General features: G+C 37.7%; 6 protein-coding genes and 1 non-coding gene across 9 annotated transcripts in view; 4 read left to right on the top strand and 3 right to left on the bottom strand.

The window, feature by feature from the left end:
• Nucleotides 1-2,495: 2,495 nt before the first annotated feature.
• Nucleotides 2,496-12,805, bottom strand: LOC145766690 (uncharacterized). The gene is made up of 5 exons (XM_082578400.1): nucleotides 12,669-12,805; nucleotides 12,171-12,363; nucleotides 10,193-10,301; nucleotides 7,235-7,351; nucleotides 2,496-6,004 (listed from the first exon to the last, which is right to left on the bottom strand). Exons 2-5 carry the CDS (start codon nucleotides 12,329-12,331, stop codon nucleotides 3,632-3,634), a joined length of 2,760 nt encoding a protein of 919 aa, XP_082434526.1. The 5' UTR covers nucleotides 12,332-12,363; nucleotides 12,669-12,805; the 3' UTR covers nucleotides 2,496-3,631.
• A 44,766-nt stretch (nucleotides 12,806-57,571) lies between these two features.
• On the top strand, nucleotides 57,572-58,516 carry LOC145766689 (interferon-inducible double-stranded RNA-dependent protein kinase activator A homolog). Its single transcript, XM_082578399.1, has one exon. The coding sequence runs from the start codon at nucleotides 57,572-57,574 to the stop codon at nucleotides 58,514-58,516; it is 945 nt and encodes a 314-aa protein (XP_082434525.1).
• Nucleotides 58,517-63,162: 4,646 nt separating this feature from the next.
• Nucleotides 63,163-79,240, top strand: LOC145766264 (serine/threonine-protein kinase 16-like). The gene is made up of 9 exons (XM_082577940.1): nucleotides 63,163-63,218; nucleotides 64,572-67,354; nucleotides 69,473-69,578; nucleotides 69,990-70,103; nucleotides 70,385-70,527; nucleotides 71,228-71,348; nucleotides 71,519-71,614; nucleotides 71,802-71,926; nucleotides 73,990-79,240. The coding sequence occupies exons 2-9, from the start codon at nucleotides 67,254-67,256 to the stop codon at nucleotides 74,105-74,107; spliced, it is 924 nt and encodes a 307-aa protein (XP_082434066.1). The 5' UTR covers nucleotides 63,163-63,218; nucleotides 64,572-67,253; the 3' UTR covers nucleotides 74,108-79,240.
• A 2,405-nt stretch (nucleotides 79,241-81,645) lies between these two features.
• Nucleotides 81,646-81,748, bottom strand: LOC145767718 (U6 spliceosomal RNA). The gene has a single exon (XR_014288869.1). It is a non-coding gene; the product is annotated as a U6 spliceosomal RNA (small nuclear RNA).
• Nucleotides 81,749-89,527: 7,779 nt separating this feature from the next.
• Nucleotides 89,528-97,382, top strand: LOC145767357 (uncharacterized). Its single transcript, XM_082579168.1, has 5 exons — nucleotides 89,528-89,830; nucleotides 92,237-92,421; nucleotides 94,143-94,377; nucleotides 95,440-95,585; nucleotides 96,031-97,382. Exons 1-5 carry the CDS (start codon nucleotides 89,561-89,563, stop codon nucleotides 96,578-96,580), a joined length of 1,386 nt encoding a protein of 461 aa, XP_082435294.1. The 5' UTR covers nucleotides 89,528-89,560; the 3' UTR covers nucleotides 96,581-97,382.
• Nucleotides 97,383-119,380: 21,998 nt separating this feature from the next.
• LOC145767107 (retinoschisin-like) lies at nucleotides 119,381-131,226 on the bottom strand. Of its 2 annotated transcripts, none has more exons than XM_082578863.1 (8): nucleotides 131,120-131,226; nucleotides 128,714-128,937; nucleotides 127,834-127,884; nucleotides 125,023-125,226; nucleotides 124,604-124,798; nucleotides 123,103-123,261; nucleotides 121,561-121,724; nucleotides 119,381-120,842 (listed from the first exon to the last, which is right to left on the bottom strand). In XM_082578863.1, the coding sequence occupies exons 2-8, from the start codon at nucleotides 128,895-128,897 to the stop codon at nucleotides 120,699-120,701; spliced, it is 1,101 nt and encodes a 366-aa protein (XP_082434989.1). In that variant the 5' UTR covers nucleotides 128,898-128,937; nucleotides 131,120-131,226; the 3' UTR covers nucleotides 119,381-120,698. The 2 variants fall into 2 exon arrangements, with proteins under 2 accessions (XP_082434989.1, XP_082434988.1); XM_082578862.1 differs by lacking the exon at nucleotides 131,120-131,226 and adding an exon at nucleotides 130,575-130,655.
• Nucleotides 131,227-140,781: 9,555 nt separating this feature from the next.
• Nucleotides 140,782-144,179, top strand: part of LOC145767444 (uncharacterized) — a 6,343-nt gene continuing 2,945 nt past the window's right edge. Inside the window, exons 1-4 of one of the 2 annotated variants that reach the window (XM_082579262.1) lie at nucleotides 140,782-141,080; nucleotides 142,274-142,321; nucleotides 142,821-143,018; nucleotides 144,070-144,179. The exon at nucleotides 144,070-144,179 is cut by the window's right edge and continues 43 nt beyond it. In XM_082579262.1, coding sequence (XP_082435388.1) covers nucleotides 140,819-141,080; nucleotides 142,274-142,321; nucleotides 142,821-143,018; nucleotides 144,070-144,179 — 618 coding nt within the window. In that variant the 5' untranslated portion in view covers nucleotides 140,782-140,818. Of the gene's footprint in view, nucleotides 141,081-142,273; nucleotides 142,322-142,817; nucleotides 143,019-144,069 lie in introns of both variants that reach the window. The other variant, XM_082579261.1, reaches the window with a different exon arrangement.

Raw genomic sequence — 144,179 nt, 5'->3', positions numbered from 1 at the left:
CAGGAAGCAAATAAGCTTGCTTTCACCGATGAAATCACACAAATGCTACCGTACTCACTGTTAAAAGAAATCTCCACTCTTCCGGTTTTAATTTGAAATAGTTATAGAATTGGTGTTTCCCAATCGAAAAAACAACTTTACACACTTTACAGGGGACTAAATAATCCGATGTTCTATTGGCCCCACTGTATCCATAGATTCCCCATCTCCGCTACTGAATATATAGGAGTGGCAGAGAATCGTAATCCGCTTAATAGGCCCACTCGCTTATTAAACCCAAAATCGCTCGGTCTCGAGGTGGGCTTAATAAGCGGAGACTACTGTACTCCAAACTTTCTTTTAAAAAGATAAATGGCCCCACCAATCTTTTGGATTGCACTCCGATAGAACAGAGTATCGAGGACACGCTTTTTGAGGTACGTTAGGTAGGTCTACAGAAAAGAGATTGCAGCTTTTGAAGAGGAAGTAATACAGAAGTGGAGAGAAATACCTCAAGATGAAGTTTGAAATAATATTTTAATAGCGTTTTTAAAGCTCAAAAGCGATCTTGAAGCTTGGGCAATAGAAAGAAGAGAAGAATCACCTTTTGGAATTAATGCTTCTTTTTTCTCAATTTTTGAAAGAAACAAAACTGTTTCCAGTGTAAACCAATCCTTAGCTAAGCCTTCATCTCTTGCAGAAGTGTGAACTCTCAAAACCGGTTCTATAACATAAAATTTTATTGAAATACTGTTGGGAATGAAAGCCTAGCCAAATAATTTTAGGGATTAGACCAAAAAAAACTATTCAATTGTTACCGAAGCAGTAAAGTAATAGCAAATGAAAGTTTGTAGTATACTTTACTATAGTTCATCATAGATCAGTTAAAATTAACTGAGTGTGTTAGGTGAGACGTATAGTTGCAGTGATAGTCTACTCAAATATCTAAATATCTCACGGTGTATTTAAAATCAAAAACAACATACAGCTAATTGGGTGGCATTTTAACCTAATGCATTTGTTCTAATAGGCCTACCACTGTTTTACACTGAAATTTAATGATCGAAGTTTGTCTGAATAATAAATACATCAATTACAGATAGGTTACTATTATTCACTAATTACATTTTATTTTATTATGCTCAATTGTATGTTGGTTTTTAATTTATTTTCTAAAGTCGTTTCCTGTAATCTTTCACCTTGAAAAGCCTTCGGTCACATCACAATTCATTTTTGAAAATGCCTTCAAAGACTCTCAAAGTAAAAAGTTTAGGAAACTTCTTACTTTTTTAATTAATTCAAAAACGCAAAGTAACAAAAAAGAGAATAAAAAAATAACAGTTAACCTCTCAAGTACATGTAGCTCCACACAGAGTGAAATTTACATGCCTTTTGACTCTTTTTTATTTCTTTAAAAGTATTATTGACTCAAAAAGAATGTCTAAAAAGACATTACGAAAAGTAACTACGGTCAAAGGCCAGTGTTTCGATCTTCCGATCTCTTCAGCGTAGTAAAGTGAAAGTGGAAAGTTGTCTTGAAGCGTTGGTTGAGATGATGATTTGAAACTTGAGTGATTGTTGTGAGACAATGAGACTGGATTTAAGTTTTAATTTTGGACCTCAGCGAAACGTAGTTTTAGAGCCTATTAGAAGGTGTGATTTTTTTAAGAGAATTTGTGCTAAGAAATGGCAAGAATTTGTTAAAAATAAAAACTAGAAAAAAAGACAAGAATTTGCAACTGAGCTAGGACAAAACAATCTGAGACATCTGAGACAATCTGAGACAACAAACTGAGCTAGAAAAATTTTTGTCCTAGCTCAGTTGCAAATTCTTGTCTTTTTTTCTAGTTTTTATTTTTAACAAATTCTTGCCATTTCTTAGCACAAATTCTCTTAAAAAAATCACACCTTCTAATAGGCTCTAAAACTGCGTTTCGCTGAGGTCCAAAATTAAAACTTATATCCAGTCTCATAGTCTCACAACAATCACTCAAGTTTCAAATCATCATCTCAACCAACGCTTCAAGACAACTTTCCACTTTTACTTTACTACGCTGAAGAGATCGGAAGATCGAAACACTGGCCTTTGTCCGTAGTTACTTTTCGTAATGTCTTTTTAGACATTCTTTTTGAGTCAATAATACTTTTAAAGAAATAAAAAAGAGTCAAAAGGCATGTAAATTTCACTCTGTGTGGAGCTACATGTACTTGAGAGGTTAACTGTTATTTTTTTATTCACTTGTTGATTCATTCAGAATATCAGTTTGTATCCTCTGGGGATCCTTCTCTTGTATCATGGGCCAATCCTATAGATGTTTGCTGGTACACCCCTTCATTTTCTTTGAATTTTAACAAAAAAGAAACCGGAAAAATAAGAAAAAGGAAAAATAATTGAAAAATAATTTTCCGATACTTGACGTTTGTCACATTAAGCACAGGGAAGCAGCTGACTCGATGACTGATATAGCCTTTCGCTGCTTCCTGTCTGTTGTGGCATCTAGATGGCTATGGTGCTATTCTATTCGTATTATTTATAATTGTACCGTGCTCTTCTTGCAATAGACTAAATAAACGTTTCCCCCCTCTCTCTCTCTAAGTGTTACTGCTATATAAGCAAAACAATGCATAAAAATATTTGCACTTTATATAAAATGAACAAATATACAATCACACACACACAATGACTAAATGCAAAAATCAGACCTTAACCCTCTATGAATCCCTGGCAAAAGCATAGTTTTGAAATCAAAGTAATGAAGAAATAGAACAGAGTAATTCATCATAGTTGATCACATAAGGACGGACGCCTTTATCTCAAATTAGTGAAAGACTGTACTACAACCAAGTTATTATAGTCAAGCACATTGCTATGATAAAAAAAAATCTTAATAGCTTTAAAGTAAATACTTGACATTCATAACTGATTGTGGTTTGGTGGTAAACCACAATTTCCAGCACATCTCCAGCTTATACGGCCAACATATAAAAACTGTATTACTACTTCTGTTTCATGTCAACGCACAACCAAGCAACAAATTTGCTGGACCTAACGGTTTTTGCCAATATGGCAACTAGTGTTCATGGGAAACATGACCAATGTTTGATAAAAATTTCAAACTTGAACAAACTGTTTGTTACACAACACAGATTTTTTTTGTCTAAACGTAGCATGAAATTGTAGAATATTGCCACCATTTATTGCCATCCCATTTATTCTGGGGCGGTAAAAGGATAGACCCTGGGCCCCAGAGGCTCACACGACGACGACTATTTATTGCCTCATTAATGGTTTCGCTTTAGAGCAAAGAAATCGCATTCTCAGAAAATCGTCACAATGATTTGCCACGGAAGTTCAGGCTTGGCGACGAGATCATATTAGGCTACGCGTTTAAATTCACTATGTAGCCTAAATGTATCTTGTATCAAAGTCGCATACGTAACCATAACGTATGAACATTGAACCTTGCTGCAGTAAACCACGGTAGTTTGAGCACATTTAAGTGCAGCTTTAAGAGAATATAAGTTTCTACAGAAATGTACACTCGACTGGCGAGAAACACAAGTAGCCTATGCTTAGACCAAATTAAAGTTAAAAAGAAGCGCATGAATAAATGTAGGCTACAGAGTTCCACTTTCGACAGATCAAAACAATTTAAGCTTCTGACTCTTCGACTTCATCTTCTTGGTTGATAATTTTCTCAATTGTATCGTCATTTATCTCAACTGCAACTTCATAATCAATGGAAGGAACAGATGAAGATGACCTAACACTTGGCATTTGCACACTTTCACTGACTCTTGCATCAAACTTTGAAGACGCAGGCATGGTTTGATTCATCATTGAATATTGCATCACTGGTTCAGGAATCGAAGTAAAATCGTTGGTTTCGACGAGTTTATAAGCTGGAGCAGAAGACATTTGTTCCAAAACTACCGGCTTTTGAGAAGGTAGGAAAGCTACGCTTCCACCAAAAATAGGCGGGGAAACTGCAGCAGCGGGAGATTTATCAGAAATGTCTGCAATATCACAATCATCCAAATTTTTCTCAATAACTTTGGTTTCCTTAAGTGGAAGTGACACTTTTTCATTATCTTCCTTATCGTTCTTCAAATAGACAACATCCAGATCATGTTCATAAGGAGCTGTGGGTGTTAAACTCCGCAAATTACCACCATCCAAACCAGGATCAAATTCTTCATTCTGTTCAGTCGTTACTACGAAAGACTCTGTCTTGGCCCGGGTGGATTCGTTTTGTGGCTTAGTCTCGTCAGTGGATCTATTGGACCCAAACGGTGGAGGCATAATCCCAGATGTCTGTTGCTGCGTCGAATCCTTTGGCGCATTTTCCCGGTCCTTGCAAAGGTCATAGGCGTTGAAAGGTTGATTGGCCACAATAACATGATTAGACGTATTTTCGACTGAAGCATTGAAAGGAGTTTCAGATTTATTTTTCTCTTGGTTTTCTTTCTCAATGGACAACTCATATGCATTGAAATCACCCATTTGTCGGGCGTCAGCGTTATCATTGCTCGCCTCTGGTGCTTGTTCTTCGTGCGACACATTTCCCGGTTGTTTCTTGTCTGATGCCAAAGCGGTGCTGTTTAAAATCAATTCTTGCTTCAAAACTTCTGGTAAGACTGGCTCAGATAAAATTTGATAAGCATCAAACTCAGTTTTTTTCGCCTCCTCAGAATCATTATGATCATCCTCTTTCACACTTGAAGTCGACAAACCTGCTTCTTGGTCTTTGCACAATTCATAAGCATTAAATTCAGCTGGGATGTCAGCATTGGAGTCAGGTTCATCACTGTCACCAACGTTTTCTGTATTTTGTTCCAGCCGTGTGACTTTTTCATCAGCAAGTAAAGCGTAAGAGTTTAATTCACTTTGCTTTTCCATAGTTGTTCCTTGGTCAACCTCACTTAAGTAAGGCAGAGATTCGGTCTTTTGATCCGACGCAACTAATTTGTAAGCGTCAAAACTTTCTTCCTTGATTTTTGAGTTGCCCTGCTTGTCTGAAACAAGTAGTTTGAATGCGTTAAATTCTTCCTGCTTTGGAAGAGATTGGCCGTTGTCACTGGATTCTTCAGTCTTAACCAATCCGTATGCATTAAAGCTTTGTTCCTTCATCTCTGAGCTTTTTCCTGCATCATTATTGTCAGACCTGAGCAGCTTAAAAGCGTCAAACTCTTCCTGCTTTATCAGAGACTGATCTTTGTTGTCGGATTGGTCAATATCGAGCAATTCGTAGGCATTGAAATGTTCCTCTTTTGATTCCAAATTATTTTCTACATTAGTATTGTCAGAAGCGAGTAGCTTAAAGACATTAAATTCTTGTTGCTTCAGCGGTTCCGTTTGACTTTCTGTGAATTCTTCCTTTTTGAGCATTTCGTAGGAATTGGACAGTTTTGATGTTTCCTCTCCAAGACCTTCGGCAGCAGTCTGCGACGGCTGGATTTCTGTAAAATAGCTGCTGTCGTCAAATCCAGCTGGAGGGATTTCCCTTTGCTCTACAGCGGATGCAAACGTCACTGTGCGATGATGCCCCTTGTCTGACACAACTACACCCTCGAGTTCTCCCGTGTCCTTTTTAGACGCGTAGTCTTCCGCAAAAGAAGAGTGAGAAGTCGTTGACTCATCAACGACAGAAGCAGGAATTACTCCACCAGAAAATTCGTCAGGAAGAGAAGTATCAATGGTAGTTGAAAAATTGAACTTGCCACTTGCATCTTTATCAGTTTTATTTTTTTCCACATCATTTGTCACAGAAGCAAGGTCAAGTTTTGGTAAATCAGGATAAATTTTCGGGACATCGTTTTCCTCTTCTTCAACCAAATCTGGAGAATCTCTAGGTATAAATTCCACTTCTTTCTCCTGATCTAAATTTTCTACAACGGAGGATTTAACGCTTTCCATTTCGACAAAAGAATTGGACGTAACTTTGACAGTAGGAATTGTACCAAAGTTAACAGACGAATGTACATTATCTTTCATCTCAACGGTAAGAACTCCTGAATCCTTGATCTACAATACAAAAATTAGATTGTAACAAAAACAATTATGTCTGCACAAAATTTACATGCAGTTGAAAAAAAGTAATGCTTGAATACCAACGACAGTAGGCTACAGAATCGTGATGTGATACACAATTCATTTAAAAAAATGAGACAGGTAGGCCTACTTAAAAAAATACCGATAAAAACATGCATTTAAAAGCATTCTCTTTGCGCATGCAAAATTTCAACTAACCTGTGATGATGAAATCGATGACATGCAAACTGGAAAGTGAAATTTCTCAACTTTCTTCAGAAGGCAACAGCATGCGAGTTCATAGCTACTCATGCTAAAGTTGCAAGCATATCGATCAATAACTAACATTTATTCTTCGCACCTTGAGAGCAATATTTGACACAAAAGAAGTGATAACCAAAGCTCAAGCAACTTGGAGATTTAGCATACATTAAATTTTGAGTGCAATGTCATTTGTTTAGCTTATGTAATTGATGAAGACGGTCATGCAACGTAACCGATAAGATTACAAAAACACTGAAATATTTTGTTTAAGTACAGTACAACAAAATTTTGAAAAGAAAAATGAATGAATATAGGGACGTTTTTTTTATTAATTTCGTTTATTTTTAAACAACCACGCTATAAAACACTACTTTGTACCAGGAGTAAATAACAACTACAAAATTTATGGTGCGTACAACATGCAAAATATATACACTACAGCTGTTGGAGCAAGGACACATTGAGCGGGCAATCCACTTGGTCAGTCCACTTACCCGGTAGCTACCACTAATACTGTATGTGCACGATAACCAGAAAAACACCACAGCGGTTCTATATTTTAGGCCTAAGGTGTGGAAAAAACTTAAATCATAAATGCTATCAGACAAGTGAGCAATGAGCATACTTTCAAAGTTTTTATGCATCCACGCATCACAAAGATAAACGATATAAGGCTTTATAGGCCTAAAGAATCGCCTATTAAGGTCTGTAGGCCAGCGTACTGCATGGCCTGTTTTAAAGCCCCGCTTCGGAGTTAGGCTTCTGTTTAGTGTGGTTACTGGGATCTGAAGTATATCAAAGAACAAAAACACAATCTTGTGCGAATAGCCTGCCAGCTGCAGGGTAAACTACAATGCATGCCAGTGATAAATCACGGATTGTCTTCTACTCAAGTGCAACATTAGCAATTAATCAGCATTGGGATTGATTCAATTCAATAAAAACAAGCTGCTATCAAACCTCTAAGGTTGGAGTAGTTTCTTCCGTTTCAGCCAGAGCAGTGAGACTAGGTGCACCTGGTTTATTAGAAAGATCTTTTAACGTAGGCTCAGGTGTCGTCTCCTCAATTGTTCTAGCCTGAATACAAAAAGTAGCAATATACTCAGTTACCAAAAGTGTTCTTTAGAAATGATGCTAGCCCATTTGAAGACATGATCTGCTCAAGAAGGTTTTACATTTTTAAATAACCAAAACGCATAATTTTGTAGAACACAATCTAATTTATAAGCACAAAAAGCGAAAACGGGTGGGCCTATGAACCAGTTGTTTTAAAAAATATTACTTGATACTTGATTAGATACTAGGAATTGTTTCAACAACCTTTACTAACTTAATCAACTTTACTAACATTATGATAAAACTCATCAGTATACAGTATTGCAGATAGGCTTTGATGCATAGCAAGGAAAAATATTACAAATGATATTACACTAGCCCAGTGATTCTCAACGGGGCGGTACCGCCCCCGGGGGGCATTTTGGTTTTGTAGGGGACGATATGATTACCTCGGCTTAAGGGGGGCGTTTTGATTATTAGGGGGCATTCTGGTTTAACCCATCTACCGACCAGCGTAACGATTTCATCACATCATTGTAAATGGATGATTTTCTCTACATGCTCGCACGATAGCCAAACAATTTCTCTTACAACATTGTCGTATTAGATTGACCAATCGTTCTGTTTACAAACGCTATCTATTTAAAATTTAAATTCGGTAATTTTTTAGTATATCACAAAATCTGGTGAGTTTCGTTGAATGACATAACCACTACTACCAGTATACTGTTTTCATGCTCGTAATTAATCGTTTTTGTTGGGGGGCGGTAAAATTTCGCTAGTTTATAAAGGGGGCATTGGGCCAAAAAAGATTGAGAAACACTGCACTAGCCTATGCTGATACGGTTTGTGCAATAAAATATCCTCTATTGGGCTCGTCAGTGCTCAGCCTTTGTGTTGATCGTCAGAAAAAAATCTCTTTTTTATTTCTATAATGATGTTAGAGTTTTAAATAATGATATAAAGTAGGAAACTATAAATTATTCTATGTTGGTGTGAAGCAGAACTCAAGTGCTTGTTATTACATGCTTGCATACATGGTAATCATCCTCATTATCGACCAATTTGCAAACGCAGTCTGTAGAAACGGGAAGGTGCAGCAGATAATGCAGCAGATTACTAGGCTCCTCGCTTTGTAATCACGTGATCCTGGTTCAACTCCCAGTTGATGCTGGCTGTTGAAAAACTGTTTATTCTACCCAAGATGTAATAAATTGTGTGAAGTAGTTGCTAAAGCCCAGGCGGCTAAAAAAATAAAACTGGGCATGCTATTTTTGATAGTGCCGAGGGCTGGAGTATAATAAGCCTCTTTTCTGAAGGTACTCTCAAAAAATTTTTACTATTTCTATCAGGGTTGTAACAAAAAAAAATCGTTTTTTTTAAAGAAAACCTAGCCCGCCCAGGTTTTTATGCAGAAAATAGGCTTTTTGGTAAAAAACCTGGGTTTTATGGGCAAAAATGGGTTTTCTCACATAAAAATAACCAAACAAATTTTTTGCGGCAATTTGTTTATTGGTTTAAGAATAAGATGACCACTATTATGCAATAGCCTATGCATTCATGTGAAAAATCATGCTCCTAGGCAGTAAGTTGCTGGTTGTTAAGTCTGCTAAATATAAGAATTTGCTTATTTTTTTCTATCAATAGTTGCAACAAAACTAATGATAGAAAAGATAATAACCCGATAAACACGTAAACTATGCCATATTTATTTGATTACTTGTTGAATATAACACTTAAATATTGTAAGTTTTGAGAAAAAACTTTGTTCCACCACATGTGCAGCACTGCGGCCATAAGTTTTTTTTCCTTGAACAGCTTTGAAGTTTTCTCAAATTAGAGCAGAACTCATCTGGCAACACTTGTTTGTAGGTTTAGCCACATCCTTTTAATATAAAAAAGCTCACCCGGGTAGGTACCCGGCAGGTATCTACTACAACCCTGATTTCTATGTAAGTATAGAAAAATAACATAGCACCTAAACCAGTGCTCTTCAACCTTTTTGTCAACACGGAACCCCTCATGTACTTTTGCGTTTGTTACGGAACCCCACTAAAAAAAATTTACAAATTGCTTGGTCAGAAAATTAAATATTTCGTTATTACACTGTTACACTTCAAAAAATAATTAGACATTTCAAAACATAGACAGTTATTACAAAAGTTATAAAGTCAGACACTTAATGACTCTGTTGTTGTTGCTTATATATCTTTTATAATCTTCTTAAATCGTGGTTCAACGTTGCTTAATGCAATTCTCATACACATATCGACACCTTTCAAGCAACTTCTGTTTTTGTTCTTAATTGTTGTTAAAGCAGAAAATGCTGTTTCACACAAATAGGTATTTGGAAATTGACACAATAGTTTCAATGCTTCCTTTGAAATTTCTGTCCCTTCTTTGTACAGAAAAATCCAAAAATATTCCTTTCCGTTTTTTTCAAAGATTTCCTCCAAATGAATATCATTGCAGATATCCAGGAGTTCTTCATGTTGTTGGCAAGGGAAAACGAAAGGATTAACCACCCACTTTCGCAAACGGAAAATCATAGCAATGTTTTATTCGGTTGGTGACTGCAGTCAACCCCTTGTTTAACAAACTGGCCTACTTGAAGTGTGAATGCGGTGCAGTGATGTAAAAAATCGGAATGACGCATCAAAATGCTGAAGCAAGAAATCAATTTCCCTAAATAAAACGAGGAACTCTTGCGGAACCCTTAAAACTCACGGAACCCCACTGCATGTTCCGCGGAACCCTAGGGTTCCGCGGAACCCCTGTTGAAGAGCACTGACCTAAACAAAATACACGCAGTCATACTCTCACTTTTGCTAATATTTACGTGCCATGACAAACCAAGCTAACCTTAATTTCTTCCTCCTCTTTTTCACGAATAATTCTTGCTTCTTCACTCAGTTGGTTCCTCAGGGAAACTTCAGCCTCGTTCTGGGCTATTTCACTGTCCAAAATTTTCCTTTCATCAGCTTCCTAAAGCAAAAAATTGCACACTGTAATTTCTTTAAAAAATACTTTAGCTAATTTCCATGTCAGCTGCAAAGGTGAGTGACTTGAGCATTAATTTAATGCAAATCTAAAGCATGTTATAGGACAGGGTTACTCAACTAATGTTAACAAAAATCCGGTTTGACAAATTGAATAATTTTAGCAGTCCGGTGAATAAGTTTTCACACGCAACCACAAAAGTTAAACTATCTGTACCAAACCACTTTTTTAGGTAAAATGTAACTCTACTTGGATTTTTGAGAAAGTGTTGGGAGTCCGGGGGTAAAATACAAGCATGTGATAATAATTAGAACACACACAGAAGGAAAGACAAGCCACAGGCAAATAATCGCCTGTTGAGAGATGAATTAGCTTAATCCTTAGGGCTTTCATGATCTTGGTGTGGTTTTCAGACCTGCCTCGAGAGGTGATTTTGAAATTATCAATCAAGACATTGTCAGTGCATGTTACACAAGAGGTGATGTGCTTTAATTGCACTTTACTGCTTGCTTGGCACAAACCAAACATACATTGGTATGTCAACCAGGCATTTGTTGACGAGGGTCGGGAAGCACCTAAACACACTGTCACAAAAGGGGATGAGAGCTTCATCAATATCTCTAGGCATATAAATAATCATTCTTGTATCCGTTGTTGAGTTTGTGCTTTTCAATTCAAAATGTCATTATAGCTATAGTCAGATTTATCTTATAATTCTTACTTTATGTATATTGCAGATTTGTAATTCTTGATAAGGACACAAGTACGTGTAAAAAATGATTGAATTTGTTTTAATTATGCTAGATTTTTTGTGTAATACAATATTTTAAACCCGTTAAAAGTTGCTTTGTTTTATCTGTCCATGGTTTAACAAAGTGAACTCTCTACCAAAACTTTAAATTACATAATGTTAAATAGAACCTTACGAAGATATCACCTAGGATGAAACTTGGACTGTCTGCGCTGTCTAAGTACCAAAGGATTGGTCAACAGTCTCAATATTTTATTAGAATACGATTTCATGAGAGGCCGTAGCCCTCACATCTTTAGTCTCGTAGATACAATACTTTTAGATACCAGACTAAAGATGTGAAGGCTACGGCCTCTCATGAAATCAATTTCTAATAAAATATTGAGACTGTTGACCGATCCTGTGGTACTTAGACAGTGCAGACAGACCAACTAGTAATAGACAAAGGATTGTTGCAGCATATTAGCAGCTCAGATAGTCAGGCAGATCTTCTTCATCAGTTTACTAATAGAGAACTTCAAAGACATTCTAGGATAAAACTGACTAAAAAAGCTCTTTGTGTAGTAAAAACTAAGCCTGTATTAGCTTTCATTTGATCTACTTGGACTTTTCTTAGCATTGCTTGTTTATATATATAGTGCTTTGTCCATTGCGAAATACGTTGCTCTTTAGTGCTTTACATTACAATGTTTTTGAGCAATTTTTTATAGTGTTAAAAATATTTCTTGTAAAAATAGCATCAAATATTCTTTTGCTTCACCTTCACTGCAAATAAAATCTTTATATTAAAGTTAATGTTTACAAATGATATACAATGCTATTAACACTACAAAAAATGCTCAATAACAAGCATATATCATAATTATAAATATAATCAAATATTCTATATGAATTAGGATCTTCTGATGATCCCCAATAAGGGTGAAACAGGTTGTAGAGGTTTTTAAAAAATAGTAACTGAATGTGATTAAAGTTAATTAGTGTATATTTATTTCTAATCGTTCTTAGTTATGAACACAAACGCAGAAAATAATTCAATCAGCATGTGTTGCTTAATTCCATACCAATGTAGGCCTAAATACAGTTGACATATCATATTCTACCTTATTAGCAAACAGTTCATTTTCTTTGAATTTGTACAAATATTGTGCAATGTATTCTATTGGATCCATCGGCCTCTTTTCGACAACTTCAGCTAAAGCTTCTGTTAAACAGACACCAATGTGCTTTTTCAAATACTCAGAATCCATATCTTTTTGCTAATTTTTTTCTGGTATAAAACCTGAAAACAAGATTGTAACAAATTACTACAAAGTGAGGTTGATGGGTGGAAAAGAAGAAAGTGTCAAAACACTGTTTGAATCAAAATTCCTCACATGAAATTTACTTGAAATATGAAACACATTACAAAATAAGATTACTTAAATTTTAAAACAAAATGAAGCTAAGACAATGATTTTTTCATTGCATTGAAATGCTGGAAGTTAAAATTTTTTTTTTGTAAACATTAATTTCAAAAGTTTTATTTTATTCATGCAGCATCTTTTATAGTTTAGGATAGGATAAGAATACATTCAAATAACTGACTTCTACTATCAAATTCACAAAAGTTTGTGATGTACCAAGCCATCATGCAGAACAATTGATAATATGAGAATCTCTGGAGGTTTAGATTTTGCTTTGAACTCCTTTGTCGCTATGGAAATATCGCATTGAATGAAACAGCACTGTTAGTGGTAAGAGTTGCCAACAAAACTGAACAAAAAAAAACATAGCCTGCCCTAAAAGACGATCTTCAATCATTAAGCCAGCGGAAAAGCTTTGTAAAAGAGAATTTTTTTTGTGAGAAGACACGTAACCACTAACCAAGTAGTCTTCTGGATCCGTTACTAAGGCAGGCGATTAGTTGCATAATGCAACAAGCAGGGCCTTGTTAACCGCCCCGTACCCGCTGGCCGGGGAGCAAAATTTTTTTTCCAACGAACTTCGCATAGAGTTTCTATTAATACCGTGTGAATGCAAACGTTTTTCGTTGGCGTGTTTGGTTCAGTGGTTTCATCTTTTGCCTTATATTTATGAGGACAACGGTTCGACGCCCCATCGAAGTCAATTTAATTTCTTTAAATTAATTTTTGAGGTGCACAAAAGCTTTTCAAAAAAAGTACGGTTAGGGTTAATTCTTAGGGTTAGGGTTAATTCTTAATCAATTTGGAAAATCTTACGTTTAAAGCGACCAGAATCAATTTCTTTTCTCAACTTTTTAAAACTTGGCTATAGGCTACTAGGTTTGTCTCCAGGCTAGCCTACGTTATTTTTCAAGTTCAATGTTTAGATTTGGACCTGGATGGCGAAAACTGGCTGTTGACTTTGAAAGCCGCTCGAAAACAACGAATCGGTAAAACAGTTACGCGCGCCTCGCGGTAACCATCAGTAATCGACTACACTTTCAGAAATATGCAAATGAGACAAAAAGTTCGTGGAAAAAAAAATTCCCTGCCGGGGAACCCATGGCTGATTACAAACCCACTCTTTTTAGGCTATAATGTTTTTTAACTGTTTGAAAAATAAAAAATAGAAACTCGATAATCAATATAGCTGATTAATTCATGCAAGGCCGTATTTACTACCTTTCAAATCTTAGACTGGGGCCTACCTCTAAGGCTCTTACTATAGGGGCCAACTCATATTTAGTTCGTGCAGTGTTTTTCGGCTTGTAATTTTACAATTTTTTCCTATTTTTATCAAAAATTTCGCTTGCTTTACTCCAGGAAATGGGATGGGATGGAATGGAATTGAAGACAGATTTTGGGATGGAAGATGGAAAATGTCAAGGATGGAAAGGAATGGAAGGATGGACAGCAACTTCTACACTGTGAAGTAAGCAACGATCATGCTGCTAAAAGCGAAACTCATTCAACTACGATACCTCTTTCAATTGCACTATCTAGCATCTCGATACTATTGGCACAGAACGAGATATAGGCTATGCTGATTTGTAAAAATTGTGACAACACGCCCCACTTTGCCCTATAATGGCGGCTATGGCTTGGTTTGGATTTCAAAGGAAGTAGGTTTAGGCGGGCTTTGTAGGCTAATGTACGGGTACGGTTCGCGTGATTCAGGAGCTCCGGGCGCCGAGTCCAAGAATTCGAAAATCCGGACAGGCAGAGTGGGCACTGACCGTCTTGCCTCGGTCAGGTTTGGATTCCCAATGTCTCTTCCACCACAAGTCATTGTGTTGGTGAAGGGTCGGCACCACTTTTTTACTTAAGGGATGGCTGATTTTGGAGCTCTCCACAGTCAACTCGAGACCGCCATCCAGGCGTGCGGACCAACGTACATTTATACGATGGGTAGCCGCCGGGACGCGACCCCACAAGCTTTCGCCTGTTGGGCACGGTCGAGAACGGGACCTTCAGGAAGGGGGTCCTTATTCAAGAAACTGGCCAGCTGACTCGGGGTAGGATCTGGAGTGCCGAACTTCAGACTGGCACGACGCCTAAGCTGCCCGAAAGCGACGGCAGAGACAACTTCCATCCCATCATCAAGATCTTCCATTCCTTTCCATCCTTGACGTGAGCTAGACTTCAATAGGTGTTAGCCAAACTTGAAACAGGTGCTTGAATAGTTTATCATTGCTTATCATTATTACGTCACATAAGATGCTTAGTTCCCCATAAACATTGGTCATGAAAAACACGTAAAAAACACGTAAAATTCTGAGGAAACTTGTGTAATACACGTATATTTCTCGTGTTTTTACGAGTCAATGTTTATGGGGTTGCTTACGTGCGATTTGGAATATTGCAAATTATTCTCTCATTCGTAAAATTGTAGCTTGAAAGTTAGTCGCATATTTAACTGTTTTGCTTAGTGCTGCCAGCTGGACAAAACTTCCGTCTTTTATCTAAGTAGTTTGGATTGTAGTGACAAGGTTTTAGTGGTGTATCGCGTTGCACCCCATTTTCGATAGCCGCGGGCTAATTTCACAGAAATACACTTTTTGAATAGACGTTTCAAAAGAGTGTTTCTTTCGGTCATTGCATACAGACGAACGGATCCAAGAATCTTATGTTACAATTTTCCCACGAAGAGATTATGGTTTACCGCTGTGACCAGAGTCACAAAAAATATTAAAAATACCAGGCCGGCCACATGGCTCCACCAAATTCGCCGTTTCCACAAACTTCGCATAAAAAAAGAGTTTTCACAGCAACCAGATATAAATTTTCTTTGAATTTGCCCCACTTCATGCCATTTCTCTAAAAAAAATTAAAAAAAAAGGTCTTCACCGCAACCAGGCCCAAATTTCTCTCAATTTCGCCGGACTTCATGCCATTTCTCTAAAAAAGGTTTTCATACCGCCCAGACCCAAATTTCACACGTGTTATCGAAAGTGACGTGAAATTTAATACTTTTCATGCTCCCCACCAGGGCCTCCGAGAGAAGTCAGCACTGGTCGGGAAACAATACGAAAAATGGGCCCCATAATATTTTTTAGCAAATATACAACTAATTTGTATCTTGCGTTGCGTGTTCGTGTTAAGCTGAAATTCGCCTACTTTCCTCAGCAAGAAAAGAACTTCGTTCAATGTAAAAATCATCAATAATTAATCACTGGATTACACTTGCAGCAAAATGCCATTGAGGCAAACTATTTTGTCTAGAAAGCTTTGTAAACACACAATAGGCTTACAGGCAACGAAAATAATTCAACCAAGCATTTAATTCAGGAGTGTCCAAACTTTTTCCCACGCGAGCCAGATTTGATAATAAGTGTTCGCGGGCCAACAGCCACAATAATTTTTCTGAAAACTGCAAGTTGAATTTATATGATTTTTGTTTGTTTGCAGGCCAAGCATAACACATTGTACAACAACAGGCGCGGCCATACAAAAACGTCTCGTGGGCCGGAGCTGGCCCGCGGGCCGGACTTTGAACATCCCTGATTTAATTCAACCCTTTCTGTACTTTTTGCAATGCAAAGTTGCAGATCATAGCATCAAATGATAAAATTTTGCGACGTCTGAAATCTGAATTGATGCACAACATGTATAGTTAGGCTTTTCAATCGGTTTTGAATCATAGGCTTACTGGAGCGCAAATAATTTTTTACAAATTTCAGTAGGCTAATTGCTAAAACCACGTTCTCAAAGCGCAACCGTTGGAGATAGCTACCGGAACACAAATAACAAAACTATTTGGAAAAACCTTTCGAAAGTTGCAATCAATGATTCCTTGTATTGATTATTGGGTGGTTCGTTCTGGTTTGCAGTTGAAGTTTGCTGTTTGGCTTTCTGTCAAAAGTACCAACTCATCCAAAATGTCTTGAAAAATGTCATTGTTGTAGCCTACAAATGGTTTAAATTTGTCCCACATGCCCGTAACTGCACAACAGACATACCGTCAACCAGGGCTACTTTGACACACTTTTTGCACGTATTTGCTTGTATTTTTACGCGTTTTTAAGTTAGAAAGCTCAGATTTAGCCAAAATTGGGGCTGTGTGTAGACCCTCAAGGAGGTGTAAGCAATTTTTGAACAAGTAAAAACTTGGGGCTTTTCCCGCCAAATTTGTGGGTGTTCAAAGTTATGGTTGGGGTATTCTATCTTTGAACACTCACTTATTATGCATATTTTAGGCCCTAATTGAGCAGTTTGTTCAATCTTATATGTCACGTAGCATTACTTTGAACAAGTTTTGCCATTTGAAAAAGTTTCATAATGAAATAACTTCTAAAAAAGTCAATAACAAGCCCCCTACGCCCCCCCTCCCCCCAGCAAAATTTCTCCAGGACGAGTCTCGTAATATTGATGAATATTATACTGCCCTGGATCATGAAGCAAAACTGCACGTAATGTAATCATGAAGCAATAATTACTACTTTTCTTGCAAGGTTAAATAAATCACGGAGTAAATGGTATTAAATTTAATCACGTGTAAAAGCAGTTGTATACAGCGATCACAACACTGAAATGACAACAAACACAACAGTTCATGCCATGTGCATGAGAAACATGGCGCAAACGAACAACCTCATTACAGCCACATGTTAGGGCTACTTTGAACATCGTTAAATCACAGTGGTGTAGTCCAAAAAAAATGTTCGGGCTACTTTGAACACTGTTCAAAGTTAGGCAATCTAAACTAAAACAGTGATGCGATCCAGAACTTTCGTATTTACAAGCGATATGCTCAACACAAATCCAGTTTTCAATTATCCTCGACATGCTAATGAAATTGAAACCTTTTTCTAAAAAAACTGGATCAAAAGCTCTTTTACTTTCCAAGATCGGCATAAAAGTTTCCAGCCTACTTAAAACTGTTATCTGGGAGCAAAAAATTAAAATTTCCAGAAAATACTTTCAAAGCAGTTTTTACTATCAACAATATCATTATTTTGCCATTTTCGGAAAGGACAATTAATAACGATCATTTGATGAAGTTTTCCGCGAAATGCAATTTAAAGTGTTCCTTTTACAGGCCTAAATACAAGGGGTAGTCGGATTTTTAAATTAGTGTTCAAAGTTAGCTCACTGTTCAAAGTAGCCCTGGTTGACGGTACAATGAAATTTTCATGGAACTTCAAACTCATCGACAATATGTTTAAGTTTGTTGATACATTTGTCAATTTCAACAACTATCCAATTCTTTGCAATGTACGGTAGAATATATTTCCTTCGAATGATTTAGCTAGTTAAGTGGAGTTATAAAAGCGTTCTGTCCTCAGGAAAGGAAAATCATTTTCTTTTAAATTTATAATCGCCACTGCAACTTTAGCTTGCGAGCAGTAGCCTACTCTTTTCAGCTCTTACTTAGATTACATCTTCCTTTAATTTCATTAAAGGCATACTAAATGAAAATTTCAAACGGGAATTAAGCATTAAAATGAGTAAACTGAACATTCAAGAATACATTTTAAAAAAAATTACCGAAAAAAATTCGTTTTCAAAGGCGCTGGCAAGGCCCAAAGTCCAATGTTTTATTTATTTTCATTTTTTTTCAAAATATCCAAAAGTGCAAACACTACTCGAGAATACGTCACTAAAGACAGCAATAACAAAAGCCACGTTACCACATCTGATGTTTCGAGCAAACTGTCTGATGTTTTGATGTTGAAATGTGTTGTTTTGATGTACATACATACATAGCCTACAGTCAAATCGCCGGCAGTAACAATTATTGTGCGATTAGCTGATTGCTATAGTCTGTAGTGACGTACTGTACAGTCGCACGGTTCGCTGCTCAGGCCAATTTGGGCAGCCACCAAAATATGTCTCTAATACTTTTGTGAATCTGCCCAAATCAAAACACAAAATTTGCTATATAGCTAATTTTATTAATTTTCACAAATGCATCGTGTTGATTTGGGCAGCTGAAAACATGACGTTATCTGATTAGTCTGTTTATGCAACTGCCCAAATTAGCGTGAGGAAGTTTCCCCAAAATGAACAAATACGTTAGTTTTTCCCATTTAGCCTACATAACTGTATCGTTTAGATTTGGGCAACAAAAAAATATGAAATTATCTGATTATAGTCTATCTTTAAAACTGCCCAAATTGGCATGATGCAGTTGCCTCGGCATCAAAATTTACAAAGTCTTTAATTTTTTCATAGGCCTAATATCCAATGCATCATCTTGATTTAGGCAACTACAAAATATGAATTTATATAAATCTGGTAAATACTTTTATAAAACAATTCGGATGCAGAGGTTACAGTACTTTTTCAACCATAAACGGACATAGCTAAGCAACACCACAACATTTAACGAAATAATGTTATAGCGTACTGTAGTGTAGGCTACCTGTTAAATGTAATGTTAATGTCGTGGTGTTGCTTAGCTTTTTTTGGTTACTTTTATAAAACTACCCAAATTAAAATGATGCAGTTGCGCCTCAAAATAAAAAATCAATATTTAGTTTGTATATGCAACTGTGTCATGTTAATTTCACCAACACTTAAAATGCTACTAGTACTGCTGAAGTATATAATACTCCTAAATGCTACTCCTACCTACCATGCCAAAGTGCAGAAGCATCGAGCAATGCACAAGCAAGGTATATTCAGATGAATTTAGTTGTTCTATCTTGATTAGGCCTACTTGGGTAGGAAATTCTAGCTAGCTGGTGATCTTGTTCGGAATGGCACGTTTCGGTGAGTCCGATTCGGTGAGTCCGATTTGGTGAGTCCGATGCCTATTCAGTGATTTTTTTAATTTTTTTTTAATTATTGGGTACCGTAGCCTAATTATCGCTGCCGTTTTAGGGTTAGGGGGTAGGGTTAGGGCTTAGAGGTTAGGAACTCACCAAATCGGACTCACCGAATAGTAGCAGACCTGATCTTGTTATGTTAGTTTTTCACTGTTATCATGCACCGCATACATTATATTTGGGCAATTTCTATAAAAGCGTGCAGATTTGGGCAAATTTATTTTCTGCCTCCCCAAAATGGTTTGGTTTCGTACGGCTATGAAATCTGCTGTGGTGACAAATTTATTAACCTTCACTGCTTGTACGAAAGAGAACTGAAAACTATGCCTTCCATTGAAAATTCGTAGTTATACGCTTGTGTTATCACATGGAAATCGTGCTGTGACAACACGCCCCTGTGACAACACGCCCCACTTTGCCCTAAACCTGCCATATGTCACGCTTGTGGGAAAGCGGAAGAGACTTTCCCTCATATATTGAACCACTGCCCTAGTGCCCTACCGTGAGGCCTGTTGTCACCGAACGACACAATTCAGTATTGTGGGAGATCGTGAAGCATGTACCTGCCGAATGGCAACCCTTGCTTACCATAGATAGTACGGTTCCACAACACGTGGAAGCGGGCAGTGCTGATCTGCGCCGTGACATTGTCCTGCAACGCCCTGACGGTGCCACGTTTGTATGTGACGTCACTTGCCCGTTCGACTACGGCGCGGATTCCCTTCGAAAAGCCGCCAACAGGAAACTCGACAAGTACGGCGAGTAATTTGTAAACATAAAGGAAGACAGGAAGCGCCCTTGCAGGGTCGTCCTGTCACTTCCGTTCGTCGTAGGCTCCGTCGGGGGCTATGCTCCGTTGAGCTCTCGGGATCTAACGGCCTTGGGTGTTCCTGCTCGTGGGGTAGCAGAGGTGGCTAGAAAAGTGGCCTCCTTCTCAATCGAAAGTTCCCTCCGTGTCTGGAAAGCTTGGAACGCCGGGCTCACTCGTGGAGGGGCTACGTCATAGAAAAGACGATTCCAGCGATCAGAAGCTCAATTCCCCAACAGCAGAAGCTCTGCAGTAAGCATCCGAGCGCGCAAGACAGCAAACCTCAAAACCTGCCAGTAATTGTGTGACGTCATAGTATGTTAAATCAATTGTTTCACTATCAATATATCTGTAAACAATTGTCGTTTCATCAGCAAGCTGCAGCTCAATGAAGAATACAATTATCATCAATAAAAAAAATATATAGTAATACATGAATTAAGTAGGGTATATATTGCATATCGTGAATGGACTTCTTCTTCATCGTGTGTCACACGGCCGTAGCCCAGAGCATCAGGCAAGCTCTTGCTCTATCGTTGAACTCGGCCAAATCCTGTGCAGAGCACCTTGCGTTTAGGTCAGGGCATTCGAGTAGATGTTGCATCGTTTGCTCCTGTCCGCATTTGCAACTTGTGCTCCCCATGGAATACCCCTAGTGTCTCACCAAAGTTTTACACCTGCCAATACCAGTTCTGAAGCGGTTGAGACATCGCCAATACTTCCACGGTTCACGCTTTCCGGGAGGAAGGCCCTCCGTGTGTGTGACTCACACAGTGTGAGCTGCATAATGTAAATGTGACTTGAATGAACTCATATCATCAATCAATTACGTAACATCATTAACAACACTGGATCTGTATTCTCATCTTTCAATATTTTAGATTATCACACACTACCTTCTCCTGATATGCTGCTCTTGCCCGCTCGGATCAATCTCGCGTTGCTTTTAACACATCGATAAACATGATTTCCCGATCAACTCAAAGCAACCTCCAAAGTTTCATCCCACTATTCTATATTTTTTGTAGTAACGTAGCCTAATCATATCTACGCTTCGATCGCTAGTCCCCCCGACCTAGCTGGACAAACCTGCCCCAACGCCTTGCCAGTGCACGTCCGTGCTCGTTGGTTCAACGTCAACACTTTTCCGGTAGGTAAAGCATACAATATATTCCCTCATACCTTCTTTTTTTTTACACCAATTAATTGAGCCTTTGCTCCAGATTTTACATAATTTTCGTCTCACACGAGTATTTAAATTGTCCTTGTAGCTAAGCTTCTCTTCCTCGTGGGAGACCTCAAAGTTTATCCCAATAGCGCACCCAGAAAAAAATGTAGGGGGGGGCTAATTCAGAAATGCCCGAGTGATTTGCGACAATAGTGACAGTGACAATAGGCCAATACCCATCCCTTTGATTATTTAAAGGCACTTACCGCCCACAACCCACCGGTTACATCAGGATTTGTTCTCTCAATCAGATTACAAGTTGGCCTAGTAAACCCCATGCTATAAGTTACTAGCACCTTCAGCCAAGGCCTATGAGAGGGGGTAAGAAGGGTACGGCGTACCCTTGAGGGCCCAGGACTGTGATTGTTGGGGAGCCCGATATTGTGATTTTATAGTTTACACGCTAAAATGTTTGGTTAAAACCATCCCAAACGACTAAGTTCAAACATAAAAGTTGGTAGGCTATTCTTTAGTTACTGGGGGCCCGTAATGTAGAAAATGTTCCCGGAAAGGTACAGTAATTGAATGCATTGCGGTGCTCAAAATTGTAATTTAATACTTTACGTGCCAATTTTTTTTGTTAAAAACACCCTAAATTAAATCATAAAAGTTGGTTATTCTCCTTTCCGAGGGGGGATAGTGTAGCAAAAGCAGGATTGAAAAAAAACGGGCTTTTTTAAAAAGCAGCACCCACTAGGTTTGTTTTTTAAAAACGCGGGTATTTTTAGGCCTTTTTGCGTTTTTTAAAAACTATTTCAACAAGGTAGTTTCACGCTTATTTCACTTCAAAATGAATTTCGGAGCAGGAGCCGGAGTGAATACTTTCGGAGCAGGAGCGCAGCCGGAGTAAAAAAATAAGTGAATTTGATGTGGACGTTTTTCCTGCTTACAAAACATTCAAAATTGATTCGCATTTTGAACTAAAGTATCAGACGACGTCTCTCTTCTCACATTTCGTATACAGTTTTACATGTCTGTGTGATTCAGCATTGATGTACGGTAGCCTACATCGGTATGTCCACCAGACATTTGACCACGAGAGCATCTGAGACCTTCAAAGACTTCAAAGTGCCATCAAAGACCATATCATGGAGTGTTCTTTTTGTATAGATCGAAAATTCTCTGCTGACTCATTTAAATTTTACGCAAAGGCAAATCCCAATTTGACACCAAAATTCAAGAAGCAGTGTTAATCAAACGCTACAACCCAAATTTAAACAACCAATTAAACTTATTTGTCACTTATTTGCTGGAGGCGCGTCTATTCTCCTCAACATTTACTTGATGTAGGCTAGGTAGGCTATCACGTTCCCTGTGATGCAATTTTTTTGTCGTTATTTATGTAGTTGCCTTTTCCTAATGTAATTTTACCTTCAAGAAGTTGAAATTTATTGCATTTTTATAAATATTTTCAGGTTCCTGATGAGGGCTTAAGCTAAGCCGAAAACGTTCGACTATTAAAACTATTTGTAAATAAGTTATGTAAAATATAGCTCAGTGGTTACGCGCCGGGCTCAAGATCACACGGCGCTGGTTCGACTCTCGGGGTGTGCGTTTGAGCATTTGATGTAATAGGTAGCCTACTACAGTAGTACCGGTATTACATCAAATATAGGCCTACTACAGATGTGCTTTCCTTTATTTTTGTTTTATTTTTTTTTCGGTTTGCTTTTATGTTTTTTGGCCGTGCTAACTGCAGACATATAAGCTTTCCGAACTGCATGAACTAGGCCTACTTTTTAAGCACGTTTTTAACCTTTCAAACTTTTACCAATTTTTCCGTTCATTTACTTGTAGGTATAACCCAGGGGTTCCCAACCATTTTTTACACCGTGGCCCCCTTTGAAAATTTTGAAAAATCAATGGCCCCCTATTTTTCTCAACCTTTTAAAAAAAATAAGAAACGTCATTTTAATTAAAAAACTTGTTTATACAGTAACTGGTAGTTAGAATGATAAAATGATATAAATACAACACACAATAAACATAATAGCCTATTAGTAGGCTACATTAATTAGTTATTACATATGCAGTTAATGTGATGGTTGTGAGCTTGTTTTTGCTCTGACAATGTCTTAATTGTTGGTTTGGTGGTGGAAAAAGCAAGCCACATGTCATATTCTGATTTGGTAAGATTTGGGCAAAATGTAGGCTACTAGTATTTTTTAAAATTTTAATTTTTTTTTTGTTGTTGTTAAGTTATATAGTGTTGGAGTGGACTTAGAGATGGTAAAACCAAGGTGATAAACGCAACGTACACAATCAAATAAGTACTTTTAGACAAAGTCCAATCGTCGATTGTTCTTGCTAAACTCTGTTATTATAGGCTACGTCATCATAGTTTAGCTCTAACTCCCGATGAATGTAGGCCTACTTACAATAATTACAGACCGTTGAGACGTTCTTCTCCCATTGTAGATCTCAAATAATTCTTTATGTACTTTAGAGCAGGCGTCCGCAAATAGTGGGTCGCGACCCAAATTTGGGTCGCGAGACTATCCACTGTGGGTTGCAAAACAGTTTAAACTTACTATCAATACAACTTGTACCGTATGTCAAAAATAAATACAATCATATACCCTGTGATGTGGTAAGTTTCATACAATTTTGTATAAGAAAATTTGTAATTACTTTCAATGGTAGTTGTAGTGTTTCGTCATGGAAACCATTGTTACATTTCACTATCGTTTTGTAACAGCCTACCTGCGACTGTTACGAGACTAGAGACATGAGATAGATTAGAGAGAAAGAGAGAGAGAAACCTTTTATTTTGTCTGTTGCGACAATAGTACGGTACAATTATACACAATACGAATAAAATAGTACCATAGCTATCTAAATACCACAACAGACAGGAAGCAGCGAAAGACTATATCAGTCATCGAGTCAGCTGCTTCCCAGTTCTTAATGTGACAAATGTCAAGCATCGGCAAATTACGTTGAAACAAGATAGGCTGATGTTCAGTAATATTAATGAAAGAAAAGAAATCATGTGCTGCTGCGATCCTCAAGTGAAGTCCTGTGGTTTTATTCAAATTTTATTGTTTTTATTTAGATTAGCTGAGAGAAAGTACAATAAAGTGGTCTGTGTGTAATCTATTGAAGCATGGTGTATCTAAGTTAATCAAACAGAAATACAACAATAGCGACGAGGATTTAAGTGAAAGATGGCTGAACAAGTTAGGCCTACTGTAGCCCGAAGCAACCCGCTGGTCTGCGAACTAGGCCGTCTCAAATCATTTCAAGTGCAAGGCGATCCACATGGTTTAGGACAAAAATGGAAGCAGTGGAAAAGGTCATTTTCTCTTTTTACCGTCAGTAAAGGAATCGCAGACGATAAACAAAAGCAAGCGTTGTTGTTACACAAAGCTGGAGAAGAGCTTCAAGAAGTTTATTTCAGCCTCGTGGACGAAAATGACGACAGTAAGTCTTTTAACGATACTCTAGCAATTTTGGACGAGTACTTTTTGCCTAAATCTAATGTTCCTTTTGAAAGATACAAGTTTCGGCAGCTGACGCAAACCCAAGATGAGACCATTGATAAATTTATTTGCCGTTTGCGCCAGCAAGCAACGTTCTGTGAATTTGGAACCAATAGAGATGACTACATTCGAGATCAAGTTATTGAAAAATGTGCTTTTAACCTATTGAGAAGAAAGTTGCTCGAAAAAAATAACCTAGTTTTGAATGATGCAATAGTTATTGCAAAAGCTCATGAGGATGTCGAAAATCAATTAAAGACAATGCAGCCTACGTCATCAGTTCATGTTAACGAAGTGCGCCACCCAGAGCATCGACGCGCATTGCCTTCAATTAAGAAGGAAGGGAAAGTATGTTTTGCTTGTGGTAAGACTGGACATTTTAAGTTTGATCAACAATGCCCAGCAAGAGGCAAGCAATGTAACAAATGTGGCAAAGTCGGACATTTTGCTTTACAATGTCGAACACGGTCCCGAATGAATAGATGTGTGACGTCACAATATCCTTCTGACGTCAAGATGAATCAGAGTACGCCGTCGCGGAGACCAGTGCAGCGCAAGTCCAATACCAACACATTAGAGGAAGAAGAAGGAAAGACTTTTATTTTCGCAGAAAACGAGCAGAGCAACAAAGAAGTTTTCAACTTACAAGGGACACGTAAGAACTCTTGTACAATAGCATTGAAAGTTGGTGGTGTAAAATTATTTGATGTTTTGATCGAATCAGGTGCTGCCAGTAATGTGATTGGTAAAGATACTTGGGAATGGGTAAAATGTCGTAATGTTGTTGCCCAATGTCGGAAATCAGCTAAATCTTTGTATTCATATGGGAGTAGCCTACTACACCGTTACCTACACTAGGTACTTTTACTGCAGAAGTAATTTGTGAGGATAGGGGAAGATGAGGTAAGTTGTGCCAGTGGGTAAGTTGAGCCACCCCCTGTAACTCGAAAAATAAAAATCGCATCAACTTTCTACTGCCACCTACCTGACCGTTTATCTTATATGGAGCTGTTCTGTAAAGATTATAGGTCTTTGTCTTGTAGAAAGACAGAAAATCTATTTTTAGTGATTTTGGGAAGTTTTTTGAACTTTTTGAAAAAAAAGATTTTTTGAGTTGTACAAAATGTCTGTGACATTCACCAGTATTGATATGTCTAACAGTAATCACTAATGTTAGCTTATTCAGAAACTATTAAAGTGAGGTTGCTAGCTCATATAAGACTGGAGAAATTCCCGTTTAACTTTTAATGGCGTCCTTGAGGTAAGTTGAGCCAGTGACATACAGGTAAGTTGAGCCGGTGGCTCAACTTACCTCACTTCAGCTTCCAGTGTTAAGTGATGATATATGTAGTCATTAAATAGATAACAAAGTGTATTTTACTCTTTAATAGTCTAAATATCTGGAAAAATAATTTGTCCATTGGTCTATTGAAATTTAAATTTATTTGTAGTGCAACCTGCAGCCTACTAGCAACATGCAAGGGAAAGCCCGACCCTGTGCATTACATTGGTAAAATCGAATACTTCAATAAAGATGGAGAAATTGAGGCCAACTTTTTAAGAAAAGTGCCTGGATAGTCCGAGGAAAAGTTGTCCTTTGTCTTTAAAGCAGACGATGATGAGTGTGCTTTTCTTAAAGAGGATGTCGTTAAAGCTTCCTCACACGACCACTTGGAGAAACTTTCTGCCGTCAGCAGAAATTCCGGTTTCCATGCTCTCTTGATCAGTGGCATAAGGAATAAGTTAAGATCTGACAGACAACGGAAATTGATTTATCAAATTCACATTTGGAGGTTTATTTAATCAGGATGGTGCTGTATTAATGTATCGTTTTATATTCTGTTCTGCAGCTCAGTTAACACGATCTGCTAGTCTAGTACTACATTGATTCAACGTCTGTTGACGTTCAATCAACGAAAAAGTAGCAGATTTGTCGACTGGGAAGTGCGCAATTTCACAGTCGAACAGTCACAACAAAATAAATTTTTCCTTTCACATGTTGTTCTTTCTTCCTGGTAGCAGCTATGTATTAACTGCTACCCAACCTGTCTTCTTTCTAACTTTCGACTCAAGTTCCACATGTGTTGAGTGAAGATTAGCCTACATATTGTCAACAAGAGACTGGGTCAATTGTGAAGTGGAATAGTCACTGCACACTCTAATACGTCCGTCCGATAGATTTATCACATTGTAAAAGGCCGAACCACGTTTTCACCAAGCAGCGAAAACACGAGCTTGTGAATAGAGAAAAAATAATGAGATTGTTGCTCAAGCATGACAGTGCATCGCAATGATGGCGTCACCATTGCGTCACAGTCCATATTACAATTCTGGACCAATAGCTGGGCAATAATTTCGTGAACATATGTACTGCATAGCATTTTATATGTTGGCTACCATCGCTACAGCTTTTGTTATTGAACTTAAACGAGTGGCTCAACTTACCTCACACCCCGGCTCAACTTACCACGTGGGGTAGGTAAGTTGAGCCAAAATGACGTAATATTTAAAACATGCTTTTTTTCAATATTCTTATGAGTTATGAAAAATTTTTTTTTGTTAAATTAAGGCCAAAGCATCAACCATTATGCTGCCACTTTCACTTTTATTGTAAACCAAGCGGTTTTCTTAGTAGAAGCGTTTAACACTTTGCTCCTCAAAGGGAGGCCAGATTTGGCCCCCCCCTCATATTTCCTTTGATTATTTGAAGCACAGTAACGCCATGCACTTGGTTATTCTTGACTTTTCCTAAAATTGCCAAGCGGATCTGATGATATTAAATTTGATGCTAACAGTTGTGTAGTTTTCTTGTAAATTCAAGATTTTGATGAATTTTTGCTATTTCTAGCTAACTTCCAGCAAAGCGTGAAATGGATTACATTGCGATAACAAGCCATAAGCTCATAATTGCTTCGTGCATCGATATGCGCGAGCAGAGAGAAACGTCCTCTTGTTTTCCTTTGTTTGGTTTGACCTCAATAATACAAAGCGCGTTATTTCTTACGTTACAAAAGAAAAGCCAGTGATCACAAAGCTGTTAATTAGAAAAAATAATAGCAAACGTTTTTTGCGTTATCAGCTCTACAAAGAAGAATAGCAATCCATGATCAAAATAGTAGGCTATGTAGGCCACAAACTATTCAAAACATGTGAAGAAAGGCGTTCTTCCCGGCTATCAGCACAAGGCTGATTACTCACTAGCACAGCGAGCAGCAGTAACGCTTCGCTAACCAGAACGGTGTAGCTTCCACGCTAGCCATAAAGACCTCCAATTAAACGTTTAAGTTATTTTGGCAGCCGATTGTAGCATCGAATAGACAGCGATAGACACGTGTTTCGCCCATGAGGCTGGGCTCATCAGTATCGCACCGTATTCGCACCGTATGTCTATCGCTGTCTATTCGATGCTACAATCGGCTGCCAAAATAACTTAAATATTCAAAACAGTTGTTTCAAGCAGATAATATTCATTGACGAATAAAAAGCGTTACAATAAGAAATCTTGGGTAAAGGCACGAAAACCTGGTTTCGAAATAAATGTTCTATGGAAATACTCTCATTGACAAGCATTGCAATTGCGGAAATGTATGACTGCAAATGCTTTTGGGAGAAGCCGTAGAGAAATAGCGTTTTTGCAAACAGTAATTGTGAGATACACTCAAAATTATGAGATAGGCTCCATTTCCACGTGGCAGCTAACTCGATGGCGTCCCTTCCCTGCTTTATGTCGCCTACTTGTTCTTATGTCCTGCATTTTTGTTTCACCGTGCACTGTGTGTTGTTCCAAAGAGCGCAAAATAAAGATGATAATGCCTCATGTACATTACAAAATATTTTGTAATGTAGACAAGGCATAAAGTTAGGCGTCACATTAGACAAAAAACAAATCAGCTTTCTTGATCATTGATTCAACATCTGAATACGTTGCGCCAATGTACAGTATAAGAGGCCGGCTATTGTGAAGACCCGCCATTTATAAACGATCCGATTATACCAAAAGTGAGACAAACTAGTGGATCAAAGAATGAACAGACAATGCTGAGGAAACTAAATCTAAGTGACGAACAATACCGATGTCTTCATTTATTTTGGAAAAATGCTGCCTGAACTTATCAACAAAAAATACAGTAAATAACGGCAAGGATCCCGAAAGCAGAATTTGCTCGACTTTGGCATGAATTTAGTCAGACATCTACAGTAATAATTCCACACATACAATAACGGGCTCTCAACGGCTGTAAGATACATAATAATCAACCTGGTTCTGGGCGGTTTGTGTAACAGCTTAGGGGAAGACACTACTTGAAATGATGCACCACACAAAAGATTTTCAATGAAGACTGAGTCTAAAAACCGATGTGGATTGTGCTTCACAATGACTTCAAGTTTAGGACAGAAAAGGCACAAAAATATCACGATAAAAATAAAGACCTTTGGGAAATTTTCGAGAATCATAACACGATGCAAATACCAAAAACGCGTAGTTTGCATGCTGGTCTAAGCTGGCCGGCAACAACAAAGGTAGACAATACAGGCAGTTTATAATTCGATAACAGCGCAATAAACATTATAAATACGTAAACCGACAATTTTCTTTTACAAACATATTACGTCTAATAGTAAATTTTCCCCCACCAATTTTTGTAAAGCGCTTGCAAACCACGGTTTTGTAAAATAATTCATCATTATTATTTTTTTTTACTTCTCGGATATTGTAAAACGTCATCAGCAAAATCACAAAAAAATTTCATTACTTCAATGCAGTAGGCCTAAGAATTTTTTATAGAATTGTAGCCACGTTGTTTCAACAAAGAAGCCATTTTTTGGCAATATAAAGTTACAGAAAATAATTTGCAATCATGCAAATGTTTGGAAAGAATTTAGGAAGTCTTCTCACAATCTGGCACAAAATGATTATGTTTATTGTATCTCTGCAATATTTTTTACGACAAACTTTGAAACTTCGTTATAATCATTTTTATCTTTGAAGTCAAAAGTTAATTTTTTTTTTGGCCAGAAACATTATCGCTGCCTTGCTGATGTTGTCGCGTTTACGCGTATTTTTTGTGCTTCAAACAATAAGGACCCAGTCAGCAATCCAGTCCTTTTACATTGATTCAACATTTGTAAACGTTAAATTTATGTAGATTTGCTGACTGTGGGTTATTTCACATTTCCTTTGTTTACGCATGTTCCTCGATTCGCTGTTGCATTGTTTCGACGCTGGCGGACTAAAAATGTTATTTCAAATTGATTGACACAATCTTCAATAAAAAGTGAGCTTCGAACTTAGCTTTGTTGATGTAAATGCTGTATTTTTTGTGGATGTAATTTATGAGTGATGTTTATAAACACCCGTAAGCGAAATCACTTATGATGTGGCCTGCATGATATTTGTGTTGCGACTTGACACAAATCCACAATTTCAAAAGCACCTAATTTGAACTTAGAAATTTCAGATAATTTCAACAACTTGTTTAATTGTCTTCTCTCTACTAAAAATATTCATACTACAAACTCAATTGTAGACATAAAATACACAAACGAAGATGTAAACAGCTATTCAAGCAGGCTAAGGTGTTACTTATGAGAAATTTGGTTCCATAAAACTAGAAGCTAGCCATGAGTTTCGGAATGCATTAGTTTAGGATAAAAATGTAAGACAACAAACGCAGTTTTGTTTTTTTTCAAATTCGTGTAACAATGTTACTCTGATTGTAACTATTTTAGAATCAGTGATGATGGCGTATGAGCGATGTTTCCAGGCTAGATTGGAGGGCAGGAAATCCCCAGCCACTCACCAGCCCCGTCGTCCAGGATTCCCAGACCATGCGCACCGTGTGGAGGCCGGTGGATTAGGCAGTGGTGGATGACATGGTCTGCGGTCTGTTCCGTGGCACCACACTCGCATTCTGATGAAGGAGCCAGGCCCCACTTGTGCATGTTTGAACGAAAGCGGCCGACGCCAGTTCGCAGGCGGTTAAGCCTGACCCACGCAAGCCTTGCGAGGGACATCCCTGGTGGACGGGGATCGGCGTCGGGTATGAAGTCACGGAGCGTGGAGGTGTGATTTTGCCACTCCGTGTTCCACATGTGGTTCGTCCAGTGTGCCGCACTTAAACCAAGTTCTTCTGCGTTCTTAAGGAGTTGTTGTGCGGCAGGCACAAAGGGGCGTCTTGATTTCAACCGCTGCTTTATAGGTGGTGGTCTCTTGAGTGTTGCATGGAGGAGATGGTCGGGGTCCAAAGCGCGGCGAGCGAGAGAAATCGTGGCTCCTTTACGGCGTAGCTCAGCGGGTTGGATGCCTGCTAGGATGGGTAGACAGTCCGTTGGAGTGGGACGCAGGCATCCAGTCACAGTACGCAGTGCATCGTTGATGGCGGTATCAATCTGGTGGGTGTGAGAACTACGACACCAGACCGGCGCGCAGTACTCAGCGGTGGAATGAACAAGGGCTAGGGTAGCTGTACGAAGAGTTTTAGCACCAGCTCCCCAGCCGGAACCCGCCAATCGCCTCAAAAGTGCGACTCGTGTAGATAGTTTTTTGCGCAGTGACTTCAAGTGCCGGCGTTACGTGAGTGACCTGTCCAGGGTTATGCCGAGGTATGTAGGTTCGGCACAGTAGGGCAGGCGTTCCCCATCAATCTTGATGTTTATCTCACGCTGTGCCTCCCGGTTGTTAAGGTGGAAGGCCGCCGACACTGTCTTTGACTTGCTGAGCTGTAGCTTCCATTTCTGGAGGTACGCTGATAGTGTTTGCATGTCTTGGCTGAGGTTCCTCTCCACTGACTGCCAGTTTCCTGCTGAGTGCAGGAGTGCCAGGTCGTCTGCGTAAGCATATTTCCTGGAGATGGTGGGGGGCAAGTCGTAGGTGTTTATGTTGAACAGGAGAGGAGCCAAGACTGAGCCCTGTGGGACGCCGTTTTTAAGTCGGCGTAGTCTGCTTCGACGACCGCTACCGGTTGTGAGGGTAAAACTGCGGTTTTGCACAAGTTCCATCATCATATGGACCATGTGTCTGTCAGGGAGCAGACGGAGTAACTTGCAGGTAAGGCCGCTATGCCATACGGTGTCATAGGCAGCCGTGAGATCAACAAACACGGCGCCAGCCTTCTTCTTAGCCGAGAAGCTGTCCTCAATGTCTTGGGTCATAAGTGTGACCTGATCTACGGTTGATCGTCCGTGTCGGAAACCAGCTTGTTCACGGGGAAGCTGCGGATCTATTATTGGTTCGACACGGGCGTAGATGAGTCTCTCGAGGATCTTGAAGGGGATGCAGAGCAGTGAGATTGGACGGTAACTCTTCGGGTCCCCTGGGGGCTTCTTCGGCTTAGGGACTGCAACCACAAGGGCTCTTCTCCAGATTCTGGGAATTCTCAGGTGGCGCAAACAGCAGGAAAGGAAGTCTTTTAACCAGGACTTTAAGGAGGCAGCAGCATGGAGTATCAACTCCAGGCATAGGTGGTCAGGGCCCGGGGCTTTACCTGGCTTTATGTGCTGGAGGGCGGCGGAAAATTCTTCCGGGGTGAACTCACCCGAGATGTTGTCCCCGTCTGGGGTTGTTACCCTCCAGAGGTCCGTCATTTCTTGCAAGACGGATCTATCGGATTCACGGTCTCTCGATTTGTATTTCCCGTTCTCCACAAGTTGTGAGGCGATGGAATTTGCTGAAACGGGGCATTGTTGACGAGAGGCACGTGATCTGCCAGTTAGGTTGTTCAGTGTACTCCATGCTATGCGGCTGGAGTGCGTGAAGTCGATTGATTCAACGGCTTCTGTCCAGCGCTCCTTCCTCTTTGAGTCCAGCCTTGCCAGCAGAGCTGTGGCTGAGCTGTTGGTGTCATTGCCCTGAGGGGCGTGGAGGAAGTCGGATTAGAGGCTTTCGCACTCCTTGTCCCAGCACGGTATGTAGGTCTTTCGTCGGCCGCGGGAGATGGATTGTTTTGCCGCTGATGTTATTGCATCACAAAAGTCCTGGTAGGCTTCTTCCACGTTGTTGGTGTGAGGGGATGGGAGATACTGTGTGGCTTCATTGGTGAGGAGGCTGTAGTACTCCCAGTTAGCCATTCTGAAGTTCCATCGATTAACAGGCTTGCTCGGGACAGGCATTATGAGCGTTGGAGCCGTGATAATCGAGGGTCGATGTTGGGACCTGGGGAACTTCTCTAGCACACGTCTGTCCGGTTGGCAATTATCGGGGTCATCACTTGCGAAAGCCAGATCGGGGTTTGTACCAGTGTTCCAGCGTCCGGAGAAGAAGCTCGCTGCACCCTTGGGATCGTGCAGTAGGGTGAGGTTGTTATTGGCTGACCATGAGGCCAGGCTTTCTCCGTCGGTGTTGGTGGTGTTGTAGCCCCAGTCGACGTGGTGGCAATTAAAATCGCCAGCATAGAGGCTGGGTTGGGGGAACACTGGGATGGCTGTTGGTGTTAAGCGTGAGGGTGGTGGCTTATAGACATTGATGATGTGATAGCCTGATATGTCTATGCATAACCACTCTATCTCTGACTGGGCACTGGACTGGTCTATTGGTGTCCAGCTCAGTTGCTCATGGACAAACGTGGCGAGGCCGTGTTTCCTGCTGATGGTTGCGCCTGCGAGTGTGAAGTTGGGTAATACCAACTTATCCACAGATGTGCAGTGGGTCTCCTGGAGGAGAATAACGAGGGCCTGATGTTTTGTGGCCAGATACTCGATGATGCTGAGCTTGCTGGCAGTAATGCCGTCGGTGTTCAGCTGCAGTACGGTGGGTCGTCGGTACTTTTCGACAGAGGAGCTGCCGCGCCCTGAGAAGGGCGTTTCCCTATCCACCCTGGGCTGAACCTGGGCCTGGTTTGCTCGAGTGTGACAAGCTTCGTTTCGCATATCTTTTCTCAAAGATATGGTACTGACGGGAGGGACCACGAGAAGGTGCTTGTTCTTCCCCCCCCAGTGAGTAGAGTCTGTGAGTAGTGAGTAGCTTACAATAAGATTTTCTCGCAAGTCGTAAATTCTAATCAATGCAATGATTCGGCACACCGCACACACACTTCGTGCGTTCGATCGAGCTCTTTGTTATTCAGAAGTTTGCATGAAATCGGATTAGCACGGTAATTAAATAGCGGCAAGTTAAATCAAAATTGTCATTTTTGGGTACCTTTGCAAAAATTGAAATATCAAGTTTAACATATAAAATTTTAAAATAATGACTTTTCAAACTTATAGACAAATGATTTGCTTTCACACCAGTGCAACTTCTGTTGAAATAGCACCAGCGGATAACACGTAACAGCTGATTGAATTTGATCCAAAAATGGCCCCCCCTTGAGCAGTTAACTTCCAAAAAAACGTTGAAAAGCAAAGGGTTAAGTAAAAAGTGGCTCAACTTACCTCATCCTCCCCTACTAATTGTGTCTGTGTAACTGATTTTATAGTAGTGAACTGTGATGCACCTAGTCTCTTAAGTAGAGATACTGCAGAAAAATTAAGTGTATTGCGTATTGGCCCTTCACGTGTAAACAATCTCTGTAATGATGTTTTTGATAGTTAGTCTACCCCAGGGGTTCTTGAACTTTTTTTTAACGCGGTCCCCTTAAAAAAAATTTTGGTTTGCGTGGACCCCTTTGTGGCCTAGTCCGAGAAACTTTTTTGATCAGCACGAATTGGACATAACGCGATAAAATTAAAATGAATTGGTAACAAAATTTATGTTTTATTAAATTTAAGAAGTAGCAAATGCAGATTGTTTTTCAATATATATATTCGATTTAATTTCATTAATGTGAAGGATGCTGCTGTTTGTTTTCAACAAGAACATGAAATTGAGACTTCGTCTTTGATAGGGCAACACTGATAGATTCCAGTTCAACGAGGAAAGGGTAACGTTGCCTGTCGATGCTGTATTTTTAATATCCTCTGCGGCTTAGCAGTAACCTTTGAAAGAGTTTTGCAATGCTTCCAAATGTTTGCACATGTCTGTCAGAGAAGATGGTAGAGCATTACAAACTGCAGTTCCATTTTGAAGCATCAATTCTTCCAAGTTCCAACGTTGAGAAATTAGAATAGTTGTTAGTCTCCAATCTCCTTTTTCACAGAGATAAGCTTTAAGTTTTTCAGAAGCGTCCATATAGTTGTAACGGCAGGGCCTTGAATAGAACGATTTACCTCATTCATATGAGTAATAACATCCGCCAAGTAAGCTAACCTTTGAATACACTCTTCATTGTTAAACTGATTTGAGAGTTCAATATTTTTGTCTTTTAGAAAAAAAGAAACTTCCATTCAAAGTTCGAATAAGCGCTTCAAAACTTGTCCCCTTTACAGCCAGCGAACTTCTGTATTACAGAGGAGAACTTCATGTTCCGCTCCCATTTCTTGACATAACCTCTTGAACATTCGATGGTTCAAACAGGGATGGGTTCAAAGCACAAGCTCTGCTAAAATTAACGCTTTTCACACTACCAGACAAAATTTCTTTCAAATTTGTTGGGAGAGTTTTCGATGCTAATGCATGGCGGTGTAAAAAGCAATGAGTCACGATGACCTGAGGAAAATCATCAGCGTTGTTTGAACTTAATCTCTTTTCTTTTGACAGATTTATTTCATTTTTGAAATTATACATTAAGATTTCCATTGGCTAAAACTAGTCCGCGAACCCCAGTTTAAGAACCCCTGGTCTACCCTAAACTGTTTAATGGGATGGGAGTTTTAAAAAATTGTGAATTAAAGTTACACATTGACACATCGGTAAAGCCCATAGCTCAACCAGTACGTAATGTTCCATTTCAACTTAGAGGTAAAGTGGAGTGCAAATTGCAAGACCTACTCGACGCAGACATCATTGAAGAAGTTCCCGAGGGACCTACAGGTTGGGTTTCACCCGTTGTTATTTTCCCAAAGCCAGATGGGATGTACGATTGTGTGTAGACATGCGTCGAGCGAATGAGGCAATCATCCGGGAACGATATCCCATTCCAACAATTGAAGATTTGTTGCATCGAATGAACGGTAGCACTATGTTTAGTAAACTCGGTTTAAAGTGGGGTTTCCATCAAATTATGTTAGAGCCAGAAAGTCGTTACATCACAACATTTGTGACGCATAAAGGACTTTATCGCTATAAACGTTTGATGTTTGGAATCAACTCCGCTCCAGAGAAGTACCAAAAGATTCTGTGCGATGTCTTGAAGAAATGCCAAGGAGTAGCCAACATCGCAGACGATGTAATTGTGTACTGGAAGAACAAAGAAGAACACGACCAAAGATTGATTAATGTTTTAGAAAAGCTACTGGAAGCCGGATTAACCTTGAACAAACATAAATGCCAATTTCGTTTACCGAAGCTGACGTTTTTTGGACACAATCTGAGCAAACAAGGTGTCAGTCCTAGCGAGGAAAAAGTCGCAGCAATACTGAATGCAGAACCACCGAAAACTTCAATTGAAGCAAGATCATTTATGAGATTGGTTCAATACTCTTCTAAATTTATTCCAAATCTTGCTACGATCGTTAGGCCCAGCGGCGCAGCTAGAAAAAATCAAAGGGGGTCGGCAACGAGAGAGAAAACTAACAATTATTTGTAGAAGTGGATATATCACAGTTAGATTGTTAGAATATTAGCCTAGTGTAATTTGACAGCGCAATGATCCAATTCTGTGACGTGCGAAGCGACCGTTTTCGCTCTGTCCGCGCTTGCTACTCTCTCAAAAAAGTTTCCCGCGCTTTCGAAAGTAGGCAGCAAATTGTTTGCTCTCCAAGCCCACATTTTAAAAAGTAGTCCACGCAAGCTTAGGGCCTGGATACACGTCAAGATTGTAAAGAAAATTTAATTGCCGTCTTTTTGATACCAAAATTATAAAATTGGTTTAAGAATGTGTGAAGTTGGCACCATACGAAGATTACAAATCAGACTAGCCTAAAGCCAGCTGCAGTTTCGTTTTGTGGGTTAATAAGGTTGCATCCTAAGTAGGCCTAGGGATGCCCAAAGTAGAATTTCAAACAGGGTTGCCAGATACTCAAGCTATAGTAAGGCCATATCCATTATAAAATAAGGCCAAAAAAAGGCCAAATTTTTTATTTACTTCTAAGGCTAAATAAACGCTAACAACTTAATTGAAATAATTTTTTGAAAATGCCATTTTACGATCAAATATGACAGATAATAATTTAGCACTGTCAGAGCATAATGACCGGTTCGTTTGCATAATTTGATTAATGAAAAATTACTGTAGTAGCAGATAAACTAGAAACCACTATTACTTCAATTCATGAACAGTGCTATTCGGAACATCTAGCTAAGCAATAAGCATGAATTTGTCTTATTGAGTATATGTACCAGGGATGTCTACAACTACAGGATTGGAAACTATTTTCAGTGCTATACATGACTACAGAAGAATTATTAAAATAAAACACTGTTTGTATCAACTAAAGAATGTATAAAATTCAATTTCGCAATAACAATATAAAATATAGCCTTCACTCACATCAAAACTTATTTTTGATGTATAGAAGTTTAAAACCACGAATCTAAAAAATCAAAAATAAACGAATGCAAAGATTTCCTGTCGCTCTGTAGCATTTTGCGTTTTGCAAACCGGATCAGAAGTAAACGTGGTGTGTTCAAAAATCAGTGAAATGTGTTGTCGTAGGCTTTTATAATAAACTTATTCACAGACCAACCCAGTACGAAATCAATACGTTTAAGATGTCATAAGAACTAAAACTAATACTCGGTTTTGAAATTATTTAGCAGCAAACAAAATACGACAAAATTGCACAAATGGAATGCAAACACATAACATTAACAAACAAGGCAAGTGTATACTTTACGGTTTACGGCAGGTGCAACTTAATAGAACCGCCCTGTCCACCGCTAACACATTCTCTACTCTCTACCAATGTCTCTACTCACTAATTAAAATTAAAACGAATATAGGTCAGGCTCTAAGTGATGATAAGTGATACTTTTATATTACAATTGAAATTGAATTTCCTTAAAATAATACTTTCTAAACCGGTCAAAACTTGCAGCCATAAAAAGGGCCAAATAAGGCCAGAATTTCTGGCCTTATTTGCATCAATTTTTGTAGGCCAACTGCAATTTAAAAAGGCCAGTTTTCTGGAATTTGGCCTAAAAAAAGGCCATCTGGCAACCCTGATTTCAAATCCTTAAGATCGAATCCATCCAGAATCGAATCTAAAAACCGCTTTTTATCGGGTATAAAAAAAAATTGAAAAAATGCTCCGCCGTCCGCAAAACGCCTGCAAGTCACGTGCGTCGTGCACAGGGTTACCAGATTGGCCTTTTTAAGGCCAAATTTCTCGAATTTGGCTTTTTTTAAAGCCGTTTGGCCTTAGAAATTATACGTTTGGCCTTTTTCTAGATTTGGCCTTAAATTTGGCCTTTTTTTAATTTAATCTTTAAAATGCATAATAATCAATATTTCTCATATATCGTAACTTTACCAGATGAAAACCGTATTCACCATTGTTCAATACATGTTCTATACTTGTTAAATACTTGTAATGTGACGCCGAGTCAGACTGCGCTCCCCTCTAAGCCAGCCAGTGGTGCCAGATGTCACCACTGCAGCGGATTAAAACTTATCTGCTACAGTCCTCTTATTATATACATATACTTGCTACTTTCAGAATTATTTTTGCTATAATTTATTAAAATCCGCTATAAGTCATAAGATATCGATAAATATGAATGTTATAGACATTATTTTGGAACTATAATGTTAACGCTCAAAAGTAGGTGGCCTACACAGAAATGTAACGACTATCGTGTTCACTTTTCAGTTCAATTTATTTTTGTTTTGTTGGCAAAAAAGAAAAAAACAAAAATATACAAAAACACAATAAACACAAATAATTCGCACAACAAGGATGGCAGCGAAAGACCAAAAGGTCACTAAAGTCAGCTGCATTTTCGATCGATCGGTAGTCCAACATAACCGCTGGCTTGCCAGCAGAGCATGCTTTCAGAAATTCAGTTGTTGAGCAATACAAGTGATTCGTGGTTGTGCAATTGAGTGCGTTTCAAATTACCATTATTGTGATGTTATAAATAAATTTGTGATGAGCAAATATATTATTGATCATAGACTTGTTACAAAAGAATCTTTTTTTAATAATTACTGTAGTAATGTTCACTTAAATGATACATACATCATTCATTCATTTATTTTTAGTCATTAACGCGTCCGGGACGAAAAAGATACTAACTAAGTATAGTAACTACAATAGTCGATATAGGCCTACCAGGACGTTAATGAACGGGAAATGGTGGCAAAACCTTGGAAGGTTTAAAACGTGCCTGAATAGTAAATCATGTAGTATAGCCTAGCCTGTATGTCTGTAGTTAGCACGGCCAAAAAACCCAAAAAACAAACAGAAGCACACATGTAGCAATAAATGATAGCCTAATGAAAAGTGTTGTGGTTTGCATTTGCCAGTTTCAATATTAATGTGGATGAGCAGTCATCATAATAAAAATAGGATGGAGAAAGAAAACCAGGCATAAAAGAAACCCATCCTTAAGCAAAAGCCCGTTTCGATGCGGCCCAGGAGAGCAAAGTGTTGAGCTCTTCCCATGGTCAGACTGCACATCACGCAGTAGCCTACGACGATTGAGGAATTTAGACGACATGAACATAAATTATTCAATTATGACGATATGAATTTAGCTTTATTTACTGACAACATTTTAATATTGATTGCCTTCATATTTGACCTTCTTATGAAAAGTGTTCAGGTCTGTTCGACACTACAGTAAGACTCTTTCCTGTTGGACCATTCCTTTCATACCTTGCTAAGGTATTGCCTTTGTAGCGGACGTCGAGTGGTCTAAACATCCTCCCATACCTAGCTGTAGCTGCTACAGCAACATCCCGGGTACTAGCGTGTAGTGGGGATAATCTTGAGAACAATACCTTGCTTTTTTTGCGAGTAAGAGTTTATTACAAAGAAATGAATGAACTTCCACGTCGGAACGTTGTAGCCAAATAATGCCTTGAATTCAAATAGAACGAGCTAAACTAATTCAGAACATGAAAAACTACACTACAACCATAATTAAACTAACACCGTGACTTTCGAAAAAGGCATCCGTGACAAACTGACTGAGAAAATAAGGCACCACACAACTAGCCGACAGAAACCATACTGGAAACTCACAAACTGACTGTGTTTATTTAACGCTGAACGAATGATTTAAAGGGGCTTATTGCTTCAAGCAATGCAGCATGCAGGGCCGTCGCCAGACCGCAGAGCAAGGGGGTTCAACTGTTTTTAGGGAGGGCCGAAAAATTTTAAATGGGCAAAATCATTATAATTGTGGCTGTTGCTCGAGAATGTTGGGATTTTGCCAGGGGGCAAATTTTTTTTCAGGGGGGCGAGGTCCCCCTGGCCCCCGGCTGGCTACGGGCCTGGCAGCATGTGTCAAATGCGTAACACCTACAACAACGTAAAACTACATATGTAAAATCAAACCCTAATAAGTGGTGAAAATTCCGAGGAAACGCCCTAATTTTCAGCCAGCGTTTCAAATTCCTACCAAGCACAAATTTCACAACGGCAATTAGACTGTCTAAAGCAAACATGAAACAAGACCGCAGGCGCTAGGCCTACACCTCCTAAGAAAATTTTCCATGGATTTTTCTTGTATTATTTTGGCATTAAGACCTTTTCACAGTCTGACAACCCTGATTAAATTGCTTATTTTATCTTGTTTAAGTTTGGCTTATTTTTGGCCTTTTTTCTACCTATTTGGCCTCAATTTGGCCTTTTTTCTTGTTGAGTTTGGCCTTTTTTTCAAATTTTAGTCTGGCAACCCTGGTCGTGCATGCCAATCCGTTTCTGCAAGTGGTGCGCGCGTGTGTTGTTTTGAGAGAACAAAGGCAAGAAGAAAACGATTGAACCTGAGAATGAGAACTTGTTAAAAATGATGGCTTGCTAAGCTTCTTTTTCATGCCGTTGTAAGCGTAAAGCTGAGCCGGTTTCCCAAGCCATTTTGTTTTTATGACATCATATTGCGTGAATAAATGACGGTCTCTTAATATTTTGTATTGCGGTTTATGCGACTTGAGCGTGAAACAAGTTTGGTATGCATAGGACGTAGCTTGAACGGACACACGTTAAGTAGTACGTAAGTCTCAGTCTAGTTAGTCGTCCCTCTTCTTGAAGTTGCAAATCTTAAAGTGCAACTGCACGATGACTTTGACCTCACTTTATCTGAAAGAGCATGTTTCAATCTATAAATACCAACCTCGCCTCGACTAGACAGCCCCCCTAGTTTCGCCCCTGGTTAGGCCTATACTTGATCTGACAAAGAAAGAAGTTAAATATGAGTGGAAGCAGGAGCAGCAACAAGGTTTTGAACAGCTGAAATCATTGATGACCAAAGCTAATGCATTAGCATTTTTCCGAACCGATTGCAAGACACGCATTATTGCAGATGCATCACCAGTCGGTTTAGGAGCTGTTCTTACACAGCTACAGGATGGGCTATGGCGCGTAATTGTCTATGCATCAAGGAGTCTTTCTGACATTGAGAAGCGTTATAGCCAAACAGAAAAGGAAGCTTTAGGGTTAGTTTGGGCATGTGAACGCTTTAATCTGTATGTGTTTGGGAAGGAATTTGAGCTGGAAACAGATCATATACCTTTACAGTTTATTTATAACAAAACGTCCAAACCCTCTGCCAGAATAGAAAGATGGGTTTTAAGGTTACAAGCTTATGGTTTCAAAGTTGTTTGCAGACCGGGACGTACGAACATTGCAGATGCCTTATCAAGACTCAACTCCACACAATCAAAAGTAGACGGATCGCATGAAGAGTACGATTTTGTGAGGTTGTCAATGAAGAATTTGTTTCATCTCACTTAAATGATATGCATGGCTATCACAATACTAGTAAATTTCTGACCTCTGCTGACACAGTTTCTTCTTTGCTTCCTAAACTGCCATTAAATTGCTCTGTTGGTTGTGATATAATATCTTCTGAGCACATTGCTTATGCAGATTCCAGTATTAGTGTATATCTTTCATCATTTTTTAACATGTGCCTTGTTCATGGGTATGTGCCAAATGCTTGTCTTAAAACTGAATTAGTTCCCATTGTTAAAAACAAATCTGGTGACGTCAGAGACATCGCAAACTACAGACCTATTGCTCTTGCTACTGTCATTTCTAAACTATTTGAGCATGTTGTACTTTTTTTATTAATGATTATCTCACAACAAATGATAATCAATTTGGCTTTAAACCTAAGCATAGCACAGATATGTGCATTTTTGTACTTAAGCAAACTGTGTCTTACTACAGAAAATGTGGAAGTCCTGTTTTCTCTGTCTTTTTAGATGCTTCGAACGCATTTGATAGGGTAAACCACAACCTCCTATTCAAGAAACTAATTCAACGAGGAGTGCCGATATGCCTTGTTCGTCTAATTGTTTATTGGTAGGCTATACCCATCAGCGGATGTACATACGCTGGGGTTGTCATTACTCACAGTCTTTCTCTGTCAGCAATGGTGTCAAACAGGGTGGTGTCCTCAGTCCTTACTTATTTCCCGTGTATATGGATGATCTATCGACTGTGTTAAGCAAAACCAAGGCAGGCTGTTACATAGGTAATACACTTGTCAATCATCTCATGTTTGCTGATGATATATGTTGTATCTCTCCAAGTGTTCATGGTCTGCAGAGTATCTTGAATGTGTGTGAAGATTATGCGCTTTCTAACGATGTCATTTTTAACTGCAAAAAGTCATTTGCTATGTACTTCCAATTCCAAACCAATCACTTAAAGTTAATTTTGAATCCAATTGTACGGCTCAATGGAAGTGAGATCAAATTCGTAGACAGTGTCAAATATTTGGGTGTTTTTCTTGACACGGCAATTTGTGACGACAAGGATATAGATCGACAAGTGCGATCAATCTACTGTTCTGCAAACAAACTAAAATCAAAATTTTACAAGTGCTCCAGTGATATTAAAAATGTTCTATTCCGTTCATATTGTACTCCAATGTATGCATGTCATCTGTGGGAAAGTTATCATCAACGTGACATTAATCGCCTGCGTGTTGCCTTCAATACTGCATTTAGAATTATACACAATTTGCCTAAACATTATAGCGTACGTGAACATCAAGTCTTGTGCAACATCATAACATTTGATGCATTATTACTTCGTAAATATGTTTTTTCTTTTCTTGGAAGATGCGAAGTATCGTCTAACTCAGTGGTTCTTAACCTATGGGTAATTACCCACATGTGGGTAATTTCAGGATAGCAGGTGGGTAATCAGCTGAACCAAAATATTTAGAATTATAGATGTAACAAACAATGTCACAGCTGTAAGTGGTAAAGTTGTTTTATTACTTACACTTTTTTTGATGTTTTGAGTCCGTTCAAAACAACCAGTGATATTTTATTTTAATATGAAAATTTTCCCAGTGAAGAAGATGAAGATATCCAAGAAGGGTTTTTAGACATGATTTATGAGTCATCTGTCAAGGCTTCTTCTGAAGATAAAAGCTTGGGAAAATCCTGGGGAATGATGGGGAAAGTATATCTAAAAGTTGCGCAAAAAACCACTAACATTGTTGACTATGTTCCCTTCCACTTATCTCTGTGAATCAGCATTTTCAAGTGTTGTTGCTTTGAAATAAAAATCCGGAAACAAGCTTTTAGATCTGGAGTCAGATTTGCGTTGTGCAGTATCCAAAATCACACCCGATATTGCATCGATTGTACACAAAAAACAAGAGCAAATGTCTCACTGACACTATTGATGTCATTCTTTGCATTAAATGCTGTTTTTGTTGAATAACGCTCTTCTATATTTTTAATATGGCAAAATACCAAGATAGATAAAATTAGATTTTGGGTAATGAGACTTTGATCTGGACAGAAATGGGTAATAAGGGAAAAAAGGTTAAGAACCACTGGTCTAACTCTATAGTTGCCTCCCTGATGAGGTCTGATTGTCATCGTATATCAAATTACGGTACCGTATTCATTATAATAATTCTATGTATGCTGTTATCTAGTTTTGATGGCTGCCATGTCATCTGATTGTTTTTATCGTTCTGATATACTTTCAGTTCTTCTAACTTGTAACACTACCGTACCATTGTCTGTAAACTTGTAACAGTAGATAGCCTATTTAGTGAGATTTTGTGCATTTGCAGTTAGTGTATTATTTTGTTGTTTTGGATATGGACAGCTTTGTCTGATGCAAATAAATATTGTTTAAGAAATATATCAGGCCAGACAGTAGTCATCGTGAAAGTGATACTGTGGTAACAATTATTCCCCCTTGTTTACAAATGCCAGAACGTAGATCTTTTCGCTCTATAACTATACCAACAAGGTTTAATGACTATGTTCTCACATAAACATGTTTAGGCCTATTACTGTAGGCCTATGTGGTAATATTGTCTAGTTTTGTTTTTACGTGTTTTGGAGAAACTTACCACATACTAACAATTTTCTTATTTGTTTATGTCTTACTTCATACTTGCATATTAAGGCATATCGTCGAAATAGTAATAGCTTGATCCAGGTGCGGACCTAGGAGTTTTTTTTGGGGGGGGGCAGAAAAGTTTGAAAATGAATTAAAAAGAAAGAAAAAGATAAAACAGATATGAACAATCAGTGGCGTAGCTAGGAATGTAGGGAGTTTTGACGGCCGGCGGGCGAAGCCCGCCGGCGTGTTCGCCAAAGGCGACACCCAGCGGCGGGGGGTCTGGGGGGCCTCCCCCAGAAAATTTTGAAAAGTTACTTTGAATTTGGTGCATTCTGAGAGCATTTTCAACAAAAATATGGGTATAAATATTCCTGTAGAGTGGTGCTGTCCGGTGGCATAGCAAAAGGATAAGATCATGTTTTCTTCGGTATTTTTTCGGTAATAAAGCTAAGTCTCTATGTTTTCTTGTTGCTAATTCCTGGCTGAGATGTTTGAATGTTTGGTAATGGCAAAACTCGCTCTTTTAATGCAGTTGCGCTTAAAATTAGGCAAACTTTGTTTTAGAGACATAGAGACTGGAAGCATCATTCTCAATATAGTGACGTCACACGCGTGCCAAAGGGGGGAGGGGTTGTAACCCCCCCCTGGCTACACCACTGTGAACAATGATACTTCGACATATACGATATTCTATAAAATAGACATTAAAACAGCCATGTTCATCAATAAATTTTGCTGGAATAAAAATTGCTAAGCATGCAAAGTAAACTTGAAATCTGGTTTAAAACCCTGTATGCAGTGTCCATGACCAATTGGATATTTGTATGTTTGCAGACATATAGCTTCCGGTAATTGATTGAAATTATGATGAAGACTAAAAACTATAAAACAATCCAGGTTTCAGATTGTTTCTACTGACGTCATTTGGCTCAGCGTTGGTTTCAGCTGAGCCAGCTCCAACAAATGTTGCTATTAAAATGTATAATCGATGGATAATTTCAACCTTAATAATAACAAAAAATAATTCCCCCCCCCCCCCCCCCCGGGATAAGTTAAGTCTGCTGTGGGACTAATATCAGCTGTTTAGAAGCATATCAAACCATTCAACAATTTTTCACAAAATTTCGGGGGGGCCCGGGCCCCCCATAGATCCGCGCCTGGCTTGATCTGATGTTCTATGTATAATTGTATATACATACCGTTTGTGTCACCAATTGTTTCGTAATTGAGTCGGTACTAAAGTGCAGCTGTAGCAGTTCATAAAAAAACTCATTTATGTTCTTGTCTTTCAATGTTAAAGCTGCATTAACTACTGTATGTGATCTGTTACTGTACCGTATTTTTGAAGTTTAAAAAAAGGGAGGGGTGTAGTGTTTCGTCATAGAAACCATTGTTACATTTCACTATCGTTTTGTAATAGCCTACCTGCGACTGTTATGAGACTAGAGACATGAGATAGATTAGCTGAGAGAACGTACAATAAAGTGGTCTGTGTGTAATCATCTATTGAAGCGTGGTGTAGCCTATCTAAGTTAATCAAACGGAAATACAACAGTAGTAGCCTAGTCGCCGCTTATTAAGTCCGCAGTTAATAGGTCCATTCGCTTATTAAGCCCAATTTGGTCCATTCCGGAATTACTGAAAGTATAGGAGTGGCAGAGAATCGTCCTTCGCGTAATAAGCCCAAAATTGTCAGTCCGGATGTGGGCTTAATAAGCGGAGACGACCGTTTTGAAATTGATATTAAATTACAAAGCATTTTGCGCAAATTTATATGCTTCCGAAACGTTCGGGTCGCGAAGCTTTAGAACGATTGATTTTTGGGTCGCGCCAACAAGTAGGCTATTTGCGAACCCCTGCTTTAGAGTACCTACGGAAAGATCTCTCATTCGTAGCTGTTGGTACTGGTATAAGCCTAGTTGCAAATATCTGTAGCAGTACGTTGCGATGTTTGGGAACGTTTTTAGGTCCACTGCGGCTTTGAAAGCATCAATATCGTTATCAAGTAGGCTACTGTTTCGCCAATGGATTTGCCATCTCTAATATTCTATTTTGACCGAATCTTTTCCACATGAAAGAAAAGAGCTGTAGCCTACGTGCTAACGTTTTTTTTTTAATGACTTCAAATGGTCGACTTGAATAATATTTCGCTAGCAGAGATTGAAGTGAAAATGCAATAATTGTTTGAGAGCTGAATCGTTCTCGCAATTGCACAAGACCAGCGCCTGAGAAAGGATAGAATACGCTTCTGCGGTAGTAGGCCTATTCAGAGGGAGTGTCGGCTGGTACATTACTTCTCTGTTTTTGAAAGGAGCTAATCTCGGTATAGTAATCGGCGGCTTCACCGTAGGCCTATAATAGTTCCCCAGATCGGGAAAAAAATAAAAACAACATCATCTATAAAACAGCATTGTTAATTGCTTTGACAATGCAATCCCAAACATATTAAATGCCTTAATCTACGTCGTTAACTACTAAAACATTTTTAGGGGGGTCATGGCCCAATGCCCCCCTACCCTCCCTGCGTACGCTAGTGACTGTCCCTATGGTGAGTGGTGAAGACTGTTTTTTACTTGTGAAGTTGTGACATCAGAAAACCAGCATGTTGGGTTTGTTTTTTCAGATTTACCGTACGGTACGTTGCTTGTTTTGCCAAATTCCTGGCAACGCTGGTTTTAATGGAAATTTGCAAGTTGCATGCTAGGCAGTAGGCAGTAGTGATGCAAGCCGGCAAGCCGCTTTTGACTTTTTCGCCACGTGCCGCACCGCGTGAAAGGTTGAAATGACAAAGCCGCGCCGCTTGCCGCGTAAACTTTCAAGAAATTAAACTTTTGTAAACTTAAACTTTCGTTTCAACTTTTCAAGAAAATCAGTTATGAAACTTCAAATTTAAATTGGAAACACGGATGAGTTTTTTCAACGGAAACCCTAAGCTGAAAAGCAAAATGCAAATGACTTGCAGTTGCAGTTGACAGGTTTTTTTTTGGGCTGGCTTGTGAGGAAAGCTGTACGAGTGTTTTAGGTTAATAGCCTAGCTAATCAGCTCAGTTACCAGGCTATAGGCCTAGCGCAACTACCACGCATTAGTTACTATAACAGTTAGCCCAGTGAGTTCAGGCTACCAGTTTTACTATTAACGTCTTGTCTATCTGTGTAGTGTGTAATTCATACCGGTACAGCCACTGACATTAAAATTGCATTGTTGCTTACAAAAAAAGTTCAAAAGTCCTGATACTGGATGCAGGAGCATTCTATTTGAAAAAGCATGATGTCTTAAAACTTAGATGCATTGCTGATAAGAGAATATGATCTGGTTAGCCTAGTCAATTAGTCCACAACTGTACCGGTAGGTTACCAGTTGTATGCCACCATCTCCATGGGTGCTTTTTGCCACAATTGACTTTCTAAAAAATAACGCGTTAAAATATTTTTTGATAATTTGTAATGTGCAGTGCAGTGTCAAAGTTCCAGATAAATTGCGGTGTGCGGTACGGTGTGCGGATAGGTGATTCAGTTGCGTTGCGGTGTACGGATAAAAAATTTTGGTTTGCTGCATCTCTAGTAGGCACTAGGCAGTCCAGGTAGGCACCAAGGATGTCAGCGCTAGGTTTTTGCACCTAGATCTTGTTTTTTTTTACCACATCTGGGTTTTAAGTTTGTTTTTTTCAAATTTGGGTAAATCTAGGTTTTTTGGTTTGTGATTTTCTTTGATTCAAAAAGTTGCTTATGCAGCTCAACATAAAGTTCCAAAACTAGCACAAACATGATGGCTTTCTCGATAACAGGTCATCAGCAGCATATTAGAGCAGTGGGAAGCGCTGGTTTTGTATTTTCAGTCTCAATGTAGGACTGACATGGTTGGTGAGTGCAAAACGGATTTATGATGCACTTATTCAAACAAATGCTTGTTTTTTGCAATATGTTCTTAAAAAGGTAAATAGTTTCTAGTGGGGATGACTCACTTTACTGATTTTCTTGAGAAATGGACAGCTGGAGGGTTACTAAGAAGTTCAAGAGTTAGAAGAACTGCACAACGTTTTCTTTGCTTTTAGGTCAATTCATTCTCATCAAATGAATTGCTATACTTGGTTAAAATTTTGGGTGCTAGAAAATCTGCAAAACCTTAGTGCTGCAGTGTGAGGCTACCTACTGTTACCGGTGTTGCGTGAAGTCTACCTCTGCATTATCATGACTTTAGAATACTATCAAATAAACACGATAGGCTATCACACATTTCCTACATTTTTTTGGCGATACACACTTTGTACACACATGGGCAGTTCACATAAACTGCACCCTGTTTTTTTTTTTGGAAGTGGCTACATTTACGGCGCCGTAAATACAGCCGTTCCATGCCTTTTTTCTAATCTTTACGTCGCTTTTACTGCGCATGCACGCTGTTGCTGGAAAAAAAGTGCATATAGTGATTCCCCCAAACACGAATTTTTGGTAAAATTACCCCAAACACGAATTTCAAAATAAACAGGCTAATATTTGTTCAAACTCAAAAACTGAAATGGCACAGGCAAGAAGATTGCTATCCCTATTTCTGCACTAAAAATTAGACCAAAACCACTTTTCAGATTTCAGCAATCAGCAAATGTTTGACCTAGTACCAAAACCCTTCCCCTAATAAAATTGAAAACTTTCTGACCGTCTGCACTAACTTTGCTGTTAAATCTTTTCTGGTGATCCTAGAATTGCCATTGAAACATCAATCAAATCGGAAAATAATACTCTAGCGCCATGTGGCAAATAAAAGTTCAAAACAGCAACCGCTAGATGGCGATAGTAATTATCGCGCATTCGAGCAATTTTACCATTGCGCAAGAGCGTCATGCATTTATTATATCCGTTTTGATCTGGTCATGGAAAAGGTATGGAAGTGTAATGAAGAGTTAGCCTTTGCCTAGGATGCAGATATAATTCAGATATATGCATTAGAGAATGTAGAAACTTATTTAAACATGTATATTATACAGGCTAGTGTGGGGGTGTTCAGAGCTGTAGAGAAATTTACAAATGTCAATCAATCAATGGTTTATTTGTCAGGAACAGAAACATAGTATATATACATGTTTGATATATGCAAGTATATTAATATAGGCTGTGGATATGCCAAGGTCTCCTCCGGTCCAGGTCGTGCTGACTGCTGACACAACAGTGTTAGCCTCTTGCAGTGCTGCCGGTGAAACTCTTCCATCCTTGATCGTCTTCCAAGGCAAGAACCTCCCAAACACGTGGAAATTAGTGTTGGGCGATATATCAAATTTTCGATATGATATCTTTTCAATATCGATATTTATTTCAATTTCACAATTGGGATACTGCGAGCAACACAAAATCTGTTTGATAGAACCAGCTGTCAGAATCGGAATCATCAGATGCTGTATCGAAGGATGAGGTTGTCGCGTTATCACTGGAATCGGACACATCAAGAGGCTTATCGCTTAGCTGTAAATTTACACCACCTTCACCGTTCGCAATGAAGCGTCCACGTTTTTGTGCTTTGATACCCAGCATCCACACGCCTCTTTCACAGAGCTCCATCAGGGTGTTGACTAAGGAGCAAATCCATGGGACCATGGCTGTGGCATAACGACTGGAAGGAATGTCTAACCCTCACCTTATTTTTATTGCCGATGCTAATGCTCGAGTTCCACTGCTGCGTTAAGGAAATTAGGCTTGGCAGTCAATGTGTTAAAGATGTAGCAACTAACACGGGAATTTTGATAAATGTCCTGGATCATTTTAAATCCGGACATCTCCATTTTTCAAGCATGTGACATAATATCTGTTGCAGCCAAGTTGCCTCTTAAAGGCAACAAATGGCAATGTACTAATTATAATGTCATAGTACGTCTCCCCGGATTCGTCACACAGAGCGAGTCAAAATATTTGACGACTTTGTCAAATCCTTTTAACTCCTCCGGGTTGTTTTCGTGTTTCTTATGCTGTGTTGTTGATTTTAATTTCTTTAATAAATCTATTTTTTCCACTGTTGCGTTGTGTAATGGCGTCCGCCCCGTTAGCTCAGTTGGTTAGCGCGTGACTTCTGGAACAAAGAAGCTTCAAGATCAATCGGCGCTGGTTCGACTCTCGGGGTGTGTGCTTGAGCAACGCACGTTAAGGAATGCTCTCCATTCAGCGGCATCTAACGGATGGAATAATTCCCTGGCAACAAGACTTCAACAATCGGAAACTTCACTCTGTCAATCTCGGCGACCGGGCCTGCGTCAGTGATTCAAAGCTTCTACCTACAAGTATGCGAAACTGCCAGGATTAAGCTCTGCTAGAAGCTTTCTCAGTCCGAGGATAAAGATTCAATCAATCAATTGATGGGTAATGTCATCACTGCTATTGTGTTCTCAAGTCTTTAAAATGTTTGGATTGATATTTTTTCACTAAATAAATAAGAATCAGGAAAACTGCGGATACGTGGTATTTATACATATTTTCCTACAGACCAACATCGTTTTCGGGATCCATTACGCCAAGGTTTTTTTTTTTTTTCGGATGAAACTATGTGAAAATAATCAGTAGGTATGCAGGAGCTAACCATGTCAAATGGAAGCAAATTTATTCCAAAATAAACGTGCAATTGAAAGATTTGTTGTATCCACGAATTTCCCCAACTGCGCATTTACGCATTAGGGATTTTTCCCCTTCCACGAAAATCCTTCTCCTATATCACGATTTTCTTCCGTATTTCCGAAGTTGATGGAATTTTTGCCTGAAATAAATTGTTTTGTAAGGTAGATGCAAGTAGCTAGAAGTGGATTACCACCAAAGAATGACTGGTGATTCCCCTAACCACGAATTTTTGGTAAAATAACCCGAACCACAAATTTCAAAGTAAACAGGCTAATATTTGTTCAAACTCAAAAACTAAAATGGCACAGGCAAGAAGATTTCTATCCCTATTTCTGCACTAAAAATTAGACCAAAACCGCTTTTCAGATTTCAGCAATCAGCAAATGTTTGACCTAGTCCCAAAACCCTGTCCCTAATAAAATTGAAAACTTTCTGACCGTCTGCACTAACTTTGCTGTTAAATCTTTTCTGGTGAACCTAGAATTGCCATTGAAACATCAATCAAATCGGAAAATAATACTCTAGCGCCATGTGCAAAATAAAAGTTCAAAACAGCAACCACTAGATGGCGATAGTAAATATTGCGCATTTGAGCAATTTTACCAATGCGCAAGAGCGGCCATGCTTTTATTATATTCGTTTTGATCTGGTCATTGAAAAGGTAAGGAAGTGTTTACAATGAAGAGTTAGCCTTTGCCTAGGATGCAGATATAATTCAGATATGTATATACATTAGAGAATGTAGAAACTTATTTAAACAGGTTCATTGTACAGGCTAGTGTGGGGGTGTTCAGAGCTGTAGAGAAATTTACAAATGTCAATCAATCAATGGTTTATTTGTCAGAAACATAGTACATGTTTGAAATATGCAAGTATATTAATATAGGCTGTGGATATGCCAAGGTCTCCTACGGTCCAGGTCGTGCTGACACAACAGTGTTAGCTTCTTGCAGTGCTGCCGGTAAAGCTCTTACATCCTTGATCGTCTTCCAAGGCAAGAACTTTCCAAACACGTGGAAATTAGTGTCTGGCGGCCGATATATCGAATTTTCGATACGATATCTTTTCAATATCGATATATATTTCAATTTTGTTCGATATTTTGACTATTACAGCTTTAACTCGTAACTGCAAACCCCTACAAAAACGTTGCCAAGGCCAAACGGCAAAAGTTGAAATTGCCTCGGCAATTGCTGTGAACGTTCATAATGAAATAAATTGTACCAAAACATGTAAAACGAGAAATGAAAAATATACGGTACTAGAGTAGTCTATCACGACCGCACTGTTTGATTTGTTGTGATGTAATAATACCAAAAAGTAGCGATAAAGTGAGCAACGCGATACGCACGCTGTTACGTTAATTCACGTTGAATAACTCACGGGTAAAAAATTAAGTTAATTTTGGGTTGATTCAACATTCGAGTCAGTACAAATCGATTTCATTTTCCCGGCGGGTTATATTACGTAACAACAATGCTCAATAAGAAATTTATGTTTGTTTTACATTAATTCGACGTTGAATTATCAACCAATAATGTTAATTGCTCAACCAGGTACCGGTAACAAATCAATAGTTCCCCGCGAGAAGATTGCCTCGATTTACGTATGCACTAACATAATTTCGGCACAATTGGGATACTGCGAGCAATACAAAGTCTGTTTGATAGAACTAGCTGTCAGAATCGGAATCATCAGATGCTGCATTGAAGGATGAGGTTGTAGCGTCATCACTGGAATCGGACACATCAAAAGGCTCATCACTTAGCTGTTAATTTACACTCTCTTCATCGTTCGCAATGAAGCGTCCACGTTTTGCTGCTTTCGTACTTTGATACCCAGTGCTGTGTTAAGGGGGCCCGGCCCCAGGGCCCACCATCTCAGGGGGCCCACAAATAACAGATATTTGCGTTTCAGTGAATTTTTTTTTGATTTTCTAAAGTTTACTGCATGTACTTGTCCATTATAATGATGATTTAGGTCTCATTATACCAAAACATCTCAAATTTGGGCCCTTACCACACTGAAACATCTCTAAAAACACTATTACTATCTTAAAAGAAAGTTAAAATGCGATAACGTTAGTTCGGTAACATGATCTGCAAAAATATATTTAACATAAAATAGGGACAGTAGAATATCGGGACGACTCACTTTACTGATTTTTCTCGCGAAATGGACAGCTGGAGGGTTACTAAGAAGTTCAAAAATTAATAGAACTGCATAACGCTTTCTTCGCTTTTAGGTCAATTCATTCTCATCAAATGAATTGCTATACTTGGTTAAAATTTTGGGTGCTAGAAAATCTGCAAAACCTTACTGCAGCAGTGTGAGGCGAACTACCGTTACCGGTGTTGCGTGAAGTCTACCACTGCATTATCATGACTTGAATACTATTAAATAAACATGATATCACATATTTCCTCCATTTATTTTGGCGATACACACTTTGTACACACGTGGGCAGGTCATATAAACTGCACCTGGGTATGCGACATATGGCAGTAGACCTTAAGCTGTAGTTGCATCAAATTTTGTCATAACTTTGTGACCCTCCAGTTGTCCACCTTACTTTTGAGTGAGCAATCCCCTACTTCTACCATCCCTAACATAAAACAGGTGTGATGCAATTGAATATTGAATTCAAGAAGGGCCCAAATGCCACAAAGCGTTTTTGCACAACTGTTTTAATTATTTTGGTCATTTACTTTTGTGGTGAAACTTCGATGATGATTTTATGCTTACTGGTAAGAAGTATCATACCTAATAAGTTCACTCGGTGAAGATTCTGTGGAGAAACTAGGGAGAAACTATTTAGAATTTGAAGTGTAATTGATGTAGTTGAGCCCATTTCAAATTCAATGGAAATATTCATAGGGTATTTTTTATGTGTTTACCGATATGTTTGAAAAATTTGGCTGTTTTTTTAGTATAATTTACAAGATATTGAAAGAAATTGGAAAGCACAAATAGTGAAATGAAAAAAATACTAGAGGGCCCTTTTTGAAATCACATACCGTTATGGGGTCTGCTACTATTCGGCGAGTCCGATTCGGCGAGTCCGATTCGACTAGTCCGATTCGGCGAGTTCCCTATTCGGCGAGAGCCTTTTTCGGCGAGTGCCCTATTCGGCGAGTTTTTGAAATTTGTTAAAGGAAATTATCGGATGCCGTAGCCCAGTTATCCCGACCAGCAAAAATTGCCGTTTTTACATCGTTTTAACGTCGCTAAATGTTGAAATCGTGTAGAAAAGAGAACTTTGCTGACTAGGATACGTTGAAGCTGAGAAACATTCACAGAAGCCTTTCGAATTGTTCCAAGAACCCATTTAGCATAACATTTCATTTGTACATTGATTCAACGTCTGAATACATTATCTTAAAAATGCAACGTATCGTAGGGCTTCTGTGAATGTTTTTCAGTTTCAACGTATCCTAGTCAGCAAAGTTCTCTTTTCTACACGATTTCAACGTTTAGCGACCTTAAAACGATAGGCCACACATTTGGTTAGCCTTTTTATTCTGTTACTACAATGTAAAAATGAACTGTTAGGCTAACTGGGTTCTTGGAACAAATTTTTGCTGGTCGGGATAACTAGGCTACGGTACCCGATAATTTCCTTTCAATCTAAGCTGTAGGTCACACATTTGTTGATCCAAACTAATCATTTTAACTATTCAAAAGTACTAACTTATAGACATAAACATGATTTTTTTTGTAACATTGTCTTTGTTTTATTTTCCCTTCATATCTTAAATTTTTCTGAAGGTGTTGCGACCGTGCCAAATTTCTTTCAACTCAATAACTTACTTCGGTCACAAGCACGTTTTAACTTCGCGTTTTGTCGCTTCTACCTTTTTCTCGACCTTTGCTATGTTGACGTGTATTGTTTTTGATATGATGGTCAAAAATAAAAATAACTGAACTGACATGACGAATTTTAATTTAATAGTTCAAACATTTTATTTTTATTCCTTTCTGCACGATTTAAACGTTTAGCGATGTTAAAACGATGTAAAAACGGCAATTGTAATTAGGCTACGGTACCCAATAATTTCATTTTAAAAATTTCAAAAACTCGCCGAATAGGGCACTCGCCGAAAAAGGCTCTCGCCGAATAGGGAACTCGCCGAATCGGACTAGTCGAATCGGACTCGCCGAATCGGACTCGCCGAAACGGGCCATTCCGACCGTTATGCGGTATTCAATTTCTTTTGATTGAAAGATATCGGAAAGCACAAAAAGTGAAATGAAAAAAAAATGGAGTTGGGCCCTTTGTGAATTCACATACCTATGATACTGTGTATATTAGGGTGGCTCTTATTTGGCAAAAAATGAAAAAAATTTGAATTTTGTGTGGGACACCCTTTGAAAAGGTGAGGTTGTCAGAAAAAATAACTCCTGCAAAAAAATTTTTGACTTTGAAATTGATTTAGAGGTGGCCCTCCCCCCCTAAAGTTTTGCGCCCTCCTCCCAAATACCAAATCTGCATATCTCAAAAACTGTTTGAGCTAAAGATACGGTTTTTGTGTCAAAAGATGCAGAAAGCATGATTTCCTATCTGCTTTCTGAACAGTGATTGCGTCTATCTTGATTAGAAAAGCAGTTATTTAGAAAAAACCTGTTTTCGGTATTCTAGCACAAAACAGTGCTAAACAAGTATTGTGGCCCAAGCTATTCAATAAACAAAGTTCATAAACTAACCTGTAAAACTGGTAAAGTAATAAACGAAATAAGTATTCCTAAACTTTTATGCATTCATGAATAGCTAAAATGCCCGTTTTTTGTCATATTCCTTGAAGAAACTCCTGAGTGTGGAATCTGCTTTCAAGCTTCAGGTGCTATGCATTGCACTTGTTGGAAGGCGAAGGCGATTTATGCAAAAGCTTGGTCTGCATTTATGGTATCTGTCTGAAGAAATGGTTGAACTAGCCTTGTTTGACTCTCGATTGTCTGTGGAAAGTAACAAGGTAATGGTGGCAACCATGTTAGATGAAACAGCAGAACGTCCACCAAGGAGACGAAGCATCAAAGTAGATGCGTTTCTTAGCAATAAGGGTCTAGAACAGTATTGCACCTCTAATTCAAAATGGCTTCAGCTGTTGGGTGAAGATGAAGCAATAATTAGACTTTCAAAGGATCCTGCTCATTGGACTGAAGATGGTGCATTTATTCAAGCTTTATACATTGCGAAGGGACTTTCAGTAGTCAATGACAGAGCAGAGAGAGGAGTTGCTCTCAGTCTAATCCCGGATTTTAACAAACTCTCAACTGAAGATGAGTACCAACTTCAGTTTCTTTTGCAAGTTGTTACTGAACACAGGAAACTGTTGAATCCAAATTCCAACAAGAACAATATTGTCGATTCTTCTTTGTTTAAACCTTCTTTGTTACTCCAGGGGTCAAGGGGCTCTATCTTTTACCACCCTTGGGCAGTGCCGATGTGGTTTAGATGCTTGAGCAGGTGTCGAGTAGCAATTGCATTGATTCGTCATCCAGTTCAAGCAGACCACGCACACCATTTGGCGCAGTTACAGATGGTGTGGTCTGTGGTTTGTTCCTCTATGCCACACTCACAGATTGCGGATGGAGCCATCCCCAATTTGTGCATGTTTGAGCGGAATAGTCTGACTCCAGTAGCCCAGCACGCAGGCGGTTGTGCCACACCCAGGCCTTCCTTGGCAAATTATGCATTCTGGTTGGATGGGGGCTGGTGTCGGAGATAAAACTTTAGAGCCTTGAGGAGTTCTTCTTCCTCTCTGAGCTCTATTTGTTGTCCTCCCAGGTAGCCGCGCTGATGGATTGGTTTTCAGCGGTTTTCATCAGGAGTTGTGCGTCACATACAAATGGGTGTCTCGATTTCAGTTGGCGAGGATGCTCGATTGCTCGCTCACAGACTTGTAGAGACTTGAGTGGAGCAAGTGGTTGGGGTTCGTAATGCCGAGAAAGAGACAGGATGGCTTCTTCGCGACAAAACTCAGCTGGTTGGTTGCCTGCAAGGACAGGGAAATTGTCCGATTGTGTACAATGTGTAGGTCGCAGACATCCTGTCACGATACGCAAGGCAATATGTAAAATATTGTCGATAATATCGCTTCTTGCAGTACTGACCAGAATTACATTTTGAAATGAATATCGTTACCAGTGTTCCCTCTAAGGTGCAAAAATTAAGAAAAAAAAACGAAATTTTGTAGACGGTTTCGTGGTCACAAAAAAGGTTGTAAAATCAAGATTTGGTCAAATGCGTTTTTTCTAAATAACTGCTTTTCTACTCAAGATAGATGCATTCAATGTTCAGAAAGCAGATAGAAAACCATGTTTTCTGCATCTTTTAACACAAAAACCGTATCTCTAGCTCAAGTCGTTTTCGAGATACGCAGATTTGGTATTTCGAGAGAGGGCACAGAACTTTAGGGGGGGAGGGCCACCTCTAAATCAACTTCACATTTAAAAAAAATTTGCAAGAGTTATTTTTTCTGACAACCTCACCATTTGAAAGGGTGTCCCATGCAAAATTCAAAAACTCAATTTTAAGAGCCACCCTAGTGTATATGGCTTAGTTCATGTCAACAGAATGATAGTGTCAATTTATGTTGTTTAATGTTTATATAGATAAATTAATAATGCAGTGAGAGCATGTCTGTGTAAATTATACGATAAAATAATTTTGGTATAGTAGCCTAGTTTTATTTTTCTTTCAAAATGACTTCACCGAACAAGTTTCCTGAAGACACTTCAAGTCAAACAGCTGACACAGCCAGTTCAGATAAAATGTTCAAAACTCCAATATCAACTTTGCAAGAATATTGCCAAAAATTGGGTAAAACACCTCAGTACGATTTAACAGCTTTGGAGGGAAGGTTACATCAGCCGCAGTTTGTCTACAGGTGCATGGTCGGAGAAGTAACAGCGTCTGGGCAAGGTGGGAGCAAGAAACAAGCCAAGCAAGCTGCTGCTGAAGCTGTATTGAAGGCCTTGACGGCTGATTTGCTGCCAGCTGATCCAGTGCAAGCAAAAGACAATAATTTAGCTGTCGCAACAGTTACGTCTTCTGAGACAGATGACACAAATCCTGTTGGGTCTTTACAAGAATTAGTTGTTGCGCGTGGATGGAGGATACCTGTTTATTCTCTGGCTCATGAGACAGGCCCTGCACATAAGAAAGAGTTTATAGTTTGTTGCGTTGTGGAGTCCTTCAAAGAATATGGATGTGGGTCGGCTAAAAAGCATGCCAAACGATTAGCTGCTTCCAATATGTATCGTAAACTTGTGAATTTACCACCAGAAGCAAAAGAAAATGTGACAAGTCAGAGCCGTGAAGCAAAAGCAAAAGTTTTACTTAATGAAATAAATAACAGTTTAGGTGAAAAATTATGTAGTTTGACTATTGAAGACAATCATGCTCAAGCTTGCCAGACTTTGGAAAATGTTGCAAAATCTAATAAGTTTGAAATAACGTATAAAGACATTGATAGCAAAACTAAAGATGGAGATGTTCAATGCATCATAGAGACAAATACTCAACCAACGATTGTTCTTCCTGGCACTGGAAAATCATTTGCTGATGCCCATGAAAATGCTGCTAAATATGCACTTTATTTCCTAAAAACATATGCAAAAAATGATTTTAATGTGTCTGAAAAATGATAGTTCCACTTTGGTCATTCGATTGATTGATAATATTAGCTTTTCATCATGAAACTTTTTTTGCAATTTAGCTTAGTAGCTTATATATTCGAAACAAGAGACTGATGATTTTGATTTGAAGCATTGCGGTTTAAGTCATAAGAGTTCTAATAGGCAAATGTGACATCTATAAATGACGGATCTGCTACCATTTGGTGAGTCCGATTCGGCGAGAGCATTTTCGGTGAGAGCCTTTTTCAGTGAGAGCCCTATTCGGTGATTTTTTTGAATTTTTTTTTGCAAATTATTGGGTACCGTAGCCTAATTATCATTGCCGAATGCCGCTTTTACATCGTTTTAACGTTGCTAAATGTTGAAATAAGACCCTAACCCTTAATCCCCAGGGTCATTTCATTATAATTCATCCAGAAAATTGAAATTTTGGAACCATAGAATTTAGAATTGTCCCATTTTTTCACACTTTAAAATGCTTGAAATTCTGAGTTATTTGGCACAAATTTTGTCAAAATTGGTTGAGCGGTTTTTGTTTTATCGCTATTTAAATGTTTGACCACCAGGTGGCGATTTTTTTAGCGAGCCGCATAAAAATGCTCATATCTTGGGACCTAGTTGCCCAATCTTCATAAAATTGGTATCTATCCCCCCATTTTCAAGGGTGTACTTTTAAAAAAATGAAGGTTAAAATGAGCTAGGAGTTATACTTTTTGTGATATAAACATTTGTAGTGCTTCGATAGCATGGCCGATTTCGCCATGCGGCCACACATTTTTTTCAAAATTGTTATGATCATTATTATTAGCATAGATGTTATATTCCAAAAATATCTTTTAAATCACTTACAATTCACAACCTCATAATAAAAATTGTACACAAAAATGCAGAATTTTTAAAATTCTCAAAAACATTGGATTTTAATTTTTTTCATCAACCCATACTGGGTGGTCCCCCCTTTCCCCCCTCCCTTACTACGCCACTGTATGTCAAGCAAAGAATAGTAGTATAATACATTATTACACAAAGTGAAGGAGTCAAAGCATAAAGATGAAGGAGTTTAATACTTCGAAAGGATGTAATGAGCTTGTCCGATGTGGGAAATAATTATATCATTTTCCAAACATGTCTCGCTGCTACTGGTAGGACAGTGTTCTACCATGTACAATGTACATTGTACAATTGTACAGTAACTAAGCATTGTGAGAGGAAGCAAAAATATAAATTATGCAACATAAATGAACAAAGGATTTTTCACACTTGGACACATAGAACAGCATGCCATTATTGTGACATTAGTCAAGACCACAACAGCAATTTCAGGCAATCAAACCCAACATAATAGAAGCCAATCAATGCTCATCTTGAATGCAAATGAAGCGACGGTTCACAGTTTCCATGTTTGGAGCCAAAAATGTGTATATTCTGCCAGTTGTAGTGGAAAGACTGTCCAAAATCATCAGGATTGAAGAAATTCAGGACCAGTGCTTCCACGCTGTAATCTTTGTTGAGTATTTTTTACTGGCACCAGTTCCTCAGCTTTTATATAGAAGAAAGTTACACCTGTTACAGCTTCAGAGCAGTATTGAAAGGCAGCTGCAGCAGTCAAAATTTGGTTAGTAGTTGGTCTGCCTAGACTTTCGTTACCCAGCTTCCTTTTTACTACTCCACCAATCCTGTCACATGGAGATTTACTATGACTTGTGGCAAAAAATAACCAACTTGCAGACTCTTGAACAAAGATTCCAGAGTGGAAGCACTGTGCCTGGTACTCGTAGATACCATTACTTTAGTTCAAGTTGTATTGGTTCTTTCAGTTTTAAGCACATATCAGATGCGTCCTTCCACTACAACTGGCAGAATATACACATTTTCGGCTCCAAACATGGAAACTGTGAATTGTCGCTTCATTTGCATTCAAGATGAGCATTGATTGGCTTCTATTATGTTGGGTTTGATTGCCTGAAATTGCTGTCTTGGTCTTGACTAATGTTACAATAATGGCATGCTGTTCTATGTGTCCAAGTGTACAACAACCTTTGTTCATTTATGTTGTATTTATATTTTTGCTTCCTCTCACAATGCTTAGTTACTGTACAATTGTACAGTACATGGTAGAAACCGTGGTTTAAAGTTTATTCGCTTGCATGACAACCCGTGTTCAATTGTCTAGTAATTTATGTTGCCTCTCACATGTTTAGCTACATGATAGAAACCGTGGTTGTCGGTTTATTTACATGCATGGCGGCCCTTGTTCAATTGCGTTTTTATTCATTCCGATTGTTGCCCCTCACCTGTTGTAGCCTAATGGCTCTGCAGTGAGCATATTTTGTCCAGTGTCACATGATGTTAAATGCAAAATAGGATGCACTAGTTAAAGTAGTTATGCATGCAAAACTATAGGTTTATTGAATCCTCTTTAATGTTTCGTACACTTCTTGGCACTAATAATCTTACAATGATGTATGTATGTAATTTTACAATGATCAGTGCAGACAAAGCCTATATATTCCAATTCAGAAATGATAGCAGAAGTGTATAGACTTGTAGTTATATCCTCAGAATAGTGTGACTTTATTTTGCAATGTACTTTCTTTCTCAGATTGTTATGTATTTCTTAGATTGTTGCATATAGCTCACTTTACTATTAAGACTGTCGCTGTTCTTTAATGTAACTTCTGACAAATTAAAGTAACGCAATTGTACTGTGCACACTGCACACTGTCCTACCAGTAGCAGCAAGACATGTTTGGAAAATGATATAATTATTTCCCACATCGGACAAGCTCATTACATCCTTTCGACATATTAAACTCCTTCATCTTTATGTCTTGACTCCTTCACTTTGTGTAATAAAGCAGGCCTCGAAATTCACGGCGGACACGGCGGTCATGTCCGCCGTCACAGCATGTGATGTCCACGGATAGTACCATCTAGATCGGTCATATTTGTCCGCCGAGAAATAACACAGGAACTAGCAATACAAATTGTCATTGCATTGCACGAACAATATTGTTGCGAGAATATAATTTCCCGCGCATTATAGAGTGCATCTAGAAAATGTAAATACTGTATGATATCCTTAGCTTCCATTCAAGCAGGAAAACTTTCGATTTTTACATTGCTTCAACGATTGATGACATCGAATCAGCGTAACAAAGGTGAATTCTTCGCTAAGAATCGATAGGAATACGGTTTTTCTACAGCAATCACGTGCAACTTAGTTCAAGTCTTACGTCACCATATCTGGCTTTGATCTCCGAGTAATAATGATAAGGCAAGGTTGGTTACAAAATTAGATTATACAAGTAGGCTATTACAGCAAGATGCAGCAAAATTTGTTAAGTTTTGATATTACAGTAAGAAAGAAAAGGTCCAGGGAAAATTCACTTTCGCTCACATGACACGCAAAAATGAACCTAAAGAAAAAATCCTAGTGAAACTTTGCACAGCAGAAAATAGTAGTGTTAGTGTAGAAGTTTTCCGACTCGTGCCCAGAGCATTGTGACGCAAGAAGCTACACGACCTCGTTCGGCGGAAGTTAATCAGATATGCGGCATATTAAGCAGCTACTCGGCGCTTTGACTCTTCAAACGCACGTCGTTGATCTTCTCAAATGGCGAAGAATTATCAAGATAAACTGATTAAGCATGACGTTTGATGCTAAAACTCGTGTGTCCGCCATGAGACTTAATTTGTCCGCCGAGATAGCTGCTCAGACCGGACACGTTTGTCCGCCGTCAACAAAAACGAATTTCGAGGCCTGATAAAGTATTATACTACTATTCTTTGCTTGACATACAGTGGCGTAGTAAGGGAGGGGGGGGAGGACCACCCAGTATGGGCTGATGAATTGTTAGTGATTAAAGTGAAATTATTGGAATAGGAGTCAGTTATCTATGTCAATATTAGTATTGAGAAAAAGGCTTGACTACAGTTCTGCTCATAAAATAGTTGTAATACAAGTAGTGGTAATGAAATCTAAAGTCTAGTCCCAAAATTCCAAAAAAATTAAAATCCAATGTTTTTTACTATTTTAAAAATTCTGCATTTTTGTGCACAATTTTTATTATGAGGTTGTAAATTGTAAATGATTTAAAAGATATTTTTGGAATATAACATCTATGCTAATAATAATGATCAAAACAATTTTGAAAAAAATGTGTGGCCGCATGGCAAAATCGGCCATGCTATCGAAGCACTACAAATGTTTATATCACAAAAAGTATAACTCCTAGCTCATTTTAACCTTTATTTTTGGAAAGTACACCCTTGAAAATGGGGGGATAGATACCAATTTTATGAAGATTGGGCAACTAGGTCCCAAGATATGAGCATTTTTATGCGGCTCACTAAAAAAATCGCCACCTGGTGGTCAAATATTAAAATAGCGATAAAACAAAAACCGCTCAATCAATTTTGACAAAATTTGTGCCAAATAACTCAGAATTTCATGTATTTTAAAGTGTAAAAAAATGGGACAATTCTAAATTTTATGGTTCCATCGCCTGGATGAATTATAATGAAATGACCCCCCACCCTTAACCCCTACTCCTAAACCCCTTAACCCTAATCCTAACCTCTAACCCTAAAACGGCAATGATAATTAGGCTACGGTACCCAATAATTTAAAAAAAAAATTACCGAATAGGGAACTTAACGAATCGGACTCACCGAAACGGGCCATTCCGATAAATGATTCATTGTATATGTATTATATGCAGGCCTCGAAACAACTTTTTTTTTCCGGCGGCCAAACGTGTCCGACTGAAGCAAGCTGTTCGGCGGCCAATCACAAGCACATGGCGGCCATCGGAACTTCGACACGCATCAATTCAGTATTCAAAATTAGCACATTTTTACTTCGGCAGAAACGTTGCCCAGGCCAAACGACAAAAGTTGAAATTGCCTCGGCAATTGCTGTGAACGTTTATTACGAAACAATTGTACCAAAACATGTAAAACGAGAAGCAAAAAATATACTAGAGTAGTTTATCACGACCGCATTGTTTGATTTGTTGTGATGTAATAATACCAAAAGTAGCGATAAAGCGAGCAACAAGATACGCACGCCGCACGCTGTTACAGTAATTCACGTTAAATAACTCACGGGGGGGGGGGGAAGTAAGTTAATTTTGGGTTGATTCAACGTTCGAGTCAGCACAAATCGATTTAATTTTCCGGCGGGTTATATTGCGTAACAACAATGCCCAATAAGAAATTTATGTTTGTTTTACATTAATTCGACATCTAACAACGTTGAATGATCATAAAATAACGTTAATTGCTCAACCAGGTATGATACCGTAACAAATTAATAGCTCCCTGCGAGAAGGTTGCCTCGATTTACGTGTACAGTAACATAATTTCGGCACAATACTACGATCAACACAAAGTCTGTTTGATAAAGAACTAGCTGTCAGAATCGGAATCATCAGATGCTGTATCGGAGCACGTTGTTATCGCGTCGTCACTGGAATCAGGCACATCAAGAGGCTTATCGCTTAGCTGCAAATCTACACCGTCTTCGCCGTTCGCAATGAAGTGTCCACGTTTTGCGGCTTTCGGGCTTTGATACCAATCCACACGCCTCTTTCTTTTTCGTAGAGCTCCATCAGGGTGTTGACTAAGGAACAAATCTATGGCTGTGCCATAACGATTGGAAGGAATGTCTAACCCTAACCTTACAAGCGTTCGTGTGGCCTCGGCATTTTTATTGCCGACGCTAATTTCGAAGACTGAATATATCGCATCAATAAAGTATATTGTGATGTCACTTGCATCCTGCTTATCGTCAGACATCAGCTGCTTGGTCAATCAACAATGTTAACAATTCAAGCATTGACAGTGTGTATTGTGATTTATCGGGTGCTTTGACTGCTTTCTAATCCTTTGTGATTAAAAGTAACAAAGTACTTTATTCACAAGGCCGCTTGCGTAAAATTTTCTCTGAACGTCATGGCGGACAAATGCGGCCGACGGAAGGGTGAGACCCGGCGGACAAAATGTCTGTTTTTGTAGGTTAATCGCGGCCATGGCCGCGATGGCCGCCTTCAGTTTCGAGGTCTGATATGTAATTATGTTGTAATTTTTAAAACAACATATGGTATGACAAGTGTTTTTTGTTTATTTTTTCAGTGAAAGCACATTTTTCTGCAAGCCAAAATTACAAAAATTGTATGACATTTTGCATTGCCTAATTAGAAATGTTTGTGAATTGTTTGTTACGTGACAAGTTCTTGCTGTAACACAGTCTGTCATTTTGCATAATAAAACGCTAAAAACAGAAAGTAGGCCTACCCCCTGGAAAAAATCCACTCTGGTAAATACCTTACGAAAAAGGGGTCCACGTTTTTTAGGCGCAGACAGTTAGGCGCTGGTCAAATAGGCGCGCACAGCCGCACACTGTGGCGTCAGGATATTTAGGTGCAGAGCACTGTGGCGCCCGTTCATTTAGGTGCTATTTCTAGTAAAGTCTGCAGATTGTATCAGATCAGCTTTAGCAAAACCTAGTCGCTGTTTTGACGGAAAAGTAAGTTACTCTTCACTCAAGCCTACCACCCGCTTGAATACAGGCTACGGTATATCTTTTTACTGATGTTTAGTGCAGTTATTATTTGACTTAACTAAAAGTGAACCCAGTCAAGTTCGGAAACTTGAATAATTTATTGATAAAGCTTTCGTCGACGCAAACCTGGACTAAAAACAAATAAATGCCGTACACGCGCATGAAAGAAGCAATATATTTTTCTGTTTAATATAACATTTTGTGTGAAAAGCATTGCCGGTTTAAGCAGCTTCACTCACTGAAGCCATGACATATTTTTCTGTTCAATATAATATTTTGTGTGAAAAGCATTTTAAGATAAAGCAGCTTCACTCACTGAAGCCATGACTAACAACAAATAAATGCACACGCATTAACAAAACAATTTATTTTTCTGTTCAATATAACATTTTGTGTGAAAAGCATTGCGGTTTAAGCAGCTTCACTCATGGAAGCCATGACATATTTTTCTGTTGAAAAGCATTGTCAGATAAAGAAGCTTCACTCACTGAAGCCATGACTAACAACAAATAAATGCACGCGCATTAACAAAACAACATATTTTTCTGTTCAATATAACTTTTTGTGTGAAAAGCATCACCCTACCTGCCAAGCTGATACAATTTGCAGACTTTACTAGGAATAGCACCTAAACGAACGTCGAACGGGCGCCACAGTGCTCCGCACCTAAATATCCTGACGCCACTGCGCGCCTATTTGACTGGCACCTAACTGTCTGCGCCTAAAAGAATTGCTCCCCGAAAAAGATCCACCAAATTATTACCCTGAATGAAATTCTTTTAGTGAAATACTGAAACTTGTAGAGCATATTTTTCCACGAAGACATTCACCAGGGTCTTTTTTTCTGGTGTGTGCCAGGGGGTTGTCTGACTAATCAGCATGCGACAACTCAGCAAGTGCTTCAATTCAGCTAATTACAATTCAGCTACTACCAAGTCAGCAAATGAAATTTACGTGCTCACGTCGGACTTGCTTGGTCAGTGCTTGCCAAACTGAGTTTGCTGACTTGTGACATGCCAAATTGTTGGCTTGCTCAGTTGTTAGTTAATTTCATTGTTTAATGTTTAGGCTACCAACTTCAGCCACTTGCTGAAGTGTTGTTAGCTCAGTTGTCACTTGCTCAGTTCACAACTGAGCTGCCTTGTAGGAGACCATGGGTAGATTATATTATGGTTGAGTTTTTCTGAGTAGGTACCGTACTGTTTTTAGGTGAAATCGCAGCCTATCAATTTTAAAGAAAGAGTAGGTGTTCATTTTATGGTTATTTATTATTGTTGTTGTTTATTTTTATTATTTGTTGCTCATTTATTAAAATTGTGATATCGTTATTACATGATTTTAAGGATCAAAAATAATTTGGACTTTTAAGACCATGTTTTTTGGGGAGAACGCAATGTTCCAAATGCATTATATGAATAGATTTGCATCAGCAATCTGCATGAGTTTAGTTTATTATAAAATTGCATGATTTATGCTGCTTGCTTTTGTCTTGTGAATGCCAGTCTATTGTAGGAGTAGCTTCAAAAATTTTTGAAGGCAAAATAGACAAAAACCGATTAAATAATTATTGGGCACAAATAACTACTAAGCACTCAATAAAATATGCTTTACTCAGAATACTGTCTAAATCACCGGGCACCAAAGTGAGGTAGTACCCACATCACACAGCACCACAATGGGGGCACTTACCATGCATGTGTTTGTGCTTGTGAGTCATGCTTCGTAAATTAAGTAAGGGCTTCTAGCCTTGTATGTCATGTTGCCCACTGCTTGTTTTGTCAATTTTAATGCTTACACAACTTTTCTTGTGCATTTTGTGAAGGCAATCATGAAATTTTACTGCAATGGTAATTTTGCTTTTGTAAAGGGCTGTTTTTAATCACGATTTTGATTCAGAGCTTGCAATTAGTATATATATGAATATGATACACACTGGTTGTGTCATATATACCATGGTGTGTGGAAATAGCACAATTCTAATGCAGAGTGTGTACTTGTGTTGTGATACACTGATTGCATTGCATATGCTGTGAAAGAGAACAGTAAAACTGCTGACATGAAAATTTCATATTTTTAATGTATTTATAACAAGTGTCAACTGTTATAGTTGTTATACCGATTACTGTAGAAGATATATTGCTCATACAGTGATGTAACTGCACTTTTTAATGTTGGATTATGGGAGAAGGACTTTCAACATTGAATGCTTGTGCTTGTGGGAGAGGAGTGTTAAATATAAACAACAAGCGCTATTTTCACCAAGAAAACTTGGGGGAAGGGTAAGCAAAGCATCTATTTGTTGTACATTTCTTTGCAGTCCTATAAATGCAGATTTGAGCTTAAATAAGAATTACTGTAATTGTAGGGACATTCTGGTGTGGCTGACTTGAAATGAGCAAATTTACCGTGGCCGACCTGTCGCAGGGACATCTCATGGCAGTGTGCACTCATGCTGGTTAAACTATTTGACACTAATTCTATTTCATCTATTGAGTATATATATATAATATATCTTGCCTAATTACAGGTATTTGTTTAACAGTGTTGAATTGCTGCCACAGTTTTTTCACTAGACATTTGTTGTGTTGCGAAACGTAGCCAATATTTAAACAAGAATATGGAAGCCACAAACAAACAAAATAGTTAACCTACAACCGCAAATAAGATGATGTCACAATACATTTATAATGTTTTGTTATTGAACAAAATTGTTTGATGTCACAACAAAATCAAATGTAGGGAAATTTGAGTCAATTTTTTTTTTTAATTTTCGATTCAATTATTGCTAGCACAAACATGTAGAGAACAGTTAGTAAACACACAGATTTGGTTCCAACAAGAGGACAAGATGACAAAACTAAAAGGTTTTAAATATGCATCGATAAAACAGTGTTTAGAAAATACTATCTTAAAATTCCAATTTGTGATTTTTTTGCAAATTTTTAAAGAAGATAAAACTTTAATTTTTCTGTTATATTTTCTTGAAGTTAATTTTTTTCCAAGTCCTAAATTTGCACTCGGAGAGCAAAAATCTAGCACCCGACTTTCTAAAAGTGCAGGAAAAGTGATAATAATTAAATAAAAACTATAGTTAGATATTTCTGTTTTAAACAGCATTACCCATTACTTTTACATCTTCATTTGTCAAGTTACAGTATTGTAGTGTAGTCTGAAGAACTGTGTGAAGAAAAGTATTTTCCCTCAATAAAAATCATGATGGTATTGCAACGTCATCTTTCAGTTGTAGGTTTGCTTTGGTAGAGGTTTAGTAGCTTGTATGGTCTTGTTAAATGTTGCATAACATTTTGTATCACAACAAGTGTTTAGTGAAAACAACTGTGGTAGGAGTGCAATGCAGCAGTGGTGAACAAAAATATCTGCACAAAGAAACGAAATAAAATTTGTGCCAAATGGTCTCGTGATTAGATGTCCTCGCAGCAGGTCAATCAATTGTCTCGAATGTGATCATTTGTATCATATCAGAATGCCATGTACCCTAACTTTCAAACGTTATCTTGTTGCTTTGTCAAAACAAGTATATACGTACATTTTTTAAAAATTTGGTGTTAAGATTTTTAAAATTGGTGGTTTAAATTTGAATCACAATCTTCTGGAAAAGGAAACTTCTCTCACCAGCCTCTAACTGGGTTGGGGTACAGTATAATAATCAGAAGAACAAGCAGCCTGTGCTTGAAAGTTATTTTACTCTTCAAGACAACAATCATTTCACAAAAACCAATTGCTATGTTGGACGGAGTAGGTTACATTTTGTATGTGTATGATGATAATCAGGTATGCCGCATATGGTTTCAAGCCTACTTATGCGAAACGTAAAAGGTAAAAGTGAAACAAACCAAGCAACAGTACATGTAACCAGGGCTGTGGAGTGTGGAGTCTGGCAAAAAATATATGAGTCCGACTTCTCGGTTTATAACTGGCCCACTCCGGCTTCAGTGTTGCCAGATTATTTTTATAGTATTGTTATTTTTATTATTTTAAAATTTAATTTCACTTTAAATTATGATCGAAATTAAAACGACTTTCATAAAAACTAACAAGAATAAACACTTCTATTTTTTAGTGAAATTGTAGAGCTCAATATGGGTAACAAGAATCAGTATTTTGAAAAACGATTGCAAACAAAAATTTTTATTCCAAAACAAAAGTTTGTTACTAAAATTTTCATCCAACTTTTTTATGATTCAACTGATGATCCAAATTAAAATCCAAATAATTTTTTTTATTGTTTATCGTTTTGTATCAAGTCGAAGTTTGCCTTTTTTTAAACGACTCTGACTTCGGACATACCAAAATCCTCCCAACTCCACAGCCCTGCATGTAACGTGTTAATGCTTCTAATATTATTCTAAGAATTGTTTTGCTTTCTGTTCTCACAGTGCTTTCAGTTATGTGGACTTAATTGAAGATGCAAAGTCAGGCAATTTTTGTGCATTAAAACGCATTATTTGCCACGACCAGAAAGCAGAAAATGAAGCACTGGAGGTTAGTACATGCGCAAAACTTTTTCCTAATAGCTTTCACTTAAAACGAAGATCGCTTTTAAATAAGCAGCAGTCTCAAGTGCACATATAACTCAACGGTAACAGCAACGGCAATCAATGTGAAATATATTTAGATTTTAAAATAGGCGGCTATAAAGGCGTTTTTTGTAAAGCGATTTTGGATTGTTTTCTTCAAAACAACAGCTCATGGAAATTAAAATACGAGTTCCACTCAAATTATGACATGGCGCTGAGTCAGCGCCGCTGACTATAATGCTGGTGTTTCTATGAAAGACCACAGGGTGAACTAAATCAACTGTCAAACTATCTTATTGCTTTAAAGTTGCAACAATTAAAAACTGATTAAAGGAATGGTTGAAGTTTTTCTAGCTAAGCCCTCATGGTTTTGCAGGAAGCAGAATACTGTCGGATGTTCCACCATGGTAATATCATTCCCCTCATTGACCATTGTGTGAAGAAGAAAAGCACTTTGACTGAAGTTTGGCTCGTTTTTCCATTCTACAAAGTAAGTTGGCCAATTGAAAAAAAAAATTGCTGAAACTATTGTAAAGTATATACGGTTTATTGTATTGTACGACGATTTGTAGTTATCATTGTGTCCACAAGACACGAGTTGTAACTTCCAATGATCACTTCACCCTGTTCAACCACAGAAATGCGAAAGACGTCAGTAGAGCTTAGTTAATCTTACCCTCTGTTAATATACTATTAAAAATACAAAGGTAGAATATTGCAACAGTAAGATTTGTTGATGACATACATGTTACTGTTGTATGTTTCGAATAGCGTGGGACTTTGTATGACGAATATCAACTCTTGACTGTGAAGAACGAAGCAATACCAACATCCAGAGTACTTAAATTATTCCTGGGAATTTGCAGGGCTATTGAGGTTTTGCACAATCATAAGCCTAATGCCTTGGCTCACAGGTATTGTACATTTGCATGTCAATCGTTGTTGCTTCAAACTGATTTCTCCTCAATCACGTAGTTTTTCATTCATGTCTCTTTTTGACTTTTTCTTAGTTTCTTTCTCTCATTCATTCTTCATTCTTCTTCACATCACGTTTTTAAGCAAGATAATAGGAGTTTTTTTTGTTAATGGTTAGATGCTCCGACAAAGTCGTTTTTTGTGATTCATGAAGGCAATGTTAAAAAATCCTGCCTTGCCAACAAAATGCGTAACTCGCTACTTTGTACGGAGCATTAGCATTGCTGAAACAAGTAATTTTATTGAAAAACGTATAAAAGGAATTGTCTTGTTTTGTTCCTCTGAAGCGACAGTGAGCTCCCAGAAAGAAGAATATGACATTGTCTGCCGAGTTATTTGTTTTCTTGGTTAGCTTTTAAACCTTTTCAATCATTCTGTGCGCTCGTTACATCATCACCAGCTGTACAGACCACCTCATGGTATGGAAAGCCTAGTCTCTCTTGACGATGACATCAGGCAGTAGCTAACCGACGGGTGCCCTGGTATATAGCGACAACACGAGAGAAGAGAAGAATCATCACCAGGTTCCGTCTTCTCGACGATGGCTGGAAGCAATATTTTTTTGTGAAGTTTTTCATATTTCATTTTTCAACTTTCTACGTCTGCTCCTTATAAACAATATTTCTTGAAATTTATCAGAGATTTGAAGCCAGCCAACGTATTGTTGTCCGACGACGATATCCCAGTCGTCATGGATCTTGGCTCAGTTGCTGTGGCTAGAGTTGTGATCAATAACGGCCGCGAAGCTCAAACTCTCCAGGTTTGTCATTACGATTAGTTTAGTCGCTTTAATCTTTCTGCTTTTTTAAAAATAGTCTAGAACACAAAAATGCACCACATTTGGGTCTGCCATTAAATTTTTGTAATTCTTGTTTATATGTAATCGTTTCATTTTTGTAGCATCACAACTTACGTCTATTAACTTCATAGGATCTAGCTGCTGAGAGATGCACCATGCCATTTAGAGCCCCTGAACTTTTTCAAGTTCCCTTACAATGCACTATTGATGAAAAAGTGGACATTTGGGTTTGTAGCTAAGCCGCTAAGGCTTATATATATATGTTGTATGTGATAGGTTTGACAAACCGATTTTACCTTTCTCAATATGCCACGCATCATTATTAAAGGTGTGCCTGTTGTTTCAATAGTTATGTTGTCCCTGTTTAACTTTTCATGCATTCATGTCATTAACTTAAGTATTTTTTACTTTCAGTCTCTTGGCTGCGTCTTGTTTAGTCTGATGTACTTGGAAGGTCCGTTTGACCAGGTCTGGCTCAAGAAGGACTCGGTGGCTCTGGCCGTACAAAACAGGAATCTTCCTTTTCCCAAGACCGACAAGTAAGACTTAGTTTGTTTGTTATAATTTTATTTCAATATTTCCTTGTTACTCAGACCAAAGTTAAGTGGTTCAAATATTCAGAATCTGATATTTTTATAACTCAGATAGTACGATCGTGCAAAATGTTTGCATGGTATATCATTGTTATTATTATGAGTATTTTCGGCCACGTTTTGTCGACCTTACCTTGTTTTGGACGTCTTCTATAAATTTTAAATTCATTTATAAGTTAAAATCTAGTTTGAGTCTTTGGGGTCAAGGGTATATTTTTCTACCACCTCATGGTGTCGATGTTTATGTGGGCTACACTGCGGGTTGCAACGAGCAGCCAGACTTAGGTCTCGTCTTTTTGGATGCTTAGAGCTCCTCAATGAAGGAGGAGAGTGACTTGGTATTGCTTTAAGTTACATTGCACGTAGTTACTGATTGCTGATTATTTTGTTGCTACATTGCCTTAAGTTTATCTCGAGTTCCTTTGTTGCTACACTGGTGTATAACTGTGTATTTTCAGTTTGCAACCTAGCTGCGTGTTAGCAAAATAAAAAAAACAACAACTTCTAATTGAGGAATTGCAGATGATTTACTACAGAGAGATGGTGGAGTTGTTTGGGTCTGCTGTATCTTCCCCAACCCAACACGCACAGTAAGACGCCACTCCCCAATTAGGATGCGTGTTTAAGCGGAAAATTCGACGCCAGCTGTTTACAATATCTTTTGGTAAAAAAGCTAATAAGAAACTGGCAAGTAGTGCAGGAGCGACACTATGCGGATGCAATTTACTGCGGTATGTCACAACACTTGCGTATTAGATTCCACTTGTTGTAAAAAAGTGATATTGGTAGCAATTTAATTTTAGTTATGATTAACTTGAGTAAGTTACCTGTGCTTATCCTAACAGAAGTAACACGTCTCTCAGTAAAGGAAACAATTTTGCGAAAGCAAGAGTAATGATCCACTTTAGAATAACGGCACAGTATTTCAATTTCCGGTTGAAAAGAAGCGATGACAATAAAAATATGAAAACCACTGAAAGGGGTGTTTTTATTTATATTTTTAACATAAAAATTAAAATTCTCATCCAGATATAAACTTCAAGCCCGCTTTCTATCTAATTGTGGCTGGTTTATAATAAATTGTTTATGATGTTGAAATAAAACTTAAAAAAGCCTAGCACGTCTGGTGGTTTGTGACAAGATTCTAAAAACATATCTCTTCGAACAGACGGGTACTCACGTCAAGCTAAACCGAGTGAAAGTAGAGACCGCGATTTAAATGAAATTCCTACCAATCTCACATATTTATAAGTTCGGTCACTTGCGTCGACAACGCAAGTGAAGTGACACTCCCGCAGACATTTTTTGTCCGCAACGTGTCGCCCCTGCACCGCTTATCGTTTTGTTTTTCTTATCTGCAAGAAGATATTGAAATATTGCTGGCATCCCAGCTTTGTACTGGATACTGAGTGCTAAGTAAAAGTCTTCTTTCTGTTAGCAACAAAAATATTTTTGTAACTTTCCTTTGCTAACATTCGAGAGCTTCTTGAAAATGAATTGTCAATCTATATCTATTTGTTTCCCAACAAATAGACGATAAATGGAGTCTGATAAACAACATTAACCTCAGAAAATTGAGATATTTCGGACACATAGCAAGAAGCAACTCGTTGGAAAATTTAATGTTGACTGGGATGGTGCAAGGCAAACGAACAAAAGGACGACAAAAAATGAAATATTTTGACAATATCAAGCAAATCACGGGAATAAAAAGCATGCCGGAAGCACTAATAAAAACAAAAGACAGAACAATAAAAACAAATAGTTTTCTATTTCCGATCAATCTCTACTTGTTTTCAGGTTTGAAAGCTAGTAAAGGCTTTGAACCAGTAATTCAGGTCCTATCAGCTGGCGGAGAGACAAAACACGAACATCAACATCTTGTCGTGTAAAAAGACATTTAGGCCCCCTGTTCTTTTCGTTCGTTCGATTGATGTTTTTTTGCAAGTGCCTGTAGCCTGATACTGAATGCCGGATGCATGTTAATTGCTCTACTGTTGTTTCTACAGATATCCATCGTCACTACGGGAACTTGTTCAACAATTGATGGATCTTGAACCTGCGAAAAGACCCGATATTGCTTGGGTGGTTGATCATGTAGAAAAAATGATAGAAAATTCACCGTGATACACAATTGTGAAAGTGTGGCAGCTTTGGCTTCAATCCACACCTTTCGTTCAGTGCCGGTGAAATGTCAAACGGGTTTTCTTGGTATTTTTGAAAGTTTTCAGCGGAAGCGTTGTTAGATTTTCTTTCACAGATTGAAACCATGAGCACTCGTCACAGCAGAGTGGAAATGTCGTAATTGAGAAGATGCCAAATTTCGAGAAGTTGTTGAGCCTTCAAACGCGCACTTCACCAGTTAACTCACTGTCCAAGTATTTAGTGGTTTCCGTATGCATGAGTAAAGTGGTGCTTTAAAACGAACTTCAGATTATGCAAAGGGAATTAAAAATAGTGAGCCAGCTTAAAGTCTTCTCAAGCAAGACAGCAAATTAGTTGTTTTTTACATTGATTCAACGTCTGCAGACGTTGAATCGATGTAAAAAACGACTGGTTTGTTGTCTGGAAAGTCTACTTGATATATGTTTGTTTGCCTCATGTATTTGCATCTTTTTGCGCGATTTCGCTTCTACAATGTCTTAAAACAACAAATAAAATATCGTATAAAATAATAATAACACTCAAAAGTGAATAATAACGAATGAAGTAAACGATCCTGCTCTGACTTAAACGCTTCTGTTTTGACGATGTCTTGCCCTTAGAATCATTAAATTTGCACTCTTCGTGTTATTGATCGGCGCCGCATGTCTTTGCTTTGTGTTGTATAACATATTAATGTTTGAGAGCAGCCTTTTTTGTAGTGACAAGTTCAGTAGCATGTTTCTTATCCCTCTCCCTCACTAGTGCCAAAGGAATTAGAGAGGGCCGACATTGTACATCCATACAGCTGGCCTCTGCATATAATAACATCATGTTGGAATGAGCGTCGGATTGCGTGATGTGTTGTTTTCGGGTTTGCGTTTTTTACGAAAGTCTCATGATTATGGACTTAATCTAAAGACTAAAGTTTGGCATATCGCTATTGCTAAGAGACAACACGCTATTTTGTGCTGTAGATTTAGAATGTTACACTGCTTTATGTTGTTTTCACTTGCTTTGAAATGAAACAGCTTTTAGTCGTGGTTTATTCAGATATCAACATTCGTCATCTGTACAACTGTACATGGGCGAACTGTCAACTTTAAGTTTTCTCTTTGTGTTTTATTATTTTCCATTTCACGTTAAAAATCTTTATTAACTCAAGTGAACACGCTTCAAGCGTCTTTCAATAGTAACTCTTCAAGTTCTTGAGCTGAAATTTTGCTTGTGTTTGATTTGCTTTCCGATTATGACAATTTATTTTTTCCATAGTTTTTATGTCGTTTCAACGTAACTGAATTTGAACCAAACTTATTGGTTGTACAACCGAAGGCTTTGAAGGCGGCTTCTAAAACTTTATTCATATTTCACTACACAACAGGCCTATTAGACGAGTCAATATAAGGTTGAACCCCAAAAAAATTGATACAAAAGGTTTTTCAACGGATTCTGTTACCTATGGGCCTACTAAATAACATACTAAAAGTCTACCAAAATCGGACCTCCAAAAAGGGGTCATTTTCAAGATGGCGTCCAAGATGGCCGCCGGGATGTTATATTGCCTATATCTCAATTGCTATTCAAGCTAGAAAGGCGGTTTAGGTGTCTATCCCTAGGTTTTCGGGGTCACTGAATCGAATTAGATAGGTTAAATTACGATAGGCTGATTATCTACTGAGATACGTATGATTTGTATATAATATACGACCTGGGGGAGCCCGGGGACATTTCGGACGCAGCGATAGGCCAACATCGGACAGAGCAGAGCACGATATTAGCAAATTCACTTTAGGCTTGAGATAAACCGCAAACAAAATCATCTTGACTTCCATTATGTAACACGAGCTCGAGAAAAGTGGTTTTCCAACATTTCAGTTTCTAGACTTTTGGCAGCTTGATAAGCCGAATAGTGGTAAAATTTTCAGAAACAACTCCTCACTTTTCATCTGAATAAATTCCATATGTATTGGTGCAAAACGGTTTCCAGTACACTTTGAAATAAAACATTTTTTCGAAAACAAAACACTCGAAAATCCGTCCGTAGTATCCCCAATCTCCCCTAATAAGATGGAATTATCATAACAGCATATTACATGCGGCATAACAGGTACTATCAATACAGGCATCTAAGAAAAACTGCAACCAACAGGAGGCTCATACTTGGCCTCCTACAGTAGATGAATACAGGAGATTATTCTGTTCTAAAGAATGGCGTACCATTAAAGTCTGGACACAGACACATTCAGAAAATCATTGGAATTACAACAGTAGGCTACAAAGGTAAATCGTAAATCAGGGTGATCAGCCCGTTTGTTGTCTTATTGCTTCGGGCTATCTCTATTCATCATCTTCCGACTCGTCTAGAAGAAACTTGTTATGTGGATTGTCACATTCTTGCAGTTGGCATGGTCCACATGCAGCGGTACATGGTAGTCCGTATCCTCTACAAGAGCAGCGGAGTGTCTTACAGGCAGTGGAGCAGTTGCAAGGAATGACCTGAGACTGTCTGGAGTAGCCTTCATTTTTGACATAAGTGGGATGAGCCGATTCTTTTGCAGGTTCCACCCCCAATTCATGACATCCATACTCTCTGCTTTTCCCATACAGACCATTATCTGGTAGTAAACTCGACGACAGTGAAATTGGGTAGCAGATTCAGTTGGTGGCAGACGCTCGGGCGTTACAAATGATGAAGCAGAGACAACTTTCTTGCTGAAGGTGTTGTATCGCATTGTCGCAAGAGAATCTGTGCTCTGGCCATCAAAGAAGACAGCCATTACTTGGCACCCAAGGTCATCGATTATCTCTGTGGTCTGGTTTGGGGCAGTGAATGCTTTAGCACAAGACCGAAGAACAGGATCTCTATGCACAAGTTTCCGAAAAGCAGTCTTCTTGCCAACACCGAATATCCGAGACCTAGTGTCACAACCAGTCATGGCATGGATAAATATCAACTCCGAACACATGTCATGTCCAAAGATTTTTTTCAAACGGTTGATGTTGTATACTTTGGTACTGCCATCAGCTTTGGACTTGTCTGACCTGAAATAAAGGTCCTTACTATCTTCTTGTGCATAGTAAACAATTAACACAAGGAGATTGGTATCTTTTCCAACCAGAGTTGTTATTGTCTGGAGAAGAGATGTCTCCACTGTGGCCTTCACAATTTCTACATCAGCATCCCCAGATGCATTTACCACGGTGCAATTTTGTTCCCGAAGTTTACCACTTATCATCCAAATCAAATTTTGTTTATTGGCATCTTGTGAAAGGAACTCCTCCTTCTTGCCTGTGAACATAGTCTCAGCTGTAAAGTTGACAACGGGGTGATTACGTCCTCTTCTTTGATGCATGTTGTCTTTAATGGTCGGCCCTTCTTCATAGCCGTCAAACACAATGGTCGTACCGGATTCTATCCACCCAGTTCTATCCTCCTTTTCTCCAGCTGTTCATTTATCTTACTGAGGGTCGTTGATATGAATACAGTTTCTAAGGCCATCTCACCGTTTGATAGTGCAATATACATCCTTTCAGACTCTTGAACCATCGCTGCAAATTCGGAACTAACATCTTCCATCTCTGATACCATCATTCGGCTAAGAAATTTGTTTACAAGAAGATGACCACGGAATGCTCTCTGAACTGCTTTGCCTGTTAGCATATGGGCTACAGAATTTTCACCGTAAACTACCCCTAGAATGTCCTGAAGTCCTGTGCCGTCCATCAGTGTTCCAATCGCTCCTAGCAAATTCATAAACGTGTGGAAACCACCAAGTAGCAGGACAATGGATTTAAGGTGGCTTTCCGGTGGAGAATCTAGGATTATCTCTGATGCCTTCCAATATAATGGTTGGTCGAATGTAACTACCGGTGTAAGGTTGTGCTTGGACGAAAGACCACAAAGGAAGTCCAATGTTGACAGAATGCACGTCTTGTCCCAGGAGTACACGTCTATCATTGGTAGATACCTTACTAAAGACTGGCCTGGGTGTTCTATTCCCTGATAAATAGTGTGCATCATCCCCTGCCAGCCTGGCGTGGCCTGCTTGAAGTTGAATGACAACTCCCAAAGCAGATCAACCATGTTGGCACATGCAGTGAGAATGGGAAGTTCTCTGAATGTGATGTCTTGTCGAATATGTTTTGCAAAACGATGCTCAACTATCGCAACCTTGGACGTCTCTGCAATGTTCAGTTTTATCGTTTCGTGCCTTGGGATAATCTGGCCTGTTTCCTGTCCTGGTGTATTGTGATGCGACTATACACGCATTCATGTGATTATGATGTCACAAACACAAAAACAATAACAACTTGAATACCACCATCTACCCAATACGCAAAATTATTTAGAAATATGCCGTACATTTCCTTGAAAATGACCCCTTTCTGGAGATCCGATTTTGGTAGACTTTTAGTATGTTATTTAGTATGCCCATTGGTAACAGAATCCGTTGAAAAACCTTTTGTATCAATTTTTTTGGGGTTAGATGCCTTTTTTCCGTATATTGACTCGTCTATATATTGAAATGATGAACTTCAGTGTCCAGGTGACGGTGAAAAATGAATCTCCATTAAAGTATCGTGCGTTGCAAGTTAAGCTGCACTCTGCTTGCGCAGGTTGCACGCGAAAGGGGGATTTCATACTCAAACTTTCTAATATACCGTCAAATCACATACGTCAGTTATTCAAACGACAGTTTATGGAAAATGACTTTTTAATGTTTCTCGAAACGAGGGAATGTAAAGGAAATATACTGGAAAATAGCTTTCTGTGACTTTCTTTCTTGAACTTACACGTATTTCACTTTCGTTTTCGGTGTTCTACCACAGTACCGGCTAGCTGACAGCTCCAGAGGTCATGATAAAGTCCTTGACTAGTTAAGTCCGTTCACATTGCACGTTTATGTAAAAAGAAAGTACGGTGGGTGCACAATTGCACATCTCATTTTGTTAGAGGTTACTTATTTTTCTAAATGCTCATACCGTGCAAGCTATAAGAAATTTCTGAATTTGTGTGACGTCTTGTAGCGATGAGTCATGGGTGGTTGAGTAAACTTTTTAACGTTTTCTGTTTTTGTGCATTTTATTCTGAAGCATTGTGCAATACAAATGGATTAAAATTTCTGTTGTTCTGTATTAAGCACCGAAATCCGTCGTCAGCAGCATTGACAGGGAGATACTTTGAACCCGTGTCTGGGAATATATCAAAAGCACTTTACAAGGGGCCCGGAAACTTGAATCGCGTATTTTTTAATACATTGCCCTGTTATAAGAAGTGTCTTGGTTTGGGGCCGGAAATCTCATCTTTCATTGGTACCGCCGCATGGGCGCCGGAACGATTTTTGACTGGGGGGCAAGATTACAAAAAAAGGGCACTTTTGTTTACTAAAGGGCCAATTTTTTTTTCAAGTTTTAAGATAAGATATGGCGATAATGCTAATCCATCAGCTCACTATGTACTGAGTAATGATAGCCTACAAGTGTCCGGTAGCCTATACAAAGAAGGGCATCATGCTATCTTGTATAATGATGTAACCTACTGTCCAGCCTTCAAGCAGCCTGCGGCCATGGCCGCTAAGTAGTGCTTGAATGACCGCCGGTGCTACCTCCTCAATCGGCCGAGTTTGGCCGCCGGTCTCTTCTAGCCAATTATTTAATTTCGCAATAGAATGATCGTGGATTAACTGTCGAAAATATGTAGTATCAAAGAGTGACGCAAAATTAGGTCAGCGCGTCATAATCGCCGCTGTTGCATTGTGCTGGAATATTATTTTGTTATTGATGGAATATATCCGATCACCAGCGCTGTCAGTCTTGTTTGTAGTTTCCAACGTTTATTTTAACAAAGTCTTAATCCGAAGTGCTAATTTACATCGGCTTGCAATATTGTCGCCTTTATGTCGATTCGATGTTGTCGGACATTGAATCGTTGTTAAAAAGGAGAACTGGGTTAGTTGACATCCGAGGGGAAAACATTTTTTGATCATATTTTGCAAATATTATGCTTCTTTTAGTAATGTCCTTCACGTCATTGAAATACTTATTTTATTACCTTGCCGTCATTGTCAACACAAGTCGAACGTTGCTTTTCGTTGCTAAAAAGAATTCTAGGGGAGTGGCGGACTTGTTTAAAATCAGCCACATTGGAGACATTCGTGTGAGTGTCGTTAGATGGTCCCGCAGCACTGGATTACAATCCCGATAAAGCAGTTATTGCGGGGTGCAACGATTCTATTGTAAGACGTCGCCCAGGCCCAGACTTCAACAACGCTACGTGATCATTTTAGCATTGCTGCAAGTTTAATTCTATTTACTTGTGCTATCGATATTTTTATTTTGGCCTCCAAGCACGCAGATTTGGCCGCCAAGAATAGGAGCTCCCGGTAGGCCACGATGGCTGCCGAAAAAACAGCGAGTTTTAAGGCCTGTATTGTGTTGCAAAATTTTGTGCCTTAAATATTATTTTGAGGTAAAAATGAAAGATTATAATTAGGCTAAAAGCGAATAGCAGAAATTGTTGTAGGCCTACTGCAAAATGTGCAGTAACTTACATGACTTTAAAAGGGCACCATTGCCCCCCCTGCCCCTCCATCCGCAGAAAAATTAAGGGCAGGGGGGCATCCTCCCCCCTGCCCCCCCCGCTTCCGGCGCCCCTGGGTACCGGGCATAAATTATATTTTTAACGGCCCTGTAACCGACGTCATACAATAGTTTCGAACACACATAAGTTTCAGCTTAGAAAGGTAGCTAAGTGCACGATTTATTTAAGTTTCATGTTCATTTATAGAATAAGTTGCGTTTTTCTTTTACGTCAATGCTACGTAACCGTTTTCACACCTCGGCAAGACTTCAGCGGGGCTACCATACTGTAAAATTTATCGGGCAACTTTAGGCTAGCTCAGTCTTTCTTAACATTAAATGCCATATTATAAAAGTGTTGGGCAAATGAAACAGATAAAGGTGACATATAGGTAGCTAATAATCCCTGAGAAAATACTCTATAAAAAATAGCCTACGCCAGGGGTCACCAACTGGCGGACCGCATGCGGCCCGCGGAAGGTATCAGCGTACAAGTATAACCAAAAATACTTTTCTTGAGGAGTTAAAGAGCACGAAGGCAAAAAATACTTTCCGAGAAGCATATTTTCGCTTTGCGTACGATTCCACCGACCGACCAGTCAGATTGTTGTTCTAGGTGGGGGTTGCTTAAAGCTATTCTAATGCGATGTCCAGCCACACTGTCCCAGTGGTTGATTAAAACGTCTGTTTTCGACTTTCGAAAATGTCTGTGAGCGTAGGGTTGCTTATTTTAGTCATGTAAACACTAGTGTGCGTTTCACCGTTATTGTGTTTCACGACCAGTGTTCTCTTTATGCAAGTTTTTGTTGGCAAAATAGGTCGGTGTGCCAACTCAATTTATAATAAATTGGCAAAATATTATATATAAATTTAAAGACTTTTTCTGTGTATTATGAAAATATTTAGCTTAGTACTGCAAAATGTTTTTTTTCTTCTTTTTTTAAAGAAATATGGAACGCTTCACGATTTTGCGTGTCATCCTTGCGCAGGGGCCATGCTAATCTTCTCTGTATCGTTCCAATTTTAGTATATCTACTGCCGAAGCAAGTTCTGCGAAATGTTGTTAATCAACAAATTCTTGCCACGCTGATAAGCATCGCAAGTGACAGTTGTCTATAACAAAAGAAAGACGGCTTTAGAGACTCTCACAAAAAGGATGAAAAACCAACTCATTGCTTTTTTAAAGGGAAGACTGTTCATGAATTACGATAGAATTACGATTTTCGGGTGATTTCCACAAGCATTTGTTTCATGGTGCCTGGTTTCTTTTTCCCTGTTATTGGAGCCTATTTTTCACTGATATGTTTGCAGGTCACTGTTGTTGCCTGTATTGCGATGTGTCAAACATTTCCTTGTTTACTGAAATTGTTAATTGCAAGATATCTTTTGTGAAGCGAAGTGACAACACCACTCTTGCTTGGCGATGAATATTCTGATGAAACCGCTCGCCTCGCTATAAGTGCGCAAAACAAGTGGCCTCGTTTATTAGGCATTGTTAAAAAAAGTCAAAAGTGTTGTAAAAGGAGCTTGGCCTGGCAGTAGCGTTGTTCGTTTAATTTTGTTGCTGTGGTATTCTAACATAAATATGAACAACATGTAACGCTGGATACTGGGCACGAAATGCGTTCTTTTCTTGCATAAGAGTCAACCTATCTAAAATTTTATTAGTGCGGCCCGCCACAGCTCTCCTTAGTGCCAAAGTGGCCCACATGCAAAAAAGGTTGGTGACCCTTGGCCTACGTCATTACAGTTTAGCCTATAGGGTAAATTATTACCCGGTGTTACTTCGATTTGTTTAATATGTATTCTCGGAATGAGAACGCTTCTTTGACGAGCTCATTCTTGGCAATTTCGCATACTTGTAGACTAGAGTCTTTGAACCACTGACGCAAGCCCGGTTACCGAGATTTGCAAAGTAAAGTTTCTGATTGTTGCCTTTGAATTATTTCATCTGCTTGGTGCAGCGATATGGAAAGTTGTCTTTGAAATTTGTTGGCGCGCACCCTGAGAGCCGAATCAAGGCTGCTTGATGTTGCCTTTTCTTTATTTGTAAAGTCGGCCGCTTAACCACCAGAGCTATCGGGGCATTACAAAATATCTAAGTCAAAACACGTCTTCTTGGTGCTAACTGCACGAATAACACCTCCTTCAACAAACGCAATACTAATGCAGCACACTGGATGGAATGAACCTGAAATAAAAAGTTATGCAGGCTGCCTACCACCTATTTTTGTTTATTTATGTAACTTTTTGAACAGTTACAACTTATAATAAGTATTATACAGATGTTTCGGTATGTATTACTTTGTATACATTGGACATTTTTCCTGAAAACTATAGTGACTATAGTTTTGAGGAAAAATTTAAGATTTTGTAAAAGCTAAGTTCTGTATTTGCTTATATTATCTCAATAAAAATGCGCAATTCAAGGGGAATTAGCCTATGGCATTTTGAAAGTGTTCCGAAAACGACTTCACTTACATTAACTACTTGTTCAACTCGCCTTTTATGAAACATTTTAACCAAAATCAGTGTGTAAAATTTCTACTTCATATTGTAAAATCATTTAATAGACAAAAAACCCAGTTTCAAGAAAAGCAAAGCAATGTAACAATGTCAAACGACAATATCCCGAACCGTGACGTAAAATCTGAAAGTATAGAAAAAGTAATAAAAGACGTTTCAAGTAAAGTCGTACATTGCACTGTTTTTACTCTAAGCACAAGAGTGTTTTTTTTTCCTGTTGTCATTCTTTCCCAGGGACAACAGGACAAACTTTGTTTATATTTGTGTGCCTCTTGTCACCGGTTTCATAAACAAGTTAGTGCTTCGAGTAAAATGAAAAAAGCCGCAGGTCTCACATCTATTCTACGTTTTACGGTAAAAATAAATCAGGACAGAGCAAAAACAAACAGCTTCTTGAATAGTGTTTGAACCCTTGGACCACATGACGTAATAAAGCTGGAATTATTGTAACTTTTTTTCTGATAAGTTATAAGCCTTTGACAATATATATTTGATTTCATTGATATGTCAGTGCTTTATTACAAAATACAAACCTTTCACCGCATTTACAGTTCGTAGACGATTAGTTTTGGCTTTTGTCATTAAACGTAGGCTAACTTGAATTCGTCAGTAGGCTATGAGTCTCTATTTAATCGTTAGGCTATCTGTTTGGCGTTTGAGAAAAAAATCTTTTTATTTGTCGTATGGTAATTTGAAAATGTAAATCAGATTTGTAGCATTCTATCATTTCCCGTGTAAATATGTGGATGGACATCGCTTTTTAGCTTATATCGTTTAAAATGACTCATTTGGAAAACAAGTGCAAGCTGAAACGGTCTTCTGAGAGCAGCAGCAATGAAAAGCAGTGCCAGAGACTAGCTGACGCTTTCAAAGTTATGACCAAGTAGCAGTGGCGAAGCCAGAAAAAAATTTTGGGGGGGGCCAAATATTTGATGAATTGAAGAGAACGACAAAGTGTTTGATTTAAGACATCGCCACCTGATGTGAAATGGCGTATCCTGGTGGGTTAAGCAAGGAAAGCAATAAAGCTGGCGGGGGTTAGAGCGTGCCGAAGGCACGCGTATTCTAGGGGGGTCCGGGGGCATGCTCCCCCGGAAAATTTTTGCAAAATTACACTAAAATAATGGATTATAGCGCTTTCTGGAAACACTTTCAGGGTAATATTTTTATGAAATTTATAGGCAGATAAACAGCTGTTAACTTATTAAAGGTAGCTGTTACACACGAACGGGCAAAATCTGCGGCTAAAATTAGAGAACACAAAAAACTCAGCTACACAAAAGCCCAACATAGTAAGCGATTCTGAAATTGCTTCCACAGATTAGTTAAAAGAAGCGTAAATCGCGTAAACTTTGCGCGATTTACAATTTGCAAAATTTATTTGTGTCTTTCTGTGTGTCTAAAACAAGTCCTGGGTGGTGTTAATAGCCAGATGTCTTGGAAAACGATATAAATTTATACAAATTATATTATATTTTCAACAAAGGAACCCAAACTTTGAAAATTTGGGGGGGGCCATGGCCCCTTTCGCCCCCCCCCCTGGCTACGCTTATGCCAAGTAGCACACCAGCTAAAGGAGAAAGTCTTGTAACTTATCAGGAGAATTTCGTCAGTCCGCAAAATCAATCTCACCCCAGGGACCAATCGTTCCCAAGCTCTTTCGGATCAAGTATTGGTGTTTTAGATTCTCTAAACAGACTTTGAAATTAATTGAATGAGTTCTAACAAAGCCTGTATCTTGTTTCACCATCATTCCACCTGTTACAGTTGGCTGGTGAAATCTGAACATACTGTACTAAAAGGAAAAATCGTTCGTCATACAGTGTGACGTAAGCGTTTCCCAGTAGATTTGTTTATTAGTGTGCGTGTGTGAACCATAGCCCGATCTAGTCATTCATAAATCTTTAAACCAAAATATTTTTAATTTTTCACTTTTCTTCTCCTAAAATAAAATAAACTAGGCATATTACTGCAAACGAAAAAATACAAACAAGCGAATCATTTTCTAACCTTTGAAACTATCTCACAAGCTATAATTGGAAATGAAAAATGGTTTTACGTCACACACCTCGGAGACACAGTATTTCCTGTCACCACTTCTGTGCGTCAACGAGAAGGACTTTAGCGTTGGATTATTTTTAATAGCGCAGATAATTCTTCGAAGATCGCGTCTGCCCAATGAAGTCTTGAAAACATTTTAAAATACGCAGAAGTTTGAAAAGAAAAATACAGATTTTTGCCTTAACAAAGTGTAACAATAGGCCTGGCATTAAGACAAGGGATAGTGTTTTTGTTCAGTTGCAAACATGTGAGATTTTTCACCAGTTTTTGTGACGTTGTACGTAGGCCGGTGATTAGACACTTATTTTAACAGCAAGAAAATTTTCTAGTCCATTTGTGAACGGAAGTTCAAAACCGCTTTAAAATTTTAGTGATGGTTTTAATTGCAAAAAGCACAAAAGCGTTTCAATTTGCACACATTGGGACTTTTTTGAAAAGAACTTTGAATATGTTTGCTATTTTTATCGCTTAGTTAGGAAATAAATTTCCATGCTATCAGCAACAGCCTGCCAACGCGATTCAGATAAAGTGCCCTTTTTTATTATTGCGTACAGCGGTAGACAATTGTGAAGGAAATTGCACATCCTGAAAATGACCATTGCAGAGTCATTTGTCAGCAAACCTTGCCACGTGAATTAATCAGGTGACTCAGTATTGCAAAAATTTGTTATTTACATTCGCATGCGCAGAATGTGTCAGTAAAATAGAAATTGGTTTTACAGAAACGAAAGAAACCATAAACTGGAAGTCAAGTAATATAGCCTACTTCACCGTAGACCTTTTCCAAGTTGTTAAAAGTAAAACGAGTATATTCTATACAGTAGTTTGAAGTGAAAACCAAATCAACAGTAGATGATTCCTTAAACATCATCCGGCAAGCTTTCATGTGCATGCAAACTTTTTCTTTATCCTCTTCTTTTCCTTGCCAGATCATCGCAAGACACGGTGATAGATTGCCTGAAAAAACGTGTACGGATAATCTGTATTATTAACGTAAGTTACTTTGGCAACCGTCGTGCTCTTTAGTGCATCAAACTTCTATGAACCGTTACATGCAAACAAGAAGATATTATGTGAGTCCAAATGAAAGTAGTTGTTCATATTTAGGCTATTTCCAAATTGGATCAAGAACGAACTTCAGAATCTACCACAACGAGCGGCGGCTCAGTTTACATCGTAAGCATTGATCAAGACTTTAGGGTCCACAAACAAAATGCCACTTTAAAACTGAATACTTTTTCTGTGTTTTATTTAATCATATTGTAGCTTGTACTTTATAGATGCCGTTTGTTTAGTTGTGTTGGTTTTACCTTAGTGCTTACGAGAAGAAACAAAGTATGTTTTTAGGCAGTCGAGTGAAGCAAGAATTGACAGCGACAGACAGACAAGTGTTTTGCCCATAAGACTGGGCTTGTTTTTTTTCATCAGTATCGCGCCACTAATTCATAGCATAGAGCTCTCGATTACTGTTTTTACCAGCTGTTGCCAAGGATGTTGGCTGCAGTGTACACTGTGTGAAAGGAGCGATTTCCCTGGCGTAGGCACAAAGCTAAGTAGGTTACTCACTATGCTTGGTAATGTAAATGTTACAAGATGGTTGTTATAAGTTTTAGACTTCAGTTACCTTATGGTCATGACATGACGTTGGATCTGGAATATCTCTAGGTTTGTTGTGACGGAAGGAAAGTTTGTAGAACACTGCGTTAGACAGGTTTATGTTAAAGCAGTGTTTTTAGATCAAAAACAAACAATACAGGTTACGTAGATTGCAAATTATTATCGAATTAATTTTCAAAAAATGCTTTTCTAAAACAGGTCTTTATGAGCAGGTTTGCAAACTTTTTTTTGTTTTATTTCTCGGAACGCTCAGAGTTCACGGTGTATACCACTATGCAGCCATGCAACCTCATGAACTAATTATCTCTAAGGCAGACTATAAGCCTAGTTTGCATATCAAGTTTAACTCTTATCTTTGTGGAAAGAAAAGAGCCAACAAAGCAAACAAGCGGCAAGGGAGAACATTGTGAAGAAGGGTAGGCTACGTTCTTATTGACTATTACCACAAGGCTGAGAGCTGACTGGTAAAGACGGTGGTCGATAGTCTGTGGCAGAATTAGTGGTGCGATACTGACGAGCCCAGCCTCATAGGTGAAACACGTTGTTTATGGCTGTCAATTCTATCTACAATCGGCTGCCAAGAAACATACAGAAGTTATGAAGTTACAAATTACAATTTCAAAGATTGGTACAAAGCAAGCATGGCATGAGGTTATGATAGGAGAGGGAGGCAGGTTGGCAAAAGAAAATTAGGGTAACTTATTGTAGCAATTGACTTGTGTGTTCGTTTATCAAGTGTGGCCCAGAAGTTAAAATACAAAGCGTTAGACGACATGGTTGGCATTTTATTAAACGGAACAAGCTTCCTTTTTTTACAGAAATTTTGCAAATATTTGCTTATGGTTGGTTTTTTAATCTTTATCCTCGGATTGATAAAAGCCTTGATAAGTTATTTATAGTAGTTTCGCATACTTGTAGAGGCTCTTGACGCAGGGCAGCTACCGAAATTGACAGAGTGAAGCTTACGATTGTTGAAGTGTTGTTGCCGAGGAATTATTCCATCTATTAGGTGGCGCTGAATAGAGAGCAGTCCTTAGAATGCGTTGTTCAAATGTTCAAGCGCACACCCCGAGAGTCGAACTAGCGCCGCGTGATCTTGAGCAGAGCGCGTAACCACTGAGCTGACGGGGAGGACGGTTGAACACCTGTACGCGACCACCAAACCATGGTGAATACACTAATGTAGTAAAGCTACTCAGATCCAGAGTTAGTTTTTGTGTTACCAAGAGAAAAAAAAAACTTTTGTTTATGAGCTTTGTATGAGGTTGTCAGAACGAGGTGTTGGTTTTCTCCAATTTTTGGCACTTTTGTTATTTTTTTCGGACTGCTGCTATTCAGAATTAAAACAGGAAGTTTTGTTTATACGTTGATTGGTTAGTTGTAAAATCACGCAGTGGAGCCCAATTACGTGCATGCAGTAGGCCAATACAATGTAACATAATTTAACATTTAAAGGTATGAAATTTTTTTTTTTTTTAAATGCATCTCCTAGGCCAGAATTCTTAGTATACACAAAGTTAGCCAGAGTTGAATTAGTATACAACAAAATAAATTTATAGATGAAAAGTTGACGTTTGTTTGAGTGTTTGGTGGTTTTAAAAGGCTACAGAGGGTTTAGCTTTTGTTGTTTAAAAATTGTGATCGAATCATAAAAGAAATACGTTAAGTTCACTAGCTAATAATTACCAATAAAAGTTTATTGAAAGTGTTGCATTGACATTTAATTCATTTATAACTCTCTGCATAAATCCATCTGATAACACATACGCATTTATTAATGTCTGCGATAAGGTTTTTCTTTTACTTTGCCAACACATCGACCTTGATTTAAGAATTTTTGTTTCACAAGTGAAGTTATTTTCTGTCATCAAATGCAGATTGAAAATCAATCAATCGTCAGGCTATAAAAATCCAATCCTATGTCATGTTCAGCATGCATGTTTTCGAAAATGTTTCAAATAGTGATTGCGGTCATGAGGGTGAATTGGCAAATATTTGTCATGTATTCTGTCATTATTTAAGCATATCTTTCTGTTCAGTTAATAAAATCCGTCAGATTTTACTTTGATTCAACGTGTACAGACGTAAAAACAATGTAAAAAGAATGAGTTTTTGCGAGCGAAGTTGTCTTTTGCCAGTTTCCTGATTCAAATGCTAGACTTTAAATTCACGGTAACAAATGGGTCTACCATGTAACTGCCGCATGACAAATCTCACGTTGGTGATATTTTTTGTTCGTGCCATTCAAATAGGTTTTGTTTCCGTGTTTGTAAATGAATTAGCATTCAGATTTCCTCGAAACAGTGTGTGGAATCAAAAAGCGTTTGTTTAATATCCCTTTTATGTTTTCAATCAACTATTTGTCTGCTTGACTCTTTCAGCTGCCTTTGAATGCGGCACAGAAAAACAAACGGTTAATCATGTCATTTTTGCATGTTCCAGTACCAAACGTGAGGCACAGTTGAACTGTTGGCAGCATAGGACAACGCAACCTTGACCTGGCCTTCCACTGCGTGTTTCTAAACTTTGTAAAATCTGTCTAATACGAAAGAAAAAAAAGAAAAAAAATTGATTCAAGTCGTTAGCCAAGACTTTTTACTTTAACATTTCGTTTGCAGGATCAACAAATAGTGTCAGAACGAACTAATTGTAACCATGAACTCAAGCATAGAAAATGTAACTGTTTGTAGTGAAAATCAAAGATGGGAAAAGCTGCTATTCCTTCCCCTGCCGTTAATATCCTTCTGCGTAAATTTCATTCTACTTTTGACGACTCTAAACCGGAAAAAACTGGAACGACAGAAGTACATTTACACATGCGTGATCAGCATTGCGCTTAGCAATGTCTTGTTTATTGTAGTACATCTTTGGGTTGCTCTTGATGGATACTTTGGTACCGGTTTTATGTCTGAAAAACTTGGAAAGGTAATTTATGGCTTGTACAATTTCTGTAACGACAGCTCACTGTCAATTTCGTAGAAATTTATTCAGGTATTATAAGTTTCGTACGATTGGATCTTCATCTTCGGACTAAGAAAAGCTTCTTTGAGAGCTTTAACCTGGCAGTTTCGAATTCTTGTGGCGCTTTGAACCACTGACGCAGTCCCAGTCACCGAATTTCACAGAGTGAAGTTTCAGATTGTTGAACTGTTGTTGTTTGTAATTGATTTTATTCACTGGGTAACGCTGAATGAACAGCTATCCTTGAAATGCGTTGCTCAAGCGCACACCAGAGTTGACCCAGCGCCTTTTGATCTTGCAGATTTTTTGCTCAAAAAGCCAGGCGGTGAACTCACTGAGCTATCTGGGCGAACTTTTATTGTTGAAATTCATTCACTGGCATTGCAGTTGCAGAAACCCAAGTTCGGAGAAAATTACGAAATTACTAAATATAAAAGATATTGTGGTTCCAAAATCAATTCATCTTTTCAGTAATACTTATCAAAATGTAAACGAAGTACTAATATTTCAATGACAAGATCATTTTGTTCGGGAAGTATCGATGCAAAGTGGGGCGCAATTAATCATGCTTTTAACAACAGAGCATTAGCCATGGATTTCATTAATTATACTTTGAATCTCAGCACTTAGTTTTTTCTTATGGCCTATTTTCAAGAAATCAAGATTAAGTCATCGTGGCAGAGCATTTGACTTGTGTGTTTCTTTGCACAATGAACAACAGTAAAATAATTTGAATGGAGTTTAATTCGACGTCCAGCTTGATTTGAAACTACCCAAAAGCTTTTTAAAAATAACAATGTATTTGCTGAGTTGTCTTCAATGACTGCTTCAACCTTCACACTAGACAGCATTGGAAGACAATTACTTTGACAAACTAGATTTAAATGTTTTGCTTGTCCCATATTTTGTTTATTTAGATCAAATATAAATGCCATTCGTGTTGAGCATTTTATAAGTTATTTCAACCCTGGAAGTACGAGACTGAAGCAGTCGTGAATTTCTGCATATTTAAAGTAAATATTTTCGTATTTTTGTCGTTTGAGGGATTGTCTAGCCAAGTTAAGCGGCGGCAAATGCAGCTAAAATTCAAAACTGTGCCAAATGCTGGTAAAAATGTCGTGTTTCAAACTAAACGTTTTCATGGAAACAGATTCTCATCGTATGCTTTACTAGTTCCATCAGAAAGTTACCAAAATAAATTTTCAATCAAATCCTTTGCAGTAAAAACTATTTTTTGCATACATCAAATGAATGTCAGTAGACGAAATCTATTTGTATAGCTTATCGAACGAAACGTTTTTTTTGGTTTTGTGATTTAACGCTGCAACGTATATGGTTAAAATTAAAAGAACCAACAAAAATCGTTTGGTGATTAATTCATCAGTTTGGCTCAGGTTTCAAAAATTTTGGCAAGCCACTGTGACGTTACAGTTAGGCTTATGCGTCATCAACAATTTTGTTTGGAGGAGATGAGACTCGTCTATTGAATATTCTTCATTTTGTACGTTAAGGAAAATTTGTCAAGTCCAAGTGTTACTTTATACCAGTGCCGGTCTTAGGGTATTTCGGGCCCTGTGCGGAATATGCTTTGCGGGCCCCAATGACAATGATCCAATTCAGTAGCGTAGCTAGGTATTTTGAAAGGGAGGGGGGTTTGACGGCCGAAGGCGACACCCAGCAGCGGGGAGTCTAGGGGGCCTCCCGAGAAAATTTTGAAAAATTACTTTGAATTTGGTGCATTCTGAGAGCATGTTCAACAAAAATTTTGGTATGAATATTACTGTAAAATGGTGCTGTCTGGTAGCATGGCAAAAGGATAAGATCATGTTTTCTTTGGCATTTTTCGATACTTGCTTGTGAATCGAATTGAATTTTTTCTATTGGAAATGACAAAAATTACTGCATTTTCAGAGTAAATTGCGGGCCCTGTGCGAACGCACGGTTTGCACACCGCAAAGACCGGCACTGCTTTATACATTTGGATTTTATCGTTGTCGCTATACAAACATACAGTGAGTTTTCTAATCTGGAGCTGATGGTGAATTCAACGATTCCCGAGATTGCGCCAGAAATATAAATTTTTAATGTTAAAAGCACACAAGAAATGGAAAAGCCTTGTTAAAGTTTGGAAAACTTGATTTTGGAAAGGATTTGTCTTCTGCAAAACCCAATGCCAGCATAGGCGACAAAAAATATAAAGAAGACATGAATAATTCAAGTGATATCAACAAAAATACATAATAAATAGAAAACATTTTTTTTGTTTTTTTTCAAGCGATAAAAGTAGCATTATTGAGTAGACGGCCCACAAGATCTTCTCCACCGCTTTATAGAGATATCTTAGTTTTCAACCATTTCAATGGTTTTCAGAGTTTGTGGGCTTTCTTTCAATCTCTTCTTGTTTCAATTCATTTCCTCGTGTGTTTGAACATAGCAGCTTTGCTATTCGTCGTCTTGGACAGCACCTACTTTGTTGGGAGGAGCGTTAATAGGAAAGCTACTGCGTTTGCCAAAGACTTGAGAACAGACTTGAACAGTATCGGAAAACACCAATGGTAAGAAATTCACCATCTTTTTTTGTTTGCAATCTGTTTTACTTCGGCTCATTTCTTTTCAATGTTGCTCGTCTTTTCATAGAAGTTCATTTTGTTGATTGGATGAACAGCTTAGTGTATTAACAGGAAGTAAGGTTTCAAGAAAAAGACTGATCTCTTTCCAAACTAAACTTTAAATGGTTTTAATTTGTCAATACTGCAGTTTTATAAATTCATTTTCATCTTAAATTTTTTCTTCAAAATGACACAATAGTTCACATTTTGTAGTCGAATGTTTAATTCGCCCTTGACTATTATTTACCATTGACTCAATTAAAAAAATATAAATATTTGACTTCGCAAACCGTTTTTGCTAAAGTTATGGGATAAGTTTGAATAAAAATCTTACCGATAAAGATGTGAAATCCGTCTCATGCCGGACACATGTCTACTTAAGAACTATGCATACAAAGTTTAACCAGAAATCGATTTTGCATCATTGATGCATCTCAGATGAATCTTCGATGAGGAATATTTTTGATTTCTCGGAACGTTTTAAAACGTAATTTATCTTTGCCTAATTGAAAATTGAAATACTAAAAGTGCTGTACACCACTCGAAACAAGAAAGGTTTCATGTAAATAAAGCTGCCACGCTTTCCATTCAGCTTTCCTCCACTGTCTTGCCAATTGCAATAACTTCCATTCGACCCAGAAATTTAAACCTTTCTTGCACGTATCTTATTGTGAAAAGCAGGTAGATTGAGTACTGCCAATAGCTAATTACTGTAAATATTAATTAGTATATATAAATAGAGAGGTATGTTTTACCACGAAAATGCTAATGAGCCATCATAGCCTCGATGCCAAAATGATCTGTTGAAATGAGAAGAAGTGATGATTTGCAAACCTTCGCATAATTGACTAGCCATCTTCAAGACCAGACAACAAGCTCATAAAAAAAAACAAAAAAAAACAATTATAAACGTAACATTAAAAATGGTTCTCCCAACTTTTAATCGTGAGAAAGATTGACATTCCAAGAGTATATGAATGGGACACGACTAATTTAAAAATACACTTTCACACCAGCGCTCTGCAAGATGTAGGCTTGTGAAGATTGTCTAAGTTGAGCTTACACGCTGCTCTGTTCACACTGGTCAAACAGCTCGATAGACCTATGTTTAGTTAGATTAGATTCCTGCGTATCGTTTATTGAGCCCAAATTCACCTTTGGATTGGATGAATGAAACGCTTTGGTTTGACTAAGAAGAGTTAAGCCCAGTAATATGTGATAGTTGTTTAATGCTGATATTTCCAGTTCAATTGCGCAAGGCCATAACCTAGCATAAACTAATTATGGTAACAACTGAATAGCCTACTTCACTTCAAAAACCAAGCAAGAACTAAACTCACACTTGTTAACATGGTAACATTGTAGTTTGGCGTCCATGTAAATTCAGGCTAATAAGCTGGTGACTTTTGTTGACAAAAAATAGCCTTTAAACTCTGCAATGTTTTTACATCTTACAAAAATCATTGGAGCCGCCTTGTCGGAAATATCCCCTTGCAAGTAGCCGTTGCCGCCAGTCTGCCAGTCACGCCATCGTTTGCTGGACAGTGGACATGATTCTGAACCACACTCTTCACATTCAAGTTTCTATACTGACAAAAATATACATGTAGGTTTGTTGAAAGTCATTTGTATTATTATCTGTTATGTAAAACTTCATTCCTTTGCAGGCTAACAAGCTCAAAGCGGCGGCGAGCGATGTTTCTCATTATGCTGGCGTGGCTGGTTCCTCTGATTGGCACAGTTGTTGTCACTTTGGTATGGAACTGCATCGATGAATGCATCCACTGCCATGGAGGATCATCTTTTGGAAACGCTTGTGGTTCAGAGTCGACGTGTTCACAAACATGGTCACCAGTGCGCAATCAATACCTTTGTATCCAAGTTGCCTTATGGTTCTTAGAGGTAAGCGTGTTTTTAAACTGATTTATCATACAATAGGCTATTGGGTCTTTGCGTCAACTGCGTAGCCTAGTGGTAAGGGCCCTTGTACGACGCTCGAAAGACCGTCAGTTTGATGCCGCTCAAGAGCAGGAGGTTATTAGGTCTTTGGCAAGACACTTAATAGTAGCCTTACTTGAAGTTAGACACGACAAGTGGTTTTCTTGGTTTCACATCTACAACCTAAATCGTCAACTACCTGGTAGGCTATTAGCCTGAATACAATAAAAAATACCTGATAGAGATAGAGCCAATGAAGCGCTTTCGCAAAGTTTAAACTGAGTAACAGTTAGGCAACTATTGTACTTCGATCGGGCAGCTACAAAGATATTGCCAGTCCTATAGTACTGTAATTCTTACAAGCAGTTCATTACAATATTCTCAATCTAAAAGATATTAATTAGTCCGATTCAACTATTTAAAAATTAGACTTGAAACTGATCATATTCTAATGTTATGCTTTGTCACATTACTCGGTGCGGTACCCTAACATCTAGCCTACTGCCCGCATTGTGATGTTGTTTGTGCAGTGGTGACTAAAGTATACTGATTGTACTGCATGTAAAATATAAACGAAACGTTTTAATTGATAAATCTTCTGTTTTAAACAGTGACCCTTAATTTAATAACTTCTTTGATTCGATTGTACGAGTCGATAGTTATTTAATACTTTTAATAACTTTTAGCAACCAACCTTTCTGTCGCTAGAATTGTAAAGCACAAAAAAACACACTGACGTCTAGAAATGTAGCCTAAAAAAGTGTATCTCCTTTCTCCACTTCAGCTTGAGCTCTATTTTAAACATTTGAGTTTAAAACCGGAAATTTAATTTTGAATTTGAAACTTCAGTTCCTGTGAGGAAATTTTTTTTGCAGTTTATGTTGATACAAACTTTACAGATGTCAAATCAATGTAGGCCTACTGTATCAGAGCGGATGTGTGCCAGGTTGATTAACAAATGAAAAGCGCTTTGGAAATCACTCATTAGAAAATTAAATGCTAACCGCATCTCATATCTTGTTTCAGATACTAGGTTTGGTTATCCCAATCCGTTCAGGAATCCGTTCCTTTCGTGAAGTGATGGCTCCTCCCAAAGACAATGAGTTTGTTGCTACCACAAACAATCAGCTTAATCTTGCAAACAAAACCGATAAAAATCCAACAATGCAAAGGTGTGTGATAAGGTTCCGGCATGTAGGGACAACCTCAAAGAGAAAATTGTTTCATTTTTAGTTGCGAGATTTGCAATTTGAACCACTCAGTGGGTGCTTTTAATCTAAATCACTGTCTTTAATCGGAAAAGAACTTTCAAGTAAATTATATTGAGTAAACCACAGGTTCAAACCCCCATGAGTAAAATTCATTCAGTTAAGTTATATGTAAAGTAGTTTGGTACCTGTTTCATTCAGAAACTAACTATGTTGAGGTAAACAGTGACTACCGCGGCTATTTTAAGTCGCATCTTGACATCTATTTGCCATTATTATTATTATGTTCTTTTCTCGTGTTGAGGGTTTGACATGCGATATTTGTAAATGTCATAACTTCATTTCTTGTTTTGGTTATTACTTGCACACGAAAACGCTCTATATCTCCCACTAACGGCATCTCTTTCAGGGTTGTTTCGGTCACAATCATAAACAATCCAATTCATCAACGCGAAGTGACACAAAGTGCGCCTTCAGTGATTGAAGACGATTGTTGCAGCATAAGTAGCTCTGAAGGAAGTCTCTACCCAACCCCTACGTCATCAATGTTCGATATCAGCTGTGACTTTGAAGAAGAGGAAGAACAGAAAAACAATAAAAAGAATCGAACCAAACGACGACAATCTTTGTTCAAATTGCATTCAAGAATTACTTTTATGATTGTTTTGTCACTTGCATTTTTAGTATGCTCTTTGCCACTTATAGCAAGCTTTATTTTGGATATAACCAAAGCACAGATTCATTTCGAAGCAATGGCTTATGTCTCGGCAGCATCTATTTACATTTATACGATTACGTGTCCAATAATTATGTTAAAATATCTTCCCACGTTGAAGTCCTCTCTCTTGGCCATGATGCGCAGTTTCTCTTGTTCAAAAATACCGAAATTTATTAAACGTAGAAAAACTGGTAGCAGAAAGCGAATGATATCGAAATATACAACACAACGCTATGTTTGAAGAATATTATTGTCTTGTTATGGTAAGCATAAATGCAGTGAGTGCATTGCCAAAAGCGCAGTTGCAAAAGAACAATTCTGTTTGCATCAGTTTATGAGTATAATTATTTGTTCAAAAACTTTGACCTTTGAAGGGTAAAGTTATTATTACTTGAATAATTGTAACTCATATTGCTTATGTTCAAAGACGCTTTTTATGTGATGCTATAGCACCAGTTTTCCGCCGTCTCTGAGATGAGAGTATAACTGCTGGAGGGTTTATTGAAAGGATAGTTTGGATTAAAGCTGGTGTCAAGAGATGAAACTTCATTGTATTTTGCGTTATAATTCTTCAAGTAATGATGTTGATGTTTTACATGATTTTGCAAAAATTATCTTCTTAAGCTTGTTGATGATTTTTATGACCACGATTGTTCCATAACTGTTACTCTAAAGTCATTTTTTATAACAGTTAGTGACAACCTGTAAATTAAGACCATTGCATCTAAAGTTTGTCATAGATGCTTGCAATGAACATGGAATGTTGTACATATCATGTCGTGTAACACAAGCACTGGCTACAATCAGGCTACTAAGCCAGAAAACAAAACTGCTTCATAGCTTTATGAGTTGTTTTAGCATTGCAGTAAGTTTTTTATGACTTGTAAACTGCTAGCGGAAACTGCTGTAAACTTTCATCGCCCTACCGTACCTTGTTAACAGAGTCGTACGGATCAATATTATCTTACTTGAGAATGTTTTATATTTTTTTCATTGTTATAGAAGAGTGTTTTACGTCTTGCATTTTAACGAATAAATTATTATGTTCAGTTTTGAGTTTAGTTTATATAGAAAGTTGATCTGCCTTCTCAGTATTTTCAGTAGCTTGCTTTACACAAACAATTTCGCTAAGGTAAGGTCAAGTGGTTAGGTTTGATCTTAAAATTTACGTAGCCTATAAGTTCTGGCAGCTATGGTTAGTTGTTATGTCACTATAGTTTTCTTAGCCATTGTTCATTATAAAAATGTTTACAGGTGCTTCAATTTTAAAGAAAAAACACAAAAGAGTTAATGTAAAAGTTGTGTTTGAAACAACTGCTACTTTGGTGGCTTACCTCTCACCAGAGAGCGAGGGGAAAATAACATTTTCGCAATGAAAGACACAAAAGTCAACAAAAAGTTGTGTAAAAAGTAATAAAACACCATTTTAGCATATAAACTTCAGTGCGCTTTTCTATAGTGTTGCACTTAAACTGTCTATATTGTAAAAAGCAATTTAGTGCAGTATGTGCAATGACTACAGTAGATCTGCAATGAATAGGCGAACAGTGGTATAGAAACCTGCACCGTTATAACTATGATCAACAATAAAAACAGATCTTAAAAACAAGTGATATGTTAATTTCGGCTGCGCATAGGCGAGTGGTGAGAAAGTCTGCGAAACGTTCGAAAGGACGTGGATTCAACACCGCTCCAGAGCACGCGGCTGTGTCTCGGCAGAAGACACTTAATGGCAAGCTAAAATAAGGGGAGCAGCTGACTCGATTCTTGGAAAATATGTTTCAATGGTTAATAGCATAATAGCCTAAGACTTGTCCAAAAGTAAATGCTTATGAAACGACGAAGATGTTCAATAATGGCATCCAGAAACGTTGACAGGGATTATCCAGCGCATACTTTTGCATTCGAGATAACTTTTTTATAATTTGAAAACATTTACTGTATGAGGAGAAGGGGGCTTGCATACCGAAGGAAACTCCACATCGCCAAATATTTTTGTAACTACCTTGTTTAAGTAGGCTGTTCTGCAATTAACTCAGCCTCTTATTTTTTTTAACACAAACTCTGCTTCATTTTTTCTCCAGTTTTTAGTGATACAATTCCATGTTGTGGAGACGGCGTTTTTCATTGCCAAATTATCTTCTCAAAACGGCCTTTGAAGTCTTTTAGTTATTTTAGTTAAACAGCATAGCTCTTTGTATTGTTAGGCTATGTAGTCAAAGATGGAGCCCCAACAGATTGTGGAGTGAGTCTGTTTTTGATTAGAATTCACAATCTATGGTTTGAAAAACATTTTAGGCACCTTTACTAAAAAGTCAAGACCCACAAGTGAGTTTCGGAGGAAGGGAGAAGGGGGCGAGATGGTGCTCACACGGTCCTGTAAGGTAGGCTTTCTTTTTCGTTATATATTCAGAGTGCGATAATTTTAGTTAAAGTAATAAATTGCATTCGATATTCCAACTTTTACAGAGAAGTTCGATTTATACTTCAATCTTAAGACCTTGCTGTTTATCGAACTAATACAGTTTTTACTTATCCGTTTAGGCCTACCATCATGCTTTTCGTATTCACATATCTCATCATTCAATCCAAAAGTACAGTGACATTGACATATGCAAAGACTGTGAGAGTTTATATTTCATCAACCAATAGCCTCTACCACCTTAAACCTTGGTCAGACGATAAAGTAGCATTAGGTTACTCTTGACAAAAAATGTGTCAAGTCATATCGAACGCTCTACTCCCCCAGTAACCACTGAACGTACCGTCAGAACGTGTGGTGTATTGGGTTGAGTAAGGTCACTACGTCGTCTACGTAAAACATTATATGCGACATCAAGGAGTGTTTCTCACATTTTTTTGTTTTCAATACAAGATCTACTCATGATACAATATACAAGATACAATATCCAATTAAGTAAACTAGTTGCTGCAAACTAAACAATTATCGTCAATGCAAGCTGAGTGTGGTAGGTTAATCTTAAACAAAATGACTTACTGGTTATTATAGATAAAGGGGACCCCTTTCGCCCGTCGCTTTCTGCCCTATTGGCCTTGTTTTGTTACAGCTACTCGCCTTCACTTGTCCGCCGCTTTTTGCCCCGTTGGACCGGTTTCCCGTGTGACTTCGCCTAGCTACCATGCTGCTTCAGTTCCTGCACTTGCAGGTTATTTTGAGGCTGGGCACTTCCAGCCTCGTCGCTCTCCCCTGGTGTGTCAGCTGGCCCTAAAGTCCTGGTCTGGTTCAATTAAATCGTTTATCTGTTTTTTTCACCCTCCCCCGGTTAGTTAGAACTCCCATCCAGCTGTCATGACGCTTTGCTCTTGCGCCGCGGTGTGTGGCGGTTCGTGCAGTTGCTTCGCCCGGCCGCTATGCGATTTGTTTTCCCGTGTCGCAGAGGACGCTCTGTGCCCCCTGACATGTTTTGCCATTTTTCATAGACATTAATCTGCTTTTGCAGTTTTCGCCAATAATAACCGTACAGTTTAGTATATTATCGTCCCCCTTCAATTCAATCAATTGTAACCTTCCATTTTTTTGTTATAAAGAATACCCTTCTTGATGGACAGATGTCGGCCGCACGAGACCTCTGCTTCGCCCGATCGTCAGAGCCGACCAGCCGCTCCTTGGGAACAGAGGAATTGTTAGCACTCGCGCCGTGCGGAGGGGATTCGACCCCGTCTACTTGTTTACCGTTCGTCACTGCTGTGTTATCTTGTACCACGCCTTGTGTGTCCTTCTGTATTAACCTATGTTTTCGCTTAGACATCGTCATCAAAAGCCAAACGGTTCACCCCGTTTACCTTCTTGAGAATGTTTTGTTACCTTCATGAAACCTGTTTAGGACATTGTGTCGCTCGGATATGTGTGACGCTAGCTGGGAATTCTTTAAGCTTCAAACATTTGTTCAATTTTGTGCATTTGTGCTTTAAGATTTCGAGACGTGGTTAGGCATTTTTGCGTTCTTCTTAAGAGCTTGAAATGCCACAAACTGAATAGGCCTACATCCTTGCAACCGATAGTTTAGCACTCACATATACGTGATTTTGCGTCTCTTTAACGTCGTAGCCTATAGTGCTCTTGCTTTTCGTGATTGGTTGATTACTAGCGCCACTTCAGGCAATCTTAGCAACCTTGGAACCGTTTTTAAACCGATGCATCTAGCGTTGGACAGACACAGAGAAAAAAGGTTCTTTTGATGGAAGGTTTTCAGTCGACTGTTAGTCATAACACAGTCAATTCTCAGTATTCCATTCGTTACTCAGTATGTTCTATCTATAAGCACTTGACATTCAGTGTTCAGTTCTCTATGTTGTAATCAAGTACAGCTTCTTTTGGCTCGTTCTCTCAGTAGCCCAGTACGTCGATTTCATTTCTATCGATCGTTGTTTCTTTTTTGCTGGAATCTAAGCCATGGCTCCAGATCGGTTGTGGTGATGAACCTATGATTTGGATTACGTTCGATTCTATTTGAATTCAAGATGGTTGCAACCTTTTAAGTTATGTGGTGTGTGAAGAACTTACTGCTACAATGAAGTTATACGTATAACTAAGAAGCCCAGACGTGTTCTCTGTTCATTCCGCCGCATCACTGCGCCCGGAATGTCGTTGTAGGTTGAGCATGCACAGCTAGGTATGGGCGGATAGTCAAATCAATACCACGTCCGCTACATGTACCATTGTGAATACAATTTCTGTTTTAGAAACTGTTTATGACACACTTCAAGCTATACAAAATGATTGCCTTCCACTTTTTGGTATTTTGCAGATAATAGCTGAATATTTTTTGCAGCCGATACGTTCAAAATAACCTAAAACAAAATTGAATGAGATCTTAACGATGACATTCCCGTACTCAGTAGCGTAGCCAGAAATTTTGAAAGGGAGGGGGGGTTTGACGACCCAGCGGCGGGGGGTCTGGGGGGCCTCCCCCAGAAAATTTTGAAAAATTACTTTGAATTTGGTGCATTCTGAGAGCATTTTCAACAAAAATGTGGGTATGAATATTCCTGTAAAATGATGCTTTCCGGTGGCATAGCAAAAGGATAAGACCATGTTTTCTTTGGCATTTTTCGGAAATAAAGCTAAGTCTCTATGTTTTCTTGTTGCTAATTCCTGGCTGAGATGTTTGAATGTTTGGTATTGGCAAAACTCGCTCTTTTAATGCAATTTTGTTTAAAATTAGGCAATTTTTTTTTGACTGAAAGCATCATTCTCAATATCGTGACGTCACACGCATGCCAAAGGGGGGGGTTGTAACCCCCAAACCCCCCCCCCTTGGCTACGCCACTGCCCGTACTTGAACTGTTTTGAAAAAAATCTGATTAACCAGTGCAGTAGGCTGTTGCATTGAGACCAGCCCTCAGACAGAGTAACCTGGCTAACCTCATTTAAGCCTTCAGAAGATTGACTCTTCTATTTACTGTACTGGCGTGGGTGGAATGCTGATGAATGTCCATATGTAAAGTTTGGTAGTTGATGTTTTGTAAAAACTGCTGGTCGCATTACATTTGTGATAAGCAAAACATCCTGTGATTCCTTACATGGGCTTTCTTCCGGTAATTTCTGTTTTAAACATCCCACGCACAAAGCATCTTACATTTCTAGTTTTACTGAAGCAACTCGGTAACAAATGTCAGGCAGTCTATAGCAGTGGTTCCCAACTCATGGGTCGCGACCCAAAGTTGGGTCGCCTGATAATTTTTTTGGGTCGCTTGTTTTTCAGGCATATTGTATCTTGGGCGAAAAAATTAACAATAAAAAAAATTTAAAACGTGATGAGATCGATCACAAAACTGGAAAATATAAACACAAGTCATGAAGCGTTTCATGTCGAGACATCGGAAAGCTTTGTAGCATGATCGTAGTGCAAGAAGTTTTAACAATTTTCGCTTTTATTATTATTATTAAATGTAAACCCAACAAAAATTTCAGTCTCAAACATAAATTAACTTGACAAAGTTACGGGATATATATTGTAACGTGCACTATATGTCACGAACGCTATGTCGGACAAACTATGACAAAGTTTTCCACACGTTGGACCACGCATAGTCTGGTGTGGTAAAACGCATCAAAGACAAAGCCCCAAGTGCTGTATGGACTTATTGCTTTCTCCACAGAGAGGCCTTGCTGCAAAAAAGCTGTCTCAAGAGCGGCACGAAGTGTTGAATGATGTGAAGTGTGTAAACTTCATCAAAACAAGTCCACTAAATCGGCATTTGTTTTCGTCTTTGTGGATTCTGATTATTATCAAGCATTGCTCTTGCACACAGAAGTGCGATAGTTGTCACGTGGTCGTGTCCTGAAGCGAGTTTGTAATTTGCGAGAGGAGATTGCTACCTTTCTGAGGCGACAGAACTTGTGAGATTAGCCGAAAAGTTTTTGCAAGAAGATTTCAACGCAAAAGTTGCTTACCTTGCCGATATATTTGACTCTCTGAATTCTCTAAATTTATCTATGCAAGGCAATGGTTTTACGGTGATTAATCGCGACGCAAAAGTTTCTGCTTACCTCAAAAAACTCATATTCTGGAAAAGTTATGTCACCAGAGATGAGTACGATACATTTCCTCAGCTAACGCAATATATCTGTGGCAATGAAGTTGATATTAAGCAAACGATAATTAGACACCTGGAACAGTTTGCCAAAAAGTTTGTGCACTACTATGGAGAATTTCTAACACTTAATAACCAAAGTGATTGGATAATTGATCCATTTGTTGGAAAAGATGTGCCTCAACTTTCCATCCATGTTGCAGAACAGTTTATGAACATAACGACAGAAGTAGCAAACCGTATTTCTTTTGCGTCCTTCAAAGACAAATACCCCAAAGATTCTGCAAACATCCACTTTTGGGCTTCCATGTACAAAGTGTATCCCACAGTTTCACAATTAGGGATTCAAAATCAGATTCCATTTGCAACAACTTGGCTTTGTAAGATTGGATTTAGCGCCATGTGTGTATTGAAAACTGAACAGCGAAACCGGCTGGAAGTTAAAGCCGACATGCGGCTATGCCTAAGCAAAATAACGCCTCGATTTCAAAAACTCACTGACAGCAAGCCAGCACAGCTATCTCATTAGTGATTTGATAAACATATTATTTTCTGAAAAAGTTACTGCTTTTGTAGTGCTGTTTGTTTGCAACACAATCTTGTATGGCTTTTAAAATATTACGACAATTTGCTTGGGTCGCAAGATTTTACCGAACTGATTTTTTTTTTAAATGGGTCGCTTTAAAAACGAGTTGGGAACCACTGGCTATAGCTTACTGTCGTCGAGAAACATTGATTTCATTGGTCCGACTGTTCATTTGGTGCGCACGACAACTGTTGAACACCCAAATAAAGTAAAAAAAAGGAAGGTAGATATCTTATGAATAAATAGTTCAGTGTTTGATCTTTTTTCACACAGTAGCCTAAAGAATCAGATAGCCGAACGGATGTGATCAATTCAGTTGACTTGAAATATGGAAATATGACACAGAAAGATGCCACGTAGCCCACTATAGGTTATGAAGGTACGAATGAAAGTTATACCGTTTCTCTTAGATTACAGAAATGAGACAAGGAATTTTTGTAATGGATCAGAAAAACCTATCTCCCACATTTTAATACCCTACAATGGCAATGCATTTAATTATATGGTTCAAGTAAATCTAGGTTGGTAATAAACTACCATTTTCTCATCACAGTCAGAGACTATAATAGTATAATAGACTAGAGTAATAATATTGATTTCAATGATTTGTTAACGTTTTTGATAAAGTTTTAAAGTGTTAAAATGACCTGGAAGCGAGTATGACCACGTAGTCTTCTCTTTGCGCATTTGCTCTGGCTTTTTCTTACGTAATATGGTATGTAGTCTTATATTCCGAACAGATAAACTAAATGCAGCAGATCGCTTACGAGTTGAGAGAGTCCGAGATTAAACAGCGGAGTAACAATTTAGATTTGACTACTTCGTGGTCTTTCAATGGATCTCCGCTTTTATGTTGAATCTCTCACACAAAACATCAGTCGCTTTGGCAACGCCTAAAGACATTCAATTAATTATTTTTAAAATAAAGTATTTTTATTTAGGATACAGCCCTAAAACCTGATGTCTTAAGGTTGTAGCTGCAGATTTGGCAGGGGCGTTGGCAGCAAAAAAGTCTGGGAGGGAGTAAAAAAGTATTATTGCACTAAGGGGTGTTTTTTTCAATTCATTTTGTTTCGAATAAAAAAAAAATTGGAATGTCCACCACCTTGAGAAATTCCTGCGTACGCCACTGAATATGCACCACTGATGATCCAAAGCAAGGGTGAAACTCGAGTATGGCGGCTCCATTTTCGTTCAATATGGGCCTGACATCACGTTTTTGAAAATTGTTATTTTTCATCTTTTTTTACGAGCATTAGCCTGATCTAATTCTGCTGCAACAGCCCTGTTAACAGATTTAAACTACAAACCAGGGGTGGGCAAAGTTGCTCAAAGAAAGAGCCGCTTGTGGATGAACTATAAACACCGGCGAGCCGCAGAATCAGTTGACACAAAATAACAAAACAGCAATAAAAACACAATGATTGTTTATCCATATCAGTTTTGCACTTGACTCGCTAATCTCTAAAAATTTGGACTATAAGTTGTTAATGCTGTGTGAATTAATTCTTCCAAGCGTTCATTTGTCAAGTTTGCACGATGTTTTGATTTTACTAAGTTATAAATTCTTATAAAAATGAATAAGTAAATTCTGGTGCAACTTCTAAGCTTCAACTAATCGCTTCTTAGTGACTTTATGAAACTGCCAATTGTTGCTGTATGAACGCAAAATGAGCCAGGGGAGGCACAATGTTGCCTTTGCAACGTCACAACTCCATTGTTTAATAATGGCTAGAGACTGTTTTTGATCTTTGTATTTTTGATCTCTTAAAAGAGAGACTCGTTTTTGATCTTTGTATTGTATTGGGTGCAAATTAGATTTTGAAGAAAGTGTAAGTTACAAAGTTTAATTTTTACCAACCGATTTTCGCGCCCCATATCAACGTGGCGCCCATGGCTCGAGCCATGCTTGCCATACCCTAGGTACGCCACTGGTTGGTTGACAGCGCGAGATAACATTTATAAAGGATAAGCTTAATTTTTTGTAATAGTACGATTCAATACAAGAATCACAAAATTTATGTTGACGAGCCGCAGTTTACCCGCCGCTGCTATAGACTATACACTGACTATCACAATGACGCATCGGATTTTTGTTTGCGATTCTGCACATATTTGTCACGTACTTCTACTTAAAATGGGGATTTGTTTCTCTTTCATTGCACTTTAGTCATCCAATTTCTCTTTTCATAATCCGTTTGAACAATTTACAACAATCTGCTGTAGGCTACGTTTGTATGATAAGTCGAATGACTTTTACTGTAAGCTAACTTGCTACATCATTAACAAGGCTGCACCGATTCTTGAACGTGAGAACAATTTCAAAAGGTCAATTAAACATTTTGTAATTTAACTGTTAACATCTGAACATTTCAGTTTTTAAAGTCTCATACCTACAGTATAATAACAAAGTTTGATCGCAGGCTCATAAAATGATCCAGCGCACCGCATGTGGCCCACCGTCGCAGGTTCTCCACCTTGCTATAAGTAATGAAACCAATTTTATGCAAGTTTCACCTGGCTATCAGTACAACGCTGAGCAATAACTATTGGTACAGAAGCAATGATGAAATGTCTCCCCCATGCATTAACCCAATATGTATTATATAGATGTTTGAAGGATTTACTTGGGGCGTATTTGTAAATCTATTAGTTTTGGTAGGCATTTTATGTAATCAACCTATTGTACAAAGGGGTCCAAAGCGCAACAAGCTTTGTTGATGGGGTACTGCAAACCATAGCATCGGACTCATTTCACGATGGTGTCTTTGATAGCAAAGACTCATCATGAAATAAATGACGTCGATAAATAATTGTAAACGATGAAAGCGAAGTGTATAATTATTACGTGATGCAGATCACGACTTAATTTGGCGAGGCGGAATATTTTGCAAGTATTTACCACAATCCTCTTGTGACGTGGGTTCTTGTAACGTGACAGTATGCAGAGCGTGCTAGCCCAGTGTTCTTCAAATGAATAGACGCCCAAGTGTGTACCAGATCACAAATAGGGTATAACACAGAGAAAAACATACACAGGGTAGGTTATACAATTTATTTTTGAGCTAACAACATTTTTTGATTGGTATGAAAAATAAAGAAAGTAACTCATAGCCTACTCGCATGTTAACATCAGATAAGATCTACCATAGAATCAAATGATCAAATGTGCAAATGATTCAAGATTTATTTTTGACACTGCTAATTTGAAATGGCGTTTACTCTATTAGATTTCTCCCATTTCTGATAGAGCAGCAAATGTTATCGAGCTCAGCGTAAGCACAAGTTTAAAGTCATTCATTAGGTTGACAGTCATATGTAGTTATGTACATTACTGTAGGTGTGGTACAATTTATGCTTTATCGTAGGCGTACGAGCCCGGGGGCTGGGGGGCAACTGCTTCTCTGTTGTCCAAAAAATTGTACGTTTTAGAAAAAAATCTGCATTTACTGCAGGCTATATGGGCAAAAGTTGCTAAACAAAAAGCCTAAAAATATATTAATTATAAAAATTCGAAGTTGCACATTGCACAAGTCATGTATCCAACTGTAGATGGGACAAAAATAACAAAATCTTATTAATTTTGTTTGTTTAAAAGTGTATTATATCAATTAGAACAGTTATAAAATATGAAACTATTTTACATTTGAGCAAACCTTTCATGAAAATGTCCAATTTTGTTAATTCACCCAGTTATGCATCATGCCTATTTGGCACCTCAAAGTAGCCTATCAAATTAATTAAACCTGGTTAATGCCTTCAGGCAACGGCCCAAAGTTACATAATGTGGTTGCCAATTTAATTAAACATTTTGCAATACACATCCTTTGCTGCATTTTGATGTTTGGGAAAATAAATATAGTTTGATAAAATATCTATATAAATTATTGAAATCAAGAATAAATAAACTCAAGAAAATCAGAAGGTTTTTTTTAGAGGGTGTAAAATAACAATAAATAGCCTATGTCTTGCTCTGAAAACCAATCAGATGGTGCAGTGGTTTCAACAGGTGAGGAGGATGCGGAAAGATTATTCTCGAAAAAGCTGCAATTGCCGATTAGCTCTGGTGAGTTTGGTATTGAATGATTTGTCACATGAGCTGAGCATATTGTGATGTTACCTTCTTTCAGTAAATATCACAAGCTTAACCACGTAGATATTCTAGATATACTACTGTACATATTTTACTTTTACTGTGATATGTCTAACAAGATCTTGCGATCGCTTTTATCCAAATACCTGGAGAGATCATCAATCTTTTCTTTTTGACAAAGTTTATGGCACAAAATTTGATCGTGAAGATGAGTACAGAAAAGAACATCTGGATCACGCACACCACCAACAAACCAGTTGCAAGTACAACAAACTCAAACTACAAGCCATACATAAAACAATTTTACTTTTTTTGTCGTATCAGGACGGCGTGGTCTTTTCAGAAAAAATGAACCAAAAAAACATGGACATCCTCTACTTTGAAAGTAGTGCGCTATCCCTACTGCTACGAATTGCCAAATAAGCGACGCTCCCGCTACTCGGATGACTCGGATCATACGTAGCACACGCTACCGCTACTTCTACGCGCTACTTTTGTTTTGTGCTGCTGACACTGGAAAACTCTATTCAAGTACATTGTGAAGCCAAAATGACCTTGTGAACGAATGATATCACGTTCCAGTGTCACATTTTCTTACACTCTCATTTCAAACAAAATTTCCACAACTTTGAAACCAAATCAAAAAACTAATTTGACCACGCCGGTGTTTCTATTAAAAGATCTCTAACAATTATTCATTTTTTTCACTTTAAAGTAGCGCGTAGCAAAAGTAAAACCAAAGAAAATGTAGCGCTTATCTGTTGCAACTACATTTCGAAAAGTAGTGCCGCTACAACAGGCGCTACTCTAAGAAAAATCTAGCCCCGCTCCGCTATCGCTCCAAAAAAAAAAGAAGCCGCACTGGTAGCGGCTCAAAAATAGTAGCCCACCTCTGAAAGCAAGCAACGGTAAGAATTACTAATGCTTTGTTTTTTTATAGGACAAGCTCAGTGGAAATCAACGTTCCAAGTAATGAGCGATAATCGACAGTTTGAAACTACCAAACAATCAACGACATATAATCTATCCCATTGTGATGTCTGCGTCACGGAAGGTTCGAGAACTTAAATGTGTTGTTTAAAATAATACTGATATCTTTATTGGCAACTGATGATTTTAAAACACTAAACAACCAAGAATTTGTTTCTACTATGCTGTTTCATCACATCTATAACTGCACTGATATTCAAATTGACGATATTATACAGTAGATTTGAGCATTTTTTGATTGAATGACTTGTGTGTAGGGCTGTTGGCTTCATATATTTTAGAACCGTAATATTTATGTACGAATATCTTATCTTCTATGTTTATTTGTTTCTTTGACAACTGTCATTCAGAATCAGTCCTTTAGCGTTTGTTGCTTTCGAGAAACTTTGCTTCTAAATAGGGTAGGCTATAGGCATGTACATTATATGGCTATCATGCATTAAGTGGCGCGGTGATTTAACGAGTTGATCGTTTAGAACTTTTCTGCTTGCTCTCGTTGCTGAGGAGATTTAATTGAGATTAATTATGATTTTGAAGGACTTTGTGGTTCATCGTCAGCGCAAGTTCTACGGTCATCAGGGAAAGGGAAACCACCCTTGCAATCACTGCAAGACAAAATTATGTTGGAGTGTTTTTGAAAATAGAATGGCTTTCGGAATGAAAGCAGTAGCCTAATTAGAAAAGAAATTATTCGCTCTGCAGACCGACTGACTACACTGGCCTAGAAAAAAATCTTCTTTTTTTTTATACAGATTATGCAAGTAGGTGTTCTTAGCTGAAGTTGGACTGCTGATTTCAAATCCAAAGTCAGATTTTTTCGATCACGTCAAGTTTTTGATATACTGACACGCAGTGATGTACGCGCATACAAAAAATATTGACGCCCTCAGCGTAAACGCAAACGTTCGAAAAACCATACGCCGTATGCGTCAACGTAACTTGTAAAAAGAGTTGGCGGCGTCAGCGCATACACTATCGTAAACTCATTTTGTTTGCTAGGTGCTAAAATTCACACGGTATAAATCACTCGAAACAAACAAGTTTTATTTTGAATTTCCACGAAGAAACACAAGCATCTGAAAGTGTTCATCTGACATTTTGCTGCGTTTTGGTTTCAATATGTCTTTGTCCATTGAAAACATTCTTTCAACTTACTTAAAATTTGGAAAGTTTGATAAAAAAAAAAAACGCAAACAACAACTAAGACATTAAAAAGTATGCGTTGACGCTATGCGCTAAAAAACCGCGAAAACTTTACGGTGTAGCCTCAAGTGACAACTATCCAAAAAAAATGTGGCGCAAGAGTTAGCGTAAACAAAAAGTCTACGCCGCAAGTCTACGGCGTATTCGTACATCTCTGCTGACACGCACCAAGTTTTACTCTTTTAGCATATAGCCTACCTAAAATTTGACAACAAAACACAATAGAAAAAGTCAACAAGAACGCAATTACAATCACTTAAAAATGATCAGCTGTGGTAAAAAAATTTTCATTAGCCATAGACTACTTGCTTTAGGAAATGCCAATACAATTCAATTTTGGTAAAGAGGTCACTTTCTTCAACCACAGACATATACAACTAAGCAACCACACGGCATTTAACATTATGTTAATTGCCGTTATGTTAAATGCCGTGTGGTTGCTTGGTTGTATATGTCTGTGGCCAATACAATTGTTTCTTAACTAGTTGATGGCCTGCATTCTGTAACATCGTCATCACGATGGTTATTAGTCAAATCTGCATCTTCTCCGACAAAAAATTCAATGGCCGCATCTTCAATTATGTTACCATGCATCAAGTTACAAAGCAGACAAAGCAGTAACATTGTGTAGAATAGAATACAATTGTTTTTGTATGTGTATTTTAGTAATGTTCAGCTATAATTTATTTTCTGAACTTTATTTTTGTGCAATAGGTTTAGTATGTTTTGAAAAAACGATAGTGTCGATATTGCAGCTAGAGTTTTTCTTTCAGAGTGAGTGTTTTTTCTTATTTGCGCAGTTCAATTGTTTTCACTTTTTCAATTTGACATAGGAAGTAGCAATAACGCAATTTGCCTACTAATTTTACTGCCTTGTCTTGCAGAGTAATGAGCTAATCTCTTGCCAGTTAACCCTTTATTTTACCTTATATTAGGATATTATAGCACAAGTTTAAAATTTTAGGATGACGTCGTCGCGAATTTTTGAAGTCACTATGACGTCATTGTAGGAGATAAATCTGAGGTGTCTTTCTGTCAGCCTAGATCCATTGAGAAATTTCAAAAGATGTCTATAGGTTGCCTGAAATAAGCAAAATGATTTTTCACCACTAGTAGCGCTAAGTGCTGCTTCTTAATTTTCTTAGTCCCCCCACAATTCTCAATATCATTCCAAATATCCAAAATTTAATTTTCACTTGTGAGCTATCAGTAGCCTAAGGCATTGGATGAAAGTGTTTTCAGTTGAAATAAGAAATTACACCGTCAAGATAATTGCTTAACAAAAACAGGCCAAAACTGGGTAACTTTGGCAAAAATGGAAATGTTTAGGCTTCTTGAGGAAAAGTATCCCATCATTTGAGAGCAAAATAGTTATCATTCTTGGATTTCTCATGGTCAATATCATGGGAAACAATGCGAGAGGCTAAAAAATTGAAAATTTTTGAATTTCGAACAAGTCTAACCAAACATATCAAAAATTAAAAGACACTGCTTTTTAAAAACCAGTAATTTCATCCTTTCAAGGAATTTTTATGATGTTTAAGTAATTTTAAATTGTTTAAAACATTCCCATTTGACTTCTTTGTAGTTTATATACTATCTGTTCATTATAATATTAATAATATTTCAAAAAATAGTTCGTTTACCTTTAGAATTGTGCTTGCGATAAATTGTATTGGTTGTTTCATGTTGAGGTATGGCAAGCAGAAAAACAATTTTGCAATGTTAACAAAATAAAACTTTTTTATGAACTGGTTTGGCTCTCCGGGTGTGCGCTTGAGCAACGCATTTCAGGACTGCTCTCCATTTAACAGCACCTGCTGGATGGTGTAATTCCCAGGCAACAACGCTTCAACAATCGGAAACTTCACTCGGTCCATCTCGGTAACCGCAGTCCTGCGTCGGTGATTCAAAGCCTTTAAAAGTATGCGAAACTGCCAGGATTAAATTTTCAAAACAACTTTTCCAGTCCGAAAATAAAGATTAAACCAATCAATTAATCAAATGGCAAGTTTTTTTTTTAATTCAACTGTTCTCCAGTTACCCACAGACTAGTTCCTCATAATGAGTTTTGTTAGTTTTGGATCTATAATTTAGCTAAAAACTTAAACAAGTGTCAAGCCATTTTTATTGTTGTTTTTTAGGTCCAAACAGAGTCGTCGACAAACTGAGAGAGAAAACTCGTAAATTGTATGATCGCAAATACGATTTAGATTTAACTAAATTTGATGTCACGGCAAGCCCTTCCCAAGAAGTTTATCCAGAAATGTCTTCAGTTAATTTTTACGAAGGAAGATGCATTCCATTCGAAAATGAATACAATCCCGAAAATTTAGAAATTAATTTAACGAAATCGGAACGAAATGTAACGATCGATCAATTGGTGTCTCAGATTGAAAACAATTCTTTTTTGTCCATCGTTGGATCACCAGGAACCGGAAAAACGACGCTTTCAAACCGTTTAGCAAGGCGTCTTTCTTCCGATAAGGAGTATCTTGTTTTGAAGATGCTTTTCATAAACATGAGTAATTCGGATGAAGAGAAATCGAACTTGAAAGAATTTTTATTTGGAAATAAAAACTATAACTTGAACGAAAATGAAAAGGCTTCTGCTTTTGAATGGGTTCAAACCAATCCTGAAAAACTTTTTATTATTCTTGACGGATTTGACCAGGTGAATTGGAGCTTTGAAGAAAAAGTAAAAGAAACTGATTGTCTGACTTATCGAGAAATTGTGTCAAATCTTTGGCAAGGCCTGTTTCTTAAAGGTTGCCACTTAATTTTGACTTCTCGACATCACGCTATGCATAAAATGTCTCGGAAATGCCGACCTCAAATTACATACTTGTTGGGTGATTTAACTACAGAAAATATGAAAACATTATTTTACGCTTTAATAAATAATGAGCAAAAAGCCGAAGAACTTTGGAAAAATTTAACAGTAAAAACACCCAATTTATGGTCTTTGTGCCATAACCATTTGATGTTGGAACTTTATCTGAGAAATTCTGTTGGTTCATTCAATAAAATTGCAAACATTTCAACAATGACGAGAATATTTCATTCCGTATTAGAACACTACAAAGCATCAGATCATGCCACGGCTTTGTCTGATGACACCGTCATAAAGTTATGTAAAATTGCCTACAAAGCAACCCAAAAAAATACGATATTACTTACTGCAGAAGATCTTCAAGAAGAAAACCTTTCTCCTCAGAAAGTCCAAGACATTGTCATTAGTTTATTGGAATCCAACAAACAATGCCCTCTTCTTGACTGCAAAAAACAGTTTTATTTTTGTCATCAAACTTTTCAAGAATATTTTTCCGCTGTATACATCAGTCGAGAAATGCCATTAAAAGACTTTAAATCGTTTGTTCAAAATCATCTACTGAGCACGCGTTGGTCTGTTGTGATGCAGTTTTTATCCGGACTTCTTTTGGATCCATGCATCAATAAAGGTATTTATTTTTTATCAATAGCTACAATTAACTGTTTGAAAAGTAACATTGATCAATGCTTGAAAGTATTCTGCAGTTGAAATATATGAATACATTTTGTGTCGGAAAACAATTACAGTTGAATACTGAAAAGTTTGGTTGTTCATCAGGACAATTATCGTTTCTAGCACTAGTTGCAACGTTCAAATTGAGGATGCGCATTGTCATGGCGCACGAAACGTCAGTGAAGCAATAAACCATTCTGTTTATTTTTGCTTGAATACATTTTGTGTCGGAAAACAATTACAGTTGAATACTGAAAAGTTTGGTTGTTCATCAGGACAATTATCGTTTCTAGCACTAGTTGCAACGTTCAAATTGAGGATGCGCATTGTCATGGCGCGCGAAACGTCAGTGAAGCAATAAACCATTGTGTTTATTTTTGCTATTACAGTACTTTTAATTTAATCAGATGAACGTTGCAACTAGTGCTAGAAACGACAATTGCAGTTATTGATATATTACAAACCATGAAATAAAAAAACTTTATAGTCTAGAACTTTTGTGCAGTAGCATCCAGGTTTTGTAAAACCATGACACAATGAGAGGAAAAATAAAAGCAAGTGTTGCTAAAAGCAAAACTCAATCAATTACTACAACTTTATTTCACAAGTGTAGATACAAACGAAATGTTTTAGCCTAATGGTGCTGGTTCGCTATGGTGGTAGCGGTTTGCGCACTGGCCTTCGGAATGCAGTTCCCTAGTCATGTGCAATGACAACGTTCATGCTGCTAAAAGCGCAACTCAATTTATTATACTACAAGTTGCTGTACATTTGCTGGATACCATGGTGAAGGGGGCAGCAGTTCAATACCGTTAGGTTCACTCAAACGTTTTAGCTGTGTATTTTCCTTCGATTTTTGCTTTTGTGTAATTGTCAACCAGTCCTTTCAACGTGGCCAAACTATAAGCTACACGCCTTCCGCTAACAAAAACCAGCAGAAGTGATTTTACTGCCAGAATTTTTTCAGCTTGCCCCAGATTTGTACAAACCACGTATTCTTTGTTTTTTTATTGTAAGTTATTAGCCTAACGCGTTTGTATTCATTCCAGCTGGTGTTTAGAGACAATTTTTGTTTCTTGATGAACAACATCATTATTTATAAACCCCCAACTAATCGCCCTTCCTTATAAAAGTATCTCGTTGTTTTGATTTTATAATTTAGTTTTGTTTTTAGGGACTGAGTGCTTCATGAGTACTGGGTCCAAATTATTCTCTTAACGACCTGGAATTTGGCTGTTCAAGACAAAAAAAATTTCCAAGTCTTTTAAATGAAAATTTAGTTTGTCTTGGATTCGCTTCAATTGCTTCCAAATTAGAAGCAAAATTTCTTTTCAAGTATCTCTTGTAGCAGTGCTACGACGCTTTGGTAAATGTAATATACGTTTACGTTTATAACTTGTATACAATAGCCAAGAGTAGGTAATTGTTTCTGCTAAAGTATAAAAAATGATATCTATTTAATAAGAACAATATTTTTATTTAATGGCTTATTATTTTTTGAAATAAAAGCTGTTTACGATAATAAACTTAGAAAGGACATTTTTAAAGCACTTGGTTCTTCCAAAATTTGCTTAAATAAATTTACTTTTTAGCACTTCATCAGAGATCTTCCCAGAAAATAAACGCACCATGTAATGGTTCGTCACAATCAACTTCCAACAACAATCCAACTTCTTTTCAAAATAAGTTCAAGCTTGTTTTCAAAAATTTAAAACAAAGTAAGTGATCTTGAATTGATTGCAGATATAGATAGGCATCGGTAGCCTAAATTTAGTAGCCGGTCGTTTGGTCGACAGACATTTGGTCGACAGGATATTTGGTCGACAAGAAATTTGGTCGACAGGACATTTGGGTTAGGGTTAGGTTAGGGTTAGAGTTAGAGTTAGGGTTAGAGTTAGGGTTAGAGTTAGGGTTAGAGTTAGGGTTAGAGTTAGGGTTAGGGTTAGGGTTAGGGTTAGGGTTAAGGTTAGGGTTAAGGTTAGGGTTAAGGTTAGGGTTAAGGTTAGGGTTAAGGTTAGGGTTAAGGTTAGGGTTAAGGTTAGGGTTAAGGTTAGGGTTAAGGTTAGGGTTAGGGTTAGGGTTAGGGTTAGGGTTAAGGTTAGGTTAAGGTTCTTCTTCTCTCGTTTGACTTGTAGTAGCTTATATTGGCAACGCCTCCTCGTGCAGCCAAGATATGGTAGTTGGGTCCAGTTGTCGAATACCAATGATTCCACTTGGGGGCCGTAAGATGGAACATTCGTGGAGTATGTGTTGCATTGTTTGTTCTACCGCTCCGCAGACACATATTGGCGTATTATGCAACCCCCACCTAAACAGATTAGCTCCAGTGCAGCCAACGTCACATCTGATCCTGCTTAATGTGACCCATGCCTTTCTTGAGAGGTCTGCTCCAGGAGGGATGGAGAGTGCTGGTATAACTGAAAGGTTAGGGTTAAGGTTAGTTAACTAACCCTAAAATGAATCGTTCTGTCGACCTAACGTCCTGTCGACCAAATGTCTTGTCGACCAAATGTCTGTCGACCAAACGTCCTGTCGACCAAATGACCGGGTACCCTAAATTTAAAGCAATTTATACCGGTTCTTAGTACTTATTAAGTGTTGAAAAATTTTAGTGGTACTCGGTAGCTTGCTTAATGCTTATGAAGCAACTTATTACAACTCAGTGATAATCAGTCTTGTGTAATCTACCCATGGTTGTGTCAATGGTGGATGTCTGCAAAAATGAAGTTTTTTAGTACCGTAACAGAAAGCTAAGTGTGTGATTTCATCAAAAAATGATTGCAATAGCCTATAATTGGACACAGTTTTGCTTGGATTCTTGCTATTTTCTTGCATATTGAACCTTTGATCAGTACTCCTTTGAAACTCGGTGTGATATTAACAAAACTTAAGGTCACCTAGGTCGGCTGCATAGCTGAGTAGTGTGAGCACTGCTACGGCACTCGAAATGGTGCTGGTTCGATGCTGCTCAAGAGCATGCGGCTGTCTCTTTGGTAGGACACATAAAAACATGCCTGAAGAACGAAGGTGGACAAGAAGATTGTTTTCCTGCCTTCCCGTTCACTTAATCTAAATCTTCAACCACCGGGTGTAAGCCTAGAGGCTACAACAAAAAAAGATCACTTATAGCCACCAAGTAGATGAGCGGCATTTTGTGCAGGCTGCACTTGTCTGGTAATCTTTTAGAATTTTGTTTAGCTTTTTGTTATGAAATATCTTACTGCTGTATTGTACCAGTAGCCTATTATTTGAGAGTATACTGGAACCTAAAAAACACCGAACAAAATGATTTTTTCCATTGAACGCAAAATAAAACACGTAGGGTTTTGATTCTAACAATGGAATGTCTTCGTTTTAGCTGTGTCAACATCTCTTTCCAATAAGGAGCTACAGAAAGAGGATTTGTTCATTTCGGAGCTAAAGCGAAAGATTAAAGAAGCTGCTAAAAAATCAAGTAACTATGTTCAGCATTTCTTGTGTCAATAACGTATCAATAATCTCATTTATTTCATCGGTTGAAGAACTGAATGTTTGCCAGGGGCGTAGGTTGGAGGGGCGGGGGAGGGGGGGGGGCGGTACTTTCAGACTACGATTTTTGATTTTGATTATAATCTGATAAAAAAACGCATTTCATTTTCACATGCTTTTTCTTGAAGGGGCGGCAAAATCTGAATCCATCCCGGGCGGCACATTCCAGCACATTCCCTAGCTACGCCACTGATGTTTGCAATTATGTTTGCTACATCAAGTTTGATCACTATCCTAGTGCATCATTGTGCTTATTCAGTATACATATCAAAAATCAATTTCTTAAGATTATATTTTCAAATTTATGCATATAAACCTTAAAAGCGTTCTTTTCTCACTAAAAGGTAAAGAAAGTCATTGTGTTGTGGATAATGGGATACAATAGAATACTGGCTGCTCCCTCGCAGCTATTAAGCATTATTCCCAGCAAATGTCGATAACTTGAGTTGGAAAAAAGATAATTTTTTTACCCTAAAAACTAATTGGGCTGAAGACAGTTTATTTTAACGTTTTGGTTGAGCAAGAAAAGTTCGCAGTTACTTTGGTAGTTGCAAACCGTGCTGAAGTAAAATGAAAGCTAGCCTATAGTGGTTGGTTTTAATTGTAATTACATTATCATTTTGCTTTGTTACAACAAGCAATTGACTTGAAGCTTCCTTGTTGTATTTATGTTTAGCGTAGAAATAAACTACTTTAGCCGAAATTTGTTGAAACTTGAAAAAATGGATGAAATAGGTAGAGACTGAAGAAATCAAATTTCTACTTACTTTTGTTACAATTGCAGTACTTTTTTCCTTTAGATGTGGTTATTAAAGACATGCTGCTTATCAGCAAAATACTATGCGAAATTAACGATGAACAGATGATTCAGACAATCTCAAATTGCTTTGCTGGCGGCTCTGTGGTCATGGACAACATCCATGCAAGGAATGACCACTATGCGGTTGCCAGCTTCTTAAAATCGATGTCTTTTTCGATGGGAAAGCTTAGTCTAGCAGGCTGTGAAATGACATCCGATGACTTTCTTGTGTGGGTCAATTCAATCAAATCCATAACTGGATCGGCAAGTCATGTTATCATTGAATCATATTTATTCACTTTACATTAAGATAAGTTAACCTGGAACTTTATGCTACATTACGTTGGTGCTTAATTCAAATTTCTCTTCATTATAAATCTTTGTCCAATTGTATTTCTATTTCTGAAACCAAATAATATGCAAAAGCAAATAATGTTTGCCATGTTCAATAACTTGTATATGTTATTGATATGCTTTTGCCAACCGAAAAGGCAGCTTCTTTCATATCATGCAGCTTTCATGTCGGAATTGACGTGCAGTATTTATGCATTAGAAGATTTTGTCGTTATTCATCACTTTAACGTTTTAGACGTAACAGATTCCGAGAAGCATACCTACGAGTGGTTAGCATAATTACAATTTTTTGTTTCAAATTACGCAAATAGTTACCATTGAAGCGTTTAACGATGTTGATGTTTAATTTTTGTTAGATTGATCGGTTGATTATCAATTATAATTTCCTCACAAACATCGGTGACGTCATCGAGATTTTACATAAAGTTGAGAAAGAACTGGAGTTGCTTTTTTGTTTCTGTGACGGCGATGGAGGAAAGAGGCATGCAAATAAGGAGGAATGTCGGATGTTGCAAGAAGCTCTTGATGAGCACGAGAATAAGGTGAGAATTACTGATAAGTTATATCTCTTAAAAAAAAAACTTAACAAATGTTATCAAACTAGATTATGACAAAAATCAGCTGAAGATAAATTTTGTTGCCATTTCAAAAACTCTTTTCTTAAAATTTACAAGTTTAAAAACTATTTGGCTGTTTTCGTTCCCATGCATGTCTCGGCATCGCTGTCAACAATTCAGCGGACCAACCTATTGTATGTTGATTAAATTTATGCGTTCATGATAAAGGTACACATAATGTGTTCCAATTAGGAAAATATTATATAAATTGACACACTTTATGATCACTGAATAATTGAATAAGAAAGGTAAAATTTTATCCGATTTAGAAAATAATCTTTGAAGATCAGCTATCACTGTATCAAGCTTGCTGAAATTTTATGCGCAAATAAATTTAAAAGTTTCCTGTTTGTTTCATAGGAGTTGAAAATAAAGATTGGTTGGGAGGACGAGAGCAAGCCAGAGGACGAACGTATTCCTGTTTATCTTATCCACCAAAACTAATGAAAACAAATGTTACTCTTCGTTGGTCTGCAGTAGCATTAATTTGTCATAGAGTTGTTGGATAGGTTACTGGAAGATTATAGCAACATCAGTGTCATCATGGAGACGTGGGAGACGCATATTTCCTTCAATTCAAGCTTACTGAGATTGAAAGCCAACATTTTCCAATAGCAATCGATCTCTGAAAATCGAAAAATTTATTTGTAGAGATTGTAAAACTATTGGCAAAGATTTCAGAAGATGGCTGTACCAGCGCGTTTATGGGAACTGTGCGGCAATGGTTTAAAAACTCCCATAGACTGTATTCTTATTCCGCAAGGCATCCACAAACAAAAAATGCTGTTGGGTCGGAAAGACTGAATATGATATATTTACTTACTGACAGAGGTTACTTTCAACTGTGCACAGACGATCACAGACAACCACTTCATCTGGTACACATCTTCATTAGATCGGGTACGGATCTGACCAGTTCTGGTAAAGATATGTGCCAGATAAAGTGGTTGTTTGAGGGAAATGTTAATTTACGTTTTGTTCGATTCGAAGTAATTGCTATAGCCAAAAAAGGTCACTAAAACAAAGAAGAAAATGATTTTTCGAAGTTCCAGTTCTATGTCAATGAAGAATCTGACGCTTTGCTGACAATGCATTTCAAAACCAACAACATGATATTGTGATATACATTATACACAGCTAAACAGCAACCATCTGTCAAGTGCTTCCTCATTAAGACAGTGCTTCTAAATATCAGAAGTGACCTCAAAACTTTGCATAACACTGCAACATGTAAGCTGTAACAAAATGAAAGAGATGCTAGATTATTTTTTATATTAAAAATTTTCGGTGCCATTGTTTTCACTCAAAATATTCCATACTCCACCAAGAAAACTTTTTTCCATTGCATTTTATATCTTATTCATGTGCCGTCAGGCTACTTCATGTAATAATAGTCTGTGATTTTGTATGCCTTTATATATACAGCCTACAGGTATGTGTGGCAAATATACTACATGATGCTACATGATACTCTATGAATCTATTCCTTTGCTGAGCGCCAAACAGCAACACGATTCAGTAGGCTACCACGCTTAATAAGTTTTTAATTACGGAACTGGATGTCGAACCCATTCCTACCCTTTCAGAGGCGGACGTTCTAACCACTAAGCCACCAAGCCGGTAATTAATTTGTAATGCTGAAATTTTAAGTAGATATCCTTCGATAAATGACAAGTGGAGTGCGCTAATATTTTGCTTTTGTTCTTTTTTATTGCATTTAGAAACTGAATATGTACAATAGTTTGGTAAACGTCATCAATCCAATCACAACAAAGTGATCAGGCGTGATAGAATTTATTTGACTGAAATTAGATGAACTCATTCCTTAAACACATTGATTATATTATATACATGCAAAAACATGAAACATATGATGTTGAATACATTGTATACTGTATACATAATATTGAGTGCATACGGCAATAAAAATAACCCTGATACGTAATGTAATGAAGAGTAGTAGGTTACAAACAGGTACTGACTCTGAGCTAATAATATCAACAACCATGCAACAACCCACCACCTGTGAGCTGTGATCTAATTCTAAGTCTTGTTATATTTTTGAAGGCTTTGTGGTTACAATTTGTATAAATAGTAACTGCTGCTTTGTTTCATAGACTTTGAAGTTAACAAGTTAGATATTCCATGCGAAGGGTAGGACTGCTGTTGATGAAGCTGTCCACTGTCAGCTTGAAATATCTAGCTGTAACCGGATTTCTGAACTTGTTCGTGGAATGCCCGTCACCATCATAAGGGTTCGCTCCAAATATCTTGAAAATAAAAAGGGGCGAGTTATAACCTGAATAGTATTAGAAAATGTAGTTATAGATTTTTGTAGCAGGCTATACTGGCTCGAGATCAAAATTAACCATTGTGAAAAGTGGAGTTGCTCTTATATCAATTCAGTTCGGTTTATTTTATTTTTCATTGTGCAATCAATTGCAGCTGAGCTAGATTCATTTATTACGTTTCCCCACTGGGTGTAATGGTGTAGCAAGCTTTGATGTCAAAAAGTGCCAGTAGTAGCAAAGATGGCATTTATGTTGCCTTCATGGCATTTACATTACGTTTGCAACGAATGGTGATGGAATGCCATGCTATGCCAAGTAGAAATTATTATAGCTTAGAGGCTTTCGCAGTCTAAGGATGATATTTAAAAAAATCAATCAATCCATAACATTGAGGTGGGTCTAAAAACTATTATATAAAAATCACGAAGTAACTTTTAGCTAAACATAAGCAGTATATCAACTGCACTATAACTACATAAGGTGATTCTTTCTTATTGTCTAATTGGTAAAGTCAAGATAACAAACAATTTCTGGCAATTTAGAAAAACTGTTACTCGGTTGAATTTTTGCACTCATAAGGAGTCGTCGCCACAAACAAGTTGAGGATTTTTTTGTTATCGCCGATTACAAGACATTAGAGTTAGACAGTGGGTTATAGAAATCAATATAGTAACTTATATTGCATGCTTCTACTAACTTTAATTTTTCCGTCATGCTGAATGTTCTGCATCTCTTCCGTTGAATTGCCGTAGGATATTTTGTACCCCGTTACCCACCACAATGCTCCTGGATAACCTTGGGTGACCACCCCGGTTACAAAAGTGGGGTGAATGAGGTCGACCATCAACCATTCGTTTCGAACTTCAAAAAATATATTGTTGAAAAGAATGTTATTGTCGTATGAGTAAATGAAACGTTTAAGTGTTTGTGGTAGCTGTTAGTTTTGACAACTTTAACTTATAGCCTTAGGCTGTAAAACACAGAAATCCTCAAGTGTCAACTCGCATCAATGGATTTTGTTTCATCGATTCAGCAAAATTGAAACGAGAATCGCGATATGGTGAAATAGAGCAGAAATGGCTGCTGCGTGATTGATCGTGAGAGCGTTGCACTAATATCGAACACAAGATGCTGCTTCTTGACTGAGACGCTTTAAAGGCATGAGAGCAGCAGTGACGCAACGACTGTACTTTTAATAAAATAACAATAATTTTATGTTAGCATCCGTAACTCCCAATACGATCACAATTGGGGCAAAACAAACGACTGTTGTCATTGTTGACGCTATCAGCACTCGCGAGAACAAGAGTTAAAAACAAAATTTAGCACAAAGTTGGCATCAATAAAGCATGAGTAGGCTTAAAACTACAAAAACTTGAAGCTGCAGAATGCAGATAAACAGTGAAATACAAAAGCAATTAAGTTGCAGTCTGCACTTTGTTTTCGCTTGAATTTTGGCAAATCTGCTTCTGACAAACTTGTTGATTTGGTTTTAGGCCACTATTTGTCAACAACAAAGAAAACTTTTGCTAGATGTTCAATCAATTGTTATATAACTTTTTAAGTAGGAAGTAACGTCCCAGTTTCTCCACACTTAATGGGTGCTCCATTAACCTAAGTTATAAAACACCAGATTTTAAACCCGCTCACAATAAGTGGTGATAGCTTTAGTGTTGGCCAGTAGGCTACTAATTTCTATCACGATTTTTCAATAGGTGAGATATCTGTTTGTTACAGTGGTTGTATTACAGTATTGTATTCCCGTATTATTTTATCACTATCACCATGTAAAGCACCTAGAAGCATTTTTTGCACTGTTGTTGTGGACTTATAAAAATGCTGTTAGGCCTACTACTAAATTATTATTGTTTTAAGCTTTGAAATCTTCAACTTCTGAATCGTTTGTAACAACAATGTTATGGTTTGCTTGTTGTCGCTCTACATGGTTGTTAAAAGATCTTTTTATAGACAAAGCTTTTTTTTATTATTTTTTTATCATAGCTTAATTGCGATATCAGCACATTATTACCAAACTTATCCTCTCTAATTTATGCTGATTTTTACAATCGGCACCGTTTCAAATTCTTCTGTTGACCCATTCTGGAATCGCGCCCAGATCTACCAGCACTAGAGGGGAAAGCGAAAACCACTCGGCAACTGAGCTGGTGGTTCTGCATCGTTGCAATAGCACAAACGAATAAAACTGAATTCAAATGTTGCCAATATAAACGTTTCTTACAGTTCCTTCCTGCCAGCCAGGTTCCTCCATTGTTGTTTTCCGGTGGTTGTCTGTCCAATCTTCCATAATGAGGCAGCCAATCAGAATTGTAATAAGACGATGCGCTTATCTGTTCGTCTCTGACACGGCCATCCTTCAAGCCGACACTGCAGTGAAGAGCTAAACAATAAATTAATTCAATATTAATTTGAAGAAATTTTAGCGGTCAATTTGATTAGGTTCAGGTGTATGCCATAAACTAGACCTACAGGCATTTCGTCATTTATCGGCCATATAACAGACATTTGACAACTAATCGTTTAATCGTTCCTCATAACAGCGGCGACTCATTATCGTTTGTAATGAACCCCCAAATCTCATAGAGACCAAGACAAGCCTAGGAAACAGAACGGAAATTATGTAAAATCCAGCTCAAAAATTCGTTATTTTAAGTGAATGCTATTACTATCATCATAACAATGTCATAGCCTATATCTGACAAATATGCATACGCTGATGACTTGACCATTTTGCACTCTGCGAAAGACTGGCAATCATTAGAAACGACGTTGAGTCAAGACATGACGACCATATCAGGATAACTCTATCAATAAAAACTGAAGCTCAGCGAAATTAAACGGTCATGGCAGCCTTCTATCTCAACAACAAGGAGGCTCAACGTGACCATCAACGGCAATACTTTGCCTTCTTGTCCAGAGCCAACCTACCTCGGGGTTGCGCTTGACAGGTCACTCACATATCGTTACCATTTACAGTCTCTACACAAAAAGCGGACATTGACACTTTCCACACTGCAACTCTGGCTTTGGTTTACTCCACTGCTGAATAGTGCACCCTTGTCTGATTCCTTGCAGGCTTCCAATCGGCTGAACTTCGCCAAAAGGAAGCCGTTATACATCTGGCTCGCCGGGAAGAAGATCCCAATCACCTGGTCACTCAAAACTCAACGTCCTACCTTAGGAACCCTCTCGGCGATTATTTAAGACACCCCTTTGTATTAGCTGCCGCTAAACTACGACAATCATTCAGCGATCATACTATCAGTGCAGCACATTACATGGAAGACACTTGGAATGCAGCATGGTGTGCCGCCGACACCAAACTATGGTTAAATACCTCTCTCACTAGCACCCCCTTTGGTATGGACTGCCCCGGTTGACTTCGGTTAAGCTTAACAGAATCCGAACAGGAGTCCGCCGCTTCTATTCCAACTCGTACAAGTGGGGTTTGGCTCCCTCATCGGCCTGCGAATACTCGCCTAGGATCACTGATGACCATGTCATTCTTGAATGTCCCATTCACAAGGCACCAAATAGAATGCAGGGTAAAACAGCACTGGTTGAAGCTACACACACTTGGCTTTCCATCACCTGCCCTGAAATTTGAACAATCCTGTCTCATAGGAAAGAAAAGGATGAATTATTTTTTCGGAGAATGTTTTTATTTGTTGACAGGTTTTAACTAGCTACAAAGATTTTAAAAGCATATGTGTCGCACTTACGTTCACATGTTGGCGGGCCGTCACTCCATGTGCCATTTTTCCTGCAAGTAACATTCCTTTCTTGAATTCCATCCGTTCCAAGAAGTTTATAGCCTGGGCGGCACTTGTACGTCATATTGGCATTGATGTCCATTTTGTTTTGGGTTGTGGACAGCGTCACCAGACGAGGGATGGCGGGAACTGGGCAAGTTATGGCTGAGGAAGAATTAAAAAAAAAATCTTATTGAATCCTACTTCTGTTGTAGTAAGTGCTTGTGAAATTTATTATCCTCTGTAAATTGATTTCGAAAACTGTTTGAAATACCACACAAAAAATGATTGTTATATATAAATAGAGTTTATCTGCGTTTAATGAAGCGTTTGCTTGCCAAGCGTACTTTTGTGTTATTTTGTCACCAACTTTGTTCATTGTACTTTACCTCTGCAGATTGGTATATGCTTGGTCCATGTCCCATTTCCCTGGCAAATCGGAATAACTTCCTTGACTCCCCTTCTCCCTTCTCTCCCAGCAATTTCGAATCCTTCTCGACACCGAACGGTTATTCTCTCACCGTATGAAGCGATGTTAGAACGGGAGTAGATTACTCCATAAATAGGGGGTGCAGGTACAACACATTTGATATCTGCAAGACAAAAACGGTTTCATTCGATAAAAAATTTTGCTTTAAAATCTAAACAAGAAAATTTTGCAAATAGGCTACACTCATAATCATGATGTACCTACGGCAAGTGAACTGGGACCGGGCAACTTTATGATTGTTTTTAAAATGATGTAGCCATAACTCATGATTGTAGTAAAGATTACTGAAGATAAATGCGACACAATCTTCTTGACTTGTAACAAAGGTACATAATGACGAAAATGCAGGTCCTTAATAGACTGATCGATTTATTAGGCCTACACTGCCTTATAAAGAAGTTGATTTTACTTTTGCATGCCGCATAATCATTGGATGATGCTCTATTTGTATTCAAAACTGAACTGTCCAGTGTCCACCTTAGCTGATGGAAGCACTATCATTGTGTCTTGGGTCAGAATTATTACCGATAAGATACTTTCCGGTGTGTTTATCCTTTTTATCACAAATCTCTCGCTGAGATAGTAGGCTACTTGTATTGCAGAAATAAATATAAGCTGAGAATCGCATAGCATGTTGCTGCAGAAAGACGTAAGCGACAATACCATCACCAGAGTTGGATCAATTACATAGTTTTCAATTAATTACACATTTCGTTTACAAAAATAGCTGTTTCAATATTTATGTTTATCAATGATTTTTGCAGTTTGATTTTATCAAAGACGGTTTTACATCTTATACTACCACGTGAAACGTGTACCCCTCAACAAAACGTTGCTCAGTGTCCCGTATGTAGAAATCCATTTTAAACCCCAACTAGCGACTCAACATCAATAACAGTATCTCATGCGTGCACTTTACCAAATGTAATTGTAAGTTAGACAAAAATGTTTGAAATTACAATTACATTACACAACAACAAAAAGTCTCAATTACAATTCTCATTTCAATACTTGAAAATGTGTAATTAATTTACATTTACAACATGTAATTACAGCTACAATTGTAATTGATCCAAGTCTGATCGTCACCAAGAAAACGCTTCAATTCGTCTGATTTCCATTGCCTTATAAGTGACGTGCATACACCGCGCCGCAAGCACTGTCAAACACGTTGACCGGGCCGCGAAATTTTTTTTCCCACGAGATTTTTGTCTCATTGATTCTAGTCACTCTAAAAGTAAGATTTTCCGAAAGTGTTTTGAGAGATTGGTTGATTCAGATTGCGAAATAACTATTTGCCAATGAAATTGTGCAATGATAATAAAATATAAGCTTTCCCTAACCCTACTTTTTTGAAAAGCTCTTGTGCACCGCGAAAATTATTTTAAAGAAAAAAAAAGTTCGTCGAACCCTCGTTCTCACGATCTCTAGGCAAGGATGAAACCACTGAACCAACCGTGCCAACGAAAAAACGCTGAATTCACACGGTTTTAATACAAACTTTTACCAAAATATGCAAATGAGACAAAAATCTTGTGGGAAAAAATATTTCGCGACCGGGCCTTCGTCAGTGGTTTAAAGCCTCTAATACAAGTATGCCAAACTGCCAGGATTAAGCTCTCAAAGAAGCTTTCACAGTCTAAAGATAACAAATCAATCTATTCTGAGCATTATTAGAACACTGCTGGAATCACTCAAAAAATATTTCCTGTGTTGATTGGAAAAGTGACAGACTCTTGAATTGTCCAAGGTTACTGATATATCGATTCACTCTGGTAAATAAAATTATTAAAGTGGCTTACATTTTTATGAATATTCGAGAGATGTAAGAGAGCCCAGAAAAACTTCAAATGGCCCTAATTGAGGTCGCGACACACAGTTTGCCGACAACTAGTACAGCCTACTCCAAATCCTACCTCAGCTACGTTTAACATACTCTCTTAATAATTTGGTATAGGCTTGGGCATAAAGTATACACGATTAAAGAGCACTGGTCTATGATGTGTTTTTTTAAGTCTCTTGCAAAAATGGGAAACCAAAGCACGTTACAAACAGGCTGCTAGGAATGTGTAGTCATCGTTTTCTAATATCCCAACCTACACTCGAACAGAAGTTGCAAAAAATTGCAAAAACTGGTGTAACTCAATCCGACGTAGACAAGGTTGATAAGCGAAAGCAAAGAAGTAAGAGGAAGACCCTTGACGATCTTCATAAACACTTGATAAGTTTTACACATCACTGCTTCTGATAAGCCATTTAATTTGAATAATTATGTTTTCAGATCAAGAGGCGCTAGATCCTTTCTCCGGGTGTGCGCTTAAGTAACGCATTTCAAGTATAGCCTCTCGATTTAGTGGCTACTAGTGGATGGAATAATTCAAAAACCACAACATTTTTAACAATCGAAATTTCACTCTGTCAAACTTGGTAACCGCCCTGCGTCAGTGGTTTAAACTTTAAAGCCTTTACAAGTATTCTATGGGAAGTTTTCAGGATTAAGCTCTCAAAGAAGCTTTCTCAATCTAAGGAAAAATGTTCAATCAATCAATTTGAGCATGCAAAAAACTGAAGTGATGAGGCTTATCTTCTGTGTAATAAAATTAATTAGCTTAATATCAAACATTACTAAAAATGCAAAGTGTTATAAAAATGAAAAACAGGAGCAAACATACGTTCACATAAAACATAGCATCACTATACCACTGATCACCTTGATTTGTTTTGGTATAAGCCAACTTTCCTCGAAGAATGTTCACTGTCTCTATCAAAACAGAAATCAAACAATAGAATTAAGTTGAAAGTATTATGACAACTTTAATGATAGTTACGGATATTTACTAATAATTATAAGATTGATTGGGAGGTCCAGGGGTAATTTGGACCCTGGCCGGGATAAGTTAAAGGGCTTGGAAACTTAACGAAAATGACGTGTATTCTTTGGTTATAATTCGTTTTTCTTAGAAGTGTCTTGATTTTGGGCAAGAGGATCTCATTGGTACCGATCCATCCCAAATTGCTCTCTCAATAGCCCTGATTATGTACTGTATGCTACTAAAGTGTAGCCAAAAAACAATCAAGATTATGCATCAAAAGTGGTTAGGCTTTATGCTAGGAAAGCCAAAAACATATCATTTTCAATTGTAACGTTTGCTGAAACTATCTTACTCTTCTCATGAGTATTGTCGTCCACTGAAAAGATTTAAAATTTTACTGTATTTGACAACTAATTTATTTTGTCGGTCTTTGGAAATTAATGCCAGGATAAGAGGTTTGAATGGTTCTTATTCTTAGTAATAATCGATATAACTATTGGAATGCAAAGAGACCCCTCATAAAAAGTTTTTAAGGTGCACAAAAATGTAAGACAAAGGAAACGTGGAAATAGTCTGACACATCTCACAAAACAAACGAGACAAACGAAGCACTTGGAGAAGTTTGTGATCAGCTTAAGTGTAGTTATTATTTTACAACAGGCGATTTATAGAACAAACGTTGTTTGAAACCTCATAAAATTTTATCAATAAATCTTTGAAAAAATAAATATTTATAACAGGAAGTTACGAATAAACCGTTTAAAATGAACAACTCACTGTTTAATTCGTCAAGCTGCGCCTGAATGTCTCCTCCATATGAAAGATTACAATCGCAATTTCCAGGCTTTCCAGGTGGCCCTAGTTCTCCTTTTTGTCCAGCAGGAATGCAAATTTCATTTTCAGGAAATGCTTTGGAGAATAGAGAACACAGAAACAATAATCTTGTAACCACAGAGATCATATTGTTCTAAGGCGAATATCTTGATATTCGAGCTCAGTATCTGCAAACAATAAAATGGACAATGGACAATTGGACACGCATACAGAAGCAAATGAAGGCTTAGGTCGTTCTGTGAAAATTGAGTGAGTGGAAATGTAGTAAATTGAATTGTAGACATGATATTATTGCACATAAAGTCTTGACAAATTAAATTTCGTTTTGATGACCGTTTGTGCATTTCTAAGCCCATTTTTTTTTTATCAAAACTCACGCTTCTCTAATGTCCTGTCACTGCGACTTTCAAGAAAATTTTGATCTGGCTTAGTAAAAAAGCTTGAAAACAAGCAAACATTATTTGGGTAACATAATGTTTTACTGGAATTATATATTTTATGACAAATAACAGAAATTTATTTTTTCATTTCATTTTGAGTGAAGAAAATAGTTAGCCTATAGACTAACTTTATTTTGGGCAAAAATTAAAAAAAATAAAATTTTGTCAAGGAAATATAAACTTTTATTTTCTTGGTGCAAGTGCATTACAGATGAAATCAGCCAATTTGTGAAAAAAACCCACACACAATCCTTTCATCCAAATGGCATGCCAGCCTGCTCCATGACGTACAGCAGGAGTGGCTAAAGTCCGGTCCGCCGGCCAAATCACATTCCTTGATGCGTTTTTATATGGCCAGCGCCTGTTGTTGAACTATGCTTTATTTTTGGCCTGCAGACACACCATAAATTATATCATTTTACTAGCAATTTTTAAAAACTATTGTTTTCAAAGAAGACGTTGCGCTTGCTTAGCTCAACATATTTGTATAATTATGCAATCGTACTAGGTTATGAACTTACAAAGAACCGATTGAGGTTAAAACTGGGTGACTCCAACCTACGTGATATTTAGCTCTCATTTATAACTATTCTTTCATCCACCTTGACCTGGGTATAGCAATCAAGACGTCAGTTTCTATTGTTCACATTAACAGCTGTGTTTTACAACCAGTTTTGTGTGTTTCAATTTCTACTAGAAATACAGATAACTTGAATCGCGCGATTTGAACTACTGAACTTCTTAAACTTGCATGTTGCTTCGTTGTATGAAAACGACAACATTAAATAACCCCACATTCACTACAATTTGTATTGCGCAAAACCAGGTTCTCAGGGATTATTGGCCTTCGGGAACTTTTGCACCATCAAATCTAGCACGCTTCTGACAAACAGAGTCAACAAAAGTAACTTTATTTTAGTGATTTAACAATCTTTCAAAACGTGACTATGCTACTGAACGCAAGAGATGGTAATCCTTTCACTCCTCGTATCCAAACATTAACCTTTTTCACACTAACATGCACCTTTAATCAAACCTGGCATGAGTCTAAATACTCAAAGAAGGGAGGCCATTGCAATACAGTCACACTTTTCTTGTGACACGCGCTCTGCGTTTCCCCATTTTGTTTCGCAACATAAAGGATTGCTAGAAATTCAAATCATTTCCAGATAATAGCACTTCGAAATTGAAAACATTTTTCTTTTATTTAGTATTTTTATGAAACTAATTATGGACCACAACGATTTGACCCATCGTTTGAAATATGGCTTGATGAGTAGGCCTATACGCTGTCTAGATTTAGCTGCTGAGCATTCCTAAGCATGCAACATTTGTAAAATGTACAAACATTTTGAAAAAAATACCTCTTCAGCAAGGTGGTCAAAATTTTCTTTTCTGTTTTAGAAATGTAGTAATTTTCACAAGTTTGTAAATACTATGCTCTGATAACATGATTTTATTTTATCCCAAAATGAAAGATAACCATTTTATGAAGCTTGAGCCTAGTGGAAAAGCAAAATCATTTTCTGTTTGCTTTCAATGATCAAAATCTCACACCAATATCTTGACACCAATGTAAAATTTATTTCAGACGGCTTGTCCTATCTGCAAAACTTATACAATATGTATGAGACAATTCTATTTCATTGGAGAGTTATTAAAATGTCAAGAGAAAAATTATGTTTTCAAAAACAACTTTTTTCAACAACTTTCAATTTCATAAATATGTTTAGTAAAACTTGTTAAGATATTCATTGAAAACACAATAAAAAATGAATTTTGTTTATAAGATCGTGTCATAAAAGCGATATTAAAAACCATATTGAAAACATTCTGGCATAAATTTAAAAGTGCCAAAAAGATTTATTGCCGTACCAGGAAATCAAAAGCAACTTTAGTCAACTCTTACCTGTTAAGCAAGTTATATTATTTATTGAAAAGTTATAAAAGTTCTCCAGTAACAAAATATAATATCTCTGCGTCCCTAGACAGCAAAATCCGTCATTTGATACATTAATTCAACGGGTACAGATGTTGAATTAATGTATGCTGTTCTGATAAATATAATGATTCAATATAATGAACTTCTGTTAGTATTGGTGCAATTAGCTTTAATTTAACCTAAAAAAGCATTAGTGGTAACGTTAGCTCAGTAGTTACGATCCTGGCTTAAGATCAAGCGGCGAAAGTTCATCTCCCAGGATGTGCTTTTACACAACGCATTTCATAACTGTTCTTGATTCAGGCGCACCTACTGGATGGAATACCTTACAGAAAACAGTACTATGGAAACTTCACTCTGCTAATCTCTGTAACCGGCTCCGCGTCAAAAGCCTCTACACTATAACTATGCAAAAGTAGGCTACAAGGAATAAAATCAAAAAATTTATCAGTCCGGTGATAAAAATTCAAAACTAACCAACCAATTTGTCATTTATCACCTACTTGATTGATTGTGGAAATCGTTATCCTCAGGCTGAGAAATCTTTTTTCAGAGCTTTATCTTGGCAATTTTCCACAGTTGTAGAGGCTTTGGACCACTGACGTAAACTCGGTTACCTACATTAGTTGCATTTGTTTGCAGAAAACAAACTTATGTTTACCTTAAGTAGTTTGTTACATTTAAAAAAATACGGCACGTCTTATAAACCAATCGGTAAAAAAATAAAGGTCTTCTCGAAAGGGTAAGCGATGACGGCAACAAGTCTGCAGAAATGAGAACGCATAGCCTACATATTGTATCACATAAATAACGAAATACAGTATAATAGTTCTTAGCTGAAGTTTGCTATGCTGTACTTGCTGCTTGAATGAGTTTACCTCAACAGTCAGGAAACGTTTCGTAGTAAAGCATTAAACCAGTCACCGCCATGTAATTATAACCGATTCTTACGCTGGTCGGAGAGCATTGTTCATACGCAACCACGGCTTGAGGCACGCTTCATATAAAATGTGGGAGTCGTAAATCAAAAACCTAAGTTACACGAAATTGGTAGATTAACACCCAAGTCTGCTTGAAACACTAAGTTAATATATGATAGCGTTTCCTAATTATTATTTTTTCTCAAATGTATTTTGAATAGACAAAAGCGTCCCAGACAACGGCTTTATCTGGTCCGGATTTTTACCAGATCTGGACCAGATAAAGTTGTTGTCGGGGATTCTTCAGCGAAGAAAAAAACGTAACAAATTTTGCCCAATGAACATGATGTTAGCTGCATAGCCAAGTGGATAGAGGTTTTCTACAACCCATGAAAGGGCGCCGGTTCGACAACGTTCCATATCTAAATGTCTTATCTAAAGGGTGTGAGAGGTGGTGACCGGGGTCATGAAACCCCCAATCAACTTGATAGGCGATATGTTTTTTGTTGTCAGTGCAGCGTTACTTCTTTAAGTGGAGAATTAAGAAAACTTATTTTTGTTTGTGATATGGGAATTGTAGCCAAGAAATTGTCTGTGATGAAACACAAAAGTAAAAAACAAATTACCAGCCGGCAGTGGTGTGGCGTACGCAGAAAGGGGCACCGGATTTTTTAACCTCTTCGAACCGATAAGTTTTTAAAAGAATATTTTTCTATTATGTTGTTGTTTTGTCTAACTTTAGACCACTTTTATTGCAATAGAAACTCTAAATTTGTGTTTTATTTTCAATGAGTAAGACCTATTTTTAAATCATGTGCTCGTCTATTGCTTGCTTGGATGTTGGATCCATAGCACATTAAAATGATTCGTTGAAATGAAATATGAGTGGTCTAACTTTTCAAGCTTCATCTGCTACGTCATGATCTTTTTCATTGTCAGCAAAGTGCAGTGCAGTTCGGATTTCAAGAAATCTGTCACGGGACATAACGTCAGAAACAACTTTTATTCCTGATCCAGGATCTTGGCTCCAGTAGCCTAATCTCGCAGAGATGGAACAATATGTTATCCCATGAATGATGTAATGCCAATAAATGCTTTCAACCCATCAATACCAATACCAAAGGACACACCTTTTTGTTGCATAATACAATTGACTTAGAAAAATTACTTTTTGCAAAAGAACTTCAAGATTTGTAGCGCCTAGAAATACGTCTAGAGGTGTTGGCTCAAGCTCGTATTTGAGATTTACTTTTCCCCCTAAGTTACAGTCTGGAATCGAAACAGGAAGTGATATTGTCTTTCAGTTGAATAGACGATTCAAGGAAGTTGCAATTTCTGTTGAAGTGCTTGCTCAAGCATCATCTATAGCAGGGACGGGCAACATACGGCCCGCGGGCCGGATCCGGCCCGCGACGGCATTTTGAGCGGCCCGCACACCGTTTCCGGTCTTTACATAATGTGGCCCGCGGCCACACTCTGCCGCAATCCTCCACTACTTGATTTCTACGTCAAATAATAGTGACTGTTGGTTATTTTTTAGTTCTTTGATTATTTGTTTTCGGTTTTTAGTCAAGCGACGAGCATGTTATGTTCGGTCATAAACGGGCCCTTCTATCCTTTTGCTTTGTCTCTTGTAAGAATCTCCTTCAGTCTCAAACCGGAAAAATAGATCAAAGTGAAATTTGGCGGATTAGTGTAATAATTAAACGGAGAACGTATACAAGTAATAGTGATTGTTGGTTAATTATTAGTTCTTTGTGTTTTTAGTTTGTTTGTTTTCAGTTAGAATTAGATTTTGAATTTACAATAAATATTTTCCTATGGATTTTGCCAAGAAACGTAAAGTTGAAAAGGAGTGTCGCGAATTTAACAAATATGCTCAAGCGCTTTTTCACACAAGTCGGCAAGAAAGCAGTAGGCTACCGTATGTTTGCTTTGCAATGAAAGTGACAACTTTGATCGACCACAGATGTCTCATTGACTTCAGCAGCTATTGAAGTAGGCTACATTACGTTAATTGTTAATAAATTCATTTAAGACTGTTTTTGGTCTTTATGCTTTAAAGTTTACATTAAATAGGATTCATTCCTTGTCTAGGTAGATAAATAGGCGCTTAATGTAGCGATTCATGAATCCGGCCCGCCAAGTACTTCATTTTCCCATATCAGGCCCGCCGACTGGAGAAGTTGCCCGCCCCTGATCTATAGTGACTACATGTTCATCGTCATTTACGGTCTCCTCCTCCAAGAACATTAAATCTTCCTTATCAGCAAAGTCATCTCAGATGCATCAGAGTCACTAGCAGCTAATAGTTGAATAACCTCACTGGAAGTAACAAGAAACTTTCCCGATCTAACTTATTTGTTAGCCATCTGCCAAACAAAAATTTCAAGTAAAAAGTACTCGTGAAATCGAATAGGACAAAAATATCCCATTTGTATAATTAGAAATTTTCATGTTTGAAAAATACTTTTGTTTCAAAATTTGTTACAAAGTGATCAAATACTACTAGTACAACAAAATTTTCAACTTTTTAAAACAAATCAATATTTCAAAGCAAAATTACAGCTGTTTAAAGTTTATGAAAATTCTCCTAAACTTTCCAAACTTTGAAACCTTCCTGTCTAGTGCTTCTCTCTGTTTTTGTTTTATTTTTTGCTATTTGTTTTTTGGGTTTTGTGGCCGTGCTAACTACTGATATATAGCCTACTACATAATTTTTCATTCAGGCACGTTTTAAACCTTTCAAGGTTTTGCCACCTTTTCCCGTTCGTTAACGTGCTGGTAGGTCTATATCGATTTTTGTTGTTACTATCTTTTTCGTCCCGAACGCGTTAATGACGAAAAATAAAATGATTGATGATTGATGATTGAACCGCAAGAGCACGCTTTTGTGCTTTAGTAAAGTTGCCAAATTATTAACAAACAATTTGCCAAAAATTGAAAAGGTTTCACTTTTTAAAATTGGTTATATATAAAAAAATTGCTATGGGACAAAAATGTCCTATCGGTTCGAAGAGGTTTTAATTAATGTATTGCAGTATTTTAACTTCAAGTAAAGTGTTAACTTTACGATATTAAAGAGTTACTAATTGTCAAAAAATTTCAAACTGAATCTAATGCTCCACAAAATCCTGCGTGGTAGCTGATATAAACTTTTCTATTTTTTATCCGACTTTAAGCTTTGATTTTGTTGTTTATAAGTCTAATTAGGCTGTTACTATCACTACGAACCACCCGTTTGAAATACCGGTCTGTTTTACCTAACCTTAATGTTTAGTACTGCAAGCTACAAACTACAGTTTTCACCATTTCTCTGGCATTACTCGCTTTAATCTTAACATGACCATTGTTGACCAACTTGGCTTAGCTGTAACCAAACCACAGAAAATGTAAAGACGTAAATTTTGAAGAAAATGTGTAAAACAAGAACGTAACTTGCCAAAATAAGAAAACCATGTGTTCATAACTTAATTAGGCTTCAGTGGCGATGCTGCAGGCTACTTCGAAGGCACGGCATCGCAAGAAAAAAGTTAATAAATATCTCTTTGTCCTACTCGATGAGGTAGGCCTACATAGAAAATTAAGTTGTTTTGAAATGGTCTGGAAAAGATTTTGTTTATCGATACACTTGACAGTAGTCTAAGTTCAATTCAAAATAAATGATTTGCCATTAGTACAGTCAAAAGTTTAGTATAATTTTGTAATGAATAGGCTACAGTTTTATTTGATGATAGGAACGCTAGCCCAGGAATGCTTTTTTCCCTTACTAGCCTATTCTGCAATCATAGGCTATCATATTGTGTCAAGGTGCATTATGTTCACTTTTTAAACACTTTAAGGCTAAGCAGAAGACCTCAACTTCATCATTTCTGTTATTTCCGTTTCTGAAGCTTTGGTTCCTCTAATCCAGTGGTTTTTAACCTTTTGCCTTGTCGGCACTACCTTGAAATTACCAACCAGTTCTTGCACCCCTCCTAGGATTAGCTGAAAAGTAATAGTTGCCTACAGTTTGAAACTTTTGTTTACAGTTCGAAAACTTGGTAAAAACAAATTTGCGTCTTACGTCGTATTATAACAAACCTTAATAATTCAGCATCCCCGCACCCCCTAGGAACAGGTCTCGCACCCCTTAGTGGTGCGTGCACCCCTGGTTAATACCCCTGCTCTAATCGTTCTATCTATTTATTATTCAGGCACTCATCCAACGTTTTTTACACAAAGCTGTTTGGGAAAGCAGATTACATACATATAAAAAATGTTATAAGTAAAAGTAGGCTACATAAGTTTGTGCTATAAGCAATAGATCGCGTTTCGCTTTTACCAGAACGATCGTTGCTTACTTCACAATGTAGATATTAACGACAGAAATATGAGATGTAGGCTACATACTGTGTTGTCTGGCATTCTTGTCGCTGGGAAATGAATTATGTTAACATGGTTTCATTAAACAATAAACATGGCCGTTCAAGCTATGAAACATACCTTGTAAGATACTAGGTAATGTGAGACGTATTTAATAAGTTTTCATTTAAGCTAATTCGAGAGCCCCAAAAGTGAGGTTAGACCACGCTGAGGCAAGTTGTCATAGAGAAGTCTATTTGAGTTTTTGTTAGCTTTGTGAATTGCAAACACAGTCAGTAACGTGTGAAAGCCTATGAAAGTGCATAAATGTAGTGAAATAATATTTTAAGTTTAGAGATATTTTTTCAATGTTTTTGTGACTTTAGCCTTTTAATTTCAAATCATTAGTTTGATATAACGCTGCGTTGGGGCTTGGCAGAGAGTGCTGACTTTAAGTGCGTTGAGATGTAGCCGGCAGACATATAATCAAGGCAAATACTGCCCTGTGTGCATACCACTCCATGGTGTGGAAGGCCTAGCCCTTGTCTCCATTCACGCAGGCAGTTTGTAACATAATACTGAACTAATTTGAAAATTTTTTTATTAACAATTTTGGTTGTTTATCGTCATTGAATAAGATCATTGAAAGCTCTTTGGAGGAAAGTAAGAAAACAAACTGTTACCAGATAATGTTTCTACGCCATGGCAAATCCAGCCAGCGTTCTTAGAATTGAATGTACAACTGATACAAACAAGAAGTTTTTAATGGAATATACTGTTATAGCTGTTGAACGCTCAATAAATTCTCCTCTGTTAACTAGTTGCATTTAGGACGTAAAAACGTAACCGCGAGCAATCGCCTCCAACAATTAAATCTTGCTCCTAAAAAACATGCGTTTGATATTATTACAAAGTTTTAATGACATTGTATTTACCCCTCCAACAGTTGTTTTTGCCGCTAACAGTGTCTTTTTAGCTACGTCACTAAATTGCACGCATGTAATTGATTTTGCTTTTGAACAAATAAAATCAGAAAATCAGTTAGCAATTAATTTTTGAAAGTTTAGCTTCCAATCATACAGTATCTTGATATCTGTTGTTCTCGGTTGTGCGGGTTCTGTTTTGCTGAAGTATTCTACGAAACTTTTATGGTTGTATTAAGTTTTTTTTATTTATTGTATTTTTTTTATAAAATCACCTTCAAAAGCTTTGTGTTGAAAATAATAGCAGTAATAATAGTAAGTAATAATTTGTCTACAATAAAATCATGATAATAATCAGATATGGAATGCTTTTTCCTACGGCTGTTGATGAGATATTTTTGGCTTGGTACAAATAAGCGGGACCCCTCCACAAGGTCTATGCTTCCTTGCAAACATAAACAGGAGTAAAAATGAATGAAAACAAATAACTTGGTTCCATTTTCTTGTGGAAAGGGATGAAGTTGCTCTTCGCGTTAAAGCGTCGTTGTGGTAAAAAAATTCTGGAGTAATAAAATAATCAGTGGAGTGAGTCGCAGGTATCAATCACAATATGCACAGGGCTTTGTCTAAAAAAGATTTTACTTTGTCAAGGGCTTCAATTAATAAACAGCGGTTCTACATTCTAACAAATATAGCAAGATTTGGTAACGACGGCTCAACATTCGAGGCATTCGATGTCAAAAACCAAATTGCTTCGGGCAAAAATGGATCTATATTTAGCTGCTCACACTAGCGAAAAAGAAAATATTATTAAAAAAATGAAAACATGTCTTAAAAGAAATTTTATTGCGCATCCTTTGTAGCATATAATGCTTGAAAATCACGACTGCAAGAAATAGGCTATAGTAATCCAGTTTGTGTTACCACAACCACTGAAAGATTTAAAATCCACAAGCTTGCGGCTAATATCAGCATGGAGTAGGTTAAACCTAAACGTTGAGATAAATATCGTTAGATCTGAGGGCCTCTCAAAGTTTTATCCATTGTAGAGAAAGCATCAAATTTGTCTGAATGAAGTTAATAACAAAGATACTTTTGCCGCATGGCGTTTGAGCTTTCCAAAATTAAACGATCTCTGCAAAAAGTTTCGATCCCCTGTCGTGTTAATTCTGAGCCTGTAAATTTTTGAAGGATCGAAAAGTATAGAAATAGCTGGAAAGAGAAAGAAACGATAGAAAATTTTCGTAGTTACTAAAAAAGGCCTGATTGCTTTCAATTATTCATTCATGGCAAATTGTTGCTTCTATGTACTTAGTTTTCGTCGTCGTTGAATTCGTTGAGTCTATATTTTTACTATCCCAAGAAGTCGATGTTTGCCGACGCCTGCACTTTGGACTAGGATTCTTTAGCAAACTAGTCGTTATTTTAGCAGCTTTGATATTTTGCAATGCAGTTTTAATCAAGTTTGCTTCAATGTATGCAACTTAAAATGAAATTATCATATTGTGCAAATTTCAGCCTAGAGCATTAAACCGCAAGTTTAAAAGCAAACATTACAAAAAAGTTTCAGAATTTTTTAGCTTCAGGCAGGGAATCACCAGTGTAAGATTCCACATAATAAGGATAGTGATGTGCACAAACACTTTACCAACTTATGCATGACAATTTTAGATGTTTGGTTTTCAAACTTTTTTAGACTACGGCACGTATTATTTCATCCACTAGGTGCCGCTGAATGGAGAACAGTCCTGAAAACCAGCGTCGCGTGATCTTCAGTCGGGCGCGTAAATAAGGAGCAACTGGGTGGACAACATTTTATGGTATATCAATTGCAAGGAATTTTTATGGTCTAAACTTATCAGCCAGGTTAGGCTGAGATAAAAAACAACTTGGCGTCTTGTGACACGTGTGTTTTGCGCGTTGCTATTGCATTAACAAAAAACGTTTTATTTCCAAGTTTGGCCTATACACGTGAAAATGTTTCATTGATTTACTACATTGAGTGAAACTGGAATGAAACTGCTCTTTCTAAAGTTGTCAAAACATGTCTTGCTAAATATAATGCACAATAGCCTACCACATGAACACTGGGGCTTTGTGACGGTTACGTTGAATAAAAGGCAGCAAGTCTACCAACCTTTACCACAATCAGACAAAATTAGCTGTAGAAGCAAGTCTAAGTTGTTTCATAGTTTTGAATAGCAATAATAGCTTCATAAAAGCAATAATGAACACCTGAGTTTAAGAACTAAAATTTTGTCCATGTTTAAGAACTTTGAATCAATGTTAAAATCATGCAGTTTTACAGTCAAGGATCTTTTGGTGTAAAATTTTATGTCTTAGGCCTACATTTTATTTCTCAGAAACATTCAATGCTTGGTTTGCTACAACTCTGCAAAACTTTAACTTGTAAATACGACAACGAAGAAAATTGTTATAGAAGCTGAATGAAGCTGTTTACCATACACTTAATTCAACAACATGTTGTTAAGGTCTTATACAGTAGTGAAAGCTAAACTATTGTAAGGTGTTTCATTTATAAATCCGGATTACCACCTGAAACACCTTGTGATAGTTTAGCTTAGCTTACACTAGCAGAGCATAACACGTTATTGAATAGTACCTATAGAACATGGCTTATATATGCAAGAGCAATTGAGTTTCATTCTCAGTGACAATATTACAAATTGGTATCCATACCTTTGTGTTTACAAATAGGCTATGTGAGCACTTTTTTTGGAAGCACATCAACGGATCGTTTTGAGTGTATGGCAATCCTTGCCAGAAAAATATATTTTATTACATTAGTTGTATAAAGTGATTTTACAAGCTAGATAAGCTAAGGATGGCATTCTTCATAAGCAAAAGTGCGCTGCACTTGCTTTTATACTAGCCTTAGAAATGTAGGCTATAAAATACATCGCTTCCAGATGACTGCCAACTACGTCACAGGTCATTTTGGTCGTGTGACCACTGATCATTGTCATTGGCAACGTTTACGCACACTCGTGCTTTCGCTGGATCATGCACAGCTAATATTGTTAATCTATTAACAGCTGTTAATATATAAAACATTTACATCAGTTTAATCTCTTTTTGAACTTGATAATTTTTGAAAAAATTGCTTTTCTACAATATGCTACGTAGTTTTCAAACAGGCCACCACCGTATTGAGAATTGACTGCATTGTGCACACCTCTCGGGGTCTTCTTATTTGACAAGTGGCTTCACTACCAACTTTGTGATTCTAAACCAAGTCAAGTGAAATTCAAGTTTCTAGTGTGTTAGTTGAATGAGAATTCATTTACCTTTTCAACAATAGACCAAAAAATTGTCATACAATCTGTTAAGTGATATAGATTTTAGCTAATGTTTAGAGCATGCTTGCAAGTGCAACCGCTTTGTTACAACAATTGATAATCTAAAATTATTTTTTAGGTTGAAAAGTAAGGAATTGTGAAATTTAATACAAAAGCAAGATGATCACCAAGTTTTTTCCTGTATTGGCTTTCTTGCATTTTGCAATCGCAACCCGCCAAAATTTATGCTTGCCCCTTAGTGAGATAGCAAATCAGCAAGCACCACCACTTGAAATGTCCCAGGGTCCCCCAGGCAAGGCGGGGCCTGTTGGACAGCCTGGATCAAAAGGTGACAGAGGTGCTGCCGGCCCCCCAGGACAATGTAATTGCGATAACAGCCGACTTGTCCGAGACCTCCGTAGGGACGTAAGAATGCTTAATGGTAAGTTTCAGGAAGCAACAAAACTTAAAACTAGAATAAGTGGAATACAAAAAAATTCACTATTCCTAAATAAGCTGTAAATTACACCAAATAAACTTTTATAAATTTTAACACCACATTAGAATATATAACAAGTACTAAAATTTCGTTTTCAGCAGATACATAAGCAGCCTACTAGAGAAAAAAGGATCTCATTTTCGATGTAAATTTTGCAAGTGTGCATGCTATTGGATAGTTTCGTATTCCATAATATCAAATTTGACCATTATTTACGTTAATTTTTAATTGCAGTTTTTGGTGAATAAGCCTGCTGTAGTTGAATGTGGAATATTTTTTTTTTTTTTTCAGTGTTCAAGTTTGGGAAGCAAGCTTAGCATAGGCTAGAGAAGTTGCTAGTTGGCCGTTTATTACAAAACAGATCGGAAGTTGAATTAATTAAATGCAGCCTTGCATTAGTTTGCTGCAAAGAATTTTTTTTCTGCCTTCGCAATCACTTCCATGCCTTTGCTTATTGGTTGGTCCACTACTTAGGCTATGTATATTAAACTTTTTCAGAATTCTAATATTTATAAGTGAATTTTTGTTGACGCTTATTTCTGTTTCAATTATGTTTCACCAACAGGCATGAGAAATTCAGTGAAAAAGTTTGTGCCCTCATCAGGAAAATAATGTAATTTTGTAAATTTGAAGAAAACACAGATAACTTTGAGCAATTAATATTAAAAAACTATGAAATTGTATCACAGTTAAATTTTCCACCATAGTCAGTTATTTTTATTCAGAGTTATCGTTGCTTTTTCATATGTAACAGTAACAAATTTTAATGATTATATTATTATTACAGTATCTTCCTGATGATAACCTAGAGTGTTTTCCAAAGACTTTAAATTCAGAATGTAGCTTAGCCTATGTTAGTTTTTTTTTTAAATATTATTTAATCACCAATATCATAGTTTTCATAGTTTTCGAAAGGTTTGCTGAACATGAGATTAGTTGCCCATTTACATTTTGGACTCATTATTTTTTGATTAGATTGACTAGGTGTTCCAACCATTTTGCTCCTGAATATTATTTATTGAACCTCTGAACCTCTGTCATATTCCATTAAGTTGTTGTGTGTTATTTGTTTGAGATATTGTTATATCAAGCTGCTTCTCTCTTAATGATATTGTTTTTTTTTGTTTTTTTGGCAGAAAAAGTTGAAAGGCTCATGAATGCTTCTTCACGCAACAACGATGCAGGTTTGTGTAAGAAGTTTCAATAGCTTACACATGATACTGTAGTTGACTGACACATTGACTGATGTTAGTTCTCTAAAGAAACTTGAAGCTTGCGTATATATAGGTATACCCAAAAGGCTTACTGGGGAGTTGAATGTTCACTGGGTTATATCTTTGTGACTATACAGCAGGAACTGTAGCTTAATTTAGGAAAATCAAGATTCCCCAGCTGAATTGCGCACATGTCCTCATTTTTGTCTGACGAATCTTTTTCAGGCTGTGTATATCACATAAGTTTGCAAATAGGCCAAATTAGAGAGGTGAATATGGCAGGTGTTATTACAGATGCGTTTATTCCATATTGGTTAAATTTCAAAGTTTAGCCTATAGACTAAAAAATGCCTCAAGGTATTGGTGGTTCCGGAGTGTCCTCTCAATCAAATGCGTCACGCTACGCCACTGATTTCAACTTAGGATCAATGCCACAAAGCAACTTTATATTTTGTATTACTTTTAGCAGCAAGGCAATGTCGTGTACCTCGGCCGCCTCGATTCGGTACAGTCAGTTCAAGAGTGCGTACCGTTGCGCCTAGGGGTAGGCTTACCTATCAGTGCAATCCAGGATATCGCATAGCTGGACAAACCGCCACCCGGTTGGTCGTGACATGTCAGAATGATGGAAGGTGGTCAGATGTGGTGCCAGTCTGTCAACCTATTGGTAAGTAGGTCTAATATTTTCATTACAATTGGATAGGATTTTTCATCCGAAATATGGAAACAACAGTTTATGTTTTAGAACAAACGACTTTCTCGACCTTCAGGACTTAGCCTATCAACACCAATTGTCCCCCTTTTGTATCCGCTACTTAGGCTACTATTGCATTACTTGCTATTGCAATACTTATCGTTGCAAATTTATATTTATAATTTGTGTAGAAAGGTTACTTTTTTCAACCATAAACTGACATAGACTATGCAAAGCAACACGACAACATTTAACATAATAACAAACAAAACAAAAAGTACAGGTAAAGCCAGCATTTTCAGCTACATTGTATAATATGCCCATATCAAGCCTAAAAAAGATAAAAATTTACGTTTTGTTATAAAGTATCTTCATGTCTAGTGGTAACGAACGGAACAACCCTAATTGTGACTAAAACAATATCTCATAATATAAGGTTTATTTTTATGAGTTTAAATATGTAATGTTATAGTTTTTGTAGAAATCAAACGTAGATTAAAATATAGTAAAATGCTTCTTTCACTTCCACAAAATGTATAATAATAGCTACTGTAGATACAGCCAAAGTCAATGGTAGTACGCTAAACCATTTGAAAATAACTAGGCATATTTGCAAGACATTTTTTATCACAAGTCCTGGTGGTATTTTATAAGTCAGTTTAAAACAAAATGCGGAAAAATTTAGACTTTATAGTCTATCATTTGGCTGAATGACATTTTTAGTTTTAGTAAGATTGTGCGAACTATGTGCAACATTTTAACAAAAGCAGTCACAAGGTTTGATATAAACAGAGGTTCATATTCTGAGCTTCATTGCAACTGCTTGTACCACAAATGTTGTTTCCACACATGCATAATAAGGACTGTAGATTGGCTGCGTGATGTTTTCAGCAAAAGATAATGATGAAAAATTGAAATTTTATTTATTTTTTGTGTTACTGCCAGAGTCTAGGCAAACCGATAAAAAAAGCATTGACAACTACTGGTGATTTACTCAATTTCTTATATTGAATTGTGGCGAAAGGCAATTGCCAGGCGGGATTGAAGGATGGGCGCATAAAGGACAACCAAATCACGGCGAAAGGTTCTAACAGTGCTTCCTGGGCTGCTCATTTTGCTCGCTTGGACCGAGAA

This window comes from Aplidium turbinatum, chromosome 3, assembly GCF_918807975.1.
Source record: "Aplidium turbinatum chromosome 3, kaAplTurb1.1, whole genome shotgun sequence".
Lineage (NCBI taxonomy): Eukaryota > Metazoa > Chordata > Ascidiacea > Aplousobranchia > Polyclinidae > Aplidium > Aplidium turbinatum.
The sequence above is the reverse complement of the archived record's forward strand: the minus strand, read 5'-3'. Positions and strand labels throughout refer to the sequence as shown.

Bases quoted from the DNA above. Each gene is read 5' to 3' on its own strand.
- LOC145766690 (XM_082578400.1), bottom strand. From the start codon at position 12,331: ATGGATTCTGAGTATTTGAAAAAGCACATTGGTGTCTGTTTAACAGAA. The intron at 10,302-12,170 runs GTCAACTGTATT...AGCTGATGAAAG, and splicing joins AATAAGGTAGAATATGATAT to GAAAATTTTGGACAGTGAAA. The intron at 7,352-10,192 runs GTTAGCTTGGTT...TTTTGTATTCAG, and splicing joins AAGAGGAGGAAGAAATTAAG to GCTAGAACAATTGAGGAGAC.
- LOC145766689 (XM_082578399.1), top strand. From the start codon at position 57,572: ATGACTTCACCGAACAAGTTTCCTGAAGACACTTCAAGTCAAACAGCT.
- LOC145766264 (XM_082577940.1), top strand. From the start codon at position 67,254: ATGGGAGAAGGACTTTCAACATTGAATGCTTGTGCTTGTGGGAGAGGA. The intron at 67,355-69,472 runs GTAAGCAAAGCA...CTGTTCTCACAG, and splicing joins CAAGAAAACTTGGGGGAAGG to TGCTTTCAGTTATGTGGACT. The intron at 70,528-71,227 runs GTATTGTACATT...GAAATTTATCAG, and splicing joins CCTAATGCCTTGGCTCACAG to AGATTTGAAGCCAGCCAACG.
- LOC145767357 (XM_082579168.1), top strand. From the start codon at position 89,561: ATGAACTCAAGCATAGAAAATGTAACTGTTTGTAGTGAAAATCAAAGA. The intron at 89,831-92,236 runs GTAATTTATGGC...AATGGTTTTCAG, and splicing joins TGTCTGAAAAACTTGGAAAG to AGTTTGTGGGCTTTCTTTCA. The intron at 95,586-96,030 runs GTGTGTGATAAG...CATCTCTTTCAG, and splicing joins AAAAATCCAACAATGCAAAG to GGTTGTTTCGGTCACAATCA.
- LOC145767107 (XM_082578863.1), bottom strand. From the start codon at position 128,897: ATGATCTCTGTGGTTACAAGATTATTGTTTCTGTGTTCTCTATTCTCC. The intron at 123,262-124,603 runs GTAAGTGCGACA...TTTATTGTTTAG, and splicing joins CGGCCCGCCAACATGTGAAC to CTCTTCACTGCAGTGTCGGC. The intron at 120,843-121,560 runs GTTAGTAGAAGC...TTTATTTTCAAG, and splicing joins AGCATGACGGAAAAATTAAA to ATATTTGGAGCGAACCCTTA.